Source organism: Pongo abelii, chromosome 21, assembly GCF_028885655.2.
Source record: "Pongo abelii isolate AG06213 chromosome 21, NHGRI_mPonAbe1-v2.0_pri, whole genome shotgun sequence".
Classification (NCBI taxonomy): Eukaryota; Metazoa; Chordata; class Mammalia; order Primates; family Hominidae; genus Pongo; species Pongo abelii.
The window spans coordinates 35,892,866-36,013,142 of record NC_072006.2 but is presented as its reverse complement, the minus strand read 5'-3'; the positions used below and the strand labels follow the sequence as shown (position 1 = coordinate 36,013,142).

Here is a 120,277-nt window from a genome sequence, read left to right as displayed (position 1 = left end):
CACTGGACAGCCAGCCCTTTTACTCAGTAACACTGTCAACCCCAGCTGGCCTTCAGTTCGCCCAGACCTCTCTCTGCACTGGTGGGGACAGTCTGGGAATTCCTGAGGAGTCACAGGCCTCCTCTTCCACCCTGACGGCCCTTTCTCCCAATGCTCAGGATGGCTCCGGATTTGCCACAGACGATGAGGACAAGGAGTGGCCCCACAGGCTGGCCCAGCAGGGTTCCTTACTACCAGCCATCCTCCTCCAGACCCTTTGGTTGACCACAGTAAGGACTGGGTCTCCTCACCCAGCCCTGCCTCCTCCCTGGCCTCCTCGTTCTCTATGGGTCTGGGGTCAGGGTGAGATGGTGCCTGACTGCTTCCTCTCCTTCGCCAGGGTGCCAGGCATAGGACCCCCAAAACCCCTGATGCCCAATGCCCTCTGATGACTTCAGCAACCTGGTAAGGAATCGAAACCCCCTCCCCTCCGACCAGTGTGCTGAACTGGGGACGGCCCCAGGGTGGGGCCAGCCCACCTCTGTCTCCCACCCAAAGCACCCAGCCCAGGCTCCCAATAATAGCCACAAGAGTCAACATTTCCTGAGGGCTTAGTTTATGCCAGGCACCCTTCCAAGCTCCCCACAGCCCCCAGATGCTGCTATTATTCCCATTTTACATATGCCCAAGCCAGGACACAGAGGTTAAGAAACTTGCCTGAGGTCACACAGCTAGTAACCCTGGGAAAGTGACTAACAGGTCACAGCTGCTAGCTAAGTGGCAGTGATAGACTAGAATCCAAGGGCCTGGCTGCAGAGCCCACAACCCTAACCACTGAGCAGGATTGCTGGTTTCTCATGAGACGCTGCTAGGTTGTTGTTATTGTTGCTGTTATGGTTATTTCTACCTGCATCAAAATCTTTGCCGGGAGGAAGCTCCTAGAATCCCAGACGATTTGCTGGGAGAGTCATGCCCTCACTGTACAGATGGCCCCAGCTTTTAACCACAGAGCTCGACTATCAGTTCGTTTATACTGGAAGCTATTATTTACTGCTATTATTACTAGAATTCTTATCATCACTGATAGGGAGAGAGCACCCAAAATTTCCGAGGTAGAGGCTGGGACGACCTCTGGGTCCGGCAGAGTTTGAAGGGGAGGGTAAGAAGGCAAGGGGAGCTGGCGCCGCCCACGCCCAGCCCGTGTACCCTCTCTCTCGCCCCACAGCCTGCTGGCTGCACGTGTGGCTCTTCTCTGGCGCAGCGCTGGTGCCCGAAGCCACCGGGCACACAGCCCAGCGCTGTCGTCTGAGTCCGCGGGCCGCCGCCGAGTGCCTGCTGGGGCCACCACCTCACGTTGCAGCCGGTTCGCTTCCCCAACCCACTGCCCAGCGCCCACGTGTTGCAGGGCCTGCTGCCTCACCTAGAGTGCCGTGTGCAGCTCTGGGTGGCTCCGGAGGGCATGTTCACCAAGCACCTGTGCCAGGGCCTGTACTGGCGCGGCCCACTCACCCTGCACCTAGCGCAGCCCAACAAGGTGGAGCGCGGGTGCTCCTGCCACCTGCTGAACACACGCGGCTTCCTCCAGGCGGTAGGACCGCTGGGGGAGTGGAACAGAGTGGCGTGGGCACGGGGGCATAAGGACGCGGTGGGCAAAGGAACATGAACAGAATGGACACGTTAAATGCAGGCCCAGGGGGATGGGCCTAAGGGTGCTGGGCATGAGGTGGACATTGACACAAAGAATATGGCACAAAAGCACCAGGGATGGGAAAGAATACAGGCACCAGGAGGGCTGGGGGCACATATACGGATACAGGCGTATATGGGGTGCTGGCACGGGGCAGGCTTGAGGCATTGGGTGTGCAGCATAAGAATAGGGCTTCGGTACATGTGTTGGCTTAGGGCATAAGGTGGATGTCAGGTGCACCAAGCACGAGATAGGTATAGGTGAGTGGCAGTGGGCATGGGTTGGGCATAAAGGCATGGGGTGGGCATAGGGGCCAAGGAAGAGACATAAGACCTGGACATGGGCACAGATGTGGGACATGGGACAAGCATAGGAACGTGGAAGTGGGCCTAGGGCACAGGCACATAATGGGATGTGGGCGTATAGGACTTGGACATGGGAAATGAGCACAAGGTGGGCACAGTGGGTTGCCTAGTTCTTGCCCAGTCCCTATAGTCTCAGTGCTGTATAATTGTGTGTCCACCTGCAGGATGGTCACCCGGACCCAAAGTACCAGATCTGTCTGTGCTTTGGTGAGGAGGACCCGGGCCCCACAGAGCACCCTGAGGAGCAGCTCATCATGGCGCACATGAGTCACTCCTTCCACTCTAGCCAAGAAGCAAGCCCTCCAGTCCCCTCCAGACAGCCCTTCCCACACTCCCTCCAGTCCCAGCTCTGCCTCTGACCCTTCTAGCACCCTCGGGTCTGTAGGACCCTACCTGGAAAATGGGGGTAGGGATGCGGCTGTAACTAGGGCTGTGACTTCCCATGGGAACATCCGAGGCGGGAAATGGAGAGGGTCTGCTCATCGCCCCACCTGCCTCCGCAGGTGCAGGTGCAGCTTTGGCCTGGGAGCTCGTCCTGCACTCTAAGTGCCTCAACCGAGTGCCCAGATGGGTCCTCAACCCCTGGCAACCCCGATGGCGTCACTCACCTTCAACACAGCTGCCTCCGTCCTAAGCGAGCTGCTTCCTCCTCTTGTACCTGCTGAAGGCAGCCCCCAACAGGGGGGCTCCCTACTCCCACCCAACCCTGCCCACACTAAGCCCATGGACTTGGGGCCTCCCTCGGCACATCACCCAGGTCTGCTGGATAGCAGAGGTGGATCGCGGCCTTCCACTCCTCTGTCACGGGGCCCCGGAACTCGGGAGTAGGCCACACCGCCCCCCAGCTGGGCATGGGGCTTCGGCAGGAAACTGAACTCGATCTTGAGGCCCCAGAAAGGCAGCAACTGGGGCAGAAGCAAGACTTCATCTCTTGCTGACAGCCCAACTTGTCAATAGCGCTTTCCTCAGAGCCAGCCTTAACCTGCCATTGAGTCCATTAAAATGTTTGCTTAAAGTTTTTACCAATAATTAGATCATCAGGGTTGTTTAGTGTGGGATCAAGCCATAACAAAACTGCCTAGCCTCTCAGGGGCCTTGAATTTACAGACCCTTCCTCCTCCCTGCAGCTAGTCTCTCTTCTTTATTCTGGGGGCTGGGAAGGATCCCAAAACAGGGAACTTGGCCGAACCCTGGGCTTTGGATGCTAACCACTGAAGTACCAGCACCTGTAGGATGCTGTCTTTGAAGAAACTGCGGCAGACCTCCAAATGCAGCCCTAAGGCAGAGGCCAACGTGGAAGACCAGCCCTTCTCCAAGCCCCACTGGTCTTTGCAAGCTGTACGTTGTAGGGAATCTGAGAACTGGAAAGGGGGACTACAACCAGAAAGTTGGTTCCCCTGCCATGGGAATAAAGTAGCTGTTTTCCACCCCACATATCAGGCCTTTTATTCTTTTCTGAGTTCTGATTTTATTTATAGGAATCCTCTTACAGATGCCAATATTGTAAGTCTCTTTTAATGATACATTAATAAGCCACCTTCACGGGGGGAAAACTGTGATTCGATAAAGGACAGAAATCAATCAATTGCTGTTTGTTTAGTCATTTAGCAGACATTTCTTGAACACCTACTCTGTTCCAGGCCTCTGTTCCAGTGTCCAGTGTGTGACTCTGGGGGTACAGCAAAACAGCATGGTCTTTACTCTCTTGGAGTTCACATTCTGTTTTCTAGTGGGGACCCAGCGACTCTCCGCTACCCCTGCCCCTCACTGAAGAGGCAGTATTTAGGAATTACAGAATCCTAGGCTCATATCCAGCTTTGTCACTCACTAGATTTGGGACATCAGGGAATTTACTTACCTTCTCTGAGCCTCAGAGCCCTCATCTATTCAAAAGAAGCAATGAAGCCCTCCAGAGCAGGGTTGGTTGAAGAAGTAAGTGTAGGGTTGGGGAGGTGAGCTGGCCTGGTACAGAGTGGGTGAGCAGTGACGTGGGAGTGGGAGAGCAGAGAGGATGCTGTCCGCTCCTCCAGAAGGCCTGACTGTTCTGGGCCTGACCTGTCTGGACCTCCCGACCCTAGGCTGCAGCTTGGGTAGCCTCAGTTCAGAGTGACAATCCGCAGCCATGTTCGTATCCCTACTCCATACTAGGCTCTTGATGAGGGTGCTGCAGTCTGTGTAAGGGGAACCTGTTGCCTCCCCACCATGGCCTGGACAGCTGAGGAGTCACTAGCTCCATGTTAGAGATGGGGAAACTGAGGCTCAGCCAGGGTCTTGAGGTGCCTCTTGGGAGGGAGAATGTCTCTCCCCAGATAGCCATCCTTCCCACACCCGTCACTAGGGGGCGACAGGGGCTCAGCAGAACTGAATTTCATGGGCTCTCCTTACCATCCTAGGTGCCCCTCCCTGCAGACACCCCAGAGCTAGGAGGACGGGGTAGGAGTGGTGTGGCCCCAAGGCCTCTGCACAGCAGGAGAAGGCAGTAGACCACAGGCCTGGGAGGAGAAGAGGGAAAAGCAGGAGTAGAGGTAGGGATTAGAGAGGCCCCTGGGGCTTCTCTCACTCTGGGGGGACTGGGCTCAGGCCCTGCCTCTCTCTCCTCTCTCTCTATTCATTCCTTTCACTCCTTGTGTTTGCACCTGTGTCTCTCTGTATCTCCTTTCTCTCTGGCTTTGTGGATTTCCTTGTTTCTGCCTGCTCAGTGATTCTCACTTTCTTCGTATACTGCATGTGTATCTGTGTGTGTGTGTCTCTGTGTGTGTCTGTGTTTCTGTGTCTCTGTGTGTGTCTGTGTGTCTGTGTCTCTGTGTCTCTGTGTGTGTCTCTATGTGTCTGTGTATGTGCTTGTGTGTCTGTGTGTATGCCTATGTGTCTGTCTCTGTCTCTGTGTATATATGTGTGTGTGCTTATGTCTGTGTGTGTGTGTCTGTGTGTCTCTGTGTGTGTGTGTCTGTGTGTCTCTGTGTGTCTGTACATGTGTGTCTGTGTGTCTCTGTGTGTCTGTACGTGTATGTCTGTGTGTGTCTCTCTCTGTGAGTGTCTGAGAGGCTCTGTGTGTCTCTGTCCGTTGTGTCTGCCACTGTCTTATCTTTGTCTCTCCCTCTTTCTCCCTCTTGTGATGTCTTTACCTCTCTCTGTCTCTGTCTCTTTTTTCCCTGTCTCTGTTTCATATGTTTCTGCCTCTGTCTCATTTTGTTTTTGTCTCTGTCCCTCTCAGTTTCACATCCTGTCCCTCCCCAGCCACCACCACCCAGCACACATGGGCTGAGGGTCTCAGTCCCTTCCTTCCCACCTCCTCATCCCTGGCAGCTGCTCGGCTTCCCACTACTGGCCTCTCCTGCCCGCCTCTCTTGGGCCTTGTGGGAGTGGGGCGAGGGAGGAGGGGAGGATGGCTCAGCAGACCCACCCCTTTTTGCCTTTCCAGGCTGGGAGGCTGGGCCAGTGGACCTTTTAACCAGCCTGGGCAGGCTGTTCCGGACGCCAGCCCTGGACACTGAGCCTGACCCAGCAGGTCCCAGCAGCCTGGCCAGCCCGGCCAGCATGCAGCAGCAGCCTCTGCCCGGGCCCGGGGCCCCCACAACTGAGCCAACCAAGCCTCCCTACAGCTACATTGCCCTTATTGCTATGGCCATCCAGAGCTCACCGGGGCAGCGGGCCACCCTCAGTGGCATCTACCGCTACATCATGGGCCGCTTCGCCTTCTACCGCCACAACCGGCCTGGCTGGCAGAACAGCATCCGCCACAACCTGTCACTCAACGAGTGCTTTGTCAAGGTGCCCCGCGATGACCGCAAGCCAGGCAAGGGCAGCTACTGGACCCTGGACCCTGACTGCCACGACATGTTTGAGCACGGCAGCTTCCTACGCCGCCGCCGCCGCTTCACCCGGCGGACAGGTGCTGAGGGCACCCGGGGCCCCGTCAAGGCACGCCGTGGACCCCTCAGGGCGACCAGCCAGGACCCAGGAGTCCCCAACGCCACGACCGGCAGGCAGTGCTCATTCCCACCAGAGCTGCCAGACCCCAAGGGCCTAAGCTTTGGGGGTCTGGTGGGGGCCATGCCAGCCAGTATGTGCCCAGCAACCACTGATGGCAGGCCTCGGCCACCCACGGAGCCCAAAGAGATTTCCACGCCCAAGCCTGCATGCCCAGGGGAGCTCCCCGTGGCCACCTCATCTTCCTCATGCTCAGCGTTTGGCTTTCCTGCTGGCTTCTCAGAGGCTGAGAGTTTTAATAAGGCCCCTACACCCGTCTTGTCCCCGGAAGCAGGCATCGGGAGCAGCTACCAGTGTCGGCTGCAGGCACTGAATTTTTGCATGGGAGCTGACCCAGGCCTTGAGCACCTCTTGGCCTCAGCAGCCCCCTCCCCTGCACCACCCACCCCTCCAGCCTCACTCCGGGCCCCGCTGCCCCTGCCAGCTGACCACAAGGAACCCTGGGTTGCAGGTGGCTTCCCTGTCCAGGGAGGCTCCGGCTACCCATTGGGGCTGACCCCCTGCCTATACCGGACACCAGGAATGTTCTTCTTTGAGTAAAGGCAGCCTCGCCTCAGGCAGTCCCTGCAGGTCCCTCACCCTCTGGGCTGAGCCTGGCTCTAGGACCTGGAGAACTCTGGAAGGACCCAGCCCTGGTGAGCCAAGGACAACCACACAGAAAGCCAGGATTGAAGCGGTGCTCAGCCAGGCCCCTGGGGCCTCCGGACAAACTTGGGGGTGAGGGGAAGCGGGGCCTCTTGGGATTTACTCTGTGGCTCTCAGGGCCAATAAAGCCATGTGATGATGAGGGTCAGCTTGCCTGATGGCTGGGGGCTGAGGGCCAGGGTGCCTGCTTGTATGTGGGGGTGGCTGTGGCTATGGGGTTGTGCAGCGGGGGCAGAGACCCTGGGTGGGAATGTCTCACATGAGGTTTTCTCCTGCTGGGGACTTTCTCAGGGAGTTTCCTAGAAAGGGAGAGGAAAGGGAGGTAGGGAATGGGGAGTTGGGAGAGGAGGATACAGGCAAGGGAGAGACTGGGCAGGGGCAAGGCTGGGCTGGCCTGAGGGACTGATTCTCCAGTCTCAGATGCTGGGACTTAGTCCCCATAGGTGCAGTCGTCATAACCCTGACAATTTGTGACAGTGATCCTGTCCCGGGCTTGTATGTATCATCTCACCTGTGCAATTTGGAAGACTGGCCCCGTTTACAGTGGTGGAAACAGGCTCACCAGCCCCAACTCCAGATGGCAAATGGGTGGCAGAGGGTAAATCAAAACCACATCTGTGTGGCTCTACCCTCCAGCCTCTGACCTGCAGCTTGAGTGAGGACACAGGGGTGGAGAAGAGGGTCAGGGCAGAGCTGGTGGTGGCCCCCAGAGGTGGGAAGGCTTTGCTGCAATCCTGGAAGGCCAGGGCTAGAAAGGCACCCTTTACCCATTGTGCAGACAGGGCACCCAGAGTTCAAAAGGCAGCACCTATCCCGTTTGGACTTCCCACATTAATGGGGGAGCTTCCCTGAGCCCCCAGCTCCCTGAGGTCCTCTGGTGACTCTTAAAGACGGCATTGCTTGGGGCCAGCAGCATGGGCTGTGACTGTCCTAGGTACCATTCAGAAGTGACTGAGCCCTGACCTTTGACCTTCTCTAACTACCCCTTCGCGAGGAAGCAGGAGAAATGGGGATATTCTTGGTCCTCGTTAGAGGAACAGAGAAGGAATCTGAAACGTCGCTGTCCTCACAGACCCCAGTACTGGAGGAGCAGAGGCGAATGGCTTCCTCCCCAGAGCCTTAGTCCTCCTATCTGGATCATGGGCATAGGGAGAGGAGGGAGGGATGCTGGGGCACCCCTATTCTGGTTTTTGGTATGTGGTCTAGAGTGTCTTATGTCCCACAAGTTTACACCCAGGGGGCTGGAGGCCCCTTATTGGGCAGGCAGCCCTGTTCCCTCCAGAGGCCCTCCCTTGCCCAGGCAGCCCTGAGGACTCCAGCCTTTGCTGCTCCCTCCTCCCCCGACAGGTCCCCTGGGGCCTGGGAGGAAGCGAGCCCGGCTGGACAGCCCGAACTGTCTGGTTCCCACAGTCTCAGAGCTGGGGTGGAGGAGGACCTGCAGAGTGAGAGGGGCTGGGAAAACGCCTGGCCAGCTGTGGGGCCCCTCCCCACCATGCCTGCTGAACCCCAGCCCGGAACCCATCAAACAATGGGGAGAAGGAGCAAGGGTCTGTGCAGCCTCCTATGGGCAGCTTCATGGGGCAGAGGGGAGAGGAAAGGCCCTCTGTGTGCAGGGCATGGTGAGGAGGGGGAAGGAGGCTCTTGTGTGAGTCTGTACCACGGTGTGTGCCTGTATGGATCAGTGTGTCTCAGGCTGCGTGTGTGTATATGACGGAGAAAGAGAGAGATGCAGAAAGACAGACCCTGCAGAGGCAGAGACAGACAGATTCAAAGGGGTGAGAGTTCTTTTTCAGTTGGGTCAGGGAAGGAGGCCTCTGCTGGGCGCTGTTCCCGTTGCACATTCCTGTGGAGCCCTGGTGACCCCAGTCCCTTCCCAGCCTGGGTTCTGAGCTACTAGGAGGATGGGAAGCCGACTGGGCTGGGGGAGCCCAGGCCTCTGCCGCTGTACTCCCTAGCATCCCCCTGAACCAAGGAAGTTTAGCTCTGCACTAGGGTGGGGACTTGTGCAGAAGGAGGCTGAGTCTCCTGCTCATCCCTTGTCCCGAGGGAATGTGCGAAAGGGTCGCCCACATGCAGGCTCAGAGCCCCCTCTGCACATCTCTCTCTGGCCTCCAACATAGTCATGAAGTGAAGACAGGCCCCCTCAGTCCCAACCCCCCAAGCAGGACCCTGGACTCAGCGCATGCCTTGGACTCACTATATAAGCCTGGACCAGTGCCCACCTCTCTGCGTTTCACTCCCTTTGCCCAGTGGTTGTGGGGAAGGGCAGCCTGACTCAGGGTCTGAGTCCCAGGAATGGATCTGACCTGGGGGATGGCCTGGAGGAGGTCCCTTCTCTGGAGGTGCTGGGCAAGGAGACACCATGATCTCATGCACCCTTGGCTAGCTGCCCAGCCCAGGGACCCCACCCATGGGGCCTCCTGCCTTCACATTCTTTCCACGACCAACATCCACCTCCCACCTGACCGCCCTCTTCTGGACAGGGGTTGCGGGGACAGTGAATGCCTCTGTCGACCCAGATAGAGCCCCTTGGCACAGATGGAGAGACCAAGGCCAGAGAAGACAGGTGACATGCCCAGGGTCACACGGCAAGGCAGGAGCAGAGCCGCTTCTCAACCCGTCCATGGCACCCCCTCTGATGCTTTAATGTAGCTCTGGAGGGGAGGGATGGGGCCATCTTGTTGGAACAAGGACCCTCCTCATAGGAAGCGTGTCCGTCTCTAGGAGGGAATTCCAGTCCCCCCATTCCTCCTCTTTAGCAGGTGAGAGCAAAAAAGGATATTGAGACCCTTACAGAGTTAGACAAATCAAATCCTAAAATGGGAGAATCAGAATCTGAAATGATTATTTCAGAATCTTCCAGAGTTTTTAATCATAGCAACTCAGATTCCTGGAATATCAGAGCTGGAAGGGCATCTCCTGCCCGATTTCTGAATCCTCTCTACATTAAAATGGTCGACATTACATGGGGTTCCAGGAACCGGGAGTCCACTGCCTTTCCAGGTGGCCGGCCCCTTCCCACAAAAGTGTGGCAGCTCTGAAAGACCATTACGAAGCTTCACCTGCTGGGCCTCGGCCTTTGTTCTCCCAAGAGAGGAGAGGACTCCTGGCCCCCGGGGAGGCCACCCTCACCCACCCACAGGACTGGCCTTCTCAGCCAGCCCCTCTTCCCGATGCCTTATCTCCAGCCTGCTCTCCGCCCGCCCCCTTCCTTCCCTGGTTTATGGCATTCCATGGCCCAGAGTTAGACACTCCTGCCCACACCCCAGACAGTGCCTTGGCTGAGGGGAAGAAGACCCTCTCCCTTGGAGGGCAGGGCCCTGCAAGGCTGCCACAGTGATGAGAAAAAGCCGGGAGGTTGTGTCGGCCAGCCTGGCATGCCGCCTGCTGGGAGAGTATGCAATCCAGGAATCCAGGCCTCAGCCAAAACATCCCTTCCACACCCAGACTTCCATCCACCCATGGACCAGGTGCCATGTCCTAACTGTGTGACCTTGGGCAAGTTGCTTCCCCTTTCTGGGTTTCCCCCATCTGTAAAATGTGGAAGACCAGCCTGGCCAATAGGGTAAAACCCTGTCTCTACAAAAAATACAAAAATTAGCCGGGTGTGGTGGCACATGCCTGCAGTCTCAGCTACTCGAGAGGCTGAGGCAGGAGGATCACTTGAACCTGGGAGGCAGAGGTTGCTGTGAGTTGAGATCATGCCACTGCACTCCAGCCTGAGCGACAGAGTGAGACTCTGTCTCAAAAAAATAAAATAAGTGTTTGTTAAGTACAATAAATAGGTATGTGGGTACTGGACATGTCTCCCTTAACCTGATTTACGCCCCAGAGGAATGCCTAGCTGCTGTGGAGGCAGGAGGACAGGATTTAGGGAGAAGAAGGACTGTTACACAGACAAGGCTTTTAACTCAGTTCCTGGCATCTTCACTTCCTTGCTGTGTGACCTTGAGCAAGTGGATTCACCTCTCTGAGTCTCAGTTTCCTTATCGTAAAATGGAAGCAATGATTCCAGTCCCCAGGACTGGTATGTGGGAAGCCTTGTCCTGCACACTACCTGTGCAATTCAGTCAACAGGAATGAAATTAGAATTTATTAATAAAACAACTCCGTTGGAGGACCTCATGCCCTCAGCGTAGTCCTCTCCATCTCTCCCTTCACACAGGGCAAAACCCACATCTCCACAGGTCCAGTGGTGCCTAATCTCTTGTTCCCACCCTTCTGGTACTAGGTGGTGACTCAGGGAGGCAGCTGGTGGGGCAGAAGGAAACACTTCCTTGGCTAAAAACAGGCCACTGTCAGCCAGAACCCAGCCTGGTGTCCCGGGAAAGACCAGGGCTGCCTCCTCTTGACCACAGCCCTCAGGGCCAGTTTTGAGGTTGCCCTGAGCATACAAACAAGAGAGGGCTGACCCTCCCACTCCCTTAGGACACTCACCTCCCCATGAGTTTCTTTTCCATCCTCTAGGCCTTTGCAGCAGTTGTTCCCTTGGCCCCCACTGGCTGCCTCTCTACATCCACGACCCACATCACATCACCTTCTCTGAGAAGCCTTCCTGCACTTCCTTATCTGATTGGATGCCCCCAGATTATTCTCCCTCGGCATCCATTTATGTTGCTGACATAGCATCTGCTGCAATGTAGAATTACACATGTGCGCACGTACTCACGTTTTATTGTGTCTCTGCCTTAGAATGTAAACTTCACGGGCCAAGGGTTGGGTCTGCCTTATGCGTTTTGTCATCTTCCCTAACTCGATGACTAGCACATAGCAGTCCCTCCATAAAGGTTTAGGAGTGGAGTCATGGTCACCATTCATTAATTTGCCATGAATTAAATCTCAAGGCTGGGCACGGTGGCTCACGCCTATAATCCCAGCACTTTGGGAGGCCAAGGCTGGTGGATTACCTGAGGTCAGGAGTTCGAGACTAGCCTGGACAACATAGTGAAACCCCGTCTCTACTAAAAACACAAAAAATTAGCTGGGCATGGTGGTGGGCGCCTGTAATCCCAGCTACTCGGGAGGCTGAGGCAGGAGAATCGCTTGAACCCAGGAGGCAGAGTTGCAGTCAGCTGAGATCACGCCACTGCACTCCAGCCTGGGTGATGGAGCAAGACTCTGCCTCAAAAAAAAAAAAAAAAAAATTCTCAAAGCCCCCCCAACAAGGCTCCCTGTTTCGTTAACAGGCGAGGGCCACTGTGGTCTGGCCCCAGCTCCTCCTTCCTTCCCCCTCACTCACTCCAAGCAGTCTGTACACTGGCTCTGCCTTATCTTCCATGAATGTCCACAGGCTTCACTCCCTCATATCCTCCAGTTTCTGTTCAAATATCCTCAGAGAAGCCCTGCCTGGCCACCACATTCCCCATTTCCCCCACCCCTAACACATTCTAAATTCATTATTGCCATTCAGTGTGTCTCCCCCACTGGCATGAAGCTTCACCAGGCCAGGAATTTTTGTCTATTCATTGCTTGTCTCCAGCACCTAGGGCAGTGTTTGGAACATAGCCGGGGCCGGAGAAATAGTTGTGAAACAAACATAAGCTCAGTAGCCTGTACCAGGCTCCACCTACAGATCCCATGTAACTTTCTCATTATCCTGGGAAGCAGGTATGATTCTTACCCCATTTTACAGACAGGAAACTGAGGCTCAGGGAGGGCAAATAAGTAGGTACGAACACTGTTCTGTCTGACCTGGAACCCAATCTCTCTGTCATCGGCCTATCTCTCTAGAGGCATCTCCCCCATCTCCTCCCCACAGTTCTTAACATCCTCTCAAGCAGACATGGCTCAGCCTCCACCGGGTGTCCCTGCCTCCAGCCTCTCTCTCCCATTCACTGACCTCCCTGGCTGCAGGGATCCTTTGTAAGCATGGATCTCTGACCTCCCTTCCAGAGCTCCCCATTGTCTCAGGTCAGCCTGCCATTCGGGCTCCCGCTAACTTCTCCAGACCTATTTCCTGCTTCATCTGATGCAAAAGCCCTACTGGCCCGCTCCAAGATGAGCTTATACTCGGCTCCAAGTCTCTGGACAGCAGTCCTCTCTGCCTGGAACACCCTCCTCACTCTCTTGTCTGGAAAAGCCCTGCTCCTTGTGTGCCCTCAGCTTGGGTGTGACTCCCACTGAAGAGAAGAGAATAGGGGTTAGCGTCTCCTTCCTGTTCTCATGGTTTCATGAGATTCCTTCCAGCTTCACCCTGATCCTCATCCTCCCACTGGGGTTCCAGAGGCTGTGAGCGCCCCAAGGGCAAGGGCCATGACTCATTCATCCCCAGGCTCTCACTGGGTGCCAGGCCCAGAGCCAGGCTCAACAAATGGTTGTGAAGTGGTTGCTGTGTGGGAAGTCAGATGGCCTGCCTCACATCCTGATTCCCCTATTCATCAGCTGGCACTTGTCCATACACTCCTTGTGCCTCAGTTTCCTCATCTGTGAAATGTTGATAATGAAAATACCTACTCATAGGGTGGGGACAAAATAAGTTAATTGATGGGAATCACTTGGTATAGTGCCTGGTGGCCAATAAATATTACCCATTAACATGAAGGAAGAAACGGGTGCATAGGTAGCTTCATAGGTAGGAGATGGTCCAGGTGGGCACATCCTTCAGGACAGCCCTGGCTCCTCCATGCCCTCGGCGCAGCCCTATCACTGGCTGAATCTTTACCCACCACTGTCTTGTTGGGTCCAAGGTGGCCAGTGGAATTCAAGGCCACTGGACCCAGACAGGAAAAGGCAGCGTCACCAGCCCTGATGTAATCCAAACCAGATGTGGCCTTAGTGGCTTCCAGACCCATGGGGGGTGGTCACTGTGGGCCTGGCTAAGGCCCTGAGGCAGGAAATGGTCTTGGAGGAAAGCTCTCTGGGCTGGGACCAACTGGGAGGAGCACTCCCATTGACAGTGTTAACCCTTCTTAGCTCACAAAGAGGGCCCAGGACCCCGTTCAGGGGAAGCCCAGGCACAGAGGTGCCTTGCAGGGGAAGGACACAGCATCAGCGTTGAGATGAACACTGAACAGGAGGGGCCCATGGCCCTGGTGCCTGTGGTGGGCACAGCAAACCATGCAAGGGGCAGGGAAGCTCAGCCTGACACCCAGAGAACTGATGCCCTAGGAACCCTTGCTCAGTCCTGGTCCAGCTTGGCAATCCCAAACCAGCTATGGGCTCCCTCCCTCCATCAGGGCAGCTCCTAGCGTGAAAAATCTTTCTTCCTTGTAGCTGCCAGGGATGGGAGCATTCCTGAAAGCAGTGGGGCTGGGGCCTAAGCCTGCAGAGAGGCAGACCCAGCTCTCCATAGGGGCCGTGGCTGCAGCTTTGCCCTGAGTGTGCTCTGTGGCCCTCAGTGGGAACAAGGTCTCTCCGAACCCACATTCCCCCTTCCATATTATCGAATCTATACTCTCTGCCTCTGGGGATGAGGGGAGGCCCAAAGGAAGCGCCTGATGAACCATAAAGAGCTTTCTAAGGTGTGCTCCTGGGAAGGGGTGGGGCTGGGTTCTGAATGGGCTTCTTGCACAGGACATGTTAATTTGCTGTGTGGCCTTGGCCAAGTCACTTTCCCTCTCTGAACCTGTTTTTTTCACCTGTAAAATATGGTGCATGAGCACCCCATCCCGTCTCTCAACTCTCACAATGGCCCTAGGAGTGGCAGAGGAGAAAAGAGCTGAGGTTATCAACTTCATATTACAGAGGGGGAAACTGAGGCGTGCACTGGGAGTCAGGAGTCCTGGGTTCTAGTTCCAGCTGTTACTGTCTCTGATGAGGGACCTTCCCCATCTTGGCCTCAGTTTCCCCAGCTGGGTGCAGGCCCTGGATCTCTGCTGTGGCTGGACTTCATTTCCTTCCCTCCCCCCCACGGAGGTGACTCATCCCTCATCAACATGCTGTGTGGCCGAGGCTCAGCCTGGGTGGGAGCCAGCGAGGCCGAGAAAACCACTCAGAGGAAACCACAGGCCTGGCCCAGCTGGCAGGTGTCGGACGGGCAGGCAGGCAGGAATCCACAGCCCTAGGGGCCCTGCCCATAAGCGCACCTCCCACCAAGAGCCCAAGCCAGGTTCCCCAGGCCCCCCAAGCCCCAGACTGCGAGTCAGGCTCAGGCCTCAAAGTCACCCATTCACCACCCCAAGTGATATTGCTGCAACCGGACTCTGAACTCCCGGGCTCAAACAGGGTGGGGATCACAGTGAGGACCAGTGTTCATGGAGGCAGGGGAGAGATGGGATGAACTGTCAAGGTTTCTGTCCAAGGGCAAGCCTAAGGTTTCTCAGGAGGCAGGCAGTGGTGAAGAGCAGGGGCTCTGGGCCCAGACCATCTGGGTACAAATCCTGGCTCTGCCACTGACTAACTATGTGGCCCTGAGCAAGTGGCTGAACCTCTCTGAGGCTTGGCTCCCCACTCTGAGAAAGGGACACAACACCTCGCAGAGTCACCTTGTGCAGCCGATGTGATCGTCAACATAATGCGGCGCCCAGGGCCAGCAGGTGCTCGATGCATGTTAACTGCTGTCTCTGCTCTTCCTGCTGGAACCTCTCTGTTCCCACAGGCCAGTCCCACTTCTCAGTCGTCCTCACAGCCAGAAAGGCTGCACTGTATCAGGGCTCAGCTCTCTTGCCCTCTGGGCTGCCCCCAGATGGAGCTTCCCCTGCCCCTCACTGCTGGCCTGTGGTGAGGTGGCCACTGGGAAAAATCAGAGAACAGTCCTCTCCCCTGAGGCCCTCATTGTAGACCCAGCAAAGGCATCGCAGGCCTGCCAGACCTGGCCTCCACCTGGAGACCGGACTCTCTGCTTACACCCTGTCCTGGTGAGATGCAGAGTGAACGCACGGGTCGAGCCTTGCTCTGGGAGACAGAAAAGCTCCTTTCAAGCCCCAGTTCCTGACTTGTTGAGTAGCATTCAAGTTCCTTCTCTCCTCTGAGCCTCAGTTTCTTCATATGTAGAGTAAGGATAAGAACATTATCGTTCCCTGGGCCGAGCACAGCCCTAAGTGCCTTACCTCAGTCTGACTGATGCTGCAGCCATGGCCCCACCCTATGAAGTAGATCCTAGTGCTGCCCACTCTCTCTGGCTCAGTTTCTCCCTCTGTAAAACAGGAATAATAATACCTGCCTCATGAGAATCACCTGAAGCCAGGAGGCGGAGGTTGCATGCAGTGAGCCAAGATCACACCACTGTACTCCAGTCTGGGTGACAGAGTGAGACTCCATCATAAATCAATCAATCCTGCCTCATAACCTTGCTGTGAGGAGTAAACGAGTTAACACAGCACAGGCGCTTTAAGTAAAGCTGGGCACACAGTAATCACACACCCGGTGTAGGCTGTTGCTGTGACCTCCCTCTCACAGGTGAGGATACTGAGGCACAACATGCAGAAGCCACCTGCCCACATCATGTGCTGGGCAGACTGGCACCTGAGCCTGCATGAACCACCAAACTGTGAGCTGACGGATATTGCTAAAGTGTCCAGCACACAGTAGGTGGTCAGTGAACTGTGGTCATCAGCGACCTCACACCAGTGCAGGCACACACAGAGGGAAGAAGGCCACATCCAACCTGTACATTTATTTACAAGGCACAAGCTGAGAGCAGATTGGGGGCTGCCCCATGGCCTTCCTACTTCTCCTGGGCCTGCTGACCCCATCATCTGAGGCCATGGGTGACCCCCAAGATGGGGGCCCCGAGTGGTTGGGTTGGGCCGGCTTGGCCCTGAGGCAAGCTCAGGGGTGGTCTCCTGTGTCCCTTGGCTTCTCCCCTCCCCCTCCACCAGGCCTGGGCTGGGCGCCCTCTCTCTCACACAGAGTTCCTGTGTGTTGGTGGTCGCAAGGAAGGTGGGTGGGGGCCAGCCTGGGCCAGATGGTGTGGGCTCGGCCTTATCTGCTGGGAGTGGGGAGGCAGCGGGGGCATGGAGGTCCTCTCTCACAAAGCCTGCTCTGTCTCCCCTGGCAGCTGGGCCTTAGGAATCAGCGTTGCAGCCTTTCTGCCCCGCCAGGAGCCTCCCATCCACAACCACAGAAGCCCTACATGCTGAGACCCCCAGCCATGTCACTCCAGCTAGGAGGAGGCCCAGGCTGAGGTCGCTCCCAGTGGGGCAAAGCAGGGGTCACCACGGCGGCAGTTCAAAGACGGGGAGCTGGGGAGGGAACCGGGAGCGGCTTCAACGGGGGCCTGGAGTCTGGGGTGTGGCCGACAGGCTGGAGCCCTGTCTGGGGAGGCGCTAGCAGGATGGATCCAGGCCACACTCCGAGGCGGCTCACATCGGGGAAGCGGTCACTGCATGGGGGCGTGCGGAGCCCCGAGCCTCCCAGCCTGGCACAGCCTTGTCCTGGCGAGACTGCCCTGGGGATCTGGCTGCCTTCTCTGGCCTTCTGGGCTGTGTGGCCTCAGCCCTGGCCACTGTGTGGCTGCGTCCAGGCCTCAGCTGCGCCCAGGGCTCAGACCCCCAGAGCCATCAATGCCCCCGAGCTGCTGATCTTCTTGAAGCGGTTGGCAGCACTGACAGCAATGAAGTTTTTCTAGAGGGCAGAAGAGAGGGAGTCCCAGTCAACACCAGGGCAGGGGGGCAGCTGCAGGGTGTCTGAGCACCCTGTAAGTCCCCTTCAGTCCAGGAGGGTCACAGGCTACGGAAGGTGCAGTGCCCAAAACAGCCACGGGAGGCGCCATGACACTGTATTGTCCAGGAGTCCCCTCACTCAACGGATAGGTCAGCCAGACCTGAACCAAGGACCGCTCTGCTCCAAACACTCCCATGGCTCCAGTTTTGCTCCAAGTAAAAGATAAACCCCTTGCCATGGCTGATGAGTCCCTCCACCTCCTGTCCCCCTCCTCCTCTCTGACTTCATTCCTTACCTCCTTGCTCACTCTACTCCATCCATACTGGCCTCCTACCTGTTCCTCAAACTCTCCAACCACACCTCTGCCTCAGGGCCTTTGCACTGGCTACTCCCTCTGCCTGGAATACTCTTCTCCCAGTATTGGCATGGCTCACCCCTCCCCACCTTCAGGTCTTTGTTCACATGCTTCTCAGTGAGCCCTTCCTGACCCCCCTATTTAGAAGTGCAGGCTGGCTCAGTGGCTCACACCTGTATTCCCAACACTTCTAGAGGCCGAGGCGGGAGGATTGCTTGCCTGAGCAACATGGCGAGACCTCATCTCCACAAAAATATTTTTAAAATATTAACTGGATGTGGTGGCATATGGCTGTGGTCCCAGCTATTCAAGAGGCCAAAGGAGAGGATCACTTGAGCCCAGAAGGTCGAGACTACAATGAGCCATGATAGCGCCACTGCACTCCAGCTGGAGAGGCAGAGTGAGACCCTGTCTCTAAAAAAAATAAAAATAAAAGTGCAACCTCTCCCCGACAGAAGGCCCTTATTTTTTTTCTAAAGCCTTCTTTAACCCTGCCTATTTCCCCAGGGCTCTAGAAAATGCCCCACCTCAGCCAGGCACAGTGGCTCACGCCTGTAATCCCAGCACTTTGGGAGGCTGAGGCGGGTGGATCACGAGGTCAGGAGTTGAAGACCAGCCTGGTTAACATGGTGAAACCCCGTCTCCACTAAAAATACAAAAATTAGCCAGGTGTGGTGGTGGGTGCCTGTAATCCCAGCTACTTGGAAGGCTGAGGCAGGAGAATTGCTTGAACCCGGGAGGCAGAGGTTGCAGTGGGCCGAGATCACGCCACTGTACCCCAGCCTGGGTGACAGAGCAAGATTGTATTGAAAGAAAAAAAAAAAGGTAGAAAATGCCCCACCTCTCACCAAAAGTAAGTCCACAAAGACTGAGATCTTTGTCTCTTTTGTCCACTCCTATATCCCAATGCCTAGAAGTAGTAGATGCTCAAGAAATATTTGAAAAATGAAGGAGGGAAGCCAGAGCCCCAGATGGATGGGGCTGGGTGGAAGGCCGGGTGGAGGTCTCCACTCTAGGACAGGAGCCAGCCCAGGGCAAAAACAGAAAAGTCAACCCTGTCTTCCAGACAGGGCCCAGCCTGGCCAACAGAACCTGCCAAGGCAGGGACGGTGGAGGCTGGGATCTGGTACCAGGAGCTCTTCCCACTAGAAAGCCCTCCCTCCCCACCCCAAATCCAATGGTACCTTCCAGCGCCTCTTCATGAGGTATTTCTTAAGCAAGATCTGGGACTTAAGGCGTCGGTTACAGCGCTTGGCTTTCTCTGCCAGGTTGTTGAGCCAGGGGTGGGCGAGACACTGGGCAGCATTCATCCGGGCCCTGGGGGAGAGGCAGCATGGTGACGGTGGGCTGCATGCTCGTGAGGCCCCAGGGGCTCAGCTGGCCTCTCTGCCTGGCTCCTGCCCTGCCGGCACTCATACACGCTAAGCTTGCACACATACAGTTCAGGTTCTGGGGTGAGCCTCACCTCTGGTCCTTGACAATGAGGTTGGAGACAAAGTCTTTGGCCTCATCTGATACGGCCTCAAAGGTCTCTTCGTCAAAGTACCAGTTGCCAGACAGAACGTTGTTTAGGGTCTCTGTGTCATCATCTCCCAGGAAGGGGGAGAGGCCACTCAGCCTAGAGGGAGGGGATAGCAGGGGGCAGGGAGGTGAGACTGGAGGTGCTGAGTCACCTTCAGAGGGGTAGGGAACAGGGGCAGATCCTAGGAGGCAGCACCGTGTGCTGAAAAGACCCCCAGCCTCTCATGGGACAGACCTGGGTTTGAATCTGGCTGGGTGACTTTGGGTAAGTCACCTCCCCTCTCTGAGCCTCACTCTTCTCATCTGTAAAATGGGCATAATCATCCCAGCTTCCCAGGTGACAGTGAAGATGAGGAATGACGAGTGCAAGGTATGTGGTGAGCACATAGGAAATGTCCACTGCCCCTCTGCCAGCCCCAGGTCATCCGAGATCTGCTGTCCAGATGCTATGCCTTTATAGGGACCTTGGTTTTTCCATCTATAAAATGGGTACCACGTTCCCCTTTCCTGTTCTCCCTAGCACTCCCAACCCCAGTAAACCCCTGACTGAGGGATAGGGGAGGTGGGACCACCTTACCAAGACCCTAGGGCCAATCTTGGCCTCGGCCATTCGCCCCCATGCCCCACCAACCCCATAAACATGACCCGCCTCGGAGCTCACAGCATGTAGGTGATCACCCCCATGCTCCACATGTCTGTCTTATCGGAGATTTGGTCATAATTCACCACCTCAGGTGACAGGAACTCTGGGGTCCCAAAGTTCACCTTCAGCTTCTCGTTGGGGTTATACCTGGGGGTGAGACCAAGGGCTCAGAGCACAGCTCCTGGCCTATACCCATGCCCCCTCCACCCCACCCCTGTCCCCTGCCAACTCAGAGGCTTGTCTTGCCCTCCCCACCCACCCAGGTGGTACCTCCGTGCCAGGCCAAAGTCAATGATCTTCACCAAATGCCCGGTGGTATTGACACACAGGATGTTCTCTGGCTGAGGAGAAAGGGGGTGGCCTGGGTTGGCCTCTGACCAGCTCACCCTCCCTCTCCCACCAGGCCCGTGCAAACCCCAGGCTCCCTGAGGCAGAGGCCCAAGCTGCCAGAGTGGGCAGCTGCCAAAGACCCTCCAGCCCTGCCTGCTCTGGGCACAGAGAGATCTTGAGGCAAGTCCCCCAAGAGGGGCTTATGCGAGGCCTTGAAGCACAGGACCTGCCGTGATGGGTTCAGGTGGGATTTCCCTCCATCTAAGGCCATGAAAGAACACCACATTCTAGCAGTTCTGAGGATGGGGAAACAGAAGCCTGCGGAGAGGAGGCATGACAGCCCGCTATCCCCGCCCCCGGGCTGGGGAACCAGTGCAGGACCACCACCAGATACGTGAAGCTCCAGAGAGCAGAGAAAGAAGATGCCAGCTCAGTTCCTGAGAGGAAGCCTCTTGGGAACACGGGGCTTCACACCACTCCAGGGTCGCCAGAAGATGCGCTACTCTTGTCTCCCCAGTTAGTGAGGATGACGAGCTACAAAACGTCAGGCCCAGTCCACTCACTTTCTCACTTTAGCTCCCCAGTCCTTCCCAAAGATCTAGGAGGCATAAACTGTTACCTTGAGATGAAACTGTGACATTGAGATACTATTACCGTCCATTCCCATTTGGCAGCTGAGAAAGCTGAGGCTCAGACACAGAAGTGACTTGGCCATGGTCGCCCAGCAAGTAAGCGACGGAGCCAGGAAATGAACACATGACTGACTCCAGGACTGGCCTTGTGATGTTCTGCTACCACCACTGATCCTGCACTCTGGGGTGAATATAACACTACAGGTTGGCTCTTCCAGGCCAGGGATTGTCTTCTCCTGGCCTCCTAGGTCCCACCCTCAGGGTCTAACAAAGGCACCCAGTAGGGGCTCAGCCAAGTTAACACATGGATGACGTTACGTAAGCCCAGTTCCTCTCCACTCTGGGCCTCCGTTTCCTCTTCCTATCACACAAGGACACAGGACTAATCTGAGGTTGCAGGGTATAAACATTTTTAAGTTAACAATGGTTCAAAGGCAGGAGATTCTGCACAAAAACCCTGAATTCCAGCAGCTCCTAAAACACCGGAAGACCTGTCCACATGGGCCATATGGCTTGGAGCAAGTTGCCACTGACAGCCTGAGATGAGAAAAACGTCCTCCAATTCTCCCATGGTCACCACCACCCCCTGATCCCTCCCATTCAACATGTATTTGTTATTTGTCTGGGCTCTGTGGGCATTTGACTCAAGTCCCCTAATGAGATGCTTTCTGAAGGCTCTCTTACAACTGATAGATTCACTCAGAGCAGATACTAATGATTTTAATAGTTTGGCCTGGTGTCCCACAAAACAGGAAAGAAAAGAAGGGTCCCAGGGTACAAGCATTTGGGGAAATGAAGCAGACTCAAATCTCCTTTCAGAGGTTCTCCATCTACACACAGGAGGCCCTCAGAAGCCCTGCAGCCAAGAGACCCAGGACATGGCCTGTGGGCTGGGGTGCACTCAACCTACTTGACCGTGAAACACTTTTTTTTGATGAAAAACGTATTGTTATCCTGAAAAAACACATTTTAGGATACAGAGGCTCATGACTGAGCTTCTTCCCAGAGCACTGCATTTTAATTGGGGGACCCTATTCTACCCCAAAGAAATCAGCCTTCACGAGGGAAAGGCAGGCTTCCAATGTCATCATGCAGGCACCAACTACCCCCAGCTCAGTGAAGGAGCCACCATCTGTCCAGTAACTCAGGACTCACCCTTGATCCTTTCTTTTCCTAACCCTCACACATGCAAACCCTCAGCACATCAGACTGGCTCTATTTCCAAAATGTATCGTCCATCTGGCCCCTTTCCCTCCCCTCTCCCACTGCCACTCTGGCTCAAGCCCCGGCATCTCTCTCCTGGCTTACTTACTCCATCAGCTTCTAAATTCCCTGCATCCACTCTGGCCCCACTGAAACCCACCTCCTCACCCTGTTTGTGTCCTCCTCTGTCAGTGGCAGTGATATTAACACACCTAACCCAGGGGACTGTTGGGAAGATGGCACCCTCACTCAGACAGTATCGGGCACAGAGCAAAACTGGAACAGGTGCTAGAGGCAGCAACAGCATCTCCCTGCCTGCTTCAGACCCGTGCTGACTTCAATTTCACCCAGTGCAATTCCTCATTACTCTCGTGTATTTTCTCGTACACTTTTCATTGCTTAAAATGACCTATTTAGTTAGTAATTGTTTTATGAATGACTGTTTCCCCTGGAGGCTCCATGAGACAGGGACCATTTCCTTCATAGTCCCTATGCCTAGCATGGGGCCTTCCAGGAGCAGGTACCCAGCATGTGCTTATCGAATGAATTAAGGAAAGTACCCAGCATATGCTTATGGAATGAATGAATGAAAGTACCATCCACTTTGCTGATGGGTGCTTACGTGCCTCCACATAAAGATTCCATGTCCCGCCACTTAACGCACAGCATTAACACCTGCCATGAGGACTGCCAACCCCCTGCACTCCTGCTGCCCTTGCCTGCTCCACACCCAGAGCTCCACACTCAGCTCCAGACAGCCACTGACAACTGACTGGAGTTGCTGCAATGTATACACCTATCTGTGGCCAGGCACGGTGGCTCACACCTGTAATCCCAGCACTTTGGGAGGCTGAGGCAGGAAGATCACCTGAGGTCAGGAGTTCAAGACCAGCCTGACCAGCATGGCGAAACCCCGTCTGTACTAAAAATACAAAAATTAGCCAGGCATGGTGGCACACGCCTGTAATCCCAGCTACTTGGGAGGCTGAGGCAAAAGAATTGCTTGAGCCCAGGAGACAGAGGTTGCAGTAAGCCAAGATCACACCACTGCACTCCAGCCTGGCCAACAGACCAAGACTCTCTGTCTCAAAAAAAAAAAAAAAGCAGATCTGCTCTTCCTGACCTACTATGTGCACGGTACTGAGCAAGGTCAGAAGAGGGATATCAGGCCGGGAACAGTGGCTCATGTCTGTAATCCCAGCACTTTGGAAGGCCGAGGTGGGTGGATCACTTGAGGTCAGGAGTTCGAGATCAGCCTGGCCAACATGATGAAACCCTGTCTCTACTAAAACTACAAAAATTAGCTGGGCGTGGTGGCGGGTGCCTGTAATCCCAGCTACTCAGGAGGCTGAGGCAGGAGAATCGCTTGAACCCGGGAGGCGGAGGTTGCAGTGAGCCAAGATCACGCCACTGCACTCCAGCCTGGGCAAAAGAGTGAGACTCTACCTCAAAAAAAAGAAGAAGGATATCATCATTCTTTCATGAAACATTGTTGTTAGCGCCTACCTCATGCACATTGCCACACTGACACTATACTTCTTTGAGAGCTCCAAGATTGCAGGGATTTTTATCTGTTTGGTTCACCACAGGATCTCCACCACCTAGAGCATTGCCTGGCATAAAGTAGGCCCTCAAGAAATATTTGTTGATTTTGAATAAATGATCAGACACTCATAGTACCTATCATGGGCCAACGCTGAGGCAGGTGCTATTGCAACACTTATTAGCCACTTGTCTGTGTGATACACTGAGCTTGGGGCTCACAGGACTGCAAAAGGCCCTTTCAACAAATACTTAGTACTAGACTAGAAGTTCCATGATAGCTGGTACCACGTCTTTTTTTATTTTTCCCCCTCTCTCTCTTTGCTGTGCCCCCGGCTCCTGGCACTTGGTAAGTATTCCATAAACCCTTTCTGAATCTATGAAGGGAAGGATGGATGAAGGAAGAGAGGGAGGGATGGGAGGGCAGAGGGATGGCTGGTGACAGCACTGACCTCAGGGGGTCGGACGCTGCCCCTGACCCTTCCCAGGAGGCCCCAGTCTGGTACCTTGAGGTCCAGGTGCAAAACCCTCATCTTGTGCATGAAGAGGATCCCGTCACAGATCTGCCTGACAAACACCATGGTGTCCACCTCGGTCAGATGGTAGTCCTCATCCACAATCCTCTCGAAGAGCTCTCCGCCCTCGATGCTGTGTGCACAGACCCCTCCACGGCTTGCTCCGTGCCTGCTGGTACCCCCACCCAGCCCCTACCGCTACTTCGGGCACTCACTACTCCATGAACAGGACGATCTCATGTGGAGTCTCGATGGCTGCGTAGAGCTGGATCAGATTGCGGTGGTTCAGCTGGTTCATGACCTCAATCTCCAGCAACACCATTTCCTGGGGATCAGGGAAGTCAAGGGTACCAGCTGGGCACCATCACTCCCTGCCACCCACCCTCCATACACGCACCCTTGAACAGGCCTGCTAGCCTTGCCCAGATCACTGCTCAGCCTCCTCCTTGCCTCTCCTCTCTCCCCCACCCCCACATCTGTGGTCCTCACCACTCCAAGTCATGCCTGCTGGGACATCTTCCTTCTGCCGGCTCTTCTCCTGAGTACTGGCATGCCAAGGGCTCCATCCTCCTGCCTCACCACTTCCCTCTCTCTGCTCTCTCCCTGGGCATCCACATAAAGTCTCATGACTTTACAGTTTATCCAAAGTCATCAATTTCCAAATATACATCTCAACCTCTGAGCACTCCATTGAATTCTAGACTCCAATATCTCCAACTGTCTACTTGCCTTAGTTGTCTAATAGACATCTCAAATCTATCATGTCCAAAATTAGACCCTAGACATCGTCCCTTCCCCACAATTGAGTTGCTCTCGGCTTGCCTGGCAGCAAAAGTACCCCCACGCTTCGCCCAAGGGTGCAGGACAAAAAGTTACGAGCCATTCTAAGTTCTTCCCTTACTCTTGTGCCGTCACACCCCACCTCTGACCCAACTCTTCAGCATCGTCAACCTTCAAGCTAGATTATACATCCAATCATTTGCACCTCTTCCACCACTGCCTTCCTAGCTTAAGACACCATTATTTGTCACTTTCAGAAAGTCGCAAGCTAGCTGTCACATTGGTAGGCTGATATATCGGCTATAATAGGAATACTTACACCATGAGAAATGGCAAATGCTGTAAATCGGGCCTCTCTCCACACCTGCCCTACCCAGATCCAGTGGTTAAACACTAACCCTTGTTTCACTGCCAGAATGGCTCCCCTTCTGCCTTTACCCACCCCTTCATTCAGTTCTCACCTCACATACCTCTTTCTCAGAGAGGACTGATCTCACCTCCCTATCTAAAAGGGCCCCCATCAGCCCTGTACCCCCTCTACCTTACCTGACTTTATTTTCCCTCCTAGCACTTCTCAGTACCTGATGCCAGGCCTTCTTTTCTTTTCTTTTTTTTTTTGCTTTATGTTTTAGTTGTCTCTCCCTCCACTCTAGCATGTCAGCCCATGAGGGCAGGGGTGTTTTTAGTTCACTGACATTTCCCCAGCCCCTGACCCAGTGAGTGGCAGAGGAGAAGTGCTCAATAATTATCAACTGATAACTGGCTCCAGTTAACTGAGCTGCAGGTAGGTACTGAACATCTATGCTGAGCCAGAGCCTGTGATAGAGGCCTGGGACCTAGGAGACAATAATATGGACCCAGGCCCTGTAAGTGGAAGAGATAAAAAAGGACATTGTCACATAGAAAATGCACTCCTTCCAGTGTGCTTAGAGCCATAATGGGGACCCAGGGCTGCAGCAACTAGAGCTGCTTCTCACGCTCTCGCTGGGATCGGGCCTGTGTCCACACTGCAGTTTCTGCCTGGGATGCCCAGAAACTCACTCCCCAGCACCTCCTGCTATCTCTGGCCCTCGAGCCTTTCCTCCCATAGTCCCCTCTGCCTGAAACTCTGCCCCGCCTTCTCCACTGGAATGTCTCCTCAAAGCCCTCACTCAAAAGGCAGCTGGTCCAGGAAGCTTCCCTGACACCTCGGCCTGAGTCAGAAGCTCTCTTGAACCCCCACATGCTACCCCGCAGTTTCCCTGAGTGACAGCTGTGGTCACACGAGGTTGCTATTACCGCCTTACACAGCAGACTCCCTCACTCTACCTGCCTGCATCCTTTCATTCCTTCAACAAACACTGCTCGTGGCCTCCTCTGAACACAGCCCAGGCCGTGGGTGCTAGAGGCAAAGCTCTAGGCCAGGCTTGTTTACCTTGGCGTCAGTTCCCTGAGGGTGGGGACCATACCCACTCCACTCCCGGACCCCCAGTGCCCAGCACAGGGCCTGGCCCAGAGCCCACACTCATCAGTGTTTGTTGAATTGAACCAGAGGGCATGAATATCCCATGCCTAAAAGGGGAAGTCCCCAGCTAAGTTCACTAACTGAAGTATCAGGTTATGGGTAGGGTCCTCAGGCCCCTGCTGCAGGGCTGTCCATCCATCTCTCTATCTGTGTAGTATTTTCACTGCAACAAACTCCCATACCAGGCCCCAGGTTCAGCAGCGCTGGTGGAGGGAGGCAAGAGGTGCCCACTCCAAGGATCCCCTCCCTGTCCTGGGCAGCCACCACCCCCCCACCTCACTACCTTGTCTTTGGGTGTCTGTTTCTTGATGACCTTGGCTGCCAGCTTGAGGCCTGTGGCTTTCTCCATGCAGGTACAGACTGCCCCAAACTTGCCACTGGAAAGAGAAGAGGCTGTAAGTGAGGGGACCCCAGAGCCCACCGGGGTCAGTGGCATCCTTTGCTCTGTTCCTAACTTGGTCCCAGACCCAGTGGTGCCTCTGGATCCCCTTTGGTGAGATGGGAGCACTCACCCCAGCCAGCCCTGACTCCCTCCTGAAGCTGTGAGCTGTTCTGCCAGGACAATGGCTGAAGCAGGTTCTTTGAACCACACAGACCACGTGCACAGGAAGGGCAGGCGTGTAGGGAGGATGGCCCTGGGATGCGACCCTTAGAGGTTTAGGGCAGGCAGGCCCCAGGCCCTGGGGGAGGACACCTTCAGGCAGAGGGAGGATCTGCAGAGGTATAAGACTGAGTCAGGGCTTTTTACAAAGCAGGAATCACCATGAGGGGGTCAGTGTGGTGCCTGGAGCTGAGACAGACAGAAAAATGCTGTGTATTTCCTACGGAAGCACTGAATGGCTGACGGTGCATCTGAGTAAGTGACAGCAACACTGAGTGCACATCAGCATGTGACAGCTGCACACAGTGTGTGTCCCACACAGAGGTGAATGTGTCCACGTGGCCATGTCTCAGCGGGGTGTGTGTCTGGGCCTTGCACAGGGGAAATGTGAAGCCACAGGAGGCCGGTGCGCTCTCTGTCCATGAGTGCCCAGCTGGGGTCCCAGATCTCACCCTCCGAGCGCCTCCTTGGAGTTCATACTGAATTCACTGCTGACATTCCCAGTCCTCAGCTCCACCATGCGGTGAGGGAAGGGGGCCGGGGGTGGCGGGCAATCATCTGGGGGACAGAGCACAGCCCTCATGGTCAGTGCCAGGGGATGCTGAGGATTCCCCTTGGCACCACCCCCTCCTGCTGGCCTAGGCCCCATCTAGGGAAGTTAAGTTCACCAAGTGATACCTGGGGGACACCTGGCTCCAGGATGGGGGCTATGGGGCCCAGTTTCGAATGTCAGTTCTGCCACCAACACAACACTCCTATAAGGGAGGACCAGTTTCTCCTGGCAGAACAAACGGGATGGGAGCTTGGACTTTTTGGACCCTCTGCATTATAAGACACAAGGACTGCATCCCAAGCTATCTGCATTTCCACCAAAAACAATCAAACACAGCAGCTATAAAGCGGAATGCCAGGCAGTGGGGTTGCTATGTCTGAATAATGGGGTAGGTGGTGGGACCTGCCCACCCGCCATCCTAATAACACCACAATCTGGCCAGACCGCCCATGGCGGGGCGGGACCGGGTACCGGGCTGTTTGGTGGGGAGAGGTCGCCACCTAGCTGCAAGTGTGGGGAACCGCTCGCCCTGAAGGCTGGCAGGCTGGCAGGCCGGCAGGCGGTCATCAGGAATGGAAACCTCTTTATAAATAGCAAGAGGCGGCAGGGAAGCCGGGCTGGTGATAAATCAGACGGCCTTTGGAGGTGGTTCAGATCCTGTCACCCTAGGATGCGATTTCGGGGCGGGGCGGAGGTCTCTGTGGCTGCTAGGGGCAGAGGCAGGGCTCCTGGCTGCCGCCCAGCCGCCAGGTCCTCCCACCCTGTCTGGGTGGCACGGTGCCGCTCACCAGGCAGGCTGGCGGGTCTCCCAGGGCACTTCAGCCTGGAGGCAGGGGGGTGTCAGGACACTCTGGGTTCTCCTGACCCCATCTCACCCCACCCCCAGCCCTGCCGCACCCCTGCCCAGGCCCTTTCCCTATTCACCTGCTGGCCAAGCTCACTCACACTCAGTGCTCTCTGCAGCCCATGAACAAGCCACAGGCTGCTTGTCTAATCATCAATGAAGGCCACTCCACAGTCCTGCCCCATTGCACATGCCCAGCTTCCTTGGTCATTGCTCCCACACACAGGCACCTGTGCTCCTCAGCTCATGAGCCCTCTATAGCTCCCATGACCCCACGCCACTATACAGTTTAGCTACTAAGCCTGGCATTTGAGCCCTTCTACAGATTGACTCCAAATTCCATTGCCCAGCGAGTTTGTGTTGCTCCAATAATCTGCCTGATTTTTCTTTTTTTAAACCTCATTTTAGTCAAAGTAGAAAAAACTCAAAAGTGGGTTCTGGAGTCTGGGTGGCCTGACAGGTTCAAATCCTGTCTTCACTGGATATTTTTGGGCACTTCATTTTCCCTTTTCTGAGCCTTCCTTTTCCCATCTATCAAAAGGGAATACTAAATTTAAAAATAAAAATACATTAAAAAAAATAAGATTGAAAAAAGCCAGGTATGGTTGTACACGCCTGTAGTCCCAGCTACTCGGGAGGCCAAGGCGGGAGGATCACTTGAGGCTGGGAATTTGAAGCCAGCCTGGGCAACATAGCAAGACCCTATCTTTTAAAACAAACAAACAAATGAATAAATATACGTTAAAAAAGGAATACTTTCTGGAGTTGTGTGACCCTTAGATGAATGGGCCTGGGTAAGGCTTGGCTCAGGGCAGTTCAGACCTCTGAATAGGGAGACTTGGGACTGACAGCCCCCTTCCCTCCCTCTGGCCCCAGGGCAGCCCCAGCCCCCACCTGCCCCTGGCCTACCCAAAATCTGGAAGCAGTCCTCCTCCCTGGCTGTGAGACAGAGGGCCTGCCCCACCTCGGATTTCTCTGAGGGAACAGCCTGGAACTCGATCCCCCTCGAGGTGTCCCCTTGCACCTTAGCCTGGCCAGCCTGGCCTGGGGTTTTCTCTCCCACTTCCTTCTGGCTCTCTGCCAGGATGTTCTTTCCTTCTTCTGCCTTGGCTGGCCTGGGATCCGTGGGGCTGTGGGTCATGGGCACCCCTTCAAAGGTGAGCTCTGATGCCTCACTTGGGGGCTTCTTGGCCAGCAGCTTCTCAGAACTAGAAGGTGAGAACACAGAGGTGAAGCCCTCAGCGGCCACAGCCTGTGGCATCAGGCAAGTCTCAATGCAATCTGCAGAGCTAATCCAACCCCACCCCAAATGCATGGTGTAATACAGCCAAATTCACCTGGTACAAAATTGAGGGATGTTCATGGCTGTGGTCATTATCTTGACTACCAACACACTAATACATCATTAATAACTATTAATAGGATTGTTGATATGGTTAATCATCATGTGGATACAACTAGGGAGTTATGTAGCTCTTGATTCGTAAAATCTGTTGTGATATAATAAATACATAATTATCAAAGTGATATGGTAAATGTTATTATTGTGGCTTACAATATATCATTAATGACCTCATTAGCATTCAGGTAAGTATAACTGATTGCATCACACATGTGCTATATTATGGTTATGAAAATATTATCAATGATCCTCCAATCTGGTTATTAGTCATCTTTTCATATCTTACCAATAATTATATTAAGAAGAACAGGAAAATGCTGGATGTCCTAGGAAATACACAGCCTTTTGCCTGACACCTTTAGCCTTTCTGGCTGACATCTCAATCCTGCCCTTGGCTAGACCCAAGCCCATGGAGTAAGGGGAACTCGGGACCCCAGAAGCCTAGAGAAGATATGTTGAACCTATGCCGTCTTTGAGGGTCTCTCTTACTCCAGCCTTGTATGAATTGTGGCAGGGTTCTAGTTTCTGCAGGGGACAAGGCGGTAGAGGCAATTCGCAGGACAGAGGAAACTGAATGTCAGAACTACCCTCCCCAGCACTGAATGTGATGACAACCATGCCTAAGACAAGGGAATTAAGCAGGACCCCTAGGGACAGAACCACAAGACCCCTCCCCACTCCCAGGAGGGGATATTCACCTGGAGATGATGGCAGGACAGCTGGGGCTATGCAGAAAGGCAGGTGAGCCCCTCCTGGCTGCTGCTTGGCCCTCTGCTGCCTTCTTGCCCACCCTGGGCTTTTCAGGATCCTGGCTGCCTGAGGCTCCCTGCTCAGCCTTGGGCTTCTTGACGCTGGTCTCGGGCGTCGCAGTCTGCTGGGGCAGGGCTGCCGGGGGACCAGCACTGCCCTCCGCGGGCCCTCCGCCCCTGTCACCCTCTCCTTTGGGGCCTTGGCTGCTAGTTGAGGGTTGGGCCAGGGTACCAACCCCTTTCTCTGAGGCAGGGGCTTTGGCATCTTTCTTCAGGGTGGGTGGACCAGGAGCTTTTTTTGGGTCTGGGGGACCAGGGTCTTTCCCTGCACCCAGGGGTCTTTCACCTGCGGGACCTTTAGGTGCCTTGTCTGCAAAGGAGGTGAGACATCCATCAGGATCCACCCTCCTTTCCTTCCCTCCCACCCAGGCTGGGCAGAGACCAGCTCTGGGCCCAGGTTCCCACCCAGGCAACAACTTGCAAATGCTTGTCCCACTGAGTCTCTGGGGCCACTTGATGGCCCCTAGAGATGAGCTGCCACGACCTTGGAGGGCCTCTGTGGGAGGCTTCCAGCCCTTTGGGTGGGCCTTGGTGGCCCCCATCATCCTTGCCCTGACTGTTTAGGTGCATCCCCAGCAGCCATCCCTGGTGGCTTCACATTTTCCTGGTCTCTCCAGGAAGGGCTTCATATAGGCCCTGGACCCAGCCCAACCCTAGCCAGAGATTCCTCTGATTTCTGGGTCCCCCCATGCACCATGCAAAGAAGGCTGGGGCACAGAGCTCCCACTGAGGAACCTGCCCAGCCCTGGATTCAAAACCCCCCTTCCCAAGCTCCTCCCTCCATCTCCTGCCCCAGCTTGGCACCTGTTGACGGGTTCTGAATTCCCAGCTCAACTGCTCCATTTTCTGTCGCCATGAGGTAGGGAGGTGTATGCTGCTGCTTGTCTAATTCAAGTCTTTCTAGCTGCAGAAACAAGAGTAGAGTGTGTCAGGCTGTCCAATTTCCCCTCTCATCTGGCTGCAGTGAGACAGGAAGCCGAGGCCTGCTAACTGAGGGGAGAGAGGTACCTGGAGCAGAGCGGGACAACCTGGTGGCCGTCTGTCTCCCAGCGGCTGCTCAGGAGCAGTCCTGGGCAGTTGTAAGGGATTGGGCCGGGTGGGCAGAGGCAGAGGCAGGGGTGTGGGCAGTGAAGGCGGGGACGGAGGAGAGGATCTCTTACACCAGGGGCCATGCAGCTAGGACTGCCACCACCTGTCACTCTTGGCTCCCGTTCAGAGGACACGGCATTCTTCCCATGGCCCGACTGGGGAGAGAATGATGTTGGAACAAGCGAGAAAAGGGAGGGGTATCTGGGGCGCTGGGGGAGCAGCCCTTTCCCCAGGCCTTGCTCAGTATCCCTGACTTGGACAGGATCAGAGGGGGCCTGGAAGAAGGGGAATACTCAGGCAGGCCTGAAGGGCAAGAGTATGCCCAGGCTGAGCCCTGGTCTGCCCACCTGTGTGCCACATCTCCTGGGGCTCCCCAGGACCTGGCTAGAGCCACAAAGTCCCAGGGATAATCTCCCTGACCCTAGTGCCCAGCTCTGTGCCTCGACATCTGGACCTGCTTGCGTCACCTTTGGGTAAGAAATTGTCTCAGGGGCACTTGCTCAACATGTCCACAGGCCTGGAAGCTTTTTCTTTTGAAACTGTCCTTTTCTTGGGCTCCTGGGGACAAGGAGGCTGCCCTGAGTAGCCATGGGAGATGGACAGTGCTCTGCGCCCCTCCCCCGAGCTCATCCAGTTCTCACCCATGACCCACGTGGAAGAAGGGGGCTGGCAGAGAGTCTTTTCAAGGATGCTCCACTACAGTGGTGGCCCGAGGGGCACTCTAGCCCGAGGTGTTTGAGATGGGATGGGGACAGCTATGATCCAAGGAGCCTTCCATCACCCAGAGCCTTTCTCAGAGGGGGCCCTTGAGAACTGGCCAGAACTGGGTGCATTAGAAGTAGCTGTAGAGGCCGGATGCAGTGGTTCACACCTGTAATCCCAACACTTTGGGAAGCTGAGGCAGGAGGATCACTCGAGGCCAGGAGTTGGAGACTGGCCTGGGCAACATAACAAGCCCCCGTCTTTATATTTTAAAAAGTAAAATAAAATGAAGTAGCTGTAGAGTGGTTATCCAGGTTCAGGTCCTGACTGCAGCAAACCAGTCACTTCACTCCATGGCCTCGGCTCCTCTATCAAATGGGAGGCCAATGGAAAAACGCTTGATGAGAGGAAGGAGGGAGAATGCAGCCCCTCTAAGCGGTGGGGAAATAGGGACCTGTAAAAAAAGATTGAGGAAGCTGTTAATGAACTGACAAAAAGTGACCACCAAAGTGGGGGGAATAAAAAAAAGCAAGGTGCAAAGTAGCATGTAGAGTGTGCTATGCATTTGTGCAAAAAAAAAGGGAGAATAATATATGAATAATATATAATATTTCACTTTATACACATAAGAATTCATTTGGTAGGATAAGCAAGGAACTGGGGCCCAAAGTATATACATCACTGTATATACTTTGACTTTTCTGTTTGAACCATGAACTATGTGAACACGCCACTATTCAAAATGAGTGGGATGTTTTGTTTTGTGAGCAAATCTCAAGGGTTTTTGGTATAAGCTGGTAAAAACTTAGTCTTGACTACTTTTGCTCTGCCTGGCCCTCCTCTCCAGGCCCGGTCCTCCTCTCCTTCATTTCTCCTCTTTAAGGTCCAGTTAACAGTCTGCCTCTTCCAGGAAGCAAAAGTAACAGCTGATGCCTCTACGGTACTGACCACGTGCCTGGCCTCGCTCTGCATGCTCTCATGTTGATCCACCCAAGTGGTCTTCAGAAGAACCCAGTGCAGTAGGTACTAGAGAGATGGGGAAACCAAGGCATGGAGAGGTTATGTAATTTACTCAAAGTCACACAGCTTGGAAGGGGTGAACTGAGCTCTGAACCCAGGTCCCCTGCAGAAAGGGAGCTCCCACTTGCTGAGCACCTGTCATTCGTTTTAGCCATCTTGCCTTTAAGCATCATCCTGATGATAACTCTGTGGGGAGCGCTCATCTCATTTTCTGCATGAGGATGAGGAGAGTTAAAGGAATCAGTAGCTTGCCCAAAGTCACTCAGCAAGGAAGGGAGTTGAGCTTGGAATGTCATTCTTCAAACTCCAAAGCCCTCTTCCCTTCCTAAAATGTCCCAGCCTGTGCCTCACCCCCTTCTCCCTGCTGAGTAACCCCTTTGCGGATCTTGCAGCATTCAAAAGGTTGAAATGTTTCCTGTCCCAATGCCGATCATTAGGACCTCCTGGCCCTCTATCTGGCCCAGAGCATGTTCTAGTTTAATTTGGAATGTTGGGTCCCCTGCTTCTGGCCTCCCCCCAGTGCCCCAGCTGATCCCACCATTGGTTGACACTGTCTGGGAGCCCCCTCAAGGCCAGGGGCTAAACACATCCCCAGCACAGAGTGGACTTGCCCATCAGTGTCTGATGAGTAAATAACTGATAGACCAGAAGGCTCCAGACTGAGGTTTGTGGGGTTACCTCCCTATGCTGGACCTTGCTGGCATCTCCTTGTTATTATTGTGGTTATCAATACCAGTCATTTATTGAGTGCCCACCAAGGGCCAGGCCAGACTATGCCAAAGATCCAGCTCCCTGGATCCTCAGAAGTGACTGTAGGGGCCAATGTTACACCATTTTAAAGGTGTGGAAACTGATGCTCACAGAGGGAAGTGGCTTGTCCCCACAGTCACTCGGCTAGTGAATGGCTTCAAACTACCCACATTCAAATCCAGAGCCACCTCCCAATGAGACCAAAATCCAGGCTGGGACAACTTCAGCGGCATTAGTGCTACTTTTGTTATAATTATTATTCCCAAATAATTACTCTTATTCAACTCTTTCTAAAATGGACCAGGCCCTGGGGTAAGCAGCTTCAAGAGTATCCTTCCTTCAATTCTTACAACTCCCTACCATGCAGTGATTAGCAGATCTGTCAATGAAGCACTGCGACCAGTAACTGAGCTTGGAACAATGTCTTCACCTGTTTCCTCATCCGTAAGGAGAGCACCTGCCTCCCAGGAGGTAGACAAAGCATTGCAACAGTGAGTGTGAGCATAGCGAGTGCTGTATAAATGTCAGCTCTTTCAACCCCATTTCACAGATGTGACAGGAAAACTGAGTCACAGGGCAAAGTCATAGAGTTGGGATTGGACTCATCTAACCCAAGGCTCTGCTCATAACTGCTCTGTCCCACTGCCTTCCTCTCACAGCATGGCTGGGAGCATTTAGCCAGCACACATGTAAAGACTGCAAAATGGCACAGTACCTACAGCACTGTGGGGGCACGATAATGTCGTGGACACCCCAGGTAGAGGGATCATCTGTTCCCACCAGCTCCACTGCAGTGCCTCCCACTGGGATGAGAGTCTGGCCTGGTTCCGAATCTACGGGATTGCCTGCTCCAGCCAGCTGCTCCCTGGGAGTCCCCAAGCTTCTCAGCACTCCCTTGGAGGCACAGGGGTGAGGTGTGGGGAAACTTCTTCCACCCACCTAGGGGCTGCCAGAGCCCCTGCCCACCCTTAAGAAGGGGCTTCCCCGCCCTGCACCAGCTGTGCAGACACCCTCTTTGACTCTACAGGGGCAGGACACGAGGTGGGGCAATGCCAAGACCAATTAAACCCGCCAGGGGAATTAAGGTCAGCAGGATGCAATTATGCCTGTTGGATTTAACAAGGCCAGAGGGAAGGTTTCTCCAGCCAGAGTTCACGGCTCCTTAGGCCTCTTGCCCTGCGTAGCTCTGCCTTCCAGGAGCCTAGGCTTCCAGGCTCACCTAGCTCTGGAAGAATGTGTTGGGGGTGAAGGGGTTAACTTCACCCAGGCACTGCTTCCTTGGCTCTGGAGAGGAAATCAGTCCAGCCAAGAGGCTTTAAAAGGACCTGTTCGGAGAAGTCATGCCCAGTCTGACCCTCTCCCTGCTCAGCTGTGATGGAAAATCCAAAGAGTTGAGCAACAACCTTTCTGACTCCAAAGAGAGCAGCCAACTCCCCTCACAGCCTTCCCTCTGCTCCTGTTTGAGAGCCACTCAAGGCTGCATTAGCACATTGTTTTCTCTTGCCCTCTCCCACCTTGGATCCTTGAGCCCAGGGCCTTGGCAGGACCTCTCAGGCCTCTGGAAAAGCGCTAGGTAAGGCTGCAGTCCTTATAGCAGACCTTGTCCTTCCAGCCAAGCTAGTAAGCAGAGGTCTGTGGGCATTCTGTGTGCAAATTGGACATAGGTTTCTCTGAAAACGCAATTGTCACACTGTTCCATCCCACAGTTGTAGAATTTTATTGCTAAGATTAATTACTGGGGGCTCTACTGTGACAAGGACTAAACTGGTCACTTTCGGGACACAGAGATGAAATTGGGGGAGAGCTATAGAATCACTGCATATTACATTTTAGGAGAAAAAAGACTATAAAAATCAACCATGCCTGTAATCCTAGCATGTTAAGAGGCCGAGGCTGGAGGATCACTTGAGCTCAGGAGTTCACGACCAGCCTAAGCAACATGGTGAGACCCCATCTCTGCAAAAAAATTTAAAAACTCGCCAGGCATGGCGGTGCACACCTGTGGTCCCAGCTACTCAGGAGGCTGAGGTAGAAGGATTGCTTGACACCAGGAGGTTGAGGCTGCAGTAATCCATGATTTTGTCACTGCACTATGGCCTGGGTGACAGGGTGTCTCAATAAATAAATTAATTAAATAAAAATCAGCCATGGAGTGGGATCCTTTTTGTTCAAAATATTTACAAAGAAGATGTCTGGAGGGATATAAATGGACATATTTACAGGCGTAGAAATAGAGATTATTTTTATTCTTTATTCATCTAGATTTTCCAATTTTTTTGGAAATGACTTGTAACTCTTAATTAGATCAATAAGTAATTCCAAATATATCATCGTGGACACAGATTTCTTCAGCGAGAAAATGGTAAGAACTATAAAACACCATGAAAGGACTTCTTGGCTCAGGGCCTCAGAGAACTTGCAATTCAGCTACTGCAGGGCTTTCTCAGTAACTAAGCCCCAGAGTTGGTTTAAAATGAAGCCTCCTGGCTGGGCGAAGTGGCTCATGCCTGTAATCTCAGCACTTTGGGAGGACAAGGCAGGCAGATCACTTGAGTTCAGGAGTTCAAGACCAGCCTGGCCAACATGATGAAACGCCATCTCTACTAAAAATATAAAAATTAGCCGGGCATAGTGGTGAGCACCTGTAATCCCAGCTACTCGGGAAGCTGAGGCATGAAAATCACTTGAACCCAGGAAGCAGAGGTTGCAGTGAGCCAAGATTATGCCACTGCACTCCAGCCTGGGCAATAGAGCAAGACTAAGTCTCAAAAATAAAAATAAAATAAAAAATAAAATGAAGCCTCCTTGGAATGAGGCCCCAGAAATGTCTATAAACCAGCATTACAGGTGATTTTTCATGCACATCCAAGTTCAAGAACCACCAAGTCAGAGAGCCAGCTCTCTAGAAAGCATCCTGAGAGCCTTGGAAGAGGGAACAGCTTTGAGGCACTGTCCTGACAGTCACCCTGGTGCAGTCAATGGAGAGCTTCCAGGATTCATATCCCTATAACCCAGGGCCACACTTCTCAACCCTGATGCACACTGAAAACACCTGGAGAGTTTCTACAACTCTTGAAGTCTGAGCCCCTCCTCAGCTCAGACCAATTAAATCAGAACATTTGGAGTGGGGCCCAGAATGCTGGTATTTTTAAAAATCTCTCCAAAAGATTCTGATGTGTGGCAGGGTGAAGAGCCACTGCTCTGAGGCTTTCCTAGGACAGGAACTTCATTTTCTTTTTTGTATGTTTCTTTTTTTTTGAGCCAGAGTCTTGCTCTTTCACCGAGGCTGGAGTACAGTGGTGCAATCTCTGCTCACCGCAACCTCCACCTCCTGGGTTCAAGTGATTCTTCTGCCTCAGCCTCCTGAGTAGCTGGGATTACAGTTGTACACTACCATGCTCAGCTAATTTTTTGCATTTTTAGTAGAAACAGGGTTTCACCATTTTGGCCAGTTTGCTCTCGAACTCCTGACCTCAAGCAATCCACCCACCTTGGCCTCCCTATAATCCCAAAGTGCTAGGATTATAGGCGTGAGCCACCGCGCTCAGCCAGAAACTTCAATTTCTGTTTCCCCTGAATGCCCTCCATCATAAGGTAGGAAAAAGTAGTACACACAGCAGGTATTCTTTCTGACAGTGTTGACTGGCTACCCCATCCCAATATCTGAGACCCTTGGAGTCCAGATGCCAGTGCAAAACAGATGCAGACCACATCACATTCAATTTCATATCCCAAGTACCTAGTACAATACGTGGTGCTGTTGTAGTTAGTAGTAATAGCCACTAACATTCATGGTGTATTTACAATGTGTCAGACAGAGATATTAACTCTTTTAATCTTCAGAGCAACCTTATGAGGTAGATACTATAATCACTCCCATTTCCAAAAGGAAACTGAGGCACAGAGGAGTTTCAAAGGTAGTAAATGGCGGACTGGAATTTAAACCCAAACTCTCTTGCTCCAGAGCCCTCACATTTAATTACTACTCCATACCACAAAGCAATGCCCATTGAAAAATGAATTCACAAGTGAGTGAAGAATCAGTTTAGTTGCCCTAGGGCCTGATATTCAGTAGGTGCTCTGTAAATGTTGAAGAATAAATGCACCTACTTGGTAGGACCCTGGAACAATGGGAAACCAAGAGCAGCCCCTCCTTCATTCCTCCTCTCCCATCCCAGCCCAATTTCTGCAGCATAAACAGCAAAGCCAAAAATAGCGATCTAATGACGTCAGACGAACAAGGTCATCTGAAAATTGCCCACAGCCACTGGACACCTCCCTATAGGATCAAGTAGCAGGAGGGTACCCCAGGCTGGTGCAGCTGTTCCAAGAACAGGAAACGTCCCGGGAGCAGACTTGGAAGCACCATCACATAAAGGCAGAGGCAGTAGGGGGAAACCACAGACATACCAAAGAGCAGAAGCAAGACCAAGTGTGGAGCATAGACCTAGAAGAAAAGAGTAATTTGACTTTATCTGCACTAGAAGTCACTCCCATCACCCAATTCCAGGAAATGGCTCGAGGAGCAGAGAATGCATGTTCTGTCCTCATACACAGGACAGCTTCCCAGCCTGCCATTGCGCTATTTATAAAACTTCAGGTCCGTTTGCTAAACTGGGCTACCATAAGAACCAGGGGGCGCATGGCAAGCTCTGAGCAGCTGCTGGGGGAAGAAGACCCTGCCTGAGATGGTGAGGGGCCTCCAAATAAAGGATGAGGGGGTGGGCTAGGCAAGGCACCTCCTGGCTGCAATCCACTTGGCACGGTGACCACCTTGGCTATCATTCAGGCCTGCTGAGGCTTGTGACTTAACTGACTGGCAGCGGCCACATCCATGACGGGATCCAGCACGGTCCGAGATGCCCGCTGTGCTGACAGGGTGAAAGCGAGGAGAGGACCTGCCTCCCAGTGTCTGAGAAGCTTAGCTGGAGGTTCCCACAGCAAGGTCAAGAGTTCAGTGAGGGCTCCAGCTCAAATCCAGAAAAAGCCAGGCCCTATCCTCCTGGAGCTGGCTCTGGTCAAGGGATGCAAGTTGCTGCGGTAGAAAGGACACCGGAGGGCAGAAGGACCTGGGTCCAAATTCTGACCCTGCCATTTATTAGCAGCATGACTTTGGATGAGTAACTTAAACTCTGAGCCTCGGTTTCCTCATCTGTCATATGACTTGTTGGAAGAACATATGGAAAAGCATTCTTCCCTCCGTCTTCATTCTGGGAATGGAGTCTTGGCTAAGGAGATAAACATCCACTCAACAAGCTCAGCAGCTCTCCCGTGTCTAACTCAGTCAGACTGTACAAAGGTGACCCCCCAAGGGGCTGTGGAAGGGAGGAAGATGTTCTCACCCTGAGATAGGCTCTTGCCTGGCTGGGCACTAAGGTCACAGGAGAAAGTGGCTGCCGGCTCCTTGGCCCATGGGTACCTGCGTTAGGAGACCTGTTGTCTGTCAGGATTTGCAGGTCCCTCTCCTGGCACAGTGGTCCTCACACTTAGGCATGCATTACTGTCCCCTGGAGCGCTTGTTAAAATACACATTGCTGGGCCCCACCCTCAGCGTGCCTGACTCAGTAGGTCTAGTGTGGGAATAAAGAATTTGCATTTCTAGTCCCTGATGATGCTGTTGCTGCTGGGCCACAGACCACACTCTGAGGACCACTGTCTTAGAGAATAAAAGTCCCACAGGCCAAGATGCTTAGGCCTCTGAGTAGCTCACAAGAGTAGTGTTGTGGTGTATGTGGGGAAACACAGAACACTGAGACCCAGTCATCAGTACAGCAAATGTTCCAAGGAGAGAGAGATGCACAAAAAGTGAAGCTCTGGCCTGGCGCGGTGGCTCACGCCTGTAATCCCAGCACTTTGGGAGCTCGAGACCAACCTGGCCGACATGGTGAAACCCTGTCTCTACTAAAAATACAAAAAAATTAGCTGGGCATGGTGGCGGGCACCTGTAATCCCAGCTACTCGGGAAGCTGAAGCAGGAGAATTGCTTGAACTCAAGAGATGGAGGTTGCAGTGAGCCGAGATGACACCACCGCACTCCAGCCTGGGCGACAGAGCAAGACTCTATCTCAAAAAAAAAAAAAAAAAAAAAAAAAAGAGAAGCGATTTCGTGAAGGGGAGGCGCACTGGCAACCTCTCCCAGCTCCTGAGTGACTGCGTGCTCTGTGTTGCTTCCCCCATTTGTTTTCTATTGCTGCAGTAACAAACTACCAAGAGAGAAAAAGGCTCTCTTGCTTGAACAAACTCCCATGAGCCTCCTCCCCTGCAGAGATGTCTCCCTGCTTCTTTTGGCCAGCTGTTAACTAGAAACTGCTGGCCCTATCCTGTCAGGTTGTTAGCTGTGGGTAAATAGCAAAGACTTCTGGCAATCCCTGGTGACACAGCCACTGACAACACTGAATATGTGACTCAAGCATGGCCACACTGAGTCACACTGGCTAGCTGGGTGGGTAACAGAAACCATTGCTGCCCAGAGTGCCTTTGGGGCATGTTAAGGCGGGAGAGAAATTCTCCACTGCGCTGGAGGAAGGGTCCTTTCTAGCAAGATCATTCTAACTTCTATGAGGAGACTGAGACCCAGAGAATATAAACAACATGTTCAAAGTCACAAAGCGAGAGCAGCTCTCCCAGTTCCCAATCTAGGGTTATTCCATGAAATAATTCTGTATTTCTCTTGAACCCTGTGCCAATTATCCAAAAATAACCCAGGTCTCCTTGTCCATGAACACGTAAAAACTGAATCGCAATGGAGAGAAACAGAAAAAGAACAAAGTGAAGTCTGTTTTATGGTGACATCCTTAAACTGCCTCCAACAATAGAAGGACCACTTCCAAAATAATCTCAATCTTGGGGGGAAAATCATATCTTGGATGGGAAGGACTTCTTTGTGGCAGTCTGCAAGAATTCACTGAACATTCTATGCAGTCTTTAACCAGTTCCAAGGTCAAGAAAAACATCAGAAAATATGTGTGCGTGTCAAGGGGACAGCATTATTCAGGGATTAGTCCCCTGGAGTGATCTGGGCTAGATTTCCGTTTCCAGAACAACCCTTGGAAAGTCCTCAACAAGACAGAACACTGGTCTCCAACATACTTCGTTGAAGTCCACATGGAAACCCAGGGACAGGAGAGCTTGCTCTCTTGCAGAGATTGAACAATTGGCTATAGAAGACAGATAAATACAAAAGTAGGGCTGGTTTGGCTTAAAAAACTGCCTAGAAAAAAATCTAAAAATATTTAAGCTGAAAGGAGCCTTATTAATTGTTCCAGTTCAATCTTATTTGACGGACGTGGAAATTGAAGCCCCCAAAAGAGGAATAACTTGTTAAAGGTTACCCATCATTTCACTAACCGGAGTGAGATTATAATCCCACCCTTCTTCCCAAAAGACACATCACAGCCCCAGCTAGAGCTTTGTTTTGTTTTGTTTTGCTTTGTTTTGTTTTTCTAGATGGAGTCTTGCTCTGTCGCCCAGGCTGGAGTGCAGTGTGGCATGATCTCGGCTCACTGTAACCTCCGCCTCCCAGGTTCAAGCAATTCTCCTGCCGCAGCCTCCTGAGTAGCTGGGATTACAGGCGCCTGTCACCACGCTTGGCTAATTTTTGTATTTTTAGTAGAGACGGCGTTTCACCATGTTGGTCAGGCTGGTCTCAAACTCCTGACTTTGTGATCCACCTGCCTCGGCCTCCCAAAGTGCTGGGATTACAAGCGTGAGCCACCGCACCCAACCTCCCAGTAGAGTTAAGAAAGACCAAGAGCTTTCTCCTTTCAAATCTGATCTAAAGTAGAGACAACAAATCTACTCGAAAATGTGGTATCCCAAGACTTTAAAGAACATAACTAGAATTATCTCCAGAAAGGCTTTGCTAAATGCCAGTGAACGTCATCTCTGGACATGGGTGTCAGTAATGTTGACATATCAGCCAAAAAGAGCTTTCCATTCAGCAAATGTGCAAGCCAGGATAATGTCATTAACTACGCTTTTGGGAAGGGCTTCTATTCACTTTCAAGCTTATATTTTAATTACAAACATAGACTGGTAAGTGGTTTGAGAACCACCATTTAAAGTTTAGAGACAGCAGACACCAGGACTCCACAATGGCATCAGTCATACCAGTGAAGAAGAAACTCATTCATGGATGTCATATTAGGGGAGCTGCCAAGCTGGACACTGATTTTACCACCAAAGGCATTGTTGAAGCGTTTCAAAGAGGTTACCACAGATACTATTAAATACAACAAGCATGACAACATGAAAAAAGGGAGTGTCACCAGGGTTTCCATGGTGCTGGCAGCTTACATGCCTTTTGGCCACTGCCTTTCTTATAAGGAGCTCAAACATAAGAACCACCGAAGAGGGGCCAATGTGGAGAGCACACTCCGCACTCCTGACCATGACCTCCTTGGCCCAGAACCCCTCCATGAGGAATGTGATCATTGCTGAATCTTTTTATCCAAATGAAAATAAACCTCCAAATAAAAGATGACTAGTAAACAATAATAATAATAAAGTTTAGAGACAAACAGGATGTGTTAGGGGGAAGCAAATACAGACAGTTCTGTCCTGTAAATAGAGCTAAGAAAAATCCTTTGTAAAATAAGCACTTTCAATGTGGAGAAGCAAACTCAGAACAATGGAATAGCATCCTGCTGTTAAAATTGGTATTTACAAAGTATGCAATAATATAGGAAAAATGAGTTACTATTATGCTAAATGAAAAATACTACCAGCTGGGCGCAGTGGCTCACGCCTCTAATCCCAGCACTTTGGGAGGCCGAGGCGGGTGGATCACAATATCAGGAGTTCAAGACCAGCCTGACCAACATGGTAAAACCTCGTCTGCACTAAAAATACAAAAATTAGCCAGGCATGGTGGCGCTTGCCTATAATCTCAGCTACTCAGGAGGCTGAGGCAGGAGAATTGTTTGAACCCAGAAGGAGGAGGTTACAGTGAGCTGAGATCATGCCACTGCACTCCAGCCTGGGTGACAGAGGGAGACTCCGTCTCAAAAAAGAAAGAAAAAGAAAAAGAATACCATATATATACACATACATATATATATATGCATATATATACACATACATATATATATATGCATATATATACACATACATATATATATATGCATATATATATACACACATACATACATATATATATAGAGAGAGAGAGAGAGAAAAGCTCTACTATGTATAAAACCAAAGTTTTACACAAGAAAAAAAAAAAACCACTCATCTGTGTCACAGAGTGTCCCCGAGTATGGTGATAGAGGTGCGTCAGTGCAAGGCTACAGCCTTCTCCTCTCTCTTTACCACTAAGCAAGCTTAAATAAGGCTTCCCCAGACTGCTTTTCACATTACAAGTTATGACCACTGACTAGTATCTTGACCCACTGGAAATGTCTCCCACCCTTGCTCCTGAAAGAAGACCTGAGACCATCAGTGCCCATACAAGCTGGGCAATAGCACTTGGATGCAACTCTTCATGCATTCACACACCTGCAATGTTCTGGGACACCAGTCCCATGCTATGTGGGTCTCTTCAGATCTGACAGCCCAGGTTTCTATTTCCTCTCTGACCAATAATGCTTTAAAAAAAAAAAGGTGGGGGAAGGGCATTTGATGCCATCAGACCAGGTTTAGTCTGTTGAAATAATTCTTTCATGATAAAACCTAGTACTTGCTTAAGCCTTTCCCCTGACCCTCCTGGTCTGAGTGAAATGTCAGCATTTGTGAAGCTGTTTCAGGAAGCTGATACTTTCAGCACATAAGAGCCATGGTTTGGCCTGAGCCCAGACTCTTATTCATTTACGAGGAGAATAGCAAAAATCATCAACATTTCCAATGTCAGCAATCTTTACTACAGCATTAGAAAACAGAGTAGGTGTGCAAGAAGACAGGGAAACAAGTAAAAAGCATGCTTTTGTCCCCAGGCTTTTTTGTAGCAACTACACTGGCTTCAGCTGGATAACAAATTGTCCTGGAATTCTTGGCTTTGGAGCAAACATGTCAGCTCCCTGGTTACGCCTTCGTCATTGCCCAAAGTACCACACACTTTAACCTTCCTGCTCTTTCCATAGGCCTGGGTTTGTCCTGTATCCAGGAAACTTTATATGTTGTCTAAACTGAGCATCCCAGCAGGCTACAAGGCAGATGGCAGCTCAGGATTCAGAATGTTGACCAATTCCTACCTGGATCCACACCACCAAGCTGTAACTCAGCCTGCCTCTGCAGAAATAGAAGCCCAGCCACGTGGCTAACAGCTTTTTTAACTGCTACTCTCAGCAATGAGGAACTTCCCCAGCAGACAAGATTCAGTAAGGCGGCCTTCATCAAGAGAACTGAAAAGGAAGCAATATCAAGATTGATCCAACAGGATATACACGTTCAACCAAACACTCAAGATAATACGCAAGCCCCCAAAGCTCAATTAAGCCAGGAGGAGATGAGGACCAGGTGCTGCTGTCTTGCCCTCTAGTCCTTGGGACCTCAGGTCACAAATCCATGACATCATGCAGAGGTCTGCCTCCATGTCACTAGATTGTCATAAGAGGCTTCATACTTGTCAGGAAGGAAGCCAGGACATGCCTGAGGTAGCATCTGAACTACATCTTTTAAATGCACAACACATATGAAAAAACCAAGGTACAGAGTGTAAAGTATGATGCTATTTGTGTAAAAAAATAAGAGGAGGAGGGTAGGTAGGAGTATGTATAGGAAGAAACCATCTCTGCAAGGGAACTTAAGAAACTGGCAGCACTATCTCTGGGGAGGGGAGCTGAGCAGTTGGGAGGAAAAGGCAGGAGGAAGACTTTACGTTTGTATCTTTTCAACTCAGAACTATGTGAATGTATAACCTTTTAAAGAACAAATTAAAATTTTTAAAAATGCATAATGCTACTATCTTATTTCTTTAAAAAAAATGCTCTGTGTGTGCTCACAGAAAACATACTGGAAGAATCCTATTGTGAACCATGGGTTACACTGGCACATGGGAGTAGGGGAAGGAAGGAGACTTTCATGTTTTATTTTATACAGTTAGTAGCATTTTACTTGTTTCCGAAAGGCAGTACTACCTTTGCAAATTTTACTTTAAAAAAAAAAAAAAAAAAAAAAACCTTTACAAACTGCAACCTCACTTTCAAAAACAATCCCTAAACTCCCACAGCACTCTGTCTCAAATTACTGAATCACATCCCATCTTGTGTTACGATTATTCGTGTCCAGGTCTCATCTCTCTTAAATGCTGGAGCAACTGCAACTTTGGTCTACCATGCTGGCTCCACTTCCCAGGGACAAGACTCTAGAAAAAAGACCTGGTAAGGAATAAAACAATCGAAATGGTAACCAAGCAATTACACAGGACAAAACAATCAACCAAAGTTAAGAGTGAGCAGTAATCTTACACATATATTAATTAGTACAAGAATATTGCCGGGCATGGCGGCTCACGCCTGTAATCCCAGCACTTTGGGAGGCCGAGGCGGGCAGATCACCTGAGATTGGGAGTTCAAGACCAGCCTGACCAACATGGAGAAACCCCCTCTCTACTAAAAATACAAAATTAGCCAGGTGCATGCCTGTAATCCCAGCTACTCGGGAGGCTGAGGCAGAATTGCTTGAACCCGCAAGGCGGAGGTTGCGGTGAGCTGAGATCACGCCACTGCACTCCAGCCTGGGTGACAAGAGCAAAACTCCGTTTCAAAAAAAAAATATCAGCAATAGGAAATCATGGCCAAGTTAAAAATGCACTGAAAACAAAGCATGCTTCCCAGATTTCCCAGAATTCCCAGGAATTCTGACAATCTGCATGTGTGCATGTGCTAGGAGCTTTGCAAAATAGCCAAGCAAAGGCCAGGCATGGTGGCTCACCCCTGTAATCCCAGCACTTTGGGAGGCTGAGGTGGGCAGGTCCCTTGAGGTCAGGAGCTCAAGACCAGCCTGGACAAAATGGCGAAATCCCGTCTCTACTAAAAATACAAAAATTAGCTGGGTGTGGTGGCATGTGCCTGTAATCCCAGCTACTCGGGAGGCTGAGGCAGGAGAATCGCTTGAACCTGGGAGGCAGAGGTTGCAGTGAGCCAAGACAGTGCCACTGCACTCCAGCCTGGGTGACAGAGCGAGATCTCCCCAAAAAAAAAAAAGGAAAGCAAAAAGTAGTAGGTAAATTCTTAAAATTCAGTAAATTCTTATCTCAGGACATGTTCTTTATTTAGGAAAATTCCTGAGTGACCTGAGTGTGAGTGTGGAAAGATGATGCTCCTATTAGCACATGGCCTGAAGGGATGAATAAAATAATTTTTCTGTAAAATGCAAGCAGAAAGTTTGAGTTTCTGGGAAAAATGGGAGAGTATGCTAGAAAAATGAAGGTGATGTTAGGTGGTCCAGAAAAAGAGGGCTCAGTACTAGGCAAGAGACCATGTGGTGGAGGAAAAGATTGCCCCTGGGAAACTGAGAAATTTTGGGAAGCAAGAGGCATTGAATGTTGACGTCTCAGTGTTAAGCTACTTTCTCTAAAGTAATGTAACTCCTCTTTGTGGCCTCTAACAGACTGTCACTTATTACCACTGACATGAGTTTGCACAGGGGATTATCCAGAATGGAGCAAATGGGGCAGAAGGATCCCTCACATCCATAATTCTCAGTAACACTCCCAAAACCCTCAATCTGAGGGCCGGATTTATTCCCCTGCCTGAAACAACGAATAAAACCAGACAAGGTATATGAAAAAATGATTCCAGATGGAAATACATGAATGATAGGATTGAGGAGAAATGCTGATACCAGTAGAGAGAAAATCTACATAGAACAGACACAGAGATCAAGAGATAAGCAGAAGTGGAAAAAAACAAGAGGAAACCAGAAAAAAAATGAATGCTGCTGTGAACTCACAAGAAATAAAAGGACTAGGGTAGAACTGGATTTCTCACAGCACAAGGGATGGACCCTGTCTCTGTTTGGGGCTGACACCTGGGTGCCCTCTATAAGAAAGGTGCCCACCTTTCTTTCACTCTGCAAATCCAATCTGTTAGGAAGTCTTGTTAGTTACAACTTTAAAACACATTCAGAACCCAACCACTTCTCCTCTCTGCCACTGCTACCACCCTAACCCAAGTCACTGTCAGCTCTCACCTGGACAACAGCCGAGAACCTCCTCGCCTTCCCAATTACAATTTCACATGCCCCCGACTCCCAACCCATCTATTCACATAGCAGTCAGCACATCTGTCACCTTACACAAGAGCTTAAATTATTTGCTTACTGTCTATCTCTCCTACTAAAATGTGAGCTCCATGAAGGCAAGGTCTTTTTTTTGTTCATTGCCGTATTCCCAGAGACTACCGTATTCCCAGAGACTGCCGTATTCCCAGTCATCCCTCAGTATCCGTGGAGAATTGGTTCCAGGACACCCCTTCATTCTCCACTCTTCACGCATCAGTTTATGGGGGTTCAGGAGGACCAGGATCTGCAAATCATACTGTGAGAAACACCATCTTGCTTTGTCAATTAATGCTGGGACTACAATGACTTGTACATAAGAGATTCATAAATGCTCACCGAATAAAAAAATGAATATAAAATAAGTTTCAGGTCATATATGGTACCTAGGACTAGCCTGGGCAGAACCCAGATGCTTTTGTATCTCCTAGCACACGCAATGAATGATAGAGTTGATACTCAAAAATGATGTGAATTCTAAAAGAAAATATATTGTTTAACATGGACCTAAGCCAATTCTGTGCCAGCCACAATAAACAGAGATGGCTACAGCAACTCTTACCTTCAAGGAACTTACATATCTGTATCTCTATTAATTTGTGAACAAGTTCAAGTAACTCAGATATAGTATAACTGCTCTACTCAAGATGTATACAAGAAACATTTAAGAGTCACAGCCAGGCGCGGTGGCTCATGCCTGTAATCCCAGCACTTTAGGAGGCCGAGGCGGGCGGATCACGAGGTCAGGAGATTGAGACCATCCTGGCTAACACAGTGAAACCCCGTCTCTACTAAAAACACAAAAAATTAGCCAGGTGTGGTCGCGGGCGCCTGTAGTCCCAGCTACTCGGGAGGCTGAGGCAGGAGAATGGCGTGAACCTGAGTGGCGGAGCTTGCAGTGAGCCAAGATCATGCCACTGCACTCCAGCCTGGGCGACAGAGCGAAATTCCGTCTCAAAAAAAAGAAACATTTGGGAGTCACAAAGAAGGAAGTGACTATCTTTACCTGAGGAGATCAGAGGTCAAGGAAAGATTTCTAAAAAAGATTTAACTTAAGCCAGGCACAGTGGCTCACACCTGTAATCACAGCACTTTGGGAGGCCAAGGCGGGTGGATCACTTGAGGTCAAGAGTTGGAGATCAGCCTGGCCAACATGGTGAAACCCCATCTCTACTAAAAATAGAAAAATTAGCCGGGCATGGTGGCACACACCTGTAATCCCAACTACTTGGGAGGCTGAGGCAGAATCGTTTGAACCCAGGAGGCGGGAGGCTGCAGTGAGCAGAGATTGTGCCACTGCTCTCCAGCCTAGGTGACAGAGCGAGACTCCATCTCAAAAAAAAAAATTTAACTTGAGCTGAGTCTTTAGGGCAGAAGGTACAGTCTGTGCGAAGGCATAACATACATGATTAAGTAGTTACTGAGAAAGAGTTAACAGAACATGGAGATATTCTGACATAAGACAGAAAAAAATTACAAAGTACTGTCCTGGGCCGGGCATGGTGGCTCACGCCTGTAATCCCAGCACTTTGGGAGGCTGAGGCAGGTGGATCACGAGGTCAGGAGATCGAGACCATCGTGGCTAACACGGTGAAACCCTGTCTTTACTAAAAATACAAAAAAAAAAAAATTAGCTGGGAATGATGGCGGGCACCTGTAATCCCAGCTACTCGGAAGGCTGAGGCAGGAGAATGGTGTGAACCCGGGAGGCAGAGCTTGCAGTGAGCAGAGATCGCGCCACTGCACTCCAGCCTGGGCGACAGAGCGAGACTCCGTCTCAAAAAAAAAAAAAAGTTCCTGGACCCACCTCTCAAACTACCCATTTCCCAAATAAGATGTGACCTCCAAAGGGGCTTAACAGATTTAAAAACATCAAATAACACAATCAGGGAGGGAAAGACAAAATGTATTTATTCCAGGCCAGGTCTTAAAATGCACACTGCACTGTTCCCTGTTGTTATCAGCACCAATAAGGAGAGAACATGCCTTAACGGCAGCCCCACCTAGAACCTGCTGCGTGGCTGCTGTGAGGCTCCCCATGAATCCATGTAGTCTTCTTCCTCACTGGTGCAGTTGGTGAGGTTTTCTACCCTCACAGCAAAGGGATCCTTAACTATAAATTCACTGTATGCAGAGAAGAGGACAGAATCTGATTTACTGATTGTTCCTCATTTAAACCATGACTTAATCTCTATCTTAGGATTTAACTATCTTTATTTTCTGGTTAAAATTTAAAAAAAAAAGTGGGGAGAGGGTGAGAGTGGTAAGGGGCAATAGCAATAGAGATTACACTGTGCTGACACAGAGACTGAATTCTAATCAGAGTGAAGATCCATATAAAAGGCCGGCTGATGGTTTAAAGGAAGTAACTACATGGAGTCTAATCGAGACATTCATGAGTTACATCTCATTATTAGCCTTAGTAATGTAAGAAAACAATTCTCAACAAAACTGAAGTCCACGGTTGTCAAGTATGCTTTCTCAGGCACGGGTAGGTAAAAGTCTGGAGAAATGGGTTCTCTCCACGCCCAATGACAAAGCAAGACGGTCCTAGGTTTGAGGTTAAGAGCAGGTCCCATTGCCGGGCGGTATCCGCAGCTCACAGCTGGGTTTAGCAGTGGAATCGAGTGGAGAATTTGGGAGATACGGGCACAGTCAGAGGCTGGTCACTTGACTTTATCTCCAGACCCTGGTACTTGCGTATTGGATTTGCCTTATGCACCTGCAAAGTAAGGAAAAGTTATCAGTGAGAGGGATGTCAGAGAACTATGGTTAAAATTGCTTTTATTTTTTTCTTTTTGAGAAAATGTTTGTAGAGTTTTGCAGATCCCAGTCACTAGTTTCAGGTGTGGGGAGCGGGACCTGGGGGGCAACATGGTATGATGGAAAAGTGCATGTGCTTTGGAGCCCAAAAGGGTTTCTATTCAGGTCTCTATTGGGTCTCCCAGCTTTCCTTTAGGCCACACAGTCTCCTCAAGTCCCTCAGCTTTCACTAAAGAATGCCAAACCTATGTCCTGTGTGACTTACTAGGGTATAATAGGGCTGTACTCAAGTATAGCAGAGAAGTTACAAGCTACGAATTTCCCAGAGTACAGTCTTAAGTTTACTGATTATAAATATTCACCAAAAGCCTGAATCCTGGGTAAAAAGCAAAAACAAAACACAACAACCATACCAGGAAGGGTGGCTAAAGAAGGTATGGTCCCATCCATCCTTTAGGGTAGTCTAAAATCAATCCTAAATCAAGCCAGATTAGTATAGTTAACCAGCATTGACTGAATTGTGCTTTACAATGTTGCCATCGGTTATGTTGAGAATTGCTGCAAGAAACTGTTCTATAATGGGGACAAACACAAGAGGCAGGTACCAAGTGCTAAAGAAAAATCAAAGTTGAGGCCAGGAAAAAAGGCTGATTGTATGAGTGTATATAGAGTGGGGATTATACTATTTTCTCATTCACTCAGCAAATGGTAGTCTAGATTTTGCCAAGAGGCTGGTCTCCTGAATAGTGTGTCCATGGAACCTTCCTATGGGCATAATCACCTATGCCAATAGCTGTTTCAACTGCTAGTCTAGCATTTTATTTATTTATTTAAAATAGAGATGGGACTTTGCTATGTTGCCCACGCTTTTCTTGAACTCCTGGGCTCATGCAGTCCTCCCACCTTGGCCTCCCAAAGTGTGAGGATTACAGGTGTGAGCTGCCACACCCAGCTGTAGTATAGCACTTTTAGACAAAACCTCAACAACTTACACATTTTTCTTTCTTTTCTTTTTTTTTTTTTTTTTTGAGACAGTCTTGCTCTGTCACCCCCAGGCTGGACTGCAGTGGCACAATCGGCTCACTGCAACCTGGGACTCCCAGGTTCAAGCAATTCTCCTGCCTCAGCCTCCCGAGTAGCTGGGATTACAGGTGCATGCCACCAGGTCCGGCTAATTTTTGTATTTTTAGTAGAGACGGAGTTTCGCCATTTTGGCCAGGCTGGTCTCCAACTCCTGACCTCAAGTGATCCACCCACCTGGGCCTCCCAAAGTGCTGGGATTACAGGTGTGAGCCACCATTCCTGGCCTTCTTTCTTTTTAATTGACAGATAACACTGTATATTTTTATCGTGTACCACTGATGTTTTAAAGTAGACATACATTATGGAATGGTTACTATGTGAGATAATGCATTCATTAATTAGCAAGATGCTAATTAACATTGTAGTGTGAGCACATAACATCCACTTATTGTAGTGTGAGCACATAACAACTTTCTTTACAGTTTTCAAGAATACAATATATCATTAACTACAGTCACCTTGTTATATGATAGATCTCTTGAAATTTACTCCCCCCATCTAACTGTAACTAAGTAACCTTTTACCAACATCTCCCCATGACTCTTCCTTTTTTTATTTACCATATGAAGTTCCATCTAAAACTGTCTGCTTCCTCATTAACACAGTTAACACAACTTGCTGCCCTCCTAGCAGAGTGGTCCTTAATGTGGAGTTCAGGTTTCTTTTTGGATAACCAATATCTAAATAATTATGTTAGTAGAGGATTACCTGGAGTGACGAACACTATAACTCCAAGGAGTTTGGGCCAAGTATTAAGAGTAAAACAAAAATACAGTTGCCACTTAATTCCCATGTCCTTCCCTATGTATTCTTGTCTAATTACAAAACTCAGTGGTGCTTCTTAACCCCAGAGGAAATAATAAGTTACATAAATAAAATAAACAAATAAATAAAAAACAGTCCTAGGAAAGGCATCATGGTTATACCACATGTTGTCCTCCTTATGAAAACTTCCGGAAGAAATTCTGTCTAAAAATTCACCATCAAAGGGATAAATGTATTTTTTGAATAACTGTCTTATGTCTCATGAACACTGAGAGTTTTGTAACTGACAGGTTGGTTCCTAAAAAGGGCCAAAATTACAGCTCCTACTTAGATCACAATGTACACATCGTTAGCTTCATTCACAACTCAACTTCTTCACCACCCTCAGTTTGTGCAATTCCCCCTTTCACTCATTGTCTTTGGTACAGCCTTGCGGGCTACCTTAGATCCTGTCTGGTACAAGGTAAGGTACAGGTAAAATAAAACAGAGGCATGTTTGTGTTCGTCAGTGCTCATGCTCCCAGTTACCAGTTCTCTCCGTAGCCTGGCCAGCTCCTCCTTTTTCTGCTCTTCCTCCTGTTGTCTGGCCTCCTCCAACTGCTGGGCTTTCTGGGCTTCTACCTCAGCCATTCTCTTCTCCAGCTCCTGTCGCTCTTTGGCTCTCTTCTCAGTAGCCAGCTGGAAAGGTTCCTGAACTAGAGAACCAGAAAGGCCCTCTAAGTACAGAAACAGAAAAAATGTTGGTGCACAAGCAGGACTTGCATAAACCTACGCCCCCTGGAATGAGCAAGTGGCACAGACATGCACACTAACAGGAAGACTGTGCTCTAAACAAGCCCCATTGGGAGAAAGGCAGAGCAAACTACGTACAAAAAGTTTTAGAATTTTAAGAGTTCAAAGGGCCCCTGGAAATCGTCTAGTGTAATTGGGAAAAAAGCAAAGACATAAAGTAGCTTGCACAAAACTATATAGTGATTGATTTTGAGGCAGACATAGGAGAAAGATCCCAATATTCTTTTTTTCCCTTTTTGGAAAGATTTTTTTGAAAAAGAGATGGGGTCTTGCTATGTTGCCCATGCTGGTCTCAAATCCCTGGGCTCAAGTGATCCTCCTGCCCGGGCCTCCCAAAGTGCTGGGACTACAGGCATGAGCCACCACACCCAGTGGAATCCCAGTATTCTAGCACACTGCCCAGTGTTTAAGGAATCAAATGTTTTATATCTAAAGTTTGCTTCAGGGTGAATTCCAGAAAGCCATACTGGCTCTCCCTCCCTCATTTACTTGTTTCTCTATGGATGGGGAAAACCTATCAGTGTTGTTGAAATGCCAGCTGCTTCTGCCAAGGTTCATGTTAAATGAATCTGGCCCTAACACATCCTGCAACTCAACACAGCTGCTGGGTTCAATAAAGGCAAAAAACTGGGTCTAGGGGAAGAAAAGCTACCATCTGCTAAAGTCAAATGCTTCTAGTTGACACAGCATTGTACTGACACACTGAATTCCAGCATCCCACTGGGAAGTCTGACAATTCTGCCCAAGTCCCATCAGAGTACATATAATACTACCAGCAACTGATTTCTTCTCTTTCTTGGGAACAAAGGGCTCCTGAGAGATGACAGTGTTTGGACGAGCCTTGAAGCAAGCTGCTTCTTTCTGCTGTCTCAGTTCTTCTTCCAGCTATTAGAGAGAAAGTCAGTCAGATGAGCAATGCCTCAACTTTCTATGACCACTACCTCAATAACTTAAGTTCTAATGTCTGAACTGTTTCATCAATAAAAATAGCAGATTTAATATAAACTCTAGTAAAAATCTCTCACACAAACTTTACAATGAACAGATCAGTCTGACAACATTTGAACTCACTGAGAACTAGAAAGTATTTTTAAGATACTTTTAAGATTCCCAAGTTTGCATTTTCGACATTAAAGTTTACTTTTTTTTCTTCTTAGTTTATGTTCACATTTTTTTTTCTTATTATTATACTTTAAGTTTTAGGGTACATGTGCACAATGTGCAGGTTTGTTACATATGTATACATGTGCCATGTTGATGTGCTAAAGTTTACTTTTAAATTAAAAAAAAAAAAAAAGATTCCAAACACAAAGAAATGATAAATGTTTGAGATTATGGATATGCTAATTACCCTGATCAGATCATTACACATTATACGTATTGAAACATCACTATGTACCCCAAGAATATGTACAACTTTATTTGTCAATTAAAAAAACAAAAAATTTTAAAGGTACTTTTAAGACCTATCTTTATATCATAAAAATAAACAACTAGACATTTTCTGCCTTCACACATGATTCATTAGGAACTATACAGTATCACCTATATTCTTCCCACCTCCAAAAAAAAAAAAAAATCTAACCAGAATTGAATCAAGCCTCCAGATCTTACCACTCATTTATAGGAAATACAAGCAACAGAGGAACATGTTAAACAACTGTGTGGGAATGCAATCAGCAAAATCCAGATTGTGGAAAATCTACAGTACAAACAATCCAGTTTATTCAACAAATAAAATGCAAAGAGAGGAGCATATAGATTGAAAGAAGATTCGGAGATTTAGCAAACAAAGGCACTATGTAGACCTATATATGGATATTGATTTTAACAATTCAACTGTTTAAAAAATTATGAGAAATGTGCAGATATTTGATTATTTTTAATCTTTTTAAGTGTGAGAATATTATTGTGGTTATAAGTCTTTGTATTTTAAGTATATACACTGAAGTATTTTTGGATGAAAAGGGATGTTACATAGAATTTGTTTCAAAGTAATCTTACATAGGTAGAAGTATCCAGCGTAAGATAAGTGGGTAGAAGTTGGGATGAACTAAGACTTTTCATGTTTTGATCACTATAGAACCAGGTGATGGGTTCATGAAAATTCATTATACTATTCACTCTACTTTTATATTTCTGAAAAGCTTTTTAAAACAATTGTTTTTGTTGTTGTTTTTTGCAGAAAATGCCCTACACCGACATTCTGTGTCTTGGTCATTGAGAGGGGGAAATTCACTATTTCCAAGGCAATAGTCCTAAGGTTTCCTAGAGAACCATACCAACAGGGGACCAACATTCAGTCATGTAAGCCATTACAACTCTCGGGCTTCAGGAGGGGTAATTCCTACAAACAAACAATAGCCTAGAGCTCCTTTTGGAAAGAATCCAAGATTAATGATGACATAAAAATCCCAATAAACTTAGAAATTCAGGGGAAATTTTTTCCAGCCACGTAGAATTAGATCCCAATTAAATCAGCAAATAACCAATTAATTGTTTTAAATCACCTGTCATTTATAAAGAGCAAATAGCACATCATGCTGAGAAAACAGCATTGTATATTTCAATCTATTCTCCCATACTGTTTCTTACCAATGCATCAACAGAAACGAATAAACACAATGAATGAGTCTAATAGATGGAACAGATAAGATCTTAAAGAGACTCCCGACTCCAGAAAAGCCTGTCAGTTCCCACATTCCCCAGGTGATCACTTGGAGCAGGGGACATTCCCAGGTGATCACTTAGAGCAGGGGTCAGCAAACTCTGGCCTACAGGCCAAATCCAGCTTGCAACCTGTTTTAGGACAGCCCTTGAGCTAAGAATGGTTTTTACATTTTTAAAGAGTTGATTGGGCACAGCAGCTCATGCTTGTAATCCCAGCACTTTGGGAGGCTGAGGCAGGCAGATCACTTGAGATCAGGAGTTTGAGACCAGCCTGGCAAACATGGCAAAACCCTGTCTCTACTAAAAATACAAAAATTAGCTGGGCGTGGTGGCACGCGCCTGTAATCCCAGCTGCTCAGGAGGCTGAGGTGGGAGAATCACTTGAACCTGGGAGACAGAGGTTGCAGTGAGCCAAGATCACACTACTGCACTCCAGCCTGGGTGACAGAGCGACACTCTGTCTCAAAACAAACAAAAAAAGAGTTGAGAACATGTGGCTGGGTGTGGTGGCTCACACTTGTAATCCCAGCACTTCGGGAGGCCGAGGCGGACAGATCACGAGGTCAGGAAATTGAGACCATCCTGGCTAACACGGTGAAACCCCATCCCTACTAAAAATATTTAAAAATTAGCCAGGCTTGGTGGTGGGCGCCTGTAGTCCCACCTACTCAGGAGGCCGAGGCAGGAGACTGGCGTGAACCCAGGAGGCAGAGCTTGCAGTGAGCCGAGATCGCGCCACTGTACTCCAGCCTGGGCAACGGAGCAAGACTCTGTCTCAAAAAACAACAACAACAACAACAACAAAATGTGTGCGTACACACACACACACACACACACATACACACTATGTGACAGAGACCATATGTAATCTACAAAACCTAAAATATTTCTTATCTGGCCCTTTATAGAAATAATGTGCTGACCCCTGATTTACAGTGAGAGCCCCTGAAACAACCTAGCATGCTAACCCAGGTGATTTCAGTGTGGTGGGTCTGCCTGTCCAATCAACCAACCAAGCAATTAACATTTTGGTTGCTCTCCCCATCCCCTACCTGGTGCTTCCAAGTCTGTGCCTTCAGAGCACCTCTTCTGTCAGTCTCCAAGCAGAAAGGTTCAATCTGGGTCACATTCTTTACCTTCTTCTCTGGCAGGTTAATGGTGTCAAAATGAGGCAAGGGAAGTGCCTTGAACTTGGGCACCTAACAGAAAAGAAAACATGAGATTTAAGATAAAGACTAGCTGGAAAGCAATAGCTGCTCCAGAATATCTGGAAGAATCTGAAAAATAAGGAAGGACAGCTTTCAAAGCAGCATGAAAGAATAATGGGTTCAAAAGGAAATCTAGGCTTTCCTCCTAATATTGCCTATAACCAGCAGTGTGATCAGAGGCAAGTCACTTAACCTCCTTGTGCCAGAAGGATTATTTAAATTACTTGTCCCATTTATATTTTATAGAGTTCTTAGAAAGATCAAAAGAAGTCAGTGATTTTATAGTTAAAAGTACCACAGAAAAAACTGTCTTTGAGGGATCAAAGAATAGTATTACACTACTTGCAGAAATGGAAACACCTACCTCCCCTTTCTGCAGTTCTTTTATTTTCTTCTCCTTCTGTAACTGACGTTCTTTGTCTCGAGAATCAAAGGAGAAAGGGCATATTTCCACAGTTCTTGCCTCTGGGATTTGGGGCTTAAAAGGCACCCCATAATGTGGCACAGGTTGAGCTTTTATCACTACTGGTTCGTCCTCTTCCTAGGGAAAAAATCCCAGTTTAGAAATAAGACTCCTCACTCTCTCCAACTTCCCCAGAATGTGGAGTTAGAAGACATTATATTAATATGTGGCATTAATTAAAACAAGTCACTCAGCCTCTTAGGTGTCTTAGCTTCCTTTTCTATCCAAGAAGGATGATGACTTAGGTAAGTCATCTACCACCAAGGGCTAACACAATTACTCTTAAAAGATCTAGTTTTCCACAGGAATGTTGTAAAAACTAAATACATTATGAATAAAATTAACATCAGAAGATTGGTCCCAACCAAGCTTATACCTTAGTCTCTTCTTTGACCCAGCCTCTAGACTTCATTAAAACATGTGACTGGGACTTAATGGTTGCCAAACCCAGAATAGGACCAAGTTGTTTGGGTTCAAGCTGGTAACACAAGATTACTGCGTATTTTAGTTTCAAATGAACCTATAAAAAGGCTTATGCTTGCAATCTGCTATAAAATTACCCTAACTCTGGATATTTATAGATAAAATGGGAGATGTAACAAGAAACTGGCCTGATCAATGACAGTTTATACATTACAATTCCATAAACCATCACCACAGTCACCTTTCCAACTCCTCTGGGTTAATGGAGATAGGACAAGGTGGATGTAATTGCTTAGTATGAATTTTCAAAGTCCCTTACTGAATAGTGACAATCTAAGGCAAAATAAAGTGCAACTTTTGATCCATGTTACAAAGAGCAGCTGATTTTCAATGCTACAGCAGACAAGCCTCCAATGCTTAACTGCTCCTTACTGTTTCCATAAATTGTAACTAGTTATCACTAAGAGCAGAAAATTCATACCCTTACCAATTACTTTGTTCTTGGAGGAACAAAAAAAATGAACAAATGTTCATACCCATTCTTAAAGACAAGTCCAGAAAAGAGTGGTTGCCTTTGAACTCCATTAAGATTAATAAATGATAAGGCTTAGATTGACTGACTATATAGAAGGAAAAAGAACCCCCCTACTCCCAGGGAATCACCTCATCTTCTTCGGTGGGCATTCGAATTCTGTTCTTCAATGCAAAGGCTGGTGACTTGGGGACGGTGATTGGAAGTACCTTCTTTTCAGGAACACCCTGAAAGGAGTAAGCAACTCAATTAGATATCACAAAATGATCTTCACTAAGCTGTATGAGAAGATTACATCCTTTTTTCCCCCTTTGGGTAGAGACAGAGTCTCACTATGTTGCCCAGGCTGGTCTCAAACTCCTGGGCTCAGGCAATCTTCCTGCCTCGGCCTCGCAAAGTGCTGGGATTACAGGTGTGAGCCACTGCATGTGGCCTAGAATGATATTTTTGAGTTTTTAAAATATAAGTAATCTAAGCACAGAAAATAAAAGAACACTAAAAGGGAAAGAACACCAAATTGTCAACTCTCATATCTCTTTGAAGGTGAATTAAGAGAGAAATTTAATTTTCTACATCTCATAATCCTTTTATTTGTTTGTTTGTTTTGAGAAAGAGTCTCACCCTGTTGTCCAGGCTGGAGTGCAATGGGGCAATCTCGGCTCACTGTAACCTCTGCCTCCTGGGCTCAAGCGATCCTCCCACCTCAGCCTCCTGAGTAGCTGGGACTACAGGTGTGCAACACTTTGCCCAGCTGATCATTTTTTGTAGAGATGGGTCTCAAATTCCTGGCCTCAAGCAATCTCCTGCCTTGGCCTCCCAAAGTGTGAGGATTACAGATGTGAACCACTGCACCCAGCCTTATATCTCATAATTCCAACACATTCAACTACCCTGAAGAGTTTTCCTTAATGATTTTAAAACACTGCTAACATTTCAAATCGTTGTGGAATAAATGACATGTATCATATTGTGCGCATAATTTAAAACTAATACATTTTAGAGAGTTGTTCCATAGCATTTTTTGATTCGCACAGAATTTATATTCTATCACAAATCTGGCAATTAATCCTAACTGCAAAATGGTATCTCCTGGCTGCTGTTTTGAATGAAGTGTATGGCCAGATCGATTAAGAACAAAACAAAACCTCAGTAATTTCTTGTTGCACTCGTGTCCACATCCTGCCCCCATCAGCTCTCTATTCTGCTCTTCCCTAAAGTTTCACTGCCAGACCCACTTCAACTATTGCCTGTGCCATTCTGCTAGTCTCCCAACAGTCTTTCAGCTCCACAACTCATTCCTCCAATTCACTGTCTGCATGTAGTCCAAATTATTACTCTAAAACACATTTGATCACATTACTTCCTGACTTAAAATTCTTTAGGCCAGGTGCAGTGGCTCATGTCTGTAATCCCAGCACTTTGGGAGGCAGAGGTGGGTGGATCACGAGATCAGGAGATCGAGACTATCCTGGCTAACATGGTGAAACCCCGTCTCTACTAAAAATACAAAAAAATTAGCCGGGCATGGTGGCGGGTGCCTGTAGTCCCAGCTACTCGGGAGGCTGAGGCAGGAGACTGGCGTGAACCCAGGAGGCGGAGCTTGTAGTGAGCCAAGATCACACCACTGCACTCCAGCCTGGGCGACAGAGCAAGACTCCGTCTCAAAGAAAAAAAATTAATTCTTTAATGGCTCCTATTGCCTACCTACAACAGCATAACAAATTTCTTGCCATGAAACACAAGGCACTTGCTTGAATCTTACTCATAAATATCTCCTTCATGGCCTCCTTAGTGGTAGCATTAATCTGGTACCCTCCTGACTCTCCCGCCTTACCTCTCACCCCTCCTTACATATCACGTTCCAACCACAGTGAACTACTGGTCGCTCCCCAAATGGTTCCTATCTCATTACCTTTGCTTGTGCTTTCTCTGTTTGAAATGCCCCGGCTGCTTGAAAGCACCCAACTCATCTTTTCAAGCCTCCACTTGTATAAAGCCTTTCCTCTTTTATAAAGCCTTTCAATAGATCTCTCCACTCCCAGGACCTACAGAACTGACCCCTTTATCCCACTGTATATGGTTTTATCACAGTCCATACAAAACTTAATTGCACTTATTTATTTAGATGTTCATTTCCCCCTGCTAGCCTGAGTGCTTCGAGGATGGAGACTATTTTACTCCATCAGACCCAAGTACCTAACATAGACCTTGGCAAGTATAAAGCATTCAGTAAATGTTTGTTGAATGAATGCAGTAAGAATGAATGAACACATGAGTAACAGAATTTATACCTTGGACTCTAGGAGGATACCTTGGGAGCCTTCTCCTTAATCCCAACAATGCTGCAACCGTTCGAAACATGTTTGGAATGTCTTTCTTGGAGTGGCTTTCAAAGGCACTTTCTGGACCATGCAAGACAGTTGCTCAATCTTCACTATTCATTTAACAAATAGTTTCCACCTCTATTATCTTGGACTACTCAGAAGTTTTAGTTCCAAATAACCTTAGACTAGATTCTAAAAGCAAATTAATGTTTAAAATACACGTGAAGATTTGTCATCCTGGGAGAGATCCAAAAGGCTCATCTCAGGATTCAAGATGCATGGCTTTTCCAAAATGCTTTGTGCAGTATCACAATCATTGGAAGGGATTTACAGTCTCTCAAGGTGACCACACTGGGAATGCTAATTCTGCTGTGAAATTTCTTATATGTTTTCTAAAGAATGCTAGAATCATTAGCATAGTGAAATCCAATATAGCAGATCTTGTATTCAGAGTGACAAAACTCCAAGAAATGGGTTGTCAAATGATGTTTACCATAAAACAGCAACAACAACAAAATCTGCTCTTCTATAGACATGTGGGCACTAGCATCTTGCTTGAATGCACCAGGGCAAGTGGAAGAGAGACAAATAGTGAGCAAGAAGCCAGGGGTCTGTCTGCTCCAGCCCAGCTCTGCTTCCAATCTGTATAACCTTGAACACATCAGATATCCTTCTAGGCCTCGGGGTTTTTTAATAAAATAAAGTAATTGAAATAAGTAATTGAGGATTCATTTAGTTCTGAAATAATTCCCTCTCTCTGCATTCACCCAACAGAAATGTCTGCATTTTAAAAGAGAAGCAAGGGAAACCTCTAATAAGTAGGCCATGAAGGAGATATGTATGAGTGAGCTCAATCTCTTAATTAGTTGGGGGAGAGGAAAAGATGATTTATGAAAATCATCTTTGCAGCAACTACCCACTCACACCCCATCCCCGCTTCCATCAAAGTTAACTAGGGGCTCGATTAGAAATAATGAAAAGAAAATTGGGTTTACAGAAACAAAGAAGGTTGTTTTTTTTTTTTGTTTTTTTTTTTTTTGCTATTTTAAGTTTTTTAAATTATAAGCTCCTTGAGGACTGGAATATTGTCATTTGCATTCTTTTGTCTTCCCATATCACCTACTAGAAGACCCCGTAGTAACTGTTCAATGAACATATGTTGGTTAATATTACCGTATTTACTCATTTACACATCTATCTGCTCTACCAGACTATGAAAGCTTTGAGGACAAGGGCCGTGTCTTATATCATCTTTGAATTCCTAGTGCCTAGGTGCATGTCAGCTTCTACTATTACTCACTCAGTTATCCGATATCAGAGTGCTTGTGCTGTGGTGGTCACTATGCGAGGGGCTGGGGATACAGAGTGAATAATATAGATATACACGGTCCCTGTTCTCAGGGAGCTCACATTCTAATGGAGGAAAGAGACAATGAAGAAGTAACAAATCAAATACTTCCAAATTTTCACAAGTGCTCTAAAGAAACCCAGCAGAATATGGGGCTAATGGTTATTAGAGGGATGCTCCCTCAATGAAGGGGAAGGTATCTCTAAAGAGGTGATATGTGGTTAGAATGGGGCAATGTGGGTGGACAGATGATGCATTTAGGAAAAGCAGCCAGGACTGGGGATGGGAATGGGGAGGTGAATACCTCTCCCTAAGACAGGATGTGCCCCCCAGGTACCCTGGGACAGGATCTCAGGCCTGTCCCAGGGCAGTTAGGAAACTACTCTGAAGCAATGTTATTTTGGGAAGTATATATATTTAAAAAAAGCCTGCTGGCCTCCCCAAGTCATCCCTAAAGTATCTCTGCTAAAATTACTCACTGGTCTCACTGATACCACATCCACCTCCGTGGTGCCCCGGCTGCCCAATAGAGGTCAGCACCAAGTTCACATTTCACACCCTCATGCTCAAGGCTTTATCACTCCATCTCTGCCCCAGGAGCCCTTTTCTCATTTCTGCCTCACTTGGGCCCACTGCTGCCCAAGCCCATCTTTCATCAACTCTATTTATTGTCCCCTTGCCACTTATCAACCACGAGTGGAAGTGCACAGGAAACACTGTAAGGACACACGAAACAGCTTCAGCACTAGGGGGACGTGGATGGGGAACAAAAGCATCAGACAGACAAGCTGCATCAGGCTCTGGAAGGTGGGCTCTTAAATTCTGCTGTAAAAGTCCAACACTAGAAGTTCAAAGACTTTTTTTTTTTTTTTTTTTTTGAGACAGAGTCTTGCTCTGTTACCCAGGATGGAGTGCAGTGGTGCAATCTCAGCTCACTGCAACCTCCACCTCCTGGGTTCATGCAATTCTCCTGCCTCAGCCTTCTGAGTAGCTAGGAGTACAGGTGCCTGCCACCACGCCTGGCTAATTTTTTTGTATTTAGTAGAGACAGGGTTTTACCATGTTAGGCAGGCTGGTCTTCAACTCCTGACCTCAGGTGATCAGCCCACTTTGGCATCCCAAAGTGTTGGGATTACAGGCGTGAGCCACCGCGCCTGGCCGACTTACTCTCTTTTAAATGTTTCCATGGGCAAGCTACATTCCCCTGTGAAAGGAAAATAAATCTTGGGACCCCAAAATCAGTAAGCCAAGGAGAAAAGTCAAGCTAGGAACTTCAACATGCAAGCCTGCCTCCCATTCAAAGATGAAAAAGGCACATACCTCCCTCACAATTTGCCCACTTGAAAATTCCTTGGGGGCCCCAAGATCTTCACCCTAAAACAGTTCTGTTGAATTTCACCCTGACAATATAAATTGATAGCTTATCTTCACAGGTACAGGACAAAGGACAGAACTCAAAGTCATCCCTTGGCTCACCTGAGAAATGCGTATCTGATTGCTTCCTCTGCCCTAATTATCTTATGTAAAAATGCAGATTCACTGAACTAGATGAATGCATAAGTAACTATTTCTCTACCCCCCTCACATGTGAACAAAGAATGCAACCATTTGCCTCTTATCTACCCATACCTTTTCAAAATCTCTTCCCCTTTCCCCACTATCCACCCTTTCCCTTAAAATATGAAGCCCTCAAAATCATCTTTGGAGAAAGGTACAGACCTGTCTCCCAGGCATGCATCCTTAACCTCAGCAAAATAAACTTCTAAATTGATTGAGACCTGTCTCATACTTTTTGGTTTGCACCCCTTTCAAAATCTCCCTTTCTGAAAAGTGAAGCGGGTAGAAGAAAACACATCTAACATCTCTTCCTATGCTATGCTTCTCTAGAAACCAAGAGTTGAAGTCAAATCACTGGAAATTTTAGTAGGGAAACCTGCAAACAGCCAGTGTCAAACTCAGAAACCTCATTTGCCAAAATAAATATGATAACAGTAAGCATTGTAGGGTACAATAATATAGTGTTTAAGGACATGATGGGCTCAGATTCTGGTTCTGCATACTAGATACCTCTCAGTGTTTATTTCCTTGTCTGAAAAATAGGGATAAGTATAGACTCCACCTCTTAGAAGTGTAATCAGACATAAATAAGACAATCTACATAAAGTACTCAGGACAATGTAAGCACTCAATAAAATGACAATTACTATTAACAATACCCCTGCTTACTGTGTGTCAGGCACCATATTCAGTGCTTTATCTGGGCTCCCTCTGTGAGGTACCCAACAAATCTGTTTATATAATAAGAGCCCCAGAGGATTCTGAGAACCAGCTAGATTTGGCAAACACTTCCATTCCACAAATCATATCAATTTGGTCACACCTTACCTAGTGCTTTGCAGATCTGTTTACACAGAATTTTCACAGGTATAACCTGGTACACAACTACTCTAAGATCTCAACTAACTCTTAATGAACTCTGGTCACCCTTCCCTACTTACTACTTCACCCTAGCATTTCTAGAGTACACACAACTGACAAATCAATTTCCTAATCAGTGTTTTCAAAAATGTAGTTCAGCTGGGTGCGGTGGCTCACGCCTACTATCCTAGCACTTTGGGAGGCCAAGGCAGGTGGATTGCTTGAGACCAGGAGCTCAAGACCAGCCTGGGCAACATGGCGAAACCCAGTCATTACCAAAAATACAAAACTTAGCTGGGCATGGTGGTATGTGCCTGTATTCCCAGCTACTCGGGAGGCTGAGGCATGAGAATTGCTTGAACCTGGGAAGCAGAGGTTGCAGTGAGCCGAGATTACACTACTACATTTCTGCACTCTAGCCTGGGCAACATAGTGAGACTGTCTCCAAAAAAAAAACAAACAGTAGTTCAGGTGTGACTGATGCTATGAGAAAGGATCTTAGGTGAGGTGTAGGCTTTTTTTTTTTTTTTTAAATAAGCACATATTTCCTAACAACCTTCTATTTTAAAAGATAACCTCTATTTTTATATAACAGCATGGACCCTGGAATCACATCACCTAAGATTCGTATGCTAGCTCTGCCGCTCACTAGTTTGTGATCTTGAGCAAGTTATTTAACCTCTATGTTTCCTAACTGTAAAATGGATTGATAAAGTACCTACAGTGCTTACCTCATAGGGTTGTTGTGAGAATTAAGTGCATTATTATATAAATGTAAAGAGCTTAGAATAAAGACGTGGCATGTAATAAGCATTATATAAGTATTAGCTATTATTGCTGTGTTATTTGTGGCAAAAGGTACTGGTTTTCCATTTACATATTTATTTAAAAGTTCTCTTTAAATTTACGTTAGGTTACAAAGTGAGTTGATTTTTAAAATAATATTGGTATGTAAGGTACAAGGATATAGGACAAATTGAGAGAGTGGTATATAAATAAAAACAAAAACTTAGGTAGGGGGAAAAGCTTGGAGGAAAATATGTTATTAAAAGCAAGGTGCCAGCCAGGCACGATGGCTCACGCCTGTAATCCCAGCACTCTGGGAGGCCAAGGCGGGTGGATCACCTGAGGTCAGGAGTTCGAGACCAGCCGGGCTAACATGGCGAAACCCCGTCTCTACTATAAATACAAAAATTAGCCAGGCGTGGTGGCATGCGCCTGTAATCCCAACTACTCGGGAGGCTAAGGTGGGAGAATCGCTTAAACCCGGGAGGCAGAGGTTGCCGTGAGCCGAGATCACGCCATTGCACTCCAGCCTGGGCAACAAGAGCTAAACTCCATCTCAAAAAAAAAACAAAACAAAAAACCAAAAGCAAGGTGCCAAAACAGTGTTATAGAAACCCTGAAGAAATAATTTCTCTTATCTGGGGCTCCATTTTCTTGTATGTAAAACTAAACGTTGAGCCCTGCTGGCTCTAGAACTCTGAGGTTTGCATATAATCTACTTTTCCCCTTGTTGTATTCACAACACTGTTTCCTCAATGGGTAAACACAAAGAAAGCACAGCCCTTGGAGATTAATCACTTGGGTGGGGGAAGATTTCTTAAAAGTTTATTGTAACAGAGCTTGGCATATAGTACATGTGCATCATGGCAGGGAAAAAAAAGCATCGTGAACAGAAGTCACGCAAAAAGCTCTCAATCAAAAGTAGGTATCAGGGAGGAGAACCATTTCTAAGCATAATCATGATTTTTGTAAAGCCTGGAAAATATAATTTCAAGTTGCTTCTGATTTAGTGCTAAGAAAATACAATAAACAAAACTAGGTACTCAGTCAAAGGTAATACATTGGTGCAGTTTCCCCTAAAAGCATGGTGACTCTAAAGCAAGCAAAAAGAAAGAAGATAGGAAAACAGAGTGCTTCTAGAGTTATCCCGGACCTGCATCAATCCAGGCAATCCAAACCAGTGGCGGCGGGTGAGGTCTCCATCTGCACTGAAATGTAACTAAAAGCCGCTTTCATGTTTATGCAGGTGCTTAACTCCATTGCTTATTGTCTGACTGTAGCCTTGCTTCCTGATTGCACATTTTCTCTAAAATTATGGTTGTGAGCCTATTATCAAACTACAACCCACTTCTCTGAAACAGTTTCCAGTGGCTCTTGATAAACTTTTCTCCAGCTTAACTGACCCACTAACAGCTCCCAGTAGAGGCTTCTTGTTTCCCACTGTCAGGCTTTTTATCATGTAATTCCTACTGCCTGGAATGTTCTGCCAATCCAGTCCATTCGCATTTCTGCAAGTCAAAATTCTATCATGTAATGGAGAGGCAATATAATGAGGTATTAGGATCACAGACTCTGTAGCTAGAGTGTCTGAACTCTTACTTGCTCCACCATGTACTAGCTGAGTGCTCTAGGAATACTACATAACCTCTGTGTGCCTCGGTTACCTCATCTGAAACAGGTGACAAAGTAACCCACCTAAAGGAGTTGTTGTCAAAATTAATGGGCTAATATACGAAAACGGCTTAGAGCAGTCCTGGCACATAGTAAAAGTGTCAGCTATTATGACAACAATAGCAACACAACAACTATTACTACACATCGTCAAGGCTCAGGTCAAATGGTGCCTCTCTACAAAGCACACCCTGAACTTTCTATCTGGAAGAAACCATTTTCTCCTCTGAATTCCTATTTTAACTGTCATCTCTCTCAGAACACTTCTGTCCATTTTCTATTATTCACACATATATTGTCTCCCATACCAGACTTTGAGTTAACTAAAAGCAAAATCCACTTCCGATAAGTCTCTTTATCATCTGCAGTTCCTAATATGATGCCCTGCTCATAATATCTACCCAAACTTTTGTGTGTATGGGTGGATATTTGGTCATGAGCAGGACACTTCTGCCAGCACACACAGCCTCAACCTTACCACAACATCTTCCAAAATCTTAGTAGGGCAAGGTCTGGAATGAAATTCAAAGTGTTCATCCTCTGATTTCTTCTTTGATTCTCGCTCCTGGATTCTTTTCTCAATTTCCAAATCAAAGCCAATAGGCTCGGTGGGTGGTTTCACAGGTGGTTTCTTGGGCAAGATGGGCCCACCTTCAAGTATTCTGGGATCAAGTTCACGTGCTTTGAATTTGTATCTGTAAGGTGAAAATTTAAATAACCACAAAAAAAAATTTTAATAAAATGAAAACTTCACAAACAAAGTAAGCCAACCACAAAGAACAGCAATCATTAAGATTATGCTCCCATTGACTGGACAACAGAATAAAATAAATAAAAACGAAAAACAATGGGCCAGGCACGGTGGCTCATGCCCGTAATCCCAGCACTTTGGGAAGCCAAGGTGAGCGGATAATTTGAGGTCAGGAGTTCAAGACCAGCCTGGCCAACATGGTGGCCATCTCTACTAAAAATACAAAAATTAGCTGGGCGTGGTGGTGCACACCTGTAATCCCAGCTACTAGGGAGGCTGAGGCAGGAGAATCTCTTGAACCCGGGAGGCGGAGGTTGCAGTGAGCTGGGAGGCACCACTGCACTCCAGCCTGAGCAACAAGAGCGAAACTCCATCTCAAAATAAATAAATAAAAAAGAATAAAAGAATAAAAGAAAAAATGATTACCCATCACACACAGTAAAATTTCAACTCTCCACAGCACTATCTTTACCTCTAGAAGAAAGAATAAATCAGACAGTCCTAACATCCCTACCACTTAAGAATTGAGGCTTCACTTCACAGAAGAAGCTCCCCCTCCTCAAAAGAAGCACAAAAAGGAATGGAAGAAGGATACAGGAAATAAACTCCAATGCTACGAATCACACTAAGTTTCCATTTCCCTCCACTAATAATAGCTGTAACAATCCCTTGGGGAGTCACAAAAGGGTGGGATCTACCTAACTTAACCTTAGAGGGCATTCCTTAATTGAAATCCTAAGTAAGTTCTTCTACTCCAACCTCTGGATTAGATTTTGTGTGTGCGTGCGTGTGTGTGTATGTGTGTATGTGCGAGACAGTCTCGCTTTGTCACCCAAGCTAGAGTATATTGGCGTGATCTTGGCTCACTGAAGCACTGACCTCCTGGGTTCTGTCTGCCCCCTAGTAGGTGGGACTACAGACGCATGCCACCATGCCCAACTATTTTTTTTTGTATTTTTTGTAGAGATGGGGTTTCACCATGTTGCCCAGGCTGGTCTCAAACTCCTGAACTCAAGTGATCCTCCTGCCTCGGCCTCCCAAGGTACTGGGATTACAGGTGTGAACCACCACACCCAGCCTGGATTCAATTTTTACCAGTTTATACTCCAGGACATCTCCATATTCCCACTATAGTCCTTAAATCATATAGGCAGGGGCGTAGCCTGCAGAGCCTACTACTCAAATGCCATAAATTTTTACAGAAAGAAAAATAGCAACTGTCACCCTTACAGAACTGAAAATAAAGTAGGCAGGTTCGTGGAACTCTTCCTCAGATACTACCAGTGGGACTTACTGTTGCAGTTTCTCGAGCTCCTCAGCCTCCAGCTCTGCTGTACTTTTGCAGGTCACAGGCCGTGCACGGTATTTGGTTTGCAGTACAGGAGTCTGTGGGTCTCTGCCAATCTTGGTCACAGAAGATTTGGAGGGTAACAGGTCTGTAAACAGAGATGACAGATGTTCATCTAGCTCCGCAAGACCCAGTTTACTTGTAAGTGCTAATTCACCTGTGTAGCTCAGAGAAGGATAAGCCAACCACAGAGTGGTGGGCCCACAAAAGTCAGCTCAGCTTACCTCGGTCAAACCAACCAACATTCAGTTATTTCTCCCCTATTCCTCTTTTATTGAGGAGTATGACTAAGGTAGCCTTTGGGTAAACTCTACTGTCATCTTCTGAACTGAAAATCCATCCATGTCTGATAGGTTCCTTATCACTGCACGGGCCTAGACTGACTTTCATTTTTTTTGAGACAGGGTCTCACTCTGTTGCCCAAGCTAGAGTGCAGGGGCATAACAGCTCACTACAAATTCAACCTCCCTGGACTCAGGTGATCTTCCCACCTCAGCCTCCCAAGCAGCTGGGATTACAGGCATGCACCACCATGAGCAGCTAATTTTTATATTCTTTGTAGAGACAGGGTTTCACTATGTTGCCCAGGCTGGTCTTGAACTACTGGGCTCAAGCAATCCACCCACCTCAGCCTCCCAAAGTGCTGGGATTATAGGTGTTAAGCCACTGTGCCTGGCAAGGCCTATACTTTCTATTGACAATGCCAATTATTTTGCTTGTTATTAACACAAAAAATTTTTGCTTATTCCAGCTTTAAGATATAAGGCCTTCCTGGCCGGGCGCAGTGGCTCACGCCTGTAATCCCAGCACTTTGGGAGGCCGAGGCGGGGGGATCACGAGGTCAGGAGATCGAGACCATCCTGGCTAACACGGTGAAATCCTGTCTCTATTAAAAATAAAAAAAATTAACCGGGCGTGGTGGCAGGCGCCTGTAGTCTCAGCTACTCGGGAGGCTGAGGCAGGAGAATGGCATGAACCCGGAAGGCGGAGCATGCAGTGAGCCAAGTGAGCCAAATGAGTGCCACTGCACTCTGGCCTGGGCGACAGAGCGAGACTCCGTCTCGAAAAAAAAAAAAAAAAAAAAAGGAAGAAGGATATAAGGCCTTCCTAAAGACCAAGTAAAGCCTGAACAGAATGGCTCAAACCTGTAATTCTAGCAATTTAGAAGGCCAAAGCAGGAGAACTGCTTGAGGCCAGGAGCTTAAGACCAGCCTGGGCAACATAATGAGACCCTGTCTCCTAAGAAAATATAAAAATTAGGTGAGCATGGTGGCATGCACCTATAGTCCCAATTACTTGGAAGGCTAAGGCAGGAGGATTGCTTGAGCCCAGGAGTTGGACACTGAAGTGAGCCATGATCATGCCACTGCACTCCAGCCTGGGTGACAGAGCAAGACCCTGTCTCTAAAAAGCAAAACAAGAAGGAAAATAAATAAATAAATAAATAAATAACAAAAGAAGACCAAGTGAAAACTCCCAATTTTATGAAATCAATATAAAAGCATCCAGACCACTTCTTACAGAAAATCAAATGGAGAAAGTTAAAAACTATGTTAAAGCATCAATATTAAGACACCACCACCACTCAATGAAAATATTAATTTACCTGGCCAGTGAAACCTTGTCAATTTTCATAACTAATATAGAATGAATCTTTCAATTTAGGTCTTGTCACATAACAGTGGTAGATCAAAACCAAATCTATTTTAGAAATAAGCCATGTTTCAAAGATACATGTAACAATTATTTAGCTGTAACTGTACAAAGTTTTAAATAAAAATTGCATAATATAATTTCTCTTTCCATTTGCCAGGACTAGTACTCTAAAAGCAGGACATATCAGACTCTGAGTCATATATTATTTGAAAAGTTATGCTTAATATTTAAATTTCCATTAGAATAAAGAAGAATATTTCATTATTTTCATACTATAAAATCTAACAAAATCATTTTGGCCACTAGAACATAATAACAACATTAAAAAACGCTGTACTTGGCCAGGCGCAGTGGCTCACACTTGTAATCACAGCATTTTGGGAGGTTGAGGTGGGCGGATCACTTGAGGCCAGGAGTTCAAGACCAGCCCGGCCAACACAGCAAAACTTGGTCTCTACTTAAAATACAAAAAGTAGCTGGGCATGGTGGCACACACCTGTAATCCCAGCTACTCGGGAAGCTGAGGCACAAGAATCTCTTGAACCCAAGAGGTGGACGTTGCAGTGAGTCAAGATCGCGCCACTGCACTCCAGCCTGGGTGATGACAGCCAGAACGAGACTCTGTCTCAAAAAAAATGCCTATGCAAGGATATAAAAAATTTAGAGATCCTCAAAGGTAAAACAACCACATTCTGCTTTATCCAGAATACTATCCCTATACTCCCAACAACTATTTAATACCACCTCCACCCTTCAGATTTCATCTTTCTTCTTGTAGAAATTATTTCCATAAAGATAGAAACTATTAAGTTAGAATCCACTCATCTGCTCACCACCAAATCTACAAACTCCTCCAGTATTTGCACCCATTCCTCCCACTCTTCCATCCTCCTTTTAAAGAATACTCACTCCACCTGTGCTAAGTATCCCTCTAATACCTGCCTGCTCAAGGACTTAATCCATTAGTTATCTCCCCTCTCTCGTACCTTCAGCTTCTTTATCTCTGACGAGACTTCTCAACATTCAGACATGCTCTCCCTGTCTCCCACCTCCTTTGACTCTTGCATCTCCCCCCTCCTCAAAAGCCCTTGCCATAATTTGTAGTGACCTATTTATCTCTAATGACAGTTTAAGAATGCAAAGAACTAATTAATTTATCTCTAATGACAGAGATAAATAGGTCACTACAAATTATGGTAAAGGCTTTTGAAATTTGATGTCAGAAACTTGAAGTCGAGTTTTGAAACTTGAATTAGAAACTTGATGTTGAGTAGCACCAAGTCCATTTTATTTACCTCTATACACCTAACACAGTGTGCCTGGTTAGTAGTAGTAAAAATTTTGGTGGACCACTGAATAAAAAGTACATAGCCTTGAATGAAATGAAATGCCTTCATTTTCTATAGGTAACTAAATGCAATGTGACACTTTGACACATGGCAAAAATGTCCATTAAGGATGTGTAATGACATCTCAGGTTACCTTAATTCATTCCCCTTGGCCAATTATTGATGAGGAGGATCAAGATGGTTGATGGGTACAAGACAGATAGCTCGGTGGTTTGAAAAATTCTGAAGGATACATTTGTTGTCTGCATAGTCACACGCCATACTTTAATCGAAAAACTAGGATTTCAGCTAAAGACAAATCTGTGCCTAAGATGTAAGCAGAGGGAATATAGGAGAGGTTCCATCCAACTGTGATACTGGTAGGAAACTTACTAATATCATCCTTCTTGCTCCTCAAATGATATCTGTTAGGGGTTCGTTTATGGAAGTCTTCAACTTGCTGTGCAAGGGGCACATATGTAGAAACTGTTTCATCAAATGTTCTTTTCTTTCCTTGGGACAGGTTGAAAGGCTTAACAACGGTACATCCCTTAGTCACTCGGGCCTGTAAAGAGAAAAGTTGTTCCCCAAATGAAATGTCACGGAAGAGCTCACATCTACCATAAGCCACATATTCGGCACAGAGGATCAATAAAAAAGGCCTGTGTAAAACCAAGATTATTATTCTGAAGTTTGTCAGTCCTTGAGCAAGGGTTATAACTACTCTATTCTCATTAAAAAAAATTAAAAAAGGAAGAAAGGATCTAGCACTTAACAAATCTTATGTTCTGGAATAGTACATAGGTAATTTTTCCCCAACCATGTCAATGTTTTGAAGGAATCCAGAGTAAGCTATCTTAGAATTGAAGACAAAAAGCGCTGCAAAGGAATCTCACCCTCAACTCCACTTAAAAAAAAAAAAATTGATTGGGCCTCTGGGTCTGCATCAGGTCAGGCAGCTTCCTGAATCAGTGGAATCTCTCCATACATCCCCTAAAGTGACTGATGAAGAAGCCTATTCCTATTCCTTGGACCAGTAATTTTGATAAAACTGGTCTCTAATTGGAAGCAAAACCCTTCAAGGACCTATATCTCAAAGAAAGAAGCATAACCTCAGGGTTTAAGAACGCAAATAACTAATTTCAAAAAATGATGATACTGACTACAAATGCAAGTGGAGATTGCTCTGGTAACAAAACTGCATGAGATTTGACTGGTCTGCCCCAACCCTATTTTTCCTATAAGATCTGTTATATTGGCCAGGCGTGATGGCTCACACTTGTAATCCCAGCACTTTGGGAGGCTGAGGCAGGTGGATCGCCTGAGGTCAGGAGTTTGAGACCAGCCTGGCTAACAGGGGGATACCCTGTCTCTACAAAAAATACAAAAATTAGCTGGGCGTGGTGGCAGGCGCCTGTAATCACAGCTACTTGGGAGGCTGAGGCAGGAGAATCACTTGAACCCGGGAGGCGGAGGTTGCAGTGTGCCGAAATCGCGCCATTGCACTCCAGCCTGGGCGACAAAAGTGAAACTCCATCTCAAAAAAAAAAAAAAGATCTGTTATATTTTACACATCTTTATAGAAACAAGGTTTTTTTAATCAATTATACTATTATAAACAGTGACCACAAATGCTACACGTAAAATCCTAAATGAATATTAGTAACAGAAATGTTCATTTAGTCCATCAACTTACAGGAGATGAAGGATGCTTTCGTAGTTCAGATGTAAAGTTCACTTCCTTATATTCCTCCTGGTTCTTAGGATGTTGTTTGATTCGCTCATCTGTGCGGAAGTGGAAGTCAATTGATTTGGTGACCTGGCTCACTGATTTCTTCACAGGTTGCCCTGAGAGATGAACACAGTAAAACACACAGACAACATTAAGATAGGGAACACCAGTAAATCCCCTTTACTCCAGTCCTTTTGCTATTTCTGTCACCATGGATCTAACTTTGCTCACTATCTACGTGTAACCCAAAACTTTAAGTAGTCCTCAGGGACACTAATATATGTGTCATATTCACTGAGTACTATTAGGTTTGAGGCCTTTCAGTCAGATGCAAACTAAAAAAAATAGTAGCACAGGGTAGAAGAATCCCATCTCCCAGGTGTGGTCATAGCTATGGAGAAAAAGAATAACTGGAATACTTTTGATAAGAAAAGCTATGGATTGACTTTGAAAGCACAGTTAACTCAGCATTTCTAAGAGGAAAATCCTATAAACTCCAGGGGTGCTTTTTCAATCCAGTAAGGACAGCTTTATAGTGATGACTCCACCAGTAACAACTCTATGCCCGAGCAAAGTAGAACTGTGACCCCTTCAGCTCTCTCAGTCATACTTTTCCTGCATAGGTGAATTGGATTTGACTCAGTTTTCTTTTCCTTTGCCTTTAGAAAAAAATAGGAAAACAACAACAAACTGGCCTGCCCAGTTACTTTATCTTCTGTCTCAATCCAAGTTCCTTTTTTTCCCTAAGACCAAGAACAGACTTTTAAGAAAGTACCAGTGGGCCGGGCACGGTGGCTCATGCCTGTAATCCCAGCACTCGGGGAGGCTGAGGTGGGTGGATCACCTGAGGCCAGGAGTTCGAGACCAGCCTAGCCAACATGATGAAATCCCATCTCTACTAAAACTACAAAGAATTAGCCAGACGTGGTGGTGGACCCCTGTAATCCCAGCTACTCAGGAGGCTGAAACAGGAGAATTGCTTGAACCCAGGAGGCGGAGGTTGTGTTGAGCCGAGATCGCGCCACTGCACTCCAGCCTGGGCAAGAAGAGCAAAACTCTGTCTCAAAAAAAAAAAAAAAAAAAGTACCAATATATGTAAAGTACCAATATATGTAAAAAGTGCTAATAAACACATCTTTTTTATGCTGACTACTAAATAAGAAAGCCTTTTTATTTACTTTAGAGACGTCAAAAACACCTACCAAGAGTGTAAGAACCACCCCTCATGAATCAGACTCAACCATAGCCAAGCTCACCTATTCCAGCCAGAGCAAGTTTCTTGAATTCTTCATTCTTTTTCCGCATCTCCACCACCTCTTGCTGCATTTTCATACTCTTCTCCAGCTCTTGCTCCTCAGTACTTTTTAGGACCTTCTGCCTAAAGAGAAAATCAGTAAATGAGAAGAGAGGAGAGGAGAAAGGCGCTCAGTGACTCAAAAGAATCTACAGACATTATATAATATTTTTAACCTGTGATAAAATAATCATCAAAACCAAAAAAATCATCTAATAAATAGATGCTAACTTAATTAGATAACACCATGAAAATAAATAAAAATGCACACTTTGGCCAGGCGTGGTGGCTCATGTCTATAATCCCAGCACTTTGGGAGGCCAAGGTGGGCAGATCACCTGAGGTGAGGAGTTCAAGACCATCCTGGCCAACATGGTAAAATCCTGTCTCTACTACAAATACAAAAATTAGGCAGGTGTGGTGGCACACGCCTGCAATTCTAGCTACTGGGAAGGCTGAGGCAGGAGAATCGCTTGAACCTGGGAGGTGGAGGTTGCAGGGAGCCAAGATCACACCACTGCACTCCAGCCTGGCCACAGAGCGAGACTCCATCTCAAAAAAAAAAAAAAATAAAGACAAGAAAATGCACACTTTATACCAAAATACTGAAAAAATTTCAGAAGAAAATAACTAAAATAGATTAGAATATATTACAAAATATCCATAAATATGATCATGAACGATGAGATTGGACTGGGTGCAGTGGCTCATGCCTGTAACCCAGCACTTTGGGAGGCCGAGGCAGGTGGATGACCTGAGGTCAGGAGTTCGAGACCAACCTGGCCAACATGGTGAAACCCCATCTTACTAAAAATACAAAAATTAGCCAGATGTAGTGGCAGGCACCTGTAATTCCAGCTACTCGGGAGGCTGAGGCAGGAGAATTGCTAGAACCCGGGAGGTGGAGGTTGCAGTGAGCTAAGATCGCGCCACTGTACTCCAGCCTGGGCAACAGAGTGAGACTCCATCTCCAAAAACAACAACAGCAACAACAACAAAAAAGATTAGGTTGTAAGCCACAAGAAAAACTAAAAGACTAGTTGAAGCCTAGTGCAGTGGCACGCCCTTGTAATCCCAGCTACTTGGAAGGCTGAGGCAAAAACACTGCTTGAGCCCAAGAGTTCAAGACCAGCCTAGGCAACACAGCAAGGCCCTGTCTCAAAAACAAAAACTAAAAAAGACCAGTAGAATGAGGAAAATATCTACAACCTAGGGTTAATACACATAAAATACATGTAACAGAGGGAACAAACTCAGAAGTAAAGCCGACTAAATCCCAACCCTGTCATTTCATTTGCCGCCTATAATGATCTTGAGAAAACTATTTAACTTCCCTGAGCCTCAGTTTTCTCCACTGTGAAATGAGAGTGTAAATACTCATGTTCATATTCTATTTATGACTGTTCAATCAGATGATGTTTCTGAAGTGCTTGACACATGGTAACATTCAATACAGAGTATCCATTCTCAGTAAGGAAAATATCACCAAGGACACTTATAGGCAAATAAGGTTACCAATAAGAAAAAAAATAAAAAGGAAACAGATAATTCACCCAAGAGGAAATATGGAAAAATGTTTACAATAGTAGCAGTAATACAATCTTGTCAGCAAATACATAAAAATTAAAATAATTTGATGTTGGGGTTGGGGGAAATGGGGAGATGATGATTAAAGAGTACAACAAATCTCAGACAAGAGGAAAAAGATTTTTCTTTTGATCTACTGCACAGGGTGGAGGATATCATTAATAATAGTAATACACTAAGAGAATAAATTCCAGCCAGGCGCAGTGGCTCATGCCTGTAATCCCAGCACTTTGGGAGGCTTAGGCAGGTGGATCACCTGTCAGGAGTTTGAGACCAGCCTGGCCAACATGGTAAAACCCCATCTCTACTAAACATACAAAAATTAGCTGGGTATGGTGGCAAGTGCCGGTAATCCCAGCTACTCGGGAGGCTGAGGCAGGAGAATCACTTGAACACGGGAAGTGGAGGTTGCAGTAAGCTGAGATCCCACCACTGCACTCCAGCCTAAACAACAAGAGAGAAACTCCATCTCAAAAAAAAAAAAAAAAATCCAAATATTCTCACTACAAAAAGTGATAAGTATTTGAGGTGACAGATATGTTAATTAGCTAGATTTAATTATTCCAAATTGTAGTCATGAATCATAACATCACTTTGTACTGTATAAATACATACAACTATAAATTATCAATTTACAATTAAATTTTTAAAATAATAATTTGATGCCATCTATATGAATTTAAAAAACCGAAACAATTTTAAAAGTTAATAAACAATGCAGATGAGATAATAAGAAAATAAAAATATTCATTTAAAACCAATGGCACTTCAGGCCAGGCATGGTGGCTCACACCTAAACCCAGCACTTTGGGAGGCTGAGGCGGGCAGATCACTTGAGGTCACGAGTTCGAGACCAGCCTGGCTAACATCAGGAAACCCCATCTCTACTAAAAATACAAAAATTAGCCGGGGCCAGGCATGGTGGCTCACACCTGTAATCCCAGCACTTTGGGAGGCTGAGGCAGACAGATCCCTTGAGGTCAGGAATTCAAGACCAGCCTGGCCAACATGGTGAAACTCCATCTCTACTAAAAATAAAAAATGAGCCAGGTGTGGTGGCAGGTGCCTGTAATCCCAGCCACATGGGAGACTGAGGCAGGAGAATTGTTTGAACGTGGGAGGCAGAGGTTGCAGTGAGCCAAAATCGCGCCACTGCATTCCAGCCTGGGTGAAGAGCGAGACTCCGTCTCACAAAAAAAAAAAAAAAAATATATTAGCCAGGCGTGGTGATGCATGCCTATAATCCCAGCTACTCAGGAGGCTGAGGTAGGAGAATCACCTGAATCCAGGAGGTGGAGGTTGCAGTGAGCCAAGGTTGCGCCACTGTACTCCAACCTGGGTGACAGAGTGAGACTCCACCTCAAAAAAAAAAAAAAAAAAAAAAAAAAGACCAATGGCACCATAAATTGGTACTTCCATTTCAGAAGTAAAATTAGCAATAAATATCAACACTGACAAAACTGGTCATATCCTGTGGGGAATTTCTCCTTCCTTATTCTGAGGAGATCACTCAAAGAAATGGTTCTGCCTATAAAGTTGTTGACTGAGTACTTATAATCATGAAAAGCTGGAAACTACATTTTCAACAGAAAATAGTTAAATACAATTTGATAGAATATTAACAATCTATCAAAAAAGGATAAATGTGGAAATTTTGTAGCAGCACAGAAATAAAATCTGAAATAATCTCATGGCAAGTCAATAAAGCAGAACCCAAGGTTTTGTACTAACTGATTGTGAAAATATGTACGCGGGCTTGGGTAAAACCCAGCAGGGACGTTGGAAAAATAAAAAATGTTCAATTTACGTGGTAAGAACCATTGCTAACTTTTTCCTTTTATATTTCTTTTAAATTTGCTTCAACAGTATATTTTTCTGACTGTTCAAGATCTGAGCACCAGCCAGCACTGTGGCTCACATCTGTAATCCCAGCACTTTGGGAGACCAAGGCAGGAGGACTGTTTGAGGCCAGGAGTTTGAGAGCCTGGGCAACATAGCGAAATCCCATCTCTACAAAAACATGTAAAAGTTAGCCAGGTAGGCTGGGCACAATGGCTCACACCTGTAATCCCAGCACTGTGGGAGACCAAGGCGGGCAGATCACTTGAAGTCAGGAATTCGAGACCAGCCTGGCCAACATGGTGAAACCCCATCTCTACTAAAAATACAAAAATTAGCCGGGTATGGTGGTGCACACCTGTAATCCGGGCTACTTGGGAGGCTGAGGTAGGAGAATTGTTTGAACTCGGGAGGCGGAGGTTGCAGTAAGCCAAGATCGTGCTACTGCACTCCAGCCTGGGAAACAGAGTGAGCCTCTGTCTCAAAAAAAAAAAAAAAAAAAAAAAAAAAAAATTTAGCCAGGCATGATAGTGCATGCCTGTAGTCCCAGCTACTTGCGAGGCTGAGGTGGGAGGATCACATAAGCCCAGGAGGTCAAGGATGCAGTGAGCCATGATTGCACCACTGCACATCAACCTAGGCAACAGAATGAGGCCCTGTCTTTAAAATTAATTAATTAAATAAAAATTTAAAAATCTGAGCACCCATCAGGACACATGTAACAATTCACCTCACCATGGTCAAAGCTTCAGGAGTTTGCCAACCTCCAGATACACCAAACAGATTGTAGATGTAAATCTGTAATTTTATACCATTCACTCTAAAGTTTAAATTCAGAAAAGAAACTTACTTTGCAGGTGGCATACAAGGCACAGTATGTCTACCCTTGGCTTTCTCTGGAGAAGATGCATTCTTTTCAGAAGTATCTCGATGAGCACTGCCTTCTTCCTCTGGCTTCTTTTTGTTAGAACTTGAGTTCAAAAGGACAAAAAATATGTTTTCAATTCCCTGAAGCATAGCCTGTACCCTCCTCCCCAAATCTACTGCATATGGATTAAATTTTCTCATTCTATAGGATAACAAGCATGCTTCCACCACATGATTCTTCCAATAGTATCATTAGATCATATATATTAATGGCTTCAATGAGTAAACTTTGAGAAAGCCAACCGCTATCAAGATAAGAGTTATCTAGCGGTGGTTTGGAAGAGTAAGGAGGGACTCTAACTGCTCACCATCAAATGATCAAATGGCAGAGTTAATTGCCATCCCAATCTATTCTGTCTCTTTCTTATTAATAAAACCCCAATTTCGGGAGGAGCAGCAACGCACTAAGCTACAAGTAAGTATTGTACTTGCCTCAACAGCCTCTACTGCAACTAGGGAATCCAACTGACACAAGTCTAGGCAAATGAAATAAAATTTAAGGGTTGGTGGGAAAGACTTAAGTTTCCTGATATAGATGCTACCCTTTTTCCTTTACTGTACTCTTCTTCTTCTCTTAAACATAAATATAACACCTAGAGATACACCAGCCATCTTGCGCCAGTGAGACAACACGCAAAAGAAAAAAGCTAAGAAACACAGAGCAGCATCTTGAAGAACAAGTATGAAAAAAAAAAAAAAAAAGCTAAAAATCAGCCACTGAACCAAAGCCAGCAGCAAACTACTTTTAGACCTCTGTGAAACAAATAATTCATTATTCTTTAAACCACTCCCGTTGAAGACTATTACTTGCAGCAAAATACATTAATAAAAATATGAACAAACATCATGTATGCAGCTTGTTATTAACCGTAAAAACAAAAAGAGGTAAAACCTATGCCAACTAAGATGTGAGTGCCCTCCAGGATACATGTAACAATTCACCTCACCATGGTCACAGTTTTAGGCATTTCTCAAGCTTGAGGTGCACCAAACATATTACAGATGTACCATTTTTAATTTTATTCTATTCAATCTAAAGTGTAAATTCAGAAAAGAAACTTACAAGTGGTATACACGGTACAATATGTCTGCCCTTGGCACTAAGAAGTTGTGGCTACTCACACTTTCATTTTCTTAGAGGGTAGAATTTCATCGATGATTACAGGAGTGGCACATCTCTTGGCTTTCATTTTTACATTATGCTTTTCTTTCTGTTTCAAATCCTTCTGAGCAGAAAGCCTAAGAGATCTTCTATGGTAGAGAAATTGACAAAATATATAATAAATATATATACTACAGATATCCAAATGTTCCTGAGAAATGTGAAAGGATGTCAAACTACAAAGGGCAATAAAATGGAGTGCTATTATCTCTACTCTAAAAATGTAATCTCTCTTGTTGATAGTTTTTGAAATTCAACCATAACATTTTAGTTCTTAAATACACCAGTGTCTATAAATGTGACCTCAATAAAATGATTAAAAAGAAAAACTTGGCTGGGCATGGTGGCTCATGCTTGTCATCCTAGCACTTTGGAAAGCTGCGGCAGGAGGACTGCTTGAGGCCAGCAGTTCAGACCAGCATGGGCAACATATCAAGACCCTGTCTCTATAAAAAATTTTTAAAAAATTAGCCCTACGTGGTGGTGCGCATCTGCGGTGCTAGATACTTAGGAAGCTGGGGTGGAAGAATCACACGAGCCCAGGAGGTCAAGGTTGCAGTAAGCCATGAGCGTGCCACTGCATGCCAGCCTGGGCAACAGAGGAAGACTCTGTCTAAAAATAAATAAATCAATAAGATGAATACAAAACAAAGAGCATAATGACAGATCTAATACATACCAAAAAGTGCACAAAACAAAAATACTTAAATGACTACAAAGTGGAAGACCTTATGAAATCACCACCTAGGCCAAGATACAGAACACTGACAACCACTGCTATCTTGATTTTAAGAGTGATCATTAGATAGGCCAGGCGCAGTGGCTCACGCCTGTAATCCCAGCACTTTGGGAGGCCGAGGCAGGCGGATCATGAGGTCAGGAGATCGAGACCATCCTGGCTAACATGGTGAAACCCCGTCTCTACTAAAAATACCAAAAAAGAAATTAGTCAGTCCTGGCAGCGGGCGCCCGTACTCCCAGCTACTCGAGAGGCTGAGGCAGGAAAATGGCATGAACCCGGGAGGCGGAGCTTGCAGTGAGCCGAGATCGCACCACTGCACTCCGGCCTGGGCGACAGAGCGAGACTCCGCCTCGAAATAAAAAAAAAAAAAAAAAAAAAAAGAGTGCTCATTAGATAATTTCCTTATTGTTTTACCAAATAAGCACGTATAACGTAAACATGGTATGTTAGTTTTGAAGAAAAACAAAAAATTTTGTATAATGTAACCAGACTACTACAAGTATTCTTTTCTGTCTGGCTTATCTCACTCAACTTTATGTATGTGAGATTCAACCACATCAATTCACACAGCTCTAATTCACTGACTTTCATTGCTGTATAATATTCATTGTAGGGATGTGCAACTATTTATTCAGTCTACTGTTGATGGGTTATCTCCTCATTTTAACTATTCTAAAAAAAATAAGATTGCTGGGTCATAGGAAATTAATGTGCTTTTCTCTGATGATCAGTGAAACCGAGTACATTTTCACATGTTTATCGGCCATTTGGTTGTCCCTTTTCATAAGTGCTAGTTCAAGTCATTTGCCTGTTTTCTACTGGCTTGTCAATTCTTTACTAATTGATTTGTAATTCTTTGTATACTCTGAATATAAGCCCTTTGTAGGATTCATGGGTTACAAATAGTTTCTCCTACTCTAGGGGTTGGCTTTTCATCTCTTTATCTTTTAATTAGATAAATGTGCCTGAATTTATCAACCTCTTCCACCCCCATTATGGTCAGTGCTTTTCTGTGTGTGTCCTGTTTAAGAAATCTTTCCGGCCGAGCACAATGGCTCACGCCTGTAATCCCAGCACTTTGGGAGGCCACAGTGGGCGGATCACAAGGTCAGGAGATTGAGACCATCCTGGCTAACACGGTGAAACCCCGTCTCTACTAAAAATACAAAAAAAAAAATTAGCCGCGCATAGTGGCGGGCGCCTGTAGTCTCAGCTACGCAGGAGGCTGAGGCAGGAGAATCACTTGAACCCGGGAGGTGGAGGTTGCAGTGAGCCAAGATCGGCCACTGCACTCCAGCCTGGGCGACAGAGTGAGACTCGTCTGAAAAAAAAAAAGGATGGCACGTGTCGGGCATGGTGGCTCACGCCTGTAATCTCAGCACTCTGGGAGGCATAGGTGGGCAGATTGCTTGAGCTCAAGAGATCAAGACCAGCCTGGACAACATGGCAAGACCCTATCTCTACAAAAAATACGAAAATTAGCTGGCCACCTAGTGCCCTGCACCTGTAGTCTCTGCTACTCGGGAGGCTAAGGCAGAAGGATTGCTTACACCTGAGAGGTCGAGGCTGCAGTGAGCCAAGATCATGCCATTGCACTCCAACCTGGGCAAGAGAGCAAGACCCTGTCTCAAAAAAAAAAAAAAAAAAAAAAGATGAAATTTTTGAGGCAAAATTTCAGAAGCAAGAAAACCACAGAGAGGGTAAACACTAAACTCTGATTATAAACTCTACTATGGCCTGGGTGCAGTGGCTCACGCCTGTAATCCTAACACTTTGGGAGGCAGAGGCTGGTGGATTGCTTAAGCTCGAGTTCGTGACCAGCCTAGGCAACATTGTAAAACCTTGTCTGTACAAGAAATACAAAAATATTAGCTGAGCACAGTGGCTTGTGCTTGTAGTCCCAGCTACTCAGGAGGTTGAGGTGGGAAGACTGCTTGAGCACAGGAGGTTGTGGCTACAGTGAGCCATGATCATGCCATTGCACTCCAGCCTGGGCGACTGAGCAAGACTCTGTCTCAAAAATAAATAAAATAAAAATTTGTCTATTGGCTGGATGCAGTGGTTTATGCCTGTATAGTCTCAGCACTTTGGGAGGCTGAGGCAGGAGGATCACTTGAACCCAGGAGTTCGAGTCTGCAGTGAACTATGTGCCACTGCACTCCAGCTCCAGCCTGGGTGACAGAACAAGACCCTGTCTCAAAAAAAAAAAAAGAAAAAGAAAGCTAAAGTAATACAGAAGAACAAAGATATTTGACATCAGGAAGATGTAACAATTATATCCATACAAGGCCTTTGGAAACAGACTGATAAGAGTTTGAATCTTGGCTCTGAAATAAACTTGCCTTAAGCAAGCAACTTAGTATCTCTGAGCCCTTATCTATAAATTAATTAAGCATATTACCTACAACTCATAAATGTTATACGGATTTTTTTAAATTTATAAAATTTAAATTTTTTTATATTTTTTAAATTTATGGGTTCAACCACACGAACCCATATTATGAGGATTTTAAAAGGTAACATAGCTGGGCGCAGTAGCTCACGCCTGTAATCCTAGCAGTTTGGGAGGCTGAGGTGGGTGGGTCACCTGAGGTCAGGAGTTTGAGACCAGCCTGGCCAAGATGGCAAAACCCTGTCTCTACTAAAAATACAAAAATTAGCCAGGTGTGGTGGCAGGTGCCTATAATCCCAGCTACTCGGGAGGCTGAGGCAGGAGAATTGCTTGAACACAGTGGGGCAGAGGTTGCAGTGAGCCAAGATCGTGCCACTTCACTCCAGCCTGGGCAAAAGAGCGAAACTCTGTCTCAAAAAAAAAAAAAAAAAGGTAACATAAAGGCGTCCATAAACACAGTATAGACACATAATAGATGTTCTGTCCAGTAACTATCCTTTGAACATTATTATCATAACCACCACTTTGAGATTCCAAACAGTCTTACCTCTGAGGCTGGGCTGGAGTTTTTCTTGATATGGCTGCCTCAACTTCCAGGGAAGAACAAGCGTTTGACGGAATGGATTGTTCCACAAGATTTTCTTTTTCTGCCTCTTTGTAGTAAGTGTTGTCAACTGCGGAAGACCAAAAGCTAGTCAGCACTCAAATCCCAAGGAAAATAATTGGAGATGAGCCACACACACACACACACACACACACACACACACACTAAGCCACAGAATCCTTAGTTTCAGTTAAATCTTATACAGAAGACCAGTTTATAAAAGCTACTTTGGTTGAAACAGAAATGATGTATCCGGGGCCTGCCTATTTGCCAGCCTAAGGTACTACCTTTAAAAAAAGCATCCCAAACACAATCTCATGACATTTCAGGACACTGGTAAAGATAAAATTCTGAAAGCTTCCATAAAGAAGAAAAAAAAATCACTTACAAAGTAAGGAAAATTAGATAAGCACTGAATTTTTCATCAGCAATACATAAAAATAGAAGATAAAGGAACAATGTCTTTAGAGTAGTGATAAAAAATAATTTGCAATCTACAATGCTGTATTAAGATAAACTTTCAATTGTATATGAAAGTGGAACAATGCCATTTTCAAATATGTGAGAACTCAAAGTTTTCATCTCCTGCACTAATTTAAGAAAGTTTCCTGAGGATGCACTCCCACATAATGAAGGAGTATATCCAGAAGGAAGTTATAAGGACCAGGAAACAAGGCAGCAAAGATAGTAAAAATAATAATGCTCTCCCAAAAAAGCAGTAATAACTTCCAAGGATCATTGTCCAATATGAAGCAAGATAAAGTGTGGCAGAAATTTAAGAAATTGATAAAGTTTAAAGAAAAGCAAAACCACTGATCTCTTGATGTCAGAATCATCTTTACGTGGCTCAGGGGTTGTGACAATATAACCAAAGATAGCCAAAGAGAACCAAGAAGGGATGCAACTGCATCACAGTTACTGATCTGGCATTGAACAATATTTATATAATCATAACATTGTAAATACTGCTGATATAATCATACTATCAGGCATTATGAATGTAACCACAGCACAAGTTAAAATAGTGAGTTAAAACAGCTACTGGGAAGACTGAGGCGGGAAGATCACTTGAGCCCAGGATTTTGAGACCAGCTTGGGCAACACAGTGAGATCCCACCTGTAAAACAAAATATAAAAACAAACAACAACAACAACAACAAAACCAATAAGAGTTTGAGAAAAAGGACAGGGGGTAGGGATGGGAAGAGGAAGGGATTATTTTAACATAAACTCTTAAGTATTGTGATGTTACCATGGCCATGTTTTACTTTGATAAACTTTTCTTTTTTTTTTTTGCTTTTCGACATTATATAAATACAGATGGCGGTCTCACTATATTGCCCAGGCTGGTCTCAAACTCCTGGGCTCAATCAATCCTCTCATCTTGGCCTCCCAAAGTATTGGGATTACAGGCATGAACTACAAGCCCAGCCTTGATAAACATTTTTAACGCAATAGAAAAAAAGTGCTATGGGAACACTGAGAAAGTTAGCCAGACATGGTGGAATGTGCCTGTAGTCCCAGTTACTCAGGAGGCTAAGGCAAGAGGATCACTTGAGCCCAGGAGGTCAAGGCTGCAGGGAGCTGTGATCATGCCACTGCTCTATAGATGGGGTGACACACTGATACCCTGTCTGCAAAAAAAAAAACAAAAACAAAAAAACAAAACAGAATAAGAAACAAGTAAAGCCTTCATGGAAGAAACAGCACTTAATCACATAGCATATGAACTGACTCCTGATAAAGAAATTAAACTGCAACAAGATGACAGGGAAGAAAAGATAGGCCACGAAAACATAGTTTAGGCATTATTCATTTCAGAGAACAATCATTTGGTTCATCTCCTAAAGAAATATTTTTGGGGCAGAGAGACTCACACAAACACACAAAATAATAGCATAGCATGTCAAGGCTAAAATAGATGCATTTATTCCAATTAAAATGCAGCAACAATAATATTAAATAATAAAGCGAGACCCAATTATATGCTGTCTACAAAAAATGCACTTTACATATAGACATATCATGCTAAAACCAATCAAAAGAAAACTGGAGTGGCTATATTAATACCAGGCAAAGTAGGTTTCAGAGCACAGAATTTCAATGGGGATAAAGAAGATCATTTCAAACTGTTAAAGTGGGGCCAGGCACGGTGGCTCAACCTGTAATCCCAGAACTTTGGAAGGCTGAGGTGGGTGGAGCCCTTGAGCCCAGGAGTTCAAAACCAGCCTAGGCAACATGGCAAAATCCTGTCTCTACAAAAAATACAAAAACTAGCTGGGCATGGTAGTGGCATCTGTGGTCCCAGCTACTCAAGAGGCTGAGGTAAGAGGATCACCTGTGCCCAGGAGGTAGAGGCTGCAGTGAGGCGTGATTGATCCACTGCAGTCCAGCCTGGGTGACAGAATGAGACCCTGTCTCAAAAATATATACATATATACGTATACGTACATATATATACGTATACGTACATATGTACGTATACGTATATACGTATACGTACATATATACGTATACATATATATGCTTGTGTGTATATACATATGTGTGTGTATGTGTGTGTATATATATGTATATAATTTTTTGTTTGTTTTTGAGATGGAGTCTTGCTCTATCGCCCAGGCTGGAGTACAGTGGCATGATCTTGGCTCACTGCAACCTCCGCCTCCCAGGTTTCAGCGATTCTCCTACCTCAGCCTCCCAAGTAGCTGGGACTACAGGTGCACACCACCACACCCGGCTAATTTTTGTATTTTTTAGTAGAGATGGGGTTTCACCATACTGGCCAGGCTGGTCTCGAACTCCTGACCTTGTGATCCGCCCACCTCAGCCTCCCAAAGTGCTGGGATTACAGGCATGAGGTATCACGTCCAGCCAAAAAAAAAAAAATATATATATATATATATAAGTGGCCAATTCATCAACATGACATAACAATCCTAAACATTTATGCATATACTAGTAGCTTCAAACTATATGAAGCAAAAATTATAACGATAAAGAGACAAATCTATAATTACAGTCTGAGATTTCACTACCCCTCTCTCTAATTGATGGAACAAATGGAAAGAAAAATTAGTAAGAATACAACAGCCATAAATAATGTATAAGCAGGACAGGCGCAGTAGCTCACGCCTGTAATCCCAGCACTTTCGGAGGCCGAGGCAGGTAGATCACCTGAGGTCAGGAGTTCGAGACCAGCCTGGCCAAAATGGTGAAACCCCATCTCTATTAAAAATACAAAAATTATCTAGGGGTGGTGGCAGAGGCCTGTAATCCCAGCTACTCCAGAGGCTGAGGCAGGAGAATCACTTGAACGCGGCGGGTGGAGGTTGCAGTAAGCCAAGATCACGCCACTGCACTCCAGCCTGGGCAACAAGAGTGAGACTCTGCCTCAAGAAAAAAAATCCTAAAATTAACATGGAACCACAAAAGACCCCATATAGCCAAACCAATCCTATGTGAAGAGAACAAAGCTGAAGGCATCAAACTACCAGCCTTCAAAATACATTACAAAGCTATAGTAACCATAACAGCATGGCACCGGCATAAAAACAGACACACAGACAAATGGAATAGGACAGAGAACCCAGGAACAAATCCACGTATTTATAGCCAACTGATTTCTGACAACAGCACCAAGAACATTCCTTGGCGGGGGGACAGTCTTTTCAATAAATGGTGCTAGCTTTGGGAGGCTGAGGTGGTAGGATTGTTTAAGCCCAAGAATTCTGAGACAAGCCTAGGCAATAGAGTGAGACCTCATCTCTAAAATAAAATTTAAATTTGAAAAATCAAAAAATGGTGCTGATCAAACTAGATATTTAAATGCAGAAAAATGAAACTAGATACCTATTTCTTACCATATACAAAAATCAACTCAAAATGGATTAAAGACTAATATGTAAGACCTTAAACTATGAAACAACTAAAAACACAGGGGAGGCCGAGGGCGGTGGTTCACGACTCTAATCCCAGCACTTTGGGAGGCCGAGGTGGGAGGATCACTTGAAGTCAGGCGTTCAAGACCAGCCTGACCGACATCACGAAACCCCATCTCTACTAAAAATACAAAAATTAGTTGGGTGTGGTGGTGCGCGCCTGTAGTCTCAACTACTTGGGAGGCTGGGGCAGGAGGATCACTTGAACCCAGGAGGCGGAGGTTGCAGTGAGCCGAGATCGTACTACTGCACTCCAGCCTGGGCAACAGAGTGAGACTCTGTCTCAAAAATAAATAAATAAAGTAATAAAATAAAAACATAGATGAAATACTTTAGGACATGGTTCTGGGCAAAGATCCTATGAACATGACCTCAAAAAGCACAGGCAACAGACGCAAAAGTAGACAAATGGGATTATATTAAATTTAAAACTTTCTGCACAGCAGAGGAAACAATCAACAGAGTGAAGAGACAACTAAAGAATGGGAGAAAATATTTGCTAACTATTCATTCAAGAAGGGACTAATATCCAGAATACACAAGGAACTCAAATAACTCAACAGCTGGACAAATGAGCTGAATAGACATCTCTCAAAAGAACACATACAAATGGCAAACAGGTATGTGAAAAAATGCTCAACATCACTAATCATCAGGGAAATGCAAATTAAAAATCACAATGAGATATCCTTTCATCCCAGTTAGAATGGACACTATGAAAAATATTAAAAATTTCTCTGCATCCCTGAGGATGCAGAGAAAGGAGAACTCTTATATATTGTTAGTAGTAAAGTCAATTAGTACAGCTATTATGGAAAACAGTATGGAGGCTCCTCAAAAAATTAAAAATATAATTACCATATGATCCAGCAATCCCACTACTAGGTATATATCCAAAAAGAAGGAAATCAGTACATCGAAGAGTTATCTATATGCACTCCTATGTTTATTACAGCACTATTCACAAGAGTCAAGATATGGAATCAACTGAAGTATCCACCAACAGATGAACACATAAAATGTGGCATATATATATACAATGGAATACTATTTGGCCATAAAAAAGAATGAAATTCTGTCATTCACGGCAACATGGATGAACCTGAAGGACATTATGTTAAGTGAAGTAAGTCAGGCATAGAAAGATAAATATCGACCGGGTGCAGTGGCTCACGCCTGTAATCCCAGCACTTTGGGAGGCCGAGATGGGCGGATCACAAGGTCAGGAGTTCGAGACCAGCCTGGCCAATATGGTGAAACCCTGTCTCTACTAAAAATACAAAAATTAGCCGGGTATGCTGGTGGGTGCCTGTAATCCCAGCTACTTGGGCAGCTGAGGCAGGAGAATCACTTGAACCCAGGTGGCAGAGGTTACAGTGAGCCGAGACTATACCACTGCACTCCAGCCTGGACAACAGGGTGAGACGCCAGTCTCAAAAAAAAAAAAAAAAAAAAAAAAAATTAATAGAGGGAGGGGTGACAGGAGGGAGGTGAGAGTAGTCACATGGTGTGATGGAGACCAGTTTCAGATTTACCCACATAATACTTTTCAAATGTTCTAAACTGACAGAATGATGGTTGCACAACTCTGTGAATATACTTAAAAACACTGAAATGTTTATCTTAAGTAAGTGAATCATATGATGTGTGAGTTAAATCTAAATACAGCTGTTTTTTTCAAAAGAATCAATTTCAAGAGGGATTTTGTGACCTCTTAAAGAATGTTTCTTATGTTCTAACAAAACAGATAATATTCTGCAGATCTAGTACCCACCAGTTTAAATGTCAATCTTTTACACTTGATCTTAGCCAAAAGGCCGAGACGTGATCCATCATCTTTTAAAATCAGATACATAACTCAAAGAATTCTTGTACAATGGCAAGCAGTACAGTCTTCTTGCTGTTTTATTTCCCACCCAGACCCAGGTTGGGTTACATTAAATCTTGTCACAAAAAGAAAACAGTCACATATCTGGCAATAAAATTCTATGTTAGCCCCCGGGAACAGTAGCTCACACCTATAATCCCAGCACTTTGGGAAGCCCCTGAGGCAGGAAGATCACTTGAAGCCCGGAGGTCAAGACCAGCTTGGCTAGCAAAGACTCCTCTACTAAAATTTTTTTAAAATCAGCCAGGCATGGTGGTGAGCACCTGTAGTCCCAGTTACTAAGAGCTCAGGAGTTTGAGGCTGCAGTGAGCTATAACTGTGCCACTGTACTCCACCAGCCTGGGTGACAGAACCAGACCCCATTTAAAGGAAAAAAAAAATTCTATGTTAGCTTAAGCTCCAAGAGTTTTTTTTTTAAGTGTAGCACATCATTAGTTTTACATTCATCATGAAATTAATTAGCCCATTTCACCAATAATAAAACAAAGAGATAGAGCATTTAAGTAATTTTCCCAGATCCTCAGGCTTCTAAAACACTGTCCCACCATTCTACCAAGGAGCTTTTTTCTAAGATGTTTTCTTACCTGGTTTCAAAGGTGTGACAATAGCTTGCTGAAGATTAGCCTTTCTCAAAGGAGTTTTGCCCTGAAAAAGCCCTCCAGTTCCACTCTTTCCCAGTAACTTATTCTCCAAATTGGCCTTCTCCTCTGTGAAAAGGGAAGATCATCATTGTCCGATCAGCAAGGAAGCAAAACAAATCACTATCACGCACTTAAAATGCAAACTAAAGCTCCCTACCAGTACACTTCCAACTCATGTGGCAAGTACAAGCAAAGTTCTAGCAATCAAAAGAAAAAGTACACATTACACATCTGAGATAGACTATAAAAACAATCACTAAAAACTGGCAACATTGAACAATGTATTATAAAAAAGTAAAAGTACAGATTCTGCATTGTGAATAACTCCTTATCTTTGTTTGGTACACATTTAGGGTCATACAAGTATGAACTGGCTTTATCTACCCCCTAAATATATCATGTTCCTCTTAAAGAAAACTGTAACCAGCCGGCCGCAGTGGCTCACGCCTGTAATCCCAGCACTTTGGGAGGCCGAGGCGGGCGGGTCACAAGGCCAGGAGATCGAGACTGTCTTGGCCAACATGGTGAAACCCTGTCTCTACTAAAATACAAAAAATTAGCCACGCATGGTGGCACATGCCTTTAATCCCAGCTACTTGGGAAGCTGAGGCAGGGGAATCGCCTGAACCCGGGAGGTGGAGGTTGCAGTGAGCTGAGACCGCGCCACTGCACTACAGCCTGGCGACAGAGCAAGACTCCGTCTCAAAAAAAAAAAAAAAAAAAACGAAAGAAAACTGTAACCATCAAAAACTGTAGGGCTTACAAGAGATACTGTATAGTCTTACAGAGTTTCCTCCTCACTGGGGTGGTGGGAGGAATAAGGGGTGTGTGAGGGTAGAATAGAGCTAGGTTCTCTCAAGAAATTTTATCTTAGATTTTACTGTGCCCAGAAGTCAGTACAAAGCAGTGAAGGGTCTGTTCTACCAACAGCCTACTGATAGTTTCAGGAATGCAGTGAGACACAGCAATAACTACCCTGTGCATGTACATTCTGATTGCAACTGTGTAGAAAGATGTGACTATTTATTTGGGAAAGAAATTGGAAAATAATATATTAAAACTGAGGTAGTTTTGTTAGCCAAAAGAACTCTGGTAAAAACAAAAAGAAAAATAAATAAATAAATAATTTTTAAAACTAAGGTAGTTTTGGAAAAATAGTGGGGTCATTTTTTTTCTTCCAAATTGTATTTAACAGTATTCTTAGGCTAATCTTTTCTTTTCTTTTTTATTTTAAAGAAAAGCTTAGAAAAAGAAATCCTCAGACAGCCCAGCCATTTCCTTAGGGTTCCAGTGAAGCAAGGGCATGGGGAAGATCCCCGCAGGACAGCTGGCCCTTGTATTTACCCTTCCTCCCACACCACTTCCAACAGACAACTCCTCTCACGATCCCCACTAGATGCCATTAAAGTCCTTTTCCAAAAGAATGGCACCTGCCAACACATTTGGACAGTGCACTATACGGATAAGTACAGTTGCAATGGACTCACTTCTGTTCCCCACCACATATTGATAGTGATTTCTCCCGATAAGGAGGATGGAGATATGAGAGAAAGAATCAAAGGGGCCTCAACAACTAGTCTCAGATATTATTTCAAAGTAATGTAAAAATGTAACCACATTCTTACTTACTGTTGGCCAAACAATACTGTTTCTGGGAATGGGTTCTTAGTAACATAATCCTTCCATTTAAAAATGAATTGAGGGCCGGGCGCAGTGGCTCACGCCTGTAATCCCAACACTTTGGGAGGCTGAGGTGGGTGGATCACCTGAGGTCAGGGGTTCAAGACCAGCCTGGCCAACATGGCAAAACACCGTCTCTACTAAAAATACAAAAATTAGTCAGGCATGCTGGTAGGCGCCTGTAATCCCAGCTACTTGGGTGGCTGAGGCAGAACCGCTTGCACAAGAGTGGCGGAAGTTACAGTGAGCCAAGATTGTACCACTACACTCCAGCCTGGGCAACAGAGCGAGATTACAGCCTCAAAAAAAAAAAAAAAATGAATTGAGGGAGGGGTGGCAGAAGGGAGGTGAAGGTAATTATAAAAGAGCAATACAAGAGATCCTTGTGATACCAGAACTGTTCAATATCTTGACTGTGATGGTCGACACATAAACCAACACAGGTGATAAAACCACAGAGAATTTAATACACATACAAGTAAAACTGGAGATATCTGAGTAAAACTGGTAGATTGTATGAATGTCAATATCCTAGCTGTGATATAATCTATGCCTAATGATAGTAGAGAAAGTTTTTATGTGGCTGCCATCACTACAGACATATTTGAGCATGGAGTTTTGTTGAACACTGGTTCATCTGAATTTTCCCATATGTCCCTAAAGCTTAAATCTGCCATTCTGAACTACAAAACAACATATGCTTTGTACTTACAATCCATTCCCCAAATACTGGGCATTTCAATTATTCCCATAATATCATGGATGACAGAATGTCTTGGTGCAGAAAGAAGTTGATATTTTAGTTCTTTTCTTGCAACCCCTTCTATTATTGAAAGGTCTTCAGCACAAAGCAAGCCACTAATCCTTAAAATAGCCAGCAAAAGCAGGCACTTACCAAACCATGAATCTATGTTTTGAGTATCTCCTTCATCATCCAAGGATGAAAAATTGATGAAGTCCGAGGGGGCATCATAGGAATAAGAGCTTTTAACTTGTGACATTGTCTCCCACTTAACGCAGAAGAGCAGGTTTTTCCCAGTATTTGTACCACTTTTCTCAGCAGGTCACCTTCTGAGGAAAGAAATGGTTGCACGTAAATCTAAGTAAACTCTCATCATTACTTTGGTTTTACTACCACATTTGTAATTTTGCAAACCACCTAGAATTTACTGAAAATAGGCTTACTTTGTCCAATCAACCTAAACATTAGTTTTTCAGGTAACTTAAAGATACTCCTTGAGGTAGATATGTTTGGAATTAGAAAGAAGTGGGCCAGACACAGTGGCTCACGTCTGTAATCCCAGCATTTTGGGAGGAGGGAGGACCACATGAGACCAGGAGTCCAAGTCCAGCCTACAAAACATAGACAGACCCTGTCTCTAAATAAATTAAAATTATCTCTAAGTATAACAGTTGACCCTGTCTCTAAAAAGATAAAAATTATCTGTAAGTAGTTGACCCTATCTCTAAAAAAATAAAAATTATCTTTAAGTAATCAGCAAATATAAAGAAAAACCAAAAAGAAAAAATTGAAATTAAAAATAAATTTTAGGCCAGGCACGGTGGCTCACGCCTGTAATCCCAGCACATCCAGAGGCCGAGGCGGGTGGATCACCTGAGGTGAGGAGTTCAAGACCAGCCTGACCAACATGGCAAAACCTCGTCTCTACTTAAAAAATACAAAAAATTAGCTGGGCATGGTGGCAGGTGCCTGTAATTCCAGCTACTCGGGAGGGTGAGGCAGGAGAATCGCTTGAACCTGGGAGATGAAAGTTGCAGTGAGCCGAGATCGCGCCATTGCATTCCGGCCTGGGTGAGAAGAGCAAAACTCTGTCTCAAAAAAAATAATAATAAATAAAAATAAAATAAATAAATAAATTTTCTAAATGTTTTTTAAAAGAGGCAAAGTTTGATAAGTATCTACACTGTGCTAGGTGTTTTACATTCACCATGTCATTATTTTCCCTCAATTTACCATTTTCTCATTTCTAGCCTCCTCTAGCCCAATTTATTCTCTCTCTGCCCTGAATAACCCAATTTCTAAAATACAACACTAATTTTTATGCCTACCAACCAAAATCTTATCCATCATTCAAAGTCCAGTTCAAATCTCTATGAACTCTTTCCAAATTTCCGCCTATCAAACAAAATTGTTGCCTCTCCAAAGCCAATCGTGCTTTGTTTATATCTCCACTGTAACACTTATCATCCAATTTTATATTAACTATGTAAATCTCTATCCCAGTAGACTCAAAGTTCCTAAAAACAAAGATAGATTTTACTCACTTGTGTATACCTCATCCATCCATCCATCCATCCATCCATCCATCCATCAAGGTGCTTAACAGTGCATTATACATAGTAAGAGCTCAACACAGTTTTGTCAAATATAAGTTGTCTTTTCTTAGAAATATTCTCAAAAAATACTATTTCTGAGTATAAAGACGACAACTTTGAAATACACATAACAGTCACAACATGCAGCATAGGAACAGACGCAAGGATAAGGGAACAAGTTAAATAGGCCCCTCCCTACTCCTGCGTACGAAGTTTTGCACTCTATCCTGTGGAAACCTGTGAAGGTTTAAAGTCAGCTTCTACTCAAGCCCAATCTAGTTAATAAAATAGCTGAAAGTAATCTGATAAACAGCCTAAAGGCCACACTCACTGGCCAATAATTTGCCGATGAAACCCAATGAGCCATTTGTCTTTTTTTTTTTGAGGCGGAGTCTCACTCTGTCCCCAGGCTGGAGTGCAGTGGCATGATCCCAGCTCACCACAACCTCCGCCTTCCGGGTTCAAGCAATTGTCCTGCCTCAGTCTCTAGTAGCTGGAATTACAGGCGCCCACAGCCACACCTGGCTAATTTTTTGTTTTTAGTAGAGACAGGATTTCACCATGTTGGCCAGGCTGGTCTCAAACTCCTGACCTCAAGTGATACACCTGCCTCGGCCTCCCAAGTGTGAGCCACTGCGCCCGGCCAGCCATTTGTTTTTATCCAGAGAACGACATGTACTTAAAAGCATCTGTATCTTAGAAGGGAGGTAGATGCCAGTAATCACTTGAATAAATGTTTATTTAAATTAATACCTTTCTAGTGGGGCGCAGGGGCTCACGCCTGTAATCCCAGCACTTTGAGAGGCCAGGGCGGATGGATCACCTGAGGTCAGGAGTTTGAGACCAGCCTGGCCAACATGGTGAAACCCCATCTCTACTAAAAATACAAAAAAAATGGCCGGGCACGGTGGCTCACGCCTGTAATCCCAGCACTTTGGGAGGCCAAGGCGGGTGGATCACAAGGTCAGGAGATTGAGACCATCCTGGCTAACACGGGGAAATCCCGTCTCTACTAAAAATACAAAAAATTAGCCTTGCGCAGTGGTGGGCACCTGTAATCCCAGCTACTTGGGAGGCTGAGGCATAAGAATCCCTTGAACGCAGGCAGTGGAGGTTGCAGTGAGCCAAGATCACGCCACTCTACTCCAGCCTGGGTGACAAGAGCGAGACTCCGGCTCAAAAATAAATAAACCTATAATGCTACACTATTCCAGATGTCTTCTCCCTCATATATATACAAACTATTATTTTATTTTTTTAAATGAATCATTGACAGTTTGAATCTGCTTCACATATTATGAATACTCTTGTATGTCAATAAATATAGACATATCAATTAATGGCTGTATCTGTTCCATAATTACGTATCCTTGATTTTCAGCCTTTTTCCAATATTTTCACTTTAAAGATACTGCTAAAGCATCATCCTTGTAGCTAAATTTCTGTACACATCCATAATTCTTCCCTTAAGATAAATCTTAAGAGGTGGAACTGCTGGGTCAAAAGTTCTTGACACATACTGTGAAAATGTCCCTCAGAAGAAAAACACCCACTTACATTACCAGGAGTGTGCCAGTTCCCCAAACCCTCCCCAACTCTGGGCACTGCAGCGCTCATTTTCTCTAAACTATACCACATAAGCTATCCACTGAGATAAATCATGAGATTAGTTACTCTCAACCTACATAGCCGCTCAGTAGTTTGGCCAGCATTTCACAGCTTCTCTCAGTGGACTAGGGCAATTCAAAACGGACTAGGGGCTGGGAGTGGTGGCTCATGCCTGTAATCCCAGCACTTTGGGAAGAGGCGGCGGGCGGATCACTTGAGGTCAGGAATTCGAGAACAGCCTGGCCAACATGGTGAAACTTCGTCTCTACTGAAAATACAAAAATTAGCCTGGGGTGGTGGCTGCACCTGTAGTTCCAGCTACTTGGTGAGAATCACTTCAACCCGGGAGGCTGCAGTGAGCCAAGACCGCACCACTGCACTCCAGCCTGGGGGACAGAGCAAGACTCTGTCTCAAAAAATAAAATAAAATAAATAAAAATAATGTACTTCTGGTCCTTATAGTGTCTCAGAAACATCTGTTATTGTTGTTTTTGTTTTTGTTTTGTTTTGTTTGAGATGGTGTCTTGCTCTGTCTCCCAGGCTGGAGTGCAGTGGCATGATCTTGGTTCACTGCAACCTCCACCTCCTGGGTTCAAGCAATTCTCTTCCCTCAGCCTCCCAAGTAGCTGGGGTTACAGGCGTGTGCCACCATACCCGGCTAATTTTTCTATTTTTAGTAGAGATGGGGTTTCACCATGTTGGCCAGGCTGGTCTTGAACTCCTGACCTCAGGTGATCTGCCTGCCTCGACCTCCCAAAGTGCTGGGATTACAGGCATGAGCAACCACACCCCGCCAGAAACATCTGTTATAACAAATATTTCATTCACACAGTGACATCAATCTAGACCCCAGAGAACGTCATCTTCCCACGGTCTCTCCTGTGCTCACTGTAGCCAGAATTCCACAAGTATCTTTATAACAATGCTCTAATTGAGGTACTAGTGTAGAAACATGATACTTTAGAATTGGGAGGAAACTTTGATTAACACCTAACCTTTGCAGTCTATAAGATATTAACTTAAAGCAAAAAGGGGTTCTTCAAGATCACACAACAAAAACCCTAAGGATCATGGTAAAAACAGTTACCAGAGGTGTTCATTACATGCCAGATGCCATGATATACTAAATATGTATTCTTTCTGATATGCAAAACAATCCTGTAAAGCAGCAATTATTCCCAACCTAGAAGCTGAAGATCAGAAAGATTAAATGACTTGCCCAGTATCACACAGTTACGTAAAAACAGAGCCAGATCTAGACCTGAGGCTCCTGACTTCAGCACAATGTTCTTTCTACATCCTTCTGCCCTCTTACCTTATGAATTAAAGAAGTGTGTTCATGAAGTTAGGTTCTCTATTTGCATAGAAAAGAATACTGTATTTATTTCCAAGTAAATCCATTCTCCATAGTCTTCTGTCTGGAATAGGGGTTCTTTAGTATCCACAGTCTAAATTTTCCTCTCTCCTCCATTTCTACTTTCATTATTCAGCTTAACTCAATAAGCTTTTTGTCAGTGGTTCACAATAGTGTGTACTTGCTAGGGGCCATAAGCTGTGGGCTTAAAGATACCTGGGTTCCTTTCTCAGTAACATTCAAGGATGACACTCCATATCTTCACACAAAAAGTAGATCTAAGCGGCCAGGCTCGGTGGCTCACGCCTGTAACCCCAGCACTTTGGGAGGCCGAGACGGGTGGATCACAGGGTGAGGAGATTGAGACCAACCTGGCTAACACGGTGAAACCCCATCTCTACTAAAAATACAAAAAGAATTAGCCAGGCATGGTGGCGGTCACCTGTAGTCCTAGCTACTCAGGAGACTAAGGCAGGAGAATGGTGTGAACCCGGGAGGCAGAGCTTGCAGTGAGCCGAGATCATGCCACTGCATCCAGCCTGGGCAACAGCGCGAGACTCCATCTCAAAAAAAAAGAAAAAAAAGTAGATGTAGTCCTGGACACAAAGGAACTTAACATCTACATAGACGCTAAGGTCCTATCGTACACAATAAATAAGACAGTTTGTTTAAATTATACAGTATGAACTGTAAGTATAGAGAATTAGAAATTAACATGGCTGAAGTCAAGGTACGATTAAATATTTTTCATTGACCATGACCAAAACAGTAGCAAGTACATTAAAATGGAAGTTACCTCCTGATAGCCACTTTCCAAGCTTGGGGTAGCCATGGGACAGTTCTGGCCAATGAGAACTAAGTAAGAATCTGCTGAGGGATTCCTAGGAAAAAATTTTCTTTCCTGAAAACAGCTATAGCCCTTATTCCTGCTCTTTCCCTTTATCCTTCTTCTTGCCTTGAAGGCAAGCTGGAGCTATGGCAGTCATCTGGTATACATGAGTAGATGGCCAAGAGAATAATAAACATAGCGCTTAACATCAATGAGCTAATGACTATTAAAGATCAAATATCAGCTAATATATACCTCTAGATTTCTGGTGTTTTTTACAATTTTCCATGACCTGCTAAAAAGACTTCTTACATTAAAAAAAATAGGCCAGGCGCGGTGGCTCACACCTGTAATCCCAACACTTTGGAAGGCCAAGGCAGGCGGATCACCTGACGTCAGGAGTTCGAGACCAGCCTCGCCAACATGATGAAACCCTGTCTCTAATAAAAATATAAAAATTAACCAGGTGTGGTGGCAGGTGCCTGTAATCCCAGCTACTCGGGAGGCTGAGGCAGGAGAATCACTTGAACCCAGGAGGCGAAGGTTGCAGTGAGCTGAGATCACGCCATTGCACTCCAGCCTGGGCGACAAGAGTGAGACTTCATCTCAGAAAATAATAATAATTTCTGTATAAGACATTATAGCCACATTTTCTGTCACCTGTAGTCAAAAGCAATGCCAATTAACAGAAGTCCACATGTATATGACAATAGGCAAGTCTGGCATTTACCACATGTATATGACAATAGGCATCTACCACATGTATATGACATTTACATTTACCACATGTATATGACATTTACCACATGTATATGACAATAGGCAAGTCACTAATTCTCTGCCTACCTTCTTACCATAAACAAACAAGAAGGTACTTCAAGTGCTATGAAATACACTATCGTAAGGTATTATCACTGCTGATACCTTTCCTCTCCTTGACCACATTTCTATTCAAAGGATTTTTAGTGAAAGATTCCACGGTGACTGACAGTGGTTAAAAACCCCTTGCTGCAAGGAGGAAATTTTCCTTTTCTTGTGAACAAATATGCTAGAAGACATGGGAAAATCTTGGATTCCCATGATCTTAATGCCTGACTCAGGTCACCGGGAACACTTCCCAGGCATGAATGTAATGAAGACAACTAAAGCTGGGGGAAGGAAGAGGCAGGAATGTAATATGCAGCAACCCCACTTAGCCTCGAAACCATGATTCCACCAAAGCATGATGCTGAAAACTACCTGGAAAGTGTTCAAATTTAACCCTTCACATCCTTTTTTTCTTTCTTTTTCATCTCTGTTTTTTAAAGAATCTAGCCTGTTGCTCAAGCTAGACTTGAACTCCTGGGCCCAAAGGATCCTCCCTCCTCAACCCCTCCTAAGCAGCTGGGCATGGTGGTGTGTGCCTGTAGTCCCAGCTAATCAGGAGGCTGAGGTGGGAGGATCATTTGAGTCCAGTTCGAGGCTGCAGTGACCCACGATTGCACCACTGCACTCTAGCCTGGGCAACAGAGTGAGACTCTGTCTCTTAAAAGACAACAACAACAACAAAAAAATAGTTAAGCAGTATTTATTTCCCTAGATCTATGTTTGCAGCCCAAAAGAAACTGAGCTTTCTCAAACTTTTATTAAATATTCATGACAAGCAATGATTTTCTAATCTCTTGATTTAAGGAAATAATCTTTCCCATTTACGTGGCCTATAAATTGACTATTAACTTACCCAAATGTTACATATTCTCTTTCTAATATTTCTATATAGAACTACCAGCCTGGCCAACATGGTGAAACCCCATCTTTCTACTAAAAATACAAAAATTAGCTGAGTTTGGTGGCACATGCCTGTAATCCCAGCTACTCGGGAGGCTGAGGCAGGAGAATCGCTTGAATGCAGGAGGCAGAGGTTGCAGTGAGCCGAGATCATGCCACTGCACTCCAGCCTGGGCGGTAGAGTGAGACTCCGTCTCATAAATAAATAAATAAATAAATAGCCGGGCACGGTGGCTCACGCCTGTAATCCCAGCACTTTGGGAGGCCAAAGCAGGCGGATCACCTGAGGTCAGGAGTTCGAGACCAGCCTCAACATGGAGAAACCCTGTCTCTACTAAAAATACAAAATTAGCCGGGCTTGGTGGTGCATGCCTGTAATCCCAGCTACTTGGGAGACTGAGGCAGAAGAATTGCTTGAACCTGGGAGGCGGAGGTTGCAGTGAGCCAAGATCGCACCATCGCACTCCAGCCTGGGCAACAAAAGCAAAACTCCGTCTCAAAAAAAAAGAAATTGAGACCATCCTGGCCAACATGGTGAAACCCCGTCTCTACTAAAAATACAAAATTAGCTGGGCATCGTGGCGTGCGCCTGTAGTCCCAGCTACTCGGGAGGCAGACGCAGGAGAATTGCTTGAACCCAGGAGGAGGAGGTTCCAGTGAGCCGAGATTGTGCCACTGCACTCCAGCCTGGCGATGGAGTAAGACTCCATCTCAAAAAAATAATAATAATTAATTTAAAAAATTAAAAATAAATAAATAATAATATTTCTATATAGAACTAAAAATGATTCCTGGGGCATTGACTTAATAAAAGGGTATATAAATTTGAAAAAGTTAAAAGTAAAAACAGCTATTACCTTTTTTCTTTTTTTTTTGAGACAGAGTTTCACTCTTGTCGCCCAGGCTGGAATGCAGTGGCACAATCTTGGCTCACTGCAACCTCTGGCTCAAGGGTTCATGTGATTCTCCTGCCTCAGCCTCCTGAGTAGCTGGGATTACAGGCATCTGCCACCATGCCCAACTAATTTTTTGTATTTTTAGTAGAGACAGGGTTTCACCATGTTGGCCAGGCTGGTCTTGAACTCCTGACCTCAAGTGATCCACCCGCCTCAGCCTCCCAAACTGCTGGGATTACTAGCGTAAGCCACCGTGCCCAGCCAACAGCTATTACTTAATGAGCACTTATGACATGCCAGACACTGTTGACAGTGTCTTACATGTATTAACTCACTAAATCCTCACAATAATCCTATAAAGTAGGTACTGATATTATCTTCATTCTATACTGAGGGACTTGAGGCACAGAGAGATTTACTACTTATTCACAGTCATGCAGCTAAGAAGCAGTAAAGCCAGGATTCCAAATGGAATAGACACCGAAGATGGTGTTCTTATCCACTGCCTATTTATTTAAAAATAGACATTTAAGCCAGGCGCGGTGGCCCACGCCTGTAATCCCAGCACTTTGGGAGGCCGAGGCGGGCGGATCACGAGGTCAACAGATTGAGACCATCCTGGCTAACACAGTGAAACCCTGTCTCTACTGAAAATACAAAAAAATTAGCCGGGCGTGGTGGTGGGTGCCTGTAGTCCCAGCTACTCGGGAGGCTGAGGCAGGAGAATGGCGTGAACCCAGGAGGCAGAGGTTGCAGTGAGCCAAGATCGTGCCACTGCACTCCAGCCTGGGCAACAAAGCGAGACTCTGTCTCAAAAAAAAAAAAAAAAAAAAAAAATTGACATTTAAATAAATAAATAACAAATGTCATGGAGCAAGAGACAATAACTTCCAAATACTGTCTACTGTAGGCCAGGCACCTTACCAGACACTTCACATAAATCATCTCATTTAAACTGCATTAACAATATAGACGATAGATGTCTTTATAAATAAATGCTACCATCACCATTTTATAAACAAGGAAACAAGCTCAGAGAAGTTACACTATTCCAAGATCACCAAACTAATACATAGCAGTGTTGAGTTTTCAAAGACCAAGTCTGCAGGATTCCAAAATCTGGGGTCTCTCTAATGCTCAAGTTTTCCTATAAACATTGCTTCAAAAAGGAGGTAAGTAATCAAATCATAAGATCCTGTTCAACAAAGACAAATTCTGCCCTTTACGAAAACTAAGCACCCCTGATATGCTCATAAAGAAAACTTTAGCAAATTACAAATCCTGTTCTAAATATATTTGGAAAGCTCTGATCTGAATCTTCTCATTAAATTTTTAAAAAATCCCTTGATTCTTCTTTTTTTAAGTGTACTTTTCCATACGAAGTTTTTCCTCTATATAAGATGGTGGTTAGTGAAAACCTCAGTGATATTCTAGAGTAAAGAGACTAGGAAGAGGGTTCAAGCAGCAGAAGAAAGGTTGTCCTCTGAGGTCTAAGACTACATTTGATTAGTGGGGAACAAAAGGCGAGGGGGGCAAACCTAAGTACACTTAATCTTTAGGTGAAATTTTAAAAACACAATATTATTTTCCTAACATGATCTGTTCTTTAAAAAAGCTTCTTTTGGCCGGGCGCAGTGGCTCACGCCTGTAATCCCAGCACTTTGGGAGGCCGAGGCGGGCGGATCATGAGGTCAGGAGATCGAGACCATCCTGGCTAACACGGTGAAACCCCGTCTCTACTAAAAATACAAAAAATTAGCCGGGCGTGGTGGCGGGCACCTGTAGTCCCAGCTACTCGGGAGGCTGAGGCAGGAGAATGGCGTGAACCCCGGGGGGCGGAGCCTGCAGTGAGCCGAGATCGCGCCACTGCACTCCAGCCTGGGTGACAGAGCGAGACTCCATCTCAAAAAAAAAAAAAAAGCTTCTTTTAAGCTATATTTTGGTCTAGAATGGCCAACTCAGGAGACCATCCCCTCTCCCTGGAAAAAGAGAATAAATAAATACATATCCATTGAGAAGTCTGACTCTCTTCAATGAAGGCTGATAGCACAAGTACATCAAGAAAACGAAAAGTTAACTACTGGGTAATTTCGTTTTCACGACACTACCTCCCCCAGAAATAATAAATATGAGGATGTGAAATCTTCCAAAATTAAAGTCCACAGGGCCTAGTGGGAAATGAAACAGGCCAGAGCCAAAGCAGCTGTTTAAATGAGAGAGCCCGAGGCATGGTGGGAACTGGATGCCTTCCTGCGCCCCTTAATCAAGATTGAATTTCTGTCAACAGGTCTCACAAAAAAAAAAAAAAAAAAAAAGGCACATGCGTCAACCACATTCCCCCAAACAAATCAAGCTGCCAAGCAAGAGAATCAGCTTCACATTTCAAAATTATCTGAATCTACCACAGCTTCAGATTCTTGCAAAACTAGAAATATTCTGTATGGAAAAATAGCTATTAATTGACCAATATTCCTACAAAGACCCAAGGAAAAAGCCTATCCTGTATGCTATGAACCAATTAGGTTCCTCTAAAAACTACCTATTCAATGCCATCCATCGTGTCTTATAGCCCATTTTTGTTTCCAAAAAGTGAAGACTAAAATGATAGATAGATAGATAGATAGAGAGAGAGAGATAAAATCTCGGCCGGGCACAGTGGCTTATGCCTGTAATCCCAGTACTTTGGGAGGCCAAGACAGGCGGATCACGAAGTCAGGAGTTCAAGATCAGCCAGGCCAACATGGTGAAACCCGTCTCTACTAAAAATACAAAAATTAGCGGGCATGGTGGGTACATGCCTTTAATCCCAGCTACTCGGGAGGCTGAGGCAGGAAAATAGCTTGAACCCAGGAGGTGGAGGTTGCAGTGAGCTGAGATTGCACCGCTGCACTCCAGCCTGGGACAGAGCGAGACTCCTTCTCAAAGAACAACAACAACAAAAATATCTTCCCTCCAAGAACGCACAATTGAATGGGGGAATGCAAACAATTACAATATAGGGCTATCCTTGCTGCAAGAGGGCATAAACAGAGAGCGCTCTGGAAGTGCAGAGAAGGAGAACAGGGTAAAAGAGGATCAGAGACGGTTTCCTGATGTAAGTAATACTTAAAAAATACAGACAGACCTGCGGAGTTCTACAAGCTAAGAATGAACGTTGACTTTTTCTAGGGTAAGAGATAAATGGAAGGGGAAGACAAATACAAATTAGGAAGATTGCCGACAAAGCAATGTAACCTGTTCCCACATTCATCTGAAATTAACCTCCCATTGCCTCCCATCTTTCTTCACTCTCAAACCAAAAATAACTAGTCTTGACAAGCTCTATAAATCAAAAGGTGCAGGTTCAGACCGGGTGGGGGAAAGCTGCAAGAGGGTACATTCTAAGCAGGGTGAAATAGTGGACTACCAGCTCCTAAGCAAAACAAAGACTTTGGTGTGACAGATGCTCTCAAACACCTTGCTATCCAGCCAGTGAGATATGACTTGCCTATTTCTATTAAAGAGAAAGTCATGAGTTAAACTGGTAATGTAATAGAATAAACAAAGTAAGACAACACTTCATTAGAAATATAGTTAGTTAAGATGGTCCCATCCCAGGCAGTGCCATTTCTCCAGGGACATCCTCTCCTACTTTCACAAGGGATAAGAGATCCTGTTACATTACCACAAGTAAAATAGAGTGGAGTTATTTTCATCTTACCCAGAGAGAAAACACCTACATTTTTTTCTTGTATATAAGGGATTAGCAGCAGTCAGTAAATGGCAACATAATCCAGCATGCAATTTTAACTGTTAATCAGTCACAAACTAAGTCTGAAGGAAGTTTAATGGACTTTGTGTTTCCACATTTATGTTTGCTAACTTCTATGTTGAAATTGGATCTGTTTACAAAAACAGATCTATGAAGCTTCCAAAATTGGGTCAATTTAAAATCCAATGACGATCCCTCACTGTCCAACACTCAGAAGTCAGCACAGGACACATGGACACTTGTTCTAATTCATCACTGTCCAGAAACTTCAAGCAAATATATTTCCTATCATTTCTCTCCCAAACTTGTATGTTTCATATTGCCCTTTTTTAAGGATTACAAACTCAGTTTTGCAACAAACCATAATCTATCTATGACTAATAGGACCTAGATGGAAATCAATGATGCTGTTTACTACTAGGACAGATAATGACACAGAGCTTTGTAAAATACTAAAAGGAAATCTTAGTAGAATCCCAAAGTGATCTGATATTCCAATAGTATGAAGCTGAAAAAGTTTGTAATGGTTGACAGTGTGGCTGCAGATTACAATCCTAGTCAAATGGCAGTCATTTCATTTTATAGAGATTTATTCCCTTCAAAAGGTATCTGGTTTGGGGAATACACACAAACACCCAAACCCAAGAACCTAATAAAAGTGTTTATTAGATGGCTCATGCCTGTAATCCCAGCACTTTGGGAGGCCGAGGCAGGTGGATCACCTGAGGTCAAGAGTTCAAGACCAGCCCGGCCAATATGGCAAAACCCTATCTCTAATAAATATACAAAAATTAGCCAGGTGTGGTGGCGCGCCTGTAATCCTAGCTACTCAGGAGGCTGAAGCAGGAGAATCACTTGAACCAGGGAGGCAGAGGTTGCAGTAAGCTGAGATTGTGCCACTGTATTCCAGCCTGGTTGACAGAGTGAGACTCTGTCTCCAAAAAAAAAAAAAAAAAAAAAAAGTGTTTGCCTATGGATGGTGAGAGTGAAGAAGTAACAAGGTTGGAGGAAGATTTTAAACCATGAAGCTTTTTATATTCTTTTGATTTTTGCACCATACAAATATATTACCTATTTTAAATTATACATTTATGCCTATGTGAATATATACTGTTTTAGGTAAATCAGCATAATCTTCCTATAAGGCAATTTGGTGTTACAGGTCAAAAGTTTTTAAAAATATGCTTTTTGTTTGTTTGTTTTTTGAGATGGAGCCTGCAGCCTGTTGCCTAGGCTGCAGTAGTGCAATGGCACGATCTCAGCTCACTGCAACCTCCACCTCCCAGGTTCAAGTGATTCTTCCACCTCAGCCTCCCGAATCAGTGGGATTACAGGAACCTGTCATCACACCTGGCTAATTTGTGTGTTTTTAGTAGAGACAGGGTTTCACCATGTTAGCCAGGCTGGTCTTGAACTCCTGACCTCAGGTGATCTGCCCGCCTCAGCCTCCTCAGAGTGCTGGGATTACACGTGTGAGCCACCGCGCCCAGCCAAAAATACGCATTCTTTTAGACCAGCAATTTCACTGGGTAAAAGTAATATAAAGGACCAATAATGGAATACCATATAGCCGTTAAAATTATGTTGTAGAAAAATTTGGCCGGGTACAGTGGCATGCACCTGTAGTTTCAGCAACTCGAGAGGCTGAGGCAGGAAGATCACTTGAGCCCAGGAGATGGAGGCTGCAGTGAGCTGTGATCACGCCACTGAAGTGCACACTCCAGCCTGGGTGACAGAGCAAGACCCTGTCTCAAAAAAAAAACAAAAAAGAAAAGAGAAGAAAATTTATTAATGACACAGGAAAATATTCATAGCCCTGATTATTAAGTTAAAAAAATTAGAGGCCGGGCATGGTGGCTCAAGCCTGCAATCCCAGCACTTTGGGAGGCCGAGGTGGGCAGATCATGAGGTCAGGAGTTTGAGACCAGCCTGGCCAATAGGGTGAAACCATCTCTACTAAAAACTCAAAAATAGCTGGGCGTGGTTGGCAAGTGCCTGTAATCCCAGCTACTTGGGAGGCTGAGGCAGGAGAATTGCTTGAACCTGGGAGGCGGAGGTTGCATTGAGCCAGAGATCGCGCCATTGCACTCCAACCCGGGCGACAGAGTGAGACTCCAACTCAAAAAAAAAAAAAAAAAAAGTTAAAAAAATTAACATAAGTTTTTAGTGTATGATTTTTTAAAAAATGAAATACAGTTGGCTGTCCGTATCTATGGGTTCCATATCTGTGGATTCAATCAACTGCAGATCAAAAATATCTGGGGGAAAAAAAAACTGCAAGGCCGGGCACGGTGGCTTACGCCTGTAATCCCAGCACTTTGGGAGGCAGAGGCAGGCAGATCACCTGAAGTCAGGAGTTCGAGACCAGCCTGACCAACATGGAGAAACCCCATCTCTATTAAAAATACAAAATTAGCCAGGTGTGGCATGCCTGTAGTCCCAGCTACTCGGGAGGCTGAGACAGGAGAATCGCCTGAACCCGGGAGGCAGAGGTTGCAGTAAGCTGAGATCACACCATTGCACTCCAGCCTGGGCAACAAGAGCAAAACTCCGCCTCAAAAAACAAAACAAAACAAAACAAAACAAAACAAAACAAAAAAAAACTGCATCTGTACTGCATATGTACAGACTTTTTTTGAGACAGGGTCTCTTTCTGCCACCCAGGCTGGAGTGCAGTGGCGCCCTCAGCTCACCGTAACCTCAAACTCCTTGGCTTAAGTGACCCTTCACCTTGGTTCCCCAAGTAGCTGGGACTACAAGTAGGTGCCACCACGCCTGGCTAAATTTTTTTATGTTTTTTTTTTTTTGTAGAGACAGGGTGCCACTATGTTGCCCAGGCTGGTCTCAAACTCCTGGCCTCAAGCAATCCTCCTATTTAAGCCTCCCAAAGTGGTGGGATTACAGGCCTGAGCCACTGTGCCCAGCCTAGACTTTTTCTCTTGTCATTATTCCCTAAACAATACAGTACAACAACTATTTACACAGCATTTACATTGTATTAAGTATTATAAGTAATCTAGAGATAATTTAAAGTATATGGGAGTATGTACATAAGCTATATGCAAATACTACACATCATTTTATATCAGGGCTTGAGCATCTGAGAATTTTGTTTTGTTTGTTTTGAGACAGAGTCTTGCTCTGTTGCCCAGGCTGGGGTGCAGTGATGAGATCTTGGCCCACTGCAGCCTCTGCCTCCCGGGTTCAAGGGATTCTCCTGCCTCAGTCTCCCAAGTAGCTGAGATCACAGGTGCGCACCACCACACCCAGCTAATTTTTGTATTTTTAGTAGAGATGGGGTTTTGCCATGTTGGCCAACTGGTTTCAAACTCTTGACCTCAGGTGATCCGCCTGCCTCAGCCTCCCAAAGTGCTGGGATTACAGACATAAGCCACTGTACCCGGCCACATATGAGAATTTTGATATCCTGGGAAGGTCTTAGAACCAATTCCCCATGGATATCAGGGAATGACTATATAGACACAGAAAAAAATTATAAAGAAATCTATCAAAATCCTAACCATGGTTTATCTGAGAGGTAGGATAGTGGGTAATTTTATTTTCTTTTTGCTTTTCATAATAAATAAATTTCCTTCCAAAATATGTGTTACTTTATAAAATTACATTAAAATCATTTAAACACTTATGAAGCTGATATATTAATGTTCCTTATTCCTATGGTCACTGCCTTACCTGTGGTTTAATCAGTCTATCAGGCCTACAGGCCTGACTCAAAGTTGCAATCTTCTCTTTCACCCCTTTTCTGAAATCTTGAAGTCTGGCAAATATGTATCAAGAACCTGGAAGAAGCAGAAAAGTGATGAAACAGGTTCCAAGTTCTCTGTAGTAAAAAAGGGTTAACAGGCCAGGAGCAGTAGCCCACGTCTATAATCCCAGCACTTTGGGAGGCCAAGGCAGGTGGATCACTTGAGGTCAGGAGTTCAAGACCAGCCTGGCCAACATGGTGAAACCCCATATCTACTAAAAATACAAAAATTAGCCAGGCATGGTGGTGCACGCCTGCAATCCCAGCTACTCGGGACACTGAGGCAGGAGAATCGCCTGAACCTGGGAAGCGGAAGCTTCAGTGAGGCGAGATCGTGCCAGCCAGTGCACTCCAGCCTGAGCAACAGAGTGAGACTCTGTCTCAAAAAAAAAAAAAAAAAAAAGAGCAAACTTTTACTACTTTGTTTTACTAAGCACAAATAACATTATTTTTTAATTTCCAAAGTAACCTCTAGATACAATTTTATACTTTTCTCACTGTTCTTTATTCTCCTTTTACCAAGTTTCCCTACACAAACAAAAACGGAAGCCCTCTGCAGTTATCTATCCTTTTTTCACAGAATACCTTGGGCTGCTGATCTCTACATCTCTGTCTCAAATACAGATCTATTCACAGAATCGCTTGGGTTATGAAATCTCTCTAAGGCCAGGCAATCCCAGCACTTTGGGAGGCCGAGGCAGGTGGATCGCCTGAGATAAGGAGTTCGAGACTAGCCTGGCCAACGTGGTGAAACCCTGTATCTACTAAAAATACAAAAATTAGGCCAGGCGCAGTGGCTCACACCTGTAATCCCAGCACTTTGGGAGGCCAAGGCAGGCAGATTACGAGGTCAGGAGATCGAGACCGTCCTGGCTAACACGGTGAAACCCCATCTCTACTAAAAATACAAAAAAATTAGCCGGGTGTGGTGGCATGCGCCTGTAGTCCCAGCTACTTGGGAGGCTGAGGCAGGAGAATTGCTTGAACCCGGGAGGCGGAGGTTGCAGTGAGCCGAGAGCGCACCATTGCACTCCAGCCTAGGCAACAGAGCGAGACACTATCTCAAAAAAAAAAATACAAAAATCAGCCGAGTGTGGTGACAGATCCCTATAATCCCAGCTACTCAAGAGGCTGAGGTAGGAGAATTGCTCGAACAGGGGAGGCAGAAGTTGCAGTGAGCTGAAATCCCGCCACTGCACTCCAGCCTGGGAGACAGAGTGAGACTCCGTCTCAAAAAAAAAAAAAAAACTCTACAGTCAATTTTGCTTCCTAACTTTACCCATAGCAAAGAAAATTAAGTATGTCAAAGGGCATTTAAATCTCCCTCCTCTTTCTCCCAGGAACTCAAAGAGAATTAGGGAAGAGACCCAGAAAAAACTGAAGGAAAATTAACCAGATATAGAAGAGCCCTGAACATCTCCTGGTAACTAAAGAAATGAAGGACTCTCTCACATAATCCTGGACAAACTTAATTGCAATAAATTAATTTTATCAAGGTTGGAATACACAGATTTAAGCATAAGGTTGGCCAAATAAACCCTATTCAGATAATTTGAAAGTCTAAACAAATTTACCAACCTAGTTGAATACAATCCAGTTTTTCATACCCACAATTTTGTAGTCAATTAGATAGTGCCTTCCTGCCTACTCAATTCAACAGGTATTTAGTGGGTGATTCCTATGCACCAGGATTGTTTCAGTCCCTGTCTAACCAAACTCTGCTTATCAAGAATTAGACAAAGGTGGCTTTGTGAAGCACAGAAACACAAACTGGCTCTTGATCTCCCTCACCTCTAAATTGTCCGGACACTTAGAATACAAAACAGTAGAGCCTCCAGATGGTGTCCTGTCTTGTTCTGATTCTCACCTGCCAATTTCAAACCATGTTTTTGTCCCCAAACATACCAAAAAACGTTTGAGTACATCACATATCTGTATACCCATAATATCTCATGCCAATCTGAGCACAGTACCCTCAAAGGTCAACTAAATGGCTGAGTTAGCTGAGAGCCACATAATTTTGATCCAAGAATGCCAGCTTAATACTGAACTGACTCACCCAAACCAACCAGGGGGACTCAAGTCTGACGTGGGGGTGGTGTAATACACTAAGGCCACAATACAAGAATATCCTTACTACAGCAGCAAATAGTCCTATTTTTGACAACATTTGATGAGTGAGAGAAATTCAAAGAGAGGCCACAGGATGTCAAGAAAAGGTAAGGGTGAAGCAGGAAGTAAACCCAGAGCTGGTCTTAAAGCAAAATCCAGGAGTCAAAATCCTCTTCTATCCTAAGTAGGACTGACTTGGGGGGAGTCCATGTTACTGAACTACTAGAAAATTATATGTGGAAAACCAGACGTTATATGTCAAGAAAATAGGGGGTAAACCAATTCTACATTATAACCTGGTTTGGTTTCCTTACCCCGCTCCAATCTATAAATGTTGAGAAAGGAAATGAGAAAGGGAATAATATCTGGTGATTCCATACAAAAAGAGAGCTGGACAAATATGGCTAACATATAATGAATTTTAAATCCCAAATAGAAGACAACTCCAAGTGGACTTAAACTCTCCCTCAATTACGTTCTCACACCATCTAATTACCTTCCTGTTTTCGACAACAGTTTTGAAATGTACTTATTTGTGACTACCTCTGTTTTCCTCCATCAAACGCCACACTTTCTGAGGGCATGGCTACTGTATCACCCATTTCTCGAAATGTATCTAGATTCTGGGCCTCAGTTTCCTCCTCCTTCCTCCTTCCTCAGTTTCTGTCAAGAGGGACCAAGAACAGCACCAACTACATTGGCTTGGCGAGGAAATTAAATGAGAACGGGCATGCAGGGTGCTTTATTCAGTCAATGTTTATAACCTGTTAGCATGGTAATAACAATAATTATCGTTACCGTTATTAGCCGACAGCCTCCTGCAACTCCTTTTCCCCCCGTTTCCCGGACGGACTTCACAGCAAAATCCTGTCGCCAAGAGAAGCGTGGCCCGAAGCCCCTGCTCGCACCCTGCCCCGCCCAGGCGGCGACCGAGCACCGCAACTGCCTCAGAAGCCAGGCCTAGCGGCGCGAACGGCGCTAGGAGCTGGAAGGTGAACTTCAGCCGTTCCAAACTCCGGGAGGAGGGAGACCCGCGCCCTAGCTGCTCCCTCTTTTCGTCCCACTGCTCACCTAGCCTCGCCTCAGATCTGACAACGAAGCGCAAGCCAACCCGCGGCGGGACTCATTCAGTATCGTTGAAATTTTGAACCCAGGCAGCCTAGTCGAATGCACCAGTCAGAGCGCCGGGAAAGCAATTCCAGGCTCCCGATTGGCCCTACAGACCGCAGCAATACCGGAAGTCAGAAGGAGGTACCAGCGAACAACGCGGCCCGGAGTTCCTGGGAAGTGTAGTCTCCTGCGCCTGCGTGAGTCCACTGGAACAGCCCTTAGGAGTACATTATTACAAAGGCCGGAGTGCTCTGCTCCAAACTATTTGGGAAAGGTGGTACCAACTGAAGAGGTGGAGAGTCAACCTAGATCACAGAATGGCGCGCATCCTGGACCTCCCCAAGTTTTCAGGGAAGAAAACTCTGTTTTTAAAAATTATTCTCGTTATGGTTGTGCATTATCCCTTGAAGGTTCAGGGAGTTCACTTCGTCTTAACATGGAGTCGCCTGCATGCAAGCAACATAAACTCGCCCGTATCGTCCTTCCCAATAGTGCAGGAGTCTTTGAAACCCTTTACTCAGTCCCTCCCCTCATCTTATGAAACCCGCGGTTCGTTGGGAGGTTTATCCGGTTTTATTCCCAACTGCATCCCGGCTTTATTCCCAACTGCATCCCGGCTTATGATCCCCATGTCGTAAAAAGAAAACAAAGGCTCGGAGAAGTTGAACAAACATATCAAAAATCACATAATAAATGGAGAAGATGGGATTCGAATGAAGAAGGTCTGTTCTTTTTATACACCACCGATAATTAATTAGAGGCCGGGCTTCGTGGCGCTCACCTATAATCCCAGCTACTCAGGAGGCTAAAGCAGAAGGATCCCTTGAGACCAAGAGTTCCAGAACAGCGTAGACATCATAACGATACCACCCCCACCACCTTAATTTTGTTTAATCATTTAGAAAATAGCAGCAACAAGAACAACAAAACAACCCCCTTCATAATACCAGCAAAAGCTAAAGATTCAAAAATTAAGCCTAGGCTGGGTGCGGTAGCTCACGCATGTAATCCCAGCACTTTGGGAGGCCGAGACAGGCAGATCACTTGAGGCGATGAGTTCGAGACCAGCCTGGCCAAAATGTTGAAACCCCCCCCCCCATCTCTACTAAAAATACAGAAATTAGCCAGGCGTGCTGGCGCGTGGCTGTAATCACAGCTACTTGGGAGGCTGAGGCAGGAGAATGACTTGAACCCAGGAGGCAGAGGTCGCAGTGAGCCAAGATTGCACCACTGCACTCCAGCCTGGGCGACAGAGCGAGTCTCTGTCTCAAAACAAAAAAAAAGGTCAAGGTAATTCCAATGAAAGTCCCAGTGGGTTCTGTTCTGGAATTTGCCAAGTTAATTCTAAAGTTCCTATGGAAGAGCAAAAGCACAAGTATTGGCATCTTGAATTTTGAAAAAGATTGGGGGAGTTGACATACCAGATTTTGTACATATTAACATGAAATTATAGTAATTTTTAAAGTATGGTTCAGTTAATTCACACCGATGGGGGTGCAATCAGCAAAATCCAGACAGGAAAACCACAGGACAATTTAGTTTCTTCAAAACATAAACTGCCAGAGTTTGGTTTTGTTTTCTTTTTGTTGTTGTTGTTTTGTTTTGTTTTGTTTTTTGAGACGGAGTTTCGTTCTTGTAGCCCAGGCTGGAGTGCAATGGTGTGATCTCAGCTCACTGCAACCTCCGCCTCCCGGTTTCTCCTGCCTCAGCCTCCCAAGTAGCTGGGATTAAAAATGCGCCACCACATCCATCTAATTTTTATATTTTTTGATAGAGACGGGGTTTCTCCATGTTGGCCAGGCTAGTCTCGAACTCCTGACCTCGGGTGATCCCCCCGCCTCACCCTCCCAAGTGCTGGGACTACAGGCGTGAGCCACCACACCTTTTGTTTTATTTTTTAAGAGTCCTTGTGTTGTAGAGATAAATATAGATATGGTAGGGATGAAATTACTCTGGTACCTGCTTCCAAATAATTGGGAGTAGGCAGTGAAGATAAGTAGGTGGGGATTTAGATGAAACAAGATTAGCTACAAATTGATAATTGTTGAACCTGGTGATGGGTTCATGATACATAAATACATACATATACTCTTGTATGAGTTTGAAATTTTCCACAGTTAAAATGGGGTGGTTGCCTGGTGCTACTTGGAAGGCTGAGGCAGGAGCATCACTTAAACCCAGGAGGCGGAGGTTGCAGTGAGCCGAGATCGCGCCATTGCGCTCCAGCCTGGGCAACAGAGCAAGACTATCTCAAAAAAAAAGGGATGGGGGAGTGGTGGTTGTTGTGGTGGTTGTTTTGTTGTTTTGAGATAGGGTCTTGCTGTCACCCAGGCTGGAGTGCAGTAGCAGGATCACGGCTCACTCCAACCCCAACCTCCCAGACTCAAGTGATCTTCCCACCTCAGCTTCCCACAGTGCTGGGATTACAGGCATGAGCCATGGCACCTTGTCTAAAAAGAGGTATTTTTGGCCTGGCGCGGTGGCTCACGCCTGTAATCCCAGCACTTTGGGAGGCTGAGGCAGGTGGATCATGAGGTCAGGAGATTGAGACCATCCTGGCTAACACGGTGAAACCCTGTCTCTACTAAAAATACAAAAAAAATTAGCTGGGCATGGTGGCGGGTGCCTGTAGTCCCAGCTACTTGGGAGGCTGAGGCAGGAGAATGGCATGAACCCGGGAGGCAGAGCTTGCAGTGAGCCAAGATCGCGCCACTGCACTCCAGCCTGGGAGACTGAGCAAGACTCTGTCTCAAAAAAAAAAAAAAAAAAAAGTATTTTTGCTGGGCGCAGTGACTCACACCTGTAATCCGAGCACTTTGGGAGGCCAAGGCGGCCAGATCACCTGAGGTCGGGAGTTCCAGACCAGCCTGACCAACATGGAGAAACCCCGTCTCTAGTAAAAATAGAAAATTAACCGGGCATGGTGGCAGGCGCCTGTAATCCCAGCTACTCAGGAGTCTGAGGCAGGAGAATCGCTTTAACCCGGGAGGTGGAGGTTGTGGTGAGCCAGGATCGCGCCATTGCACTGCAGCCTGGGCAACAAGAGTGAAACTCCATCTCAAAAATAAATAAATAAATAAATAAATAAATAAATAAATAAATAAATAGAGGTATTTTTAAGTATGGTATTGTCGTAGAAGTTAAAAGTGGGGGAAATCAGTGGAAGAGTTTAAGAGTCCAGAAACACACTCAGCCAGTTATGGTGGCTCATGCCTGTAATCTTAGCACTTTGGAAAGCAGAGGTGGGAAGATTGCTTGAGGCAGGAGTTTGAAATCAGCCCGGACAACATGGCAAGATACAAAAAACTTTTAAAATTAGCCAGGTGAGATGGTGCGTACCTGTAGTCCCAGCTACTCAAGAAGCTGAGGTATGAGGATCACTTGAGCTTGGGAGGTCAAGGCTCCAGCGAGCCATGATTCTCCAGCCTAGACGACAGAGCTGGATCCTGTCTCTAAAAACAAAAACAAAATCCAGAACTCATGTATATCAGAATTTAGTAGGCCAGGCGCAGTGGCTCACGCCTGTAATCCCAGCACTTCAGGAGGCCGGGGGTGGGGGGCGGGGGCAGATCACTTGAGGTCAGGAGTTCCAGACAAGCCTGGGCAACATGGCAAAACCCCTTCTCTACAAAAAATACAAAACTTAATAGGCCTGGCACGGTGGCTCACGCCTGTAATCCCAGCACTTTGGGAGGCTGAGGTGGGCAGATCACGAGGTCAGGAGTTCGAGACCAGCCTGGCCAACATAATGAAACCCCGTCTCTACAAAAAATACAAAAATTAGCCAGGTATGGTGGCATGCATGTGTAGTCCCAGCTACTCGGGAGGCTGAGGCAGGAGAATCGCTTGAACCCGGGAGGCAGAGATTGCAATGAGCCGAGACCATGCCATTGCACTCCAGCCTGGGTGACAGAGTGAGACTCTGTCTCAAAAAAAACAAACAAACAAAAACAAAAATTAGCTGGGCATGGTGGTACTCACCTGTAGTCCCAGCTACTCCAGAGGCTGAGATGGGAAGATCATCTGAACCTGGAAGGCGGAGGTTGCAGTGAGCTGAAATCAGGCCACTACACTCCAGCCTGGGAGACAGAACAAGATCGTGTCCCCCAATCCCCCACTAAAAAGAAGAAGAAACAAAACTGGCCATCAAACACATGAAGGTGCTCAGCCTCACTATAATAAGGGAAATTTAAACAAGAAAGTTCCATTTTTCACCCATCAGATTAACCAAAATTAAAAGTGTGATAGTATCAGAAATTTGTAAGGTAACTCAGCAGGTAGGAGTATAGATGGGTGTGGACAACTATTGCCACTTTTTTTTTTTTTTTGAGACAGAGTCTCACTCTGTCGCTCAGGCTGGAGTGTAGTGGCACAATCTCAGCTCTGCAACTTCTGCCTCCCGGGTTCAAACAGTTCTTGTGCCTCAGCCTCCCTGAGTAGCTGGGATTACAAGCACCTCACACCATGCCTGGCTAATTTTTTAATTTAATTTTATTTTTTTTGAGACAAAATTTCGCTCTTTCACCCAGGCTGGAGTGCGATGGCGTGATCTCGACTCACTGAACCTCCCCCTTCCAGGAGGTGATTCTCCCGCGTCAGCCTCCTGAGTAGCTGGGATTACAGGCACCCACTATGACGCCTAGCTAATTTTTTAGTTTTTAGTAGAGATGGGGTTTCACCATGTTGGCCAGGCTGGTTTGGAACTCCTAACCACAGGTGATCTGCCCGCCTCAGCCTCCCAAAATACAGAGATTACAGGTGTGAGCCACTGCACTCGGCCTATTGACAGCTATTAAAATGTCAAACAAGTACGCCCTGTGATGTAGGACTTCCATTTCTAGGTTTCATTCCAAGAGATAACACTCATCCAGTCACACAAAGGCCCAGTTGCTGCAGCATTTATTGAGCACCTGCTATGTGCAAAGTCACCATACTAAGTGTGCGGATACCGCAGTAAAAAGACAGACAAAATTCCTGTCCTCGTGGAACTGTTATTCTAGGGGAGAAGACAGATGCCGGATGAGATAAATAAGTAAATGATCCAGTGTATTAGCAGGTGATAAATGCAAAACCGTTTGCTCACGAGGCCCTGAAGTATGGATGGCAATACAAGGAGAAAGGCAGGAGCTGGATAGACGGGGTGGGGCAAAGGGAGGGCAGGGGTCTGCCTGGGCTGTGACTGTCCCACTTTCAGCACCCACATCACCCAACAACCAGGCATGTGCCTGCCAACAATGGAGTAGACAGGCTCGGGTCAAGGTGGGGGTAAAGGTAGTTTGCCTTATATTAGGAAGGAAGAGGCATCAGAACTGTCGTTGTTTGGGGACTACTAGGCAGAAGGTAACTGACTGAATGAGTAAATGAATGAATGAGGCAATGCCAGGAGGCCAGGATGTATGCAAGAGCTTCCCAATTCCTTCCAAATGAACAGGAGGTAAGCCTGGTCCAAGAGTTTCCTCTCCTGTCATTTTATCTGCTCATGTTAGGCTGAGCTTCAAGTTCTCATTCTCTGTGAATGGGAGACTATGTGGTCTGAATCACTGAAGCAGAATTTCAGGGCTGGAAGGACAGACACATCTGGTCCACTCTGTTCACAATTTCAGTTATCACCGAGGGAAGGGGACAAGAGTGGAAATAGGGAAATCAATTAGTAGTTCATTGCAATGTAGTTGTGAGAAATTGGAAACCACCTAAATTTTCACAAATCGGGGAATATTTCAATCAACTGCCTACAGAATGGATCACTAAGCAGCAGTTTAAAAAAGTTCCATGGATCTGGACTGACAGGAGAGGATCTTTGAGATACATTTTTGAGTTAAAAAAAATGAATTGCATGGCTGGGTGCGGTGGCTCATGCATGTAATCCCAGCACTTTGGGAGGCCGAGGCAGGTGGATCACCTGAGGTCAAGAGTTTGGGACCAACCTGGCCAACATGGTGAAACCCCGTCCCTACTAAAAATACAAAATTAGCCAGGCGTGGTGGTGGGCGCCTGTAATCCCACCACTCAAGAGGCTGAGGCAGGAGAATCACTTCAACCCGAGAGGCGGAGGTTGCAGTGAGCTGAGATTGCGCCACTGCACTCCAGCCTGGGCAACGAGAGTGAAACTCCGTCTCAAAAAAATGAATTGCTGATTGACATAAATTCATTATGACATCACTATGTTTTTAAAATACTCAAAGTAATGTTCCACTTTTCCCATGGGTGTGTATAAGTAACCATTAGTACTTACCACATGCTAACCACTATTAGAAGTATTTTACACATATTAACTCATATATACTAACAATAACCCTATGAGATAGTTAATGTTACCACACCCATTTTATAGGTTGTAGAAATTGAGGCTTAGAAAGATTAGACAATTTCTCTGAGATCATACAGCTTTTGTGTGACAAAATCAGGATTTGAGCCCAGGAAGGCCTACTCCAGAGACCAATCCCCTAACCATTGCCCTGGACTGCCTCTCCTACGTGGATGTATATATAGAGAGAAAGTTATGGAAAAATTCATAACAAACTAACAAGAATGGGAAATTCAGAGGGGAGAAGTTCAACTGGATTTATACAGAGAAAGGATAGATAATTTGAGTCTTTAATTTAAAAAAAAAAAAAAGAATGTTAGCTGGGCCCAGTGGCTCACGCTTGTAATCCCAGCACTTTAGGAGGCTGAGGTGGGTGGATCACCTGAGGTCAGGAGTTCGAGACCAGCCTGGCCAACATGACGAAACCCCGTCTCTACTAAAAATAAAAAAATTAGCCGGGTAGAGGCGGGAGCCTGTAATTCCAGCTACTCGGGAGGCTGAGGCAGGAGAATTGCTTGAATCCGGGAGGCAGAGGTTGCGGTGAGCTGAGATTGCGCCATTGCACTACAGCCTGGGCAACAAGAGTGAAACTCCATCTCAAAAAATAATAATAAAAATAAATAAATTCAAATCACCCAAATAATACACAGCAACACTCTTTTTTATTTATTTAATTATTTTATTTTATTTATTTTTGAGACGGAGTCTGGCTCTGTTGCCCAGGCTGGTGTGCAGTGGTGCCATCTCGGCTCACTGCAACCTCCGCCTCCCGGGTTCAAGCGATTCTCCTGCCTCAGCCTCCCGAGTAGCTGGGATTACAGGCATGTGCCACCACGCCCGGCTAATTTTCTATTTTTAGTAGAGACGGGGTTTCTCCATGTTGGTCAGGCTGGTCTCAAACTCCCAACCTCAGGTGATCCGCCTGCCTCGGCCTCCCAAAATGCTGGGATTACAGGGGTCAGCCACCGCACCCAGACTTTTTTTTTTTTTTTTTTTTTTGTAATAGTAAAACTGCAAAGGAGAGAGAAGGAGGAGCCAGTGAGGTAGAAAGTTATTTAAGCTCTCAAACTCTGTTTTGAAAAAGTGAGAGATTAACTGGGTGTGGTGGCACATGCCTATAGTCCTACCTACTCTGGATGCTGAGACGAGAGGGTTGCTTGAGCCCAGGAGGTTGAAGCTGCAGTGTGCTGTGATGATGCCACCTCACTCCAGCGTGGGTGAGAGAATGAGACCCTGTCTTGAAAAATAATAATGAGCGAGAAAGAAAGAACCAGCCTCTACTGCTGCCCCTAACAAATCTGATCCTCTACTCTGTGTCTCTTAGTCCCTCCACCATCTAACTAGTGGTCACTAGGCCAGAAATCTGGACTTGCCTTCCAGCTTCATGGAGACTTCCTACTTCATTGGCTCCGGGTGATGACTTAACTTCCAAACACCTCCAAACGAGGTGACTTCGATCACCCAAAGACACTCCTCTGGAGAAGGTTGCAGGTATAAATCATTGATGACAGCTGTCAAAAGGATCCCCAGGATCACTTGGACCTGGGAGGTCAAGGCTGCAGTGAGCTATGATTACACTGCTGCACTCTAGCCTGGGCAACAGAGTCATACCCTGTCTCAGAAAACAAACAAACAAAAAGGTTCCCCAGAAAAGTCAGCACTGTGGCACTGTTTTTTTTTTTTTTTCTTCTTCCAGTCTTCCACCCAACCAAGTGTTGGGGCTCAGAAAATGATGCTCCAAAATATCGTGCTTTGGCATGCTGGGTGCTTTGAACAAAGGAGATTGAAAGGCCTCAGAAATAAGCCTCAGAAACAAGGTCTCCCTCTGACCTTCTGCTCCCTGTCCCCATCATTCCCTTCCAAAGAGCAGGAGGGAGCAGTTGCTGAAGTTCTTTCCCTTATATGACTGAGGGAAGTTCTTCCAATTGTATTAAATGCAATTGTCTTAAACTCTCTTCCTAGGAATCTCATCAAACAACCAGGGAAGATTAGTCACCAGAGAGGAGATTTTAATCTGGATGTGGAGTAACCACCACATCCAGACAGGCTATTGCCTATTCTTCCAGAGACTGTTCCAAAACAACTTTTTTTTTTTTTTTTTTGAGATGGAGTCTTGCTCTGTCGCCCAGGCTGGAGTGCAGGGGCGCAATCTCGGCTCACTGCAAGCTCCGCCTCCCGGGTTCATGCCATTCTCCTGCCTCAGCCTCCTGAGTAGCTGGGACTACAGTCACCCGCCACCATGCCTAGCTAATTTTTTGTATTTTTAGTAGGGACGGGGTTTCACTGTGTTAGCCAGGATGGTCTCGATCTCCTGACCTCGTGATCCACCTGCCTCAGCCTCTCAAAGTGCTGAGATTACAGGCATGAGCCACCGCGCCCGGCCTTTTTTTTTTCTTAAAGGCAGAGTCTCGCTCTGTCCACTAAGCTGGAGTACAGTGGCGCAATCTTGGCTCACTGCAACCTCCGC

At 46.2% G+C, this 120,277-nt stretch overlaps 3 protein-coding genes and 1 long non-coding RNA gene across 16 annotated transcripts; 2 read left to right on the top strand and 2 right to left on the bottom strand.

Annotated features, from left to right (window-relative positions):
* Nucleotides 1–4,414: 4,414 nt before the first annotated feature.
* FOXS1 (forkhead box S1) lies at nt 4,415–6,814 on the top strand. Its single transcript, XM_024239177.3, has 2 exons — nt 4,415–4,556; nt 5,453–6,814. The coding sequence occupies exon 2, from the start codon at nt 5,569–5,571 to the stop codon at nt 6,559–6,561; it is 993 nt and encodes a 330-aa protein (XP_024094945.2). The 5' UTR covers nt 4,415–4,556; nt 5,453–5,568; the 3' UTR covers nt 6,562–6,814.
* Nucleotides 6,815–14,278: 7,464 nt separating this feature from the next.
* MYLK2 (myosin light chain kinase 2) lies at nt 14,279–40,057 on the bottom strand. Of its 3 annotated transcripts, none has more exons than XM_054541769.2 (14): nt 33,182–40,057; nt 31,451–32,687; nt 31,247–31,346; nt 30,332–30,752; nt 29,141–29,439; nt 27,287–27,392; nt 26,517–26,610; nt 24,165–24,274; nt 23,941–24,082; nt 19,998–20,068; nt 19,746–19,874; nt 19,029–19,181; nt 18,748–18,880; nt 14,279–17,169 (listed from the first exon to the last, which is right to left on the bottom strand). In XM_054541769.2, the coding sequence occupies exons 3-14, from the start codon at nt 31,296–31,298 to the stop codon at nt 17,089–17,091; spliced, it is 1,791 nt and encodes a 596-aa protein (XP_054397744.1). In that variant the 5' UTR covers nt 31,299–31,346; nt 31,451–32,687; nt 33,182–40,057; the 3' UTR covers nt 14,279–17,088. The 3 variants fall into 3 exon arrangements, with proteins under 3 accessions (XP_054397744.1, XP_054397743.1, XP_054397745.1); XM_054541768.2 differs by having other exon boundaries at nt 32,403–32,687; XM_054541770.2 differs by having other exon boundaries at nt 31,247–32,687.
* A 4,416-nt stretch (nt 40,058–44,473) lies between these two features.
* On the top strand, nt 44,474–55,088 carry LOC129052113 (uncharacterized). Its single transcript, XR_008516916.1, has 3 exons — nt 44,474–44,644; nt 45,227–45,318; nt 54,807–55,088. It is a non-coding gene; the product is annotated as an uncharacterized LOC129052113 (long non-coding RNA).
* Nucleotides 49,109–112,207, bottom strand: TPX2 (TPX2 microtubule nucleation factor). 11 transcript variants are annotated; one of them, XM_063720425.1, is made up of 19 exons: nt 111,468–111,575; nt 108,212–108,318; nt 106,139–106,263; nt 92,872–93,047; nt 90,240–90,362; nt 83,770–83,896; nt 80,049–80,177; nt 78,850–78,969; nt 74,536–74,657; nt 73,244–73,395; nt 71,941–72,112; nt 68,510–68,651; nt 66,943–67,159; nt 58,049–58,144; nt 56,864–57,040; nt 56,344–56,490; nt 53,395–53,506; nt 52,358–52,545; nt 49,109–49,940 (listed from the first exon to the last, which is right to left on the bottom strand). In XM_063720425.1, the coding sequence occupies exons 4-19, from the start codon at nt 92,975–92,977 to the stop codon at nt 49,830–49,832; spliced, it is 2,241 nt and encodes a 746-aa protein (XP_063576495.1). In that variant the 5' UTR covers nt 92,978–93,047; nt 106,139–106,263; nt 108,212–108,318; nt 111,468–111,575; the 3' UTR covers nt 49,109–49,829.
* Between the last annotated feature and the right edge of the window lie 8,070 nt (nt 112,208–120,277).

Coding starts and splice junctions, on each gene's coding strand:
- TPX2 (XM_009233466.3), bottom strand. CDS start 92,977: ATGTCACAAGTTAAAAGCTCTTATTCCTATGATGCCCCCTCGGACTTC. Junction 78,970..80,048: donor CCCTCTAAGAAAATGAAAGT/GTGAGTAGCCAC, acceptor TTTGAACTCAAG/TTCTAACAAAAAGAAGCCAG. Junction 72,113..73,243: donor GAAAGCATCCTTCATCTCCT/GTAAGTTGATGG, acceptor TTCTCTTTACAG/GCCCGAGTGACTAAGGGATG.
- FOXS1 (XM_024239177.3), top strand. CDS start 5,569: ATGCAGCAGCAGCCTCTGCCCGGGCCCGGGGCCCCCACAACTGAGCCA.
- MYLK2 (XM_054541768.2), bottom strand. CDS start 32,480: ATGTTGCCCAGGCCAGTCTCCAACTCCTGGCCTCGAGTGATCCTCCTG. Junction 20,069..23,940: donor TTTTGCACCTGGACCTCAAG/GTACCAGACTGG, acceptor CTTTCTCCTCAG/CCAGAGAACATCCTGTGTGT. Junction 18,881..19,028: donor CTCATTGTCAAGGACCAGAG/GTGAGGCTCACC, acceptor CCTCTCCCCCAG/GGCCCGGATGAATGCTGCCC.